The sequence below is a fragment of the Hyaloscypha bicolor genome, assembly GCF_002865645.1.
Source record: "Hyaloscypha bicolor E unplaced genomic scaffold K444scaffold_123, whole genome shotgun sequence".
NCBI lineage: Eukaryota > Fungi > Ascomycota > Leotiomycetes > Helotiales > Hyaloscyphaceae > Hyaloscypha > Hyaloscypha bicolor.
In genome coordinates, this window is record NW_020194625.1 from 71,780 (window position 1) to 197,353 (window position 125,574).

The 125,574-nt window shown below is 22.9% G+C and overlaps 10 protein-coding genes across 10 annotated transcripts; 5 read left to right on the forward strand and 5 right to left on the reverse strand.

Moving 5' to 3' along the window:
• The first annotated feature begins 6,631 nt into the window (after window positions 1–6,631).
• Window positions 6,632–7,305, forward strand: K444DRAFT_616600 (uncharacterized protein). The gene has a single exon (XM_024880952.1). The coding sequence runs from the start codon at window positions 6,682–6,684 to the stop codon at window positions 7,171–7,173; it is 492 nt and encodes a 163-aa protein (XP_024732933.1). The 5' UTR covers window positions 6,632–6,681; the 3' UTR covers window positions 7,174–7,305.
• A 20,874-nt stretch (window positions 7,306–28,179) lies between these two features.
• On the forward strand, window positions 28,180–29,130 carry K444DRAFT_694530 (HET-domain-containing protein; the record flags this gene model as incomplete). The annotated part of the gene is made up of 2 exons (XM_024887869.1): window positions 28,180–28,383; window positions 28,585–29,130. 2 exons carry the CDS (start codon window positions 28,180–28,182, stop codon window positions 29,128–29,130), a joined length of 750 nt encoding a protein of 249 aa, XP_024732934.1.
• A 21,026-nt stretch (window positions 29,131–50,156) lies between these two features.
• On the reverse strand, window positions 50,157–50,396 carry K444DRAFT_536634 (uncharacterized protein; the record flags this gene model as incomplete). The annotated part of the gene is made up of 1 exon (XM_024875394.1): window positions 50,157–50,396. A coding segment is annotated over one exon (240 nt), but the record flags the coding sequence as incomplete, so codon positions are not given.
• A 420-nt stretch (window positions 50,397–50,816) lies between these two features.
• K444DRAFT_488964 (uncharacterized protein) lies at window positions 50,817–50,990 on the reverse strand (the record flags this gene model as incomplete). Its single annotated transcript, XM_024873175.1, has 1 exon — window positions 50,817–50,990. A coding segment is annotated over one exon (174 nt), but the record flags the coding sequence as incomplete, so codon positions are not given.
• A 5,821-nt stretch (window positions 50,991–56,811) lies between these two features.
• Window positions 56,812–58,431, reverse strand: K444DRAFT_654704 (uncharacterized protein; the record flags this gene model as incomplete). The annotated part of the gene is made up of 3 exons (XM_024885954.1): window positions 56,812–57,954; window positions 58,016–58,170; window positions 58,237–58,431. The coding sequence occupies 3 exons, from the start codon at window positions 58,429–58,431 to the stop codon at window positions 57,084–57,086; spliced, it is 1,221 nt and encodes a 406-aa protein (XP_024732937.1). The 3' UTR covers window positions 56,812–57,083.
• A 5,613-nt stretch (window positions 58,432–64,044) lies between these two features.
• Window positions 64,045–64,218, forward strand: K444DRAFT_536660 (uncharacterized protein; the record flags this gene model as incomplete). Its single annotated transcript, XM_024875397.1, has 1 exon — window positions 64,045–64,218. One exon carries the CDS (start codon window positions 64,045–64,047, stop codon window positions 64,216–64,218), a length of 174 nt encoding a protein of 57 aa, XP_024732938.1.
• Window positions 64,219–64,454: 236 nt separating this feature from the next.
• On the reverse strand, window positions 64,455–65,665 carry K444DRAFT_72459 (uncharacterized protein). Its single transcript, XM_024888629.1, has one exon. The coding sequence runs from the start codon at window positions 65,468–65,470 to the stop codon at window positions 64,541–64,543; it is 930 nt and encodes a 309-aa protein (XP_024732939.1). The 5' UTR covers window positions 65,471–65,665; the 3' UTR covers window positions 64,455–64,540.
• On the reverse strand, window positions 65,666–66,430 carry K444DRAFT_72458 (uncharacterized protein). The gene has a single exon (XM_024888628.1). The coding sequence runs from the start codon at window positions 66,350–66,352 to the stop codon at window positions 65,861–65,863; it is 492 nt and encodes a 163-aa protein (XP_024732940.1). The 5' UTR covers window positions 66,353–66,430; the 3' UTR covers window positions 65,666–65,860.
• Window positions 66,431–66,784: 354 nt separating this feature from the next.
• Window positions 66,785–67,324, forward strand: K444DRAFT_694546 (uncharacterized protein; the record flags this gene model as incomplete). Its single annotated transcript, XM_024887870.1, has 1 exon — window positions 66,785–67,324. One exon carries the CDS (start codon window positions 66,785–66,787, stop codon window positions 67,322–67,324), a length of 540 nt encoding a protein of 179 aa, XP_024732941.1.
• A 10,765-nt stretch (window positions 67,325–78,089) lies between these two features.
• Window positions 78,090–83,023, forward strand: K444DRAFT_536619 (uncharacterized protein; the record flags this gene model as incomplete). The annotated part of the gene is made up of 3 exons (XM_024875392.1): window positions 78,090–78,185; window positions 79,771–79,821; window positions 82,919–83,023. Coding segments are annotated over 3 exons (252 nt in total), but the record flags the coding sequence as incomplete, so codon positions are not given.
• Window positions 83,024–125,574: the final 42,551 nt, after the last annotated feature.

Sequence of the window (125,574 nt, forward strand, 5' to 3'; positions counted from 1 at the left end):
GGGCTAGTACTACGGTTTATAGTTATAGGACTATAATAGAACCCGTTAGTAAATACGGCTCGAATAGCGGGTCTTTTACTAGTACTATCTCTATATCTATCTAGCCTTTTCCCTGCTTTTTTATACTAGCTACCTCTTTTAGTAATATATTATTAATATATATATTACCTATAAAACTACCTTACTTAACTAGCTCTATTTATACTAGTAGAATATCCGTATAAATATCTATACGGGACTTATAGATATTCTAATTCATAAAGATATCCATATAAGTAATATTAGCTATTACTTTATTCTTTTATTAAGCTTTATAGGTAGTAATTGCTTTATATAGTAGCTTTTTCAAGATTTAATAGCTATTATATAGTACTTTAGTAAGCCAAGCTTCTTTATTACCTTTATAGCTAACCCGTACTAGCCTGAGATTACAGATTACCTCTTAAACAGGTAATAAGTAATTAATTATCCGGATCTTCTTTACTAGATCTTTATCCTAAAAGTAAGAGAGCTTCTTATAAACCTCAAGAACTACCTTTTCGGATAGTATACGGGCCATATTTATATAATTAAATACTAGAAGTATAGCCTTCTATATATATATCTATTCTTATTTCTTAAAAGAAATACCGTTTTCTTAATCTCTAATTTAGTTAATAAGGTTATTTATACCAAGCTCCCAGACTTATTATGGGATCCTATAGGCGAACTTATAGCTATAATTACTAGCCAGATGTCTTACGGGCCATATAGCCTTAATAATAATCCAAAAGCCTTATATATAGTCCGTAAGATATTTATAGCCCCGCTCGTATACTAGAAGAGGTTCCCTAAGGCATTTATAGCTATAATAATTATTTATAAGAATAGGTATCCCGAATACTAATACCGGAATAATGGCTATATATTTATAATCTATAAACCAGGCTTTCCAGATTAGGAAGTCGTTTGTAATAACTACTAGGTCATTTCATATAACCCGTATCTCTTCTAGAAGTTCCGCTTATATATTAATATCGAGGTTTATATATCTATATAAGTAATTAAGTATATCTATAAGTATATTTATAAAGGAATAGACTATATAACTATTACTATCTCGGGAACGAATAATAAGATTACCTAGTACTTCCAGGCTTGGTATATAGACCCTATAGAGGCTTTCTAATACCTATTTAAGTACCTAATATACCAGGAGTTCCTCCCGGTTTAATATTTTGTAATTCATTTCCCTAGATAGTATATAATTTGCTTTACGGCCGACCTCTTACCCGAGCAGATTATAGACCGGACCGTAAATACCCGCTCGACCTTAATAGCCTTTTTTGAGTATAATATAATATATAAGGACGAATACTAGTATCTATATTATAAGTTCCTATAGTACTTTATATAGGTTACTAAGACCCGGATATAGAAATACTATAAATAAGAATATAGTATTAGTTGTATTTACTACTATAGTCTAGTTTCGGGTAAGTAGTTCTACTTACGGCTCTTACTAATAGTTATATATAGTCTATAGTTCTTTAACGAGCTCTACTTAGTTAAGGGTATCTATTATCCTATATACTATACTACCTATATTACCTGCGGCTTAGTAAAGAATAATTAGGAATAGTTCCAGTATTTTAATAAGGCTATTTTTATTAATAACCGGCTATGGTTTATAGATACTCTTTCTTACAAGTATCCGCTAGTAGCTAATTACAAATATATAAGTAATCTGGGACTAGTATAAGAAGTATTTCTATAATAACTTGGTCTATAAGCTAGCCTATAACCCGTTAATTAATTTCCTGCTATTCTTGGTTAATTCTTACTATAATTACAGCCTCTTTTTACTTAGTCTCGGCCTTACAAATCTCTAGTAAATACTTATAAATATTGCCCTGCCTGAGAATACCTTTAATTAGACTATAAGCTACTATATAGCTAATCTATAGATTAATTATATCTATAAAATATTACTAGCAACCGTAATATAAGCCTAGCTAAATATAGACTAGTACTCTTACTTTTAGATAATTATAGTAATAATTACAAATAATTTACAGATTACTTATTTTTATTTATAAGGCCTTAGCGGGACCGGTAAGACATTTCTTTATAAGACCCTTTACTACTATTACTATAGCTAAGGTAAGATAGTTCTATATATAGTATTAACGGGTATTACGGCTTTTCTTCTTTCGGATAAATACATATCTTACTTCTAGTTCCGGATCCCGCTCGAACTTAATAAGTTATCCGTAAGTATAATTACTAAGATAAGCCGGCTCGGAGCTCTCTTGTATTCTACAGACCTAATTATCTGAGATAAGGTACCTATATAATACAAATACTGCTTTGAGATAGTATACCGGCTAATAGTTAATTTATAATTAGTTATAGATAATATTCTTTTTAGAGAAGTACCTATAATTCTCGGAAGGAATTTTACCCAGATCTTACTAGTAGTCTTATATAATTTACAGGCCAATATAGTACGGGCCTGTTTATAGTAGATATAGATCTAGCTACGGCTTTATTAGTTATTATTATGGATTAATATACAGGTCTATAATAACCCGTCCGAGCAGGATTTTATAGACTAGATTAGTAGTCTTCCGTATAACCTATTTTTAAATAGGCAGATTATACTCCCGCCTTTTATTCTATATATCTAGTTAGTTACGGACCTAATTAATTATATCTACCTATAAGAGCAACTCTTATAGGCCCTATATAATTACCGGGTCTTTAGTAGACAGGCAATCCTATTAACCCTGAATAATACGATCTATAAGCTTAACCAAATAATCCTGGATATACTCCCTAGCCAGGAACAGATATATTTTATAGTAGATTTGGCTAATATAAATAAGGCAGATCCTGAAATCGCAGAATTATCTCTAGAGATCTTATAGAATATCTATTTACCAGATCTGCCTCTCTCTAAGCTATAACTCAAGATTAGTATACCTATAATACTCTTATAGAATCTCTATTTATAGAAAGGGCTTTATAACGGGTTATAGATATCGATTTATAGCTTTGGGAGGTTCTCGATTCGTATATAGCTACTAGGTAGTAACTTTAATAGCTAATTACAGACAATTCTACGGATTAAGCTCTAGTTAACGGATTAGTAACTATCTTTTATGCTTTCCTATAAATAGTTTCTTGCTTTATTCTTTATAATAACTATTAATAAGTTATAGGACTAGTTATTTGAGGTAATAGGAGTAAATTTACGGTCTCTAGTCTTTTCTTATAACTAGTTCTATATAGCAGCCTTACGGGTAATCTTATAGGTAAGGCTTTATATTTTTTACTCTCTAATATAAACTATATAAGTAATATAATATACCCAGAAATATTATAAGGTCTTATTTAGCTTTTAATTTATTTACGAGTAACTTTATATATTTACGGGCTATTTTCCTTCTTATATTATCTATAAAGAGTCTATAAAAAGTCCGTACCTGATTTATATACTTAGCTAAAAGCCTTTATTATATTCTAAATCTATTCGGGACGAGTTTAGGGCAAAATTATTAATTGGCCCCGAAGCTTATATAGGGCCGCCAATTAATAATTTTAGCAAAGCGGCCCTAAACTCGTTTAATATAGCCTATTATATATAACTAGCTATTCTAAATCTTTAATATTCTTAATTTTGAATTCTAATTTTTATATATATAAAATACTATTTTGAAATCTAATATAATAGCTATTTCTTATTTATTCTTAATTATAAACTATATTATATTATTTCTTAGAATTAAATATTTTAGATATATATTTATAAAAAAAGCTCTAGTAATTTAAAAATACTAGTATTTATTATTTTATAATATATAAATACTAATAAGTATTTTAATAATTAAGAATTTATTAATAGTACTTAAATACTAAAAGAAATATATATTAAATATATAGGCTCTAAATTTAATTTAATAATTACTATATATAAGTAGTAATTATTACTTTTTAATTCTAAATTTATTTTAATTTTTACTAAAAATTTATATTTTATATTTATTTACTTTAATATCTATTATTTTTAATTTTATTATATTTTTAACTTCTTATTATTTAATCTAAAATTTATATAATACGTTTATTTAAACCCAAATATCCTTAATATAATAACTATTTTATAAATAATAAATTATATTCTTTAATTTCTCGATATCTAAAATATAACTATAAGAATTCTGGATAAGAAAATCACTTAAAAAGTAAATCTCTAAATTCTATCCGATTTAATAAAAATAGTTAAGATAAAACTATAAAACTCCTAAATTCGAATAGAACTAATAAAAATAAAATTCTAGATACTTTTTAGAAGAATTTATTCTAATCTGGAATTAAATAGAAAAGGCTTAGTATTTAATAAAAAAACTATACTTTAGTATATTTAAAAATATATATAGAAGCTATATCTAAAAATATAAACCTTATTTTAATTCTATATAAATATTAGGCTAATATATTATATAGTTAATTTAGGATCTAATAGAACTTATAATTAAATTATTATAATATAATAAGCCGTATTTTATTAAAATTGCTTTGTTTTAATAGTTTTAATATTTTAATTATATAATAAAGGCTAGGGCCTTTTATATATAACTGGCAGGAATTAAATAAAAAAGCTAGCTTTTCTATAGTTTTAGATAATAATTCCTTCTCTATATTTAATTAATTAAGCTTTTATATACTATATACTATTTATATTTTACTATTTATATCTTTAATCTTATTATTTTATTATTAAGTCTCGTTTTATATTCTAATATACTTTATATAGGTTTTTATCTTATTATAGTTTCTTTCCTATATTATATAAGCAAATATAATTAATGTTCTAAAAGAGAAGCCTGTTTTACTATTACTTCCTTTAATTAAACTATATTATAAGATATTAGCTTTATATATCTTTTATACTTATAAGGTATTAAGTAATATAAAGGAAATATAAATAAAATATAATATATATTATAAAACATATATTAATCTTAATAAATAGAGCCTTATAAATATTATTATTTTATATAATATTTAGGAAATATATAAATAATAAGTTATTTTACTATATATAATTATTATAGCTAATATAATTAATAGAAACGAGCTCTTACTTATAGATTTTACTATATATCTTATAAAAGATATATATTTATATTAATAGCTTTATTCTTTTAGTAAATAAGCTTCTAGAATAAAAAGAGGTTAAATAGAACTTTAATTTTCCTTTTCTAGCTATTAAAGTAAACCTTAATTATAAACTTAATATATTAAAACGAGTTAATTAATATTAGGTTAATAAAAAGACAAAGGAGATAGAGGTACTAAGCCCATTTTCCTTTAAATAGAAGGCACTTAAGTTTCTGATTAGTTAATTTACTTAATAGAAAAAGACTAATTCAAGGCATATATATATATGCTTTAATATTAACGAGAAGCACGAGCTAAAATCGCCTTTACTAGAACAGGAAAATAGTTAAAATAGCTATCCTATAATATTAATATCCCTAATCCCGGAGCTAGAAACTCTAATTCCCGCTCCTGCTCCTGCTCAAGCTAGCCAGGAGAGGATCTTTCCAGGTGGAATTACTATATCCCAAGTAAACGCCTAATTAGCGGCTAATTGGGAATCAGAGCCCGAATTTGAAGCTATAGGTATAGCTTCATCTACTAGAAAAAGAAAGAGATTAGAGGAAAAGGAGACCTTTGATAATAGAGTAATTGATTTAGAGGCTACTGGGGATAGTGTTTTTATTCCTAATAGATCAGCTAATGCTCTAGGGGGTAGAGAGGGTAGTAAAGATAATAATGGAGCCCGGAGGGTCCTGCCAGCTAGAAAAAAGTTGTTGAAATTAGGGGCCTGAGGCCCCTAATAGGCTTAGTAAGCCCTGGAACCGAACGCCATGGGGCTGTGCACTAGCTTAATACCCTGTCCAGCTGGAATACCCTGTATAGCTGGAATACCCTGTACGGCTGGAATACCCTGTATAGCTGTAAATCGGTTCAGCTGGCATAGGGATTTAGTACATGTGACTTAGGGGGTTCAGGGCTATATATACGGGCTACTTACCACTGTAGAACAGCAGTCAATTCAGTACCGTTTACTTGGTTTACATTGCAAGCACGTGACCCTAGCTATATTGCTTTAGCTAGTTCAACAAAAGTCTATATATAGGGGCAAGCACGTGAGGTTTAGTGACGAATAAGGGGGGGCGATCTGAGTACTAAAAATCTCGTATGTAACCAATTAATTATCTTTAGTACCATGCGATCATTAATTTATCGTGATTTCGTATATAAAATGCGACTAATTTAATGTTGGGGTGGCAATTCGCGAAAATGCCGAGTTTTGATCCGAGCGTTCTTAAATTAAACCGTAGCGACGTCGTCCATGCATTACATGCCCCTGTGACTGGTAGATATTATTGGATGTTCGTGTTTGCATGTTCATTACCAACATATTGCGCCTTCGTTGCGGGCGATTCCTGTTTTGATCCTTGATTGCTGCATTCGTAGACCGAGGGAAACGCCGACAGGTTTCATGCCATGTCAAATCGAAGATAAAAGGGAGAAAGGCTACCCACCCACTTCTATTCTTTACATATTTCCCCTCCTCTCAATACTCACTCTCAACGGCTACTTTAAAGAACCCTCTGTAATCGAAATATGTCTGTAGCAACACGCAACTCCGCTCGAGCACAAAATGCTCGGCACAAAACGACATCCAAACTTCGAACTGCAACTCTCAACTCTACTCGAGGCAAGAATGTTCGGAGCAAAATGACAAATCCGGGTTTCACTGGTGCGGACATAGCTTTTGTTGATCTCGATACCCAGGATGTCCTCGATGTGGGAGCTCACAGCAACGCCTCTAACGGAATTGCCGCCGCCCAGTTTACTGTGACTGAGTATGCAGGAGGCAGCACTGTTGCCCAGAATCCTGTGATTGACGATATGGGAGCCCACTTGACTAGCAATGCTTCCTCCGGCGAGAATGCCGCACATGCCGTCGTGTATGAAGAACTCGGAGGAGGCAGGACCCAGGATCCTGCGATCGATAATGTGGGAGCTCACTTAACCAACAATGCTCCATCCGACGGGACTGTGGCCCAGGGAGGCAGAACTTCCGCCGAGGATCCTGTGACCTTGAATGCATGAGCTGATTTGACTAATACTAATACCTCCTCCGACGGGACTGCCGCTGTGACGGAGCTTGTAGGAGCTGGCTTGGCCAACACCTCCCTAGATGGGACTACCGCCCAGGCCATTGTGACGGAGCCTGCAGGAGCTATAATTAGTTTCAAGCTCTTATATAAGCTTAAATGTATTAAATTACGAAAGTTAAAGAATTTCTAGTAATTAATAACTTTTTTTAAATAATAATTACTAAGCTTTTATTTACTTAAAAAGTATAATAATTTGCTTTAATAATTAATACTAATATATTTAAAGAGCTTATTTATATATTTGAGTAATATAAAAGAATTTTTAAGGCCTTAATTTAATAAAATAAGTAATATTTTTTACTTGAAATTTTTACTTCTTTTATTAGAAGATTTAAAGACTACTTATACTTATATAAGAAATAAAAATAAAAAGCATTTATAATATTTTATTAATTACATTATTTTAGAGCTTATAATTACTAGTTTTTATATTAAAAAACTTAATTTATATTTTATAAATAAATAATTAAAAGCTATATAAAAGCAGCTCTTATTCTAAGTAATATATTAAATAATTAGATTAAATTAGATTAATAAGTATTTATCTCATTTAATTAAAGAATTTTGCTATTAATTAATTATTAATTAATTTAATTAAATATTATAATTCAGCTTTTAATCTTATTAGCTAATATAATTACCTAATAATTATTTATATTCTATTACTTTCTAGATATATATAATACGGTTATTTTATTAGGGAAATATACTTGAAATATACTAGAGATATTTAGAAAGCTAAACTTTTTATAAACTAGTATACTATAGAATATATATATTCTAGTTTTCTTTTCTTTAGCTTTAAATTATCTTTATAAAAGATCTTTTATCTTGCTTTCTAAGTCCTAAATACTAAATTTATAATATTAAATATATAATAATATATATAATATTAGAAGGCTAAAAGCTAAAATAAAGCCAAAATAAGATTTAGTTTAATTATATTAGAAGTATACTTATTATATTAGAGCTATAGCTATCTAGATAGCTATTTATTAAATTAAGTAAAGTATTTAAAACCTTAAGTTTTTTAATATTTCTTGCTCTAATTTCTTATAAATTATATTAATTATAAATAAAAAAATTAAAAATTAATCTTTATTAATAATAGATACTTTAGATTTAATAAAGAAATTCTAATTAAAAGAAATATTTAGAGCTTTTTAGTATTAAAAGTTCCTTTATATAATAAGCTTATTTTTCTTAATAATTTTACTAATATCTAAATTATATATTATATTTAATAAAAGTATTTTTGAAAAGTATTATATTTAAAAAGCTGGAATATATTTTAAAAAAACAAATTAGAATAAATAAAAAAATAAAATAAAAAGAAAAATAATTAAGTTTCTAAAAAGATTTCTTAGTTTATTATTATAGAAAAAAGGATTTAGTTAATTATTAGCTTAATTTAGCTTTTTTTATTATAGTATTATTAATTAGTAAAAGTAAAGAGAAAATTTAAAAAAGTTAAGAAACTTTTTTTTATATAATTAATTAAGTATTAATTAATTTAATTAAAATTAATTAATTTGATCTAATTAATATATTTAATCTAATTAATATATTTAATCTAATTAATATATTTAATCTAATTAATTATTTAATATACTAATTATAAGAATATAAAAAGCTATAAAAGAAATTAAATTACTAAAGAATTTTAAATCCTAATAATATATATAATATAATTTTCTTAGCTTTTAGCTTATAAAGCTATTTAAGGCTAAAGCTAGGCTTATTTAAAACTAAGTATATTACTAGAAATATCTGGAAATATTTATTTATTTATTTATTTAATTTTTTTAATTTTCTTAGTTTAATATAAAATATTAGAAAATAATGATTATAGAGCTTTTAATTAAAGTAAATAAACTATATATATATTTCTTTATTAGCTATTTCCTTTATTTAAAGTATTAGAAATCTCTAAAAAATATATTATATAAATATAAATACTAGAAAGCTTAGTTTGGCTTATTTAGTAATTCTTTTATTTAGCTAAAATTAGAGGCTTTTTTAAAAGCTTCTTTTAATTAAATAATTATATCTTGTTTTAAAAGAATTTCATGTTTTATAAGATATTTAGCTTTATCTTAAAGGTCTAAAAAGATTTAATAAGAGTTTTAATAATATTATAATAGGCAAGTAACTTTAAAAGCTAATCTTTAATATATATGAAAATAATTAATTACTTCTTTTTTATTAATAGCAGAGAAGAGTTAAAGAAGTGAGAATTCGCGATATTAATAGTAATATTAAAGATCTCCTTAATTATTGACTTTAGATAGCAGAGAAGGGCTTCGAATACTTTAATAGCTTCTATTATGGGCATTTGGGATTCCAAATGCTTAGAAACGAGTATTCTTTTTATAGTAATAGTGAGAAAATCATTAGGGCCCAAGACTCTTGTCCTCTCGGCTACAACTTTTTCCAAGGCCTGGAAGCAGATTGCTGCTGGTGCTGTTGCTACTGGTGCTGCTATTGCTGCTGCTGCTGCTGCTGGTGGTGGTAATAGTGGTGCTGGAGCTGGAGCTGGAGCTGGAGCTGTAACCGATTCCCCGCACCAAAACACGCGCTTAAGAAAAACACTTTTACTAATTAAAAAGCAACCACTTTATAATATCCTTTTATTTTTAATACATATATAAAGCCTATTAATAGTATTAAATTATATAGATAATAAATATATTTTATAAAATTCTATTTTTAATAATTTTAATTAAAATATATTAATATTAATATAACTTTTATATTATATAATATTATAAAGCACAAAAATTATAAAATTGTTACTTTATTATGGTATTTATAATATGTATATTAAAATTTTATATAACCTGTTTTTCAAAGAGTGAATTATAAAACTGAAGATTTAAATTTTGAAATTTTGAAATTTTTTAAAACAATTTAATTTTTAATTTTTAATAAAATTTTAATTTTAATTTATAAAAATAATATATAAAGTTATGTATTATATCCAATATATAAATAAAGATTTTAAATCTAAAAATTCATAATTATAAATGTTTTTATTAATTAATATTATTATTTAATTATAATTAATTTTTTTATAATAATTTTTAAAAGATTTATATAATATAAAAATAAAAGAAATCTTTAATTTTGTTTTTATATACTTTACTAATATATAACTAATAATATTATAATATTATCTTTATTAAATCTTTAATAATTTGGAAATAATTTATAATTTTAATATAAAACATAAAAACAATTTATATTTATATTTATTTATATAAAGAGCTTTAAAATATATTTTTTAATTAATAAATATAAATAATATATAATATAATATTATTCTCAATTGAGATAAATTTAGAATTATAGAACTTTATAAATATAATACTTTTAATTAAAATAAAAATAAAAATAGCTTTACTATTTATATTATTTAGAAATAAATTAGAAGAATTAAATATTACCTTTTTATTGAATTATATTTTATAAGATATTTAAAAATTAATAATAATTTAATTTTCTTTAAACCTTTACTTAAATTTTATTAAGAAATTATACTTTTTATAAAAAATCTTTTATATATTATAAATAATATAAGTATTTTAAATATAAAATATATAGCTTTATAATAATTTATATAATAATTAAAAGATTATATTAAAAGTTAATTCTTTTTATATATATAAATATAAATTTAATAGTTATTGTAATTATTATAAATCTAATATTATTATTATACTAAGTTATTATTCTATATAATTAAATTTTAAATTTTAAATTTTATAATAAACGGATTTGTAGTTATTTAGTTATTAAAGAAATAAAAATTCGCGAAAACGTGTTTTAGTACGGGACGTGTTTTGGTAAGGGACTTCGGTTAGCTAGGGCTGGTGCTGGGACTGGGGCTAATGCTGGTGCTGCTAGTAGAGCAGGAGCAGATAGGAGAGAAGACATTCTACAGACTATAAGGAGTATTACGGGCCAGGGGCAGCCCCGCAGCGGGTATAGGGGTTGACTTACATATTGTGGTACGGCAGGCCGTACTCGTCGAAAATCGCATTGTTTTGGCGGTTTTAAGGTTTAGGTCACATGGCAAAGGCTGCGGCCTTTTATATGTGACTTGCGGAAATCACATAAGAAAGCTGGTTTTTCTATAGACTTAGAGAATAATCCTTTATAAGTATTTAATTAATTGAGCTTTTATATACTATATACTATTTATACTTTACTATTTACGCTTTTGATTTATTATTTTACTATTAAGTTACGTTTTGTACTCTAGTATACTTTATATAGGTTTTTGTCTTATTATAGTTTCTTTCTTATATATTTTATAATAAGTAATATAAGGAGAATAGAAACTTTATAATCAAGGTAATACTCTTATAAAGTTCTGAGAGGTATTTATAAGGCGGATTATTAGCTTAGTAAGTTAGGGGAAAAAAGGGCTATTATAATGCCTTAAGCCTAAGGCCAAAATATTAAAGATATACGAGTATTAATCTTAGTATCTTATATTAATTTCCGATATACCTAGTAACTTGGATACGAGTTAGCTGCAAGATATAGTTACTAGTATAATATATAAGAGTAATAGAAATAGAGGCTAATTATAAAAGGAAAAGAGGCAGAGAAAATAGAATAAGAAATATTATACTAAAATAATATAAGTCAGACCTTAATTAGAATTAGACTTTAATACTCGGAAATAAAGTTATATTATTAATTTATATATTATTTTTAGTTATAGTAAAAGCCGGAATTAAAGTAGCTTTAATCTTAATAATAAAGCTTATTTCTAAATCCGAAAAGGATACTTAAAAGAGGAAATACTCTTAAATTCAAGTAAAATAGTAAACTAGAATCAGAAATAAGAATTAAAAAGAAATCGGAAATAAGAAATTATATAAATAAACTAGAGAAGCTTCTAAAGAAAGAAATAGATACTAAATAAAGAAAGAAAAGAGAATTCAGAAAAGTTAGAAAAATTAGCAAAATCATATTTATTATTTTTATTATTATCTTTAATAATATTAATAGATATACCTAGTTCGGCGAAATTAAGGGAAAATACTATAGATATTAAACTAAAGAAATAGGAAAAAAAGTATAAATAATAGAAATAAAACTGGAAAAGCTACTATCTTATTATTACTAATACTAAAACTTGAACCTTAACTATATTTATTATTATTAACTAGTTTCTTTCTAATTCCGGTTCCTAAACCAAAAGATATACTTAAACGGGAAGTTAGTTCTTTAGGAACCTTATTAATAAAAGTCTCAGATACAGAAACTTTATAATTAATTAAAAAAAAGATTATTAAGATTAATATAGCTAAAAACAAGTATATATTAGTACCGGATTTAAACCTACTATTTATAAGAGCTCCTAAAGTACTATAATTTCAGGGAAGTAATATCTCTATATTCTTAAAATAATATATAAATATATATAAGAACTATTATATTCCTGATAATACTAAAAGAAAGAGAATTATCTATTATATCTCTCCCATTTATAAGAATTAGATTAAGGCTATACCGGAGTACTATACTAATAATCCAGGAAATTACTAGAAAACTAAATTCTTTAAGGCCTTACTAAAGGAATTCCGAAAGTATAACTAGGAAATACTCAAAATTAGCTATAACTTTCTTAATTAGATTATTATATAAGCCCAGAATAGAGAAATCTTATTTAAGTCTTATATTAATATATTTAATAAAATATTAAAGGAATTACTAAAAAGAAAAAAAATTAAAAAAATTATTTAGTATTAAGAATTTATAAGGGAATTATTTATTCTAATAAAAGATTATATTCTTAAGAATATAAACTTTAAGCCTATAAATATTTCTATTTATAAATATAATAAGATATATAAGAAAATAATAATATCCTATTAGTATAAAAAGAAGAAATATTATTTTAATATTACTAATAATCTAGATATATCCAGACTTAAATAAGAATACTTAAATATAATAATCTATAATATAATTCCCAAATCAAAAAACAATTATTCCTTACTAGTTCCTTCTATTATACTTCCTAAAGCTACTATAAGTATAAGTAAGAGGAGAACCTAGCCTATAGCTAATTATATAAAACTTACTAAAAATAGTAAACCTAAGAGAAATAATATTAACTAGCTAGTAAGAAGTCTAGAAAAACTATCTATTATTATTATAACTTAAGAGGACCTATAGAAATAACTTAATATAGCTACTATTATAATTCGGGAGGATATCTATAGCCTACTTATATAGCCTAGCTAACTATAATAAGTATAATAATATTAATAGCCTAGTAAGTATAATTCGAATCTTTAGGAAAGATATACTAAAAGTTATAATAAAAGTTATAAAGAATATTATAGTAGCTATAGTAATTAAGCTAGAATAGGTAAAGAATCTAGATAACTATATTCTAGAGGAAATTAGTCTCAAATATAATTAGAAAATACTATTTAAGTTAATATAGCCTATAATATAAATCCAGAACCGAGAAAACGAATTTGTTATAAGTATTATAATAGGAATAAGAATAATAATATTAACCTAAAATATATCTATATCTCTTAGTTCTATTACCTACTAATAAAAGAACTTATAAACCATAGATATACTTACTAATTTAATAGAAAATAGTATAAAAGGCCATTTAAGCCTAGATAAGAAAGTATTTCCTTTTTCCTTACTAGTAAATACTAGTAGTTTAACCAAATTATTTCCTAAGTTCGAAAAGGAAAATTTAATTATAACTTAAATACTTAACCTAAAAATGTCTAAAGATTAATAAGAGATATCTAGTTTACTAGGTAAAAAAGAGAAAAGGAAACTAGCTAACCGGGATCTATATATAAAAGCAAGTAAGTTATATCTAGGGAATCTAAATAGCCACTTTACCTTAGAGGAAATTATATTAGAATTACTAATACTTTAGGTTCTGGAATTAATAAATAATACTAAGATTTAGCTATAAATAGTATTTCTATTAGTATTATAATAAGTTTCTTATTAAGGAAAAAGGGAAAAGAAGTAGAAATAGCCAAAGAGGTTTTCCGAAAATAAGCTAGAATAGAAAAGAAGCTATTCTATATAAGAGGCCAGAAGAATACTATTTCAAGAAATAATAAATAAGAAAATAGCCTAGCTAAGAATATAAATATTAATACTTCCGGAAATAAATAAGACAAATTAGAGACCTAATATACTCTTAACTATAATAAGTATAAAATTCCTAAAATTAATAATATTCTAATAAGACTACTAAAGAAAGTAACTATTTTATTTCCGAAAACTTAAAAAAGAACGAAAATACTTATTAATACCTTAAAAATACTAGATCTAGCTACTATATTTCAGAACTAATAAATTAAAAATAATACTCCCTACTTTACTATTATATAAATAGGAAATACTATTATATTAAGTATAGTTAGATATACTAGGAAATCTGCAGAACTAGTAGCTATAGCTTATATAATAGATAAAATATTTAAAGAATTAGAAATATTAGTTTAGGTACCTAATACTAATAGAATTATTTAATTTAAAAGTAATAGTATTAATATTCGGATATTACTAGCTTATAAATATATTATATAAGCTCTATATCTCTAGTTTATATTTCGAGAACCTTAAAGAAATATTAAATATAAAGAAATAATTAATACTAAAGCTAAAGTTAATATTTTCCCCGAAAAGATTTCCAGAAATATTAGTATAGTAATATATAATACTATAGATTATTAAATATCTACTATTATTAAGGCAGAATTTAGATTTATAGAAATAGTAAAGCTTAGAGCTAAGGTTATAAATAGAATAGAATATAAAGATATATTTTTTCTAATTAAAGGGGCTCTAAAAATCCTGCTTAATTAACTATTCTTAGTAAAAATAAAGATAAATATTATATATAGAAGTAATAATTTATAGGATAAAAGATTTACTAACCCTAAAAATAACTAGAATACCTATACTATTATAATTATTCTACTTTTAAAAAATACCAGAAAGTAAAAGAAAGTAATAGTTTAAGAATACTAAGCTTCTAGAATTAAGAAATTAAGTAATATAAAACAGGAAACTAAAAATAAAAAGGAAAAATAAAGCCTAGTATTATAACTAGTAATAATATTAGAAGAAATAGGAAAATACTAGAATTTCTTATAAATTCTTTTATTTTAGGTTTAGAAATTCAAGAAATTAATAATATTTTTAAAGAAACTAAAGCAGAAAAGGCTCTAATTAGAGTATTATTAAAAGTAGTTCCGGAATTAATAAAAAAAGAAGTAAAAAGAGTATTAAGTAAAGATATTTCTAAAAAAAAAATAAAGTAATATCTTCTAATAATAAAGAAATATATTCCCGAAACTAAGGAATATTAAACTTAAAACTAAAAAAAATTCTGAAATATATAAGAGCTTAAGGAAAACATATTAAAATACCAGATAAAAAGGTATTCTTTATACCTAACTAGGAAGAAGCTAAGTAAAAAGGTTATAAATTCCGGAGATTAGATAAAAAAAATACTAGAAAAAATAGCTATAGCTTTTAAAAAAAAGAATAATAACTATAGTTTATTTCTAGTTACGAGAATATATAAAATAAAAAATAAGAAGATTTAACTAATAAATACTAATAATAGAACTAGAAAAGGCCCTAGTAAATATTCGAACTAGTTTAAAAGATCTAAAGCTAGAGAATACTTATAAAAGTATACTAGAAAATATAAGAATTACCTTTTACTAAAGATATTAGCTATTTTAAGAGGTTTATAATTTATTCCGGAATGTCTTAAATAATTAGATATTAGTAACTAGCTCTAGGAAAAGAAACTAGCTATATTTCAAAAATTAATAATTAATTAAGAAAATATAATTATATTTAATTAGAAAGAAGTAGAAAAAGTTTATAAGAATATTAGCCTATTTATTCTAATTAAGACTATTAAGTATAAAGCCTAATAAGAAAAGAATTTCCCATATCCCAAAGCTCTAGTATTAATAGTAGTAAAAATACTATTAGAATATCTAGATTATAGAATTCTTAAGAAATATAATAAACCTTATCGAAATCTATAATTCTTAATTATAAAAAAGATTACTAGAACTTATAAACTAATTAATACTATTATAAAAATGAATTTAGTAATCCTATAAAATACTAACTTATTCTCATCTATTAATGAAATTTCGGAGAAATTTACTAGGTATACTTATATTTCTCTAATTAATTTCTTTTCTGAATATAATTAACTTATACTAGATACTTATAATAGAGATTTAACTATATTTATAATGCCTCTAGAATTATTAAGAATAACTATATTATCTTAGGAAACTATTAATTCCGTTATATAGTTTATATAAGTTATTATAACTATTCTAGAGAATCTATTTCCTAAAATTACTATACTATTTATTAATAATATTAGAGTCAAGAGACCTTATATAAATTATAATAGATAGCTTATTTTACTCGGAATTTGGCGTTTTATATTTAAATATCTTTAAAACCTAGATATAACCCTAGATAAAGTTAAATAAGCTAGAGCTAGTATAAAAGAAAAATCGCAGTTCTATTATAATAGTATAATTATTATTAGCTTTATTTATAAAATACTTAAAAAAAGCCCTTTAAGTTCAGGAATTACTAAGATCTTAAAATAGAAATATTATAATAATATAATTAAAGGCAAGGCATTTATCAGAATTATTATTTACTATTATATTTAAATTAAAGGCTTTATAATTATTACCGAACTTATTTACTACTTAATAAGGAAAAATATAATATAAAACTAGGATAATAAATAAAAGCAAGCTATATGAATTTTTTAAGAAAAGCTTATTATAATTCTAATACTTTATAAGTTATACTATAATCTATTAGAAAATTAGGAAATAATTATATTAGTAATAAATACTAGCCTGGATAAATAGGGCGGAACTCTTAATTAATATAATAATAAAGGGAAAAAGAAAGTTATATAATATAAGTCTAGAATCTGAAATAATACTAAATAGAAATATAATACTATTAAGAGAAAATACTAAGGGCTAGTAAAATATCTATAGAAAGTATAATTCTGGCTATATAGAGTTTATTTTATTCTTAAACTAGATACTAATATACTCGTTATATAACTAAGCAAAGTAGCTATAAATCTTTCTAGAGCTCTAGTTACTTACTAGCTAGTATGAATTTAGTTATTTGATTTTAAAATTAAGTATATTAAGGAAACCAAGTATATTACTATTAATAAATTATTGAGATATCTATAATAAGAAGGTAATACTAAAGATAATAAGGATATTAATAAATAGTTAGTAATAGAGCTTAATACTATTAAAATAATACTTATTAGGCAGAAAATTCGGATAAAAGAAGCAATTCCGGTTTAGTTATATAATATTATTTTAAGAAATCCGACTTCTAAGACCTTTACTAGATATTTAAATAATAGTATCTAGTTACTAGAGATTAATAATTAAAGCCTTATTATATCTAGAAATAAATTAGTAATATTAAAAAATAATAAAATCCGGAAGTTATATAATAAAGGCCGCAGCCTTTTATATATAATTACTAGTAAAATAGTAAATAATAATACTAACTCCTATATTTTATTTAATAATCTAACTATTTTACTAAATTCCTTAAATAATAACTATTTTAAATAATACTAGAATATTATATAATATCTTATAATATTCTCTAAACTAGAAGAAATATCTAGGGCCAAGTTTCGAAAGTTAAGTAAGGAAGCTTTAAATTATAGTATAAGAGATTAATTACTATAAAGAGTTATATCTAAAATATACTTATTTTAACTTATTATTAATAATTAAAAATAAAGGGAAATTATTATTAAAGAGCTATATAATAAGATTAAATATACCAGAAAAGAAAATATCTTTTATTTAGTAGCTAGTTACTATTACTAGGAAAATTACTATAATTATATACGGAAGTATATTAATACTTATAAGATCTATTAATATAAGAATAAAAGAAAATAAGAAGAAGCTTTATATCTAATAAAAGCTATATCTCTTTTCTATTACCTTAGGATTAATATAATTAAACTACTAGACTATAAAGGATATAACTTATTAGTTATTACTAGAGACGACTTCTTAGAATAGATTAAAGCTAGATCTTTAAAGAACCTAACTAGTAAGAAGGTAGCCAAGTTTATTTAGGAAGAAATTATTTATAAATATAATTTATTTAGGTAACTTAAGATAAATAGCGAATTAGAATTTAAAGAAATAGTAATTTAGGAACTTAATAAGCTAGGAATTAATAAAATTATTATTTTGGCCTATAATTCTAAGGGAAATAATATAATTAAAAGAGAATATTAACTAATTATTTAAATACTTATTATATTTATAATAAATAGAAAAAAGCCTTAGGTAAATTTATTACTATATATTCTATTTACTAACCAAATTACTATATATAAACTAACTAGATTTACTTTCTTTTATATAGTTTATAATAGGGAAATAGTACTATTTATAGAAATATGCTTTCTAATCTAGAGAATACTTAGATAAGATAAAGTCTATAATAGAGAAATATTTCTAGAGATATATATAAAGCAAATATAAATAAGAGATAAAGATATTAAAGAAGCCAGAATAAAAAAGAATAAAAGATACTAAAAAAGAAAAAGTAATTTAATATTATTTACTAGATTTATTTAAAGCCTATTTCCGAAAAGAATCTAGTTCTTATATATAATATTAAATTAATAGATTAAGACAAGTCAAGAAATATAAAGCTACTATATTATTAGCTTAGCCCGTATAAAGTAAAATATATAGATTAACTAAAAGAATATTATATATTAGAAGAACTTAATAGTACTATATTCCAAAAGATATATACCGGGAATTAACTCAAGTAATTTATTAAAAGAAATAGATTCTAGTATTTTCCTAAAAACAAAGTTAATAATAAGTATATATCTATAAATAAATATTTTAAGATAAATATAAAACTAGAAAAGGAAGTAGTTATAAAATATTATAAGCAAAATAGTACTTAGGAAATCGAGAAAGCTACTAGTATTATTATATATATTCTAGAGTTACTAGAATTAGAAAAAGCAAACTATATCTCTTTTATAGAAGACTAGAAAGAAGTATTTAATAATAGAAGCTTTTCTTAACCTAAAGTAAAGTTTATTATCTTTAATTCTTTATATATTTTTTGTTTTTTTTTTCTAACTAATATTTATAATCTCTAAAGAATATTATTATTAGACTATTATTCTGGAAATTAGACGAGCTTTACTATTATTTATTTCTTATTATTATCTAATTATTATTACTAGATAATATTCTTAATATATGAAATTCTATTACTAGATTTTAGGAATTAAATATAAAGAATTTCTTTTAATATAAAAATAAATAGGAAGTTAAGAGATTATCTTATAAACTCTTGATATCAAATTATAATAATAAATAATAACTATATTTAGAATTAGGGAAAAAAGAAAAGAAAAAAAAAAGTCTTTTATATATATCTTACTAAACTAGAAATCTTTTAAAGGCTCTACTTGCCTTTTTAACTAGCTATTCTTATGGCTTATACTAGTCTAAAGCTCGACTATAATATCTATAAATCTCGACTTTAACTTAAACTACTATTATAAGTTTCCTTATAATACCTAAATAAACTTCCTAATTAGGAGTTATATATAAACGGAATAGCTAAACTAGAAGCCATATAAAAGGAAAGAGAAACCTTATTAAACCTAATAGTTATTTCTAAAGGTATTTAATAATATATAATTCTGGGAATCTATTAGATATTAAATAAACTAGATCTACTTATTTAAAGCTTACCTTATATTAGAAAACCCACTTCCTCTTTAATATAACTATAGCTATTCTTAAAACTTATATTATGGTTTAGTTAGTATATTATATATTCCTACTTTTATATAAAAAGAACTTCTCTTATATAGAACTTATTCCCTAATTAAGATACTATTTTATTACTAGAAACTAATTACTTTTTTAAAAAGCTAATATAATTTACTAATTCTTACTATTAATCTATTCCTTACTATTAAATATTATTTAAATAATTCCTATATCCTTAATACTAATTCGGAATACCTGATTTTTCTATATTCTATATTAACTTTAATATTAACTATTCTAAACTTAATAATAATACTATAAACCCTATTTATACTATCTTATAGTTCTTTTTTCTATATATTCTAATATCTTTAGTATTACCTTTATTAATATAAATATTACTTTAAAGTCCTAAATAACTAAATAGTTTTATACTATTTAAAGTCGACTTTAATAAATACTAAATAAATATAATTAGCTTTTGGAAGAAATACAGATTAGTTTCGGAAAAAGTAATATCTTATTCTAAGTTATTCCTTAATCCTATTATTCTAACTTTTTTTCTATTAATACTTATTTTATATTTTCCCTAATATTTTTAGTATACTTATATATCTTACCTTTTATATATTTCTTATATTATTTCTCTTCTTTTATACTATTTTTTGAGTTAATAGAGATATTTCTAAATAAATAGGAAGTCGGGATATATCTATATTATAAAATTTTTATTATTCTCTTTTATATTCTAATATTTCAGATACTATTACTATATTTATATTTCTATTATATTACTTTCTTATTTCCCTATTATTACTATTTAGTTTAACCTACCTTAATTATTTCCTTAATTATATTTTCTTGGGTATATATATTTATATTCTTTTCTGTAATAAAAGCCTAATTCTATATTTTATTTTCTATAATTATTCCTAATTCGTAATTATATTACTTTAAATATATCTAATTATTATATCTATTTTCCCTATTATATATATTACTATTTTAGCTTTATTTTCTTACTAGAAAGAAAGAAAAACTCGAATATATATAATATATTTATATAATTTAAGACTATTCTAATTTACTCTTTATTTTGAAATATATTTAAAAGAAATCCTTATAATCTCGAGAACTTTTAATTCTATAACCTATAACTATTATATTAATAATACCTTTATAATTTATTAAGAATAACAAAATAACTAAAGAATAGATTCCTCAAGTTAGTAAAGTATAGTAGCTAGTTCTTATAAGCTATAGTATTATTAAAAGCCTATAGATTAATAGTATTAAAGTTTAGAATATTAAAGAAGCTTGGGTAATTATAGAAAGTCTACTAATACCAGAAAAGATAGCTATAATTACCGAATTTAATATAAATATCCTAGATAAGCTCAGTAATATATATAATAAGCTCTTAAAATAGAAAACCTTTATTAGAAACGGAACTAGACTGGAATTAACTAAGAAAGAGCTAAAGAACTACTAAGCTAATAATATGAAATTCGAAAATATTATTAAAGGCATTTCTAAAAGCAGATAAGAAAAGCTTAATAAGATTAAGATTATAGTAAACGGTCTTAATACTAAGGGACAAAATGAAATTATACTATATAGTAAAGCTTTTAGCTAATATATTAATAATATCTATAATAATCTTAGTAAGAATATTTATAAGAAGTTATATTTTCTTTTTAAGATAAAAGCTTTAATATATAAAGCTATTTAGTTAATTAATAAAGCTACTTTGAAATATATTAAGAATAAGAAGTATTAGAATACTAGTATATTTACTAAATTAGATATTACTAAGGTATTTAAGTATACTAAAGCTATTTCGGAATATAGAGAATTGAAATTTAAGCTACTATTAGCTAATAATCTCAAGGCTAAATAGTATATCTTTAATACTTCCGGAATCCAAATTAAGAAAGTTTATAGTAATAAGCCTTTTCCTGCTTTCTAAAATAAGCCTAAAAAATGGGCCCTTATTATAATTTTAGTTTTGACTTAACTAGATCTAGCTAAGAAAAATAGAGCTAATTTAGTAGAGCCTAGTAAGAAGACTACTAGTAAAGCTAGTAGAACTAGTATAACTAGATAAGAAGAACCTAGTAAAAATAAAAAACAAGCTAAACCTAAGACTTCTAATAAATAGCAGAAATCTAAGTATTAGATTAAATATAAAGTTAGTAAAATAGCAGAAAGCAAGAAGGAACTTTCTATACTAAAGGAAAAGATATTATCTAAAAAGACTTCCTTAACTATATCTAGAAACAAGAAGTAAAAGACCAGGAATATTAAATTCGGAGAACTTAATAAAGGTATTTAGTATATTTATAAGATATTAGCTAAATGAAAATTAATACTTATTTAATAGGATAAATATATCTTTAAGGAAATATATAGTAGTATTATAGGACCTATCTTTAAGCGAGAATACTATAGGATTAATAATAGATTCCTTAAAGCTTCCTATATAATATATACTTAGTAACTTACTAATACTTTCTCTATTAATATATAAGAGATCGAGAATACTTTAAAGGTAATTACTAAGATCTATAAAATTACTAAAGGCAAGAAGTATATTTCTATTACTTAGGTAAATAAGGAAATACGAGATTTCTTTTTTAAGAAATAAGAAATCGAAAAGTATAAATATAAGTACTATATTTCTAATTAATTCCGCCCTAATCTATAGCTCTAATTTAATACTATAGTCCCTATTTCTAAGTCTAGTACTATTAATCTAAATACTAATAGCTATATTTATAAGAAGGATTACCTGAAGTAAATTAAGAAGCTTAGTATTTAAGAGCTCTTAATAAAAAAGATAGAGATACTATAGTTCTATTTCCGAAAAAATAATATATTAATATATAAAGATCTTAGTAATAGCTACTTTATCTTAGCCTCTTAACTTTTAATAACAGATCTATTAATATAGCTCGGCTTTTATAAGGTATTAAGTAAGTATCCTATTTACCTAGTTACTTACCCTTAATTAGCCTAATACTTTACTTCTAGAAATATTAATTATAATTAGTATAAAGGTAATACTAAAAATCTAGCTATTACTAAAGCTTTAAATAGCGAATTTTACCTTAGTAAAAAGTATTAAAATATTAGCTATATTTTCCTTATAGATCGTAAAAAGGCTACTACTTTTAATAAGAAGTTCTCTAAAGATATTAATTACTTTTCTATTTCAAATAAATTTAAGCCGGAAATAGCTAAGGAAATAGGTAAGTATTTACTAAAGGTAATAGAAGGAAAGATTTCAAGTATAGTCTATTTAACTAGACAAATAAATGCCTTTAGCTAGGTAATCTATAAGTCTGGAATTATGGGAAAGTATTAATTCTCGGATAATATATAAGTTAAAGAATAGCTTAATAATAATTTATTACTTAATAGGCCTTTTACTATAATTTCCATAAATCTAATTACTATTAAGGATAAAATATACGAAAATAAAGTCTCCTATAAAGTTATTAAAGCCTTTTATCTAGAGCTTTCTTTTCCTATTAAAAGTTAATTTAAGGATATTATAGATAATACGAAATTCGAAAAAGCTATTTATTTAGAGTATATTAATGTAATTTATAATATGATTTATTATAATAAGCCTTCTAATACCCTATAGTAAAGGCAGAAATTAAGTAATAGTTAAAGGCAAATACTAATTAATATAGAGAACTATATTGGATTTAGTATAAGAATATAGTTAAGCGGGTTTGAATTACTTTTAAGCAAGTTCGAAAATATAAAATAAGACTATTTAAAGGTAATAAGTCTTATTTTAGGTATATAGAGGAGAAATTAGATTAACTAATAGAGGAGGATCCTGAATATTTTATTATTTCGGACTCTAAATAGGATTTTTCTATTATTTTTAGTATTTAGGGAATAAGTATAAATAAATAAAGAATTAGATATAATATAGCAGGCTATACTTGTTAAAAATCGCATTATTTTGGCGGTTTTAGGATTTAGGTTATATAGTAAAAGCTATAGCCTTTTATATATAACTTGCGAAAATTATATAAGAAAGCTGGTTTTTCTATAAACTTAGAAAATAATTCTTTATAAGTATTTAATTAATTAAGCTTTTATATACTATATACTATTTATGCTTTACTATTTATGCTTTTGATTTATTATTTTACTATTAAGTTACGTTTTGCGCTCTGGTATACTTTATATGGGTTTTTGTCTTATTATAGTTTCCCTCTCACAATATATATAAAGGCGTTTATTAAAGGAAAGAAGCTTTGGAATTCGAAATTAAAACCTACCTTATTTAGCTTACCTGGAAAATTTACTAGCCTTTAAAAAGTGAATTTTAAAAGTGAATTTAAAGTCAGTAAAGGTGATATCCGTTAAATAAGTGCCTGGGGCATCCAATTACAGCAATATTCGAAACTAGCTTTAAAACACCATTTTTTTTACCGAGCTTTGGAAATCGCGTCTAGAGCCGTATTATGCAAGACCCAATATTACTGAATCGCGAATTACTCAATAACCACAACTCCAGATTAAGAAGTAAGTTAATCGAATAATAGATTGCCTGCCTATCTTTAGTTCCCTAATAGTATTAGTGCCCAAGCCCGGTATTCGTTTGCTACTATACGTGAATAGGCAAATCAAGAATGCCTTATATAATCCTAAAGCTATTATTAATAAAACCTATCTTTAATAACTTGCTATTAATTTTATTACTACTATTTAGACAATATATGCTTATTAGAGACAAATTACTATTAGAAGACTTATTATATACTATTTAGGAGATTCTCGGAAAATAATTATATTTTATATAAAGCAGGCTATTTATTACTTTTTTATTAAGATATCTTAATTATATTAGAATAAGATTATAAAGTTCTTATTAATAGCTTTCGGGATTATTATTAATAGATTAATATTATATAAAAAAAAGCTTATAATAATAGTTATATAAAGAAATAAAGAGCTAAGAACTTAATAATAAAATAATCTTTAATAATTTATAATAGATTAAATTATTTATATAAACGAATTAGAAAGTAATAAATATAATAGTAATATAATAATATCTTATTAGCTTTAAAAAAAGGAGTTTTAATTTTTCTAATATATATAATTAAAAAATATATTATATTTATTATATTTATAAATAGTTTAATAAGAGTTATATTTAAGAACTTTATTATTAAATAGATTTTACTTCTTTATAACTCTTTTATGGCTTCTTAATTAGTAATTATAATAAATAATATATTAGTTTATTATAAATTATAAAATTGAATTTTTAAGGCTTATTAATACCGGAATATCTAAATATACTAGCTTCTTTTTTATTTGCCCGATTTTAATTTAATTAAAAAAAGCTTTAGTAATATAAAAGCTTATATATATTATATATATTAAAAAGAGTATTATAAATATAGGAATTATTAAAAATATAGAAATATATAAAATATTATATAATTAGGGCTATTTTAGATATATTTTAAAAAGTATTTATTTATTAGAAATATAGCCCTTTATTATAATATATATTTGATTTCTTATATTTTACTTATATTTTATTTATATTTTATTAATAAAATATAATAAAATTTACTTTTTATAATATTAATTTATAAAATAAATTCTTTAATTAATTATATTTTTATATTACTTTTAAAGAATTAAAATTATTTAATTTTATTAAAAGTTTATAAAGTAAAAGCCCTTTTTATTTATATGTTTTTTAATGTTTTTATAAAGATTTTATAAATTATTTTATTTAATATAATTTCTTATTTAAATTTCTATTTAAAACACATATTAAATTATAATATAAAAGAAAATTAAAGAGGGAAATAAAATAATATTATAATTATAAAGCAAGAAAAATAGAAATATATTATATTATATATAATACTTATAATAATAAAATAATTTTTTCTTCTTTAAAATAAAGTATTTATAATTTCCTTATAAATAATCCGGTATATATAAGTTTATAAATAGCTCTTTATATTATTTAACTAGTTTACGATTTACTATAATATAAAGGCCTTGAATTACTTCTTAATAAATATACTAAATAGGTTTTTGTTAAAAGACTTGAGATTAAATAAAAATAAAAATATTATTAGAAACTTTCTTATATAAAAATATAGCTATTACTTTGCCTATTTTTAATTCATTAATCTTGAAATTGTCTTTTCTAATTACTCATATAGCCTTATTAATATTCTTCTTATTTTTATTAACTATAATTATTAACTCGTCTTAAAAATCGAGAAAAAAATTAATTATAAGATATTAAATTAAAAATAAGGCTTGAGATATAAAATTATAAGAAAAGAGTCGAGAATAAAAGTATAAGGGCTATTATAATAATATTAACTTTTAAGGAGATCGAATTTATTATAATACTTAAAATATAGTAATAAAGAATATTATAGTTATTATGGAAGGTTATTAAATAATAATTAGTTAAACTTCTATAAAAGTAAATATAGAAATAAATATATCTTCTTTTATAGCTTTTTCTTAACTCTATTTTTTCTTTTTTATCTTTTACTATTCTTAAAAGAAATAAGCTATTTAATTAAATAATAATATATTAATTATAACTTTAGGAATTATATTAATTAAAATAGCTTACTTATTTTATTACTTTAATATAACTTTATAATATTCTTTTAATAAACTTGTTATATAATTATAAGAATTATAATTAAAGTGATTGAGATCTTTATAAAAGTACTATATAAATATCTTTTAATAAATATACTTTTGAGTTAAAAAGCTTATATTACGGGCTGCTTTTTCTTAAAGTTATTAATTCGTTATAAAGTCTCGTAATTTCAGAGAAAAGTATAAAAAAACTCGAAATTATTATTAATATTAAAAGAAATAAGTCTTATAAGTTATATAATATATAATCTAGATTTATTTTTAGTTTTACTTTTTACTTTATTTATACTTAGAGAAAAGGTCTTTTAATAATTAAATATCTTATATATTATATTTATATAAATCTTATAATATATCTTTTAATCTCTATTACTATTTTTTTCTATTTAATAGAGCAAAATTAAAAGGCCAAGCCAAGAATTATTATTATTAATATATATGAAATTAATTACTTTAAAATTACTAATTCTAATTATCTAGTAAAGCAACTTTGGTTTCTCATATAGCCAGAGATTATAAATGGTTTTAAACTCTCTAATATATTTGATATAAAAAAAGGCTCGTAAATTATTCTATATAATAAAGTTAATATTTATAATCTTTGAGAATATCTTCTCTTTTTATATATTATCTATAATCGGGATTATAAATATAGATATATTATAGGGTGCTTCTTGCTTAATTAAAGGATCAAATAGCGGAGGAGGAGGTTATATTGCTTTCTTAGTATGCTTTGGGAGCGGGGTACTATTAAGGGAAGATATCTGGGGAACCGGAGGGTTACTTGAAATAATAATTAGAGTGCCAGATACTGGATCCCTCTCGATTTCGGGTTCAGGGGCGTTTATAGATACTATAGCTTGCTTTTTGGGTCTCTTCCGCTATTATACGAGCAATTGGGACGCGTTAAATTCGGCCAGCGTGTTTTTGTTAGAACGGAGTGCCTGTTTCGGAGATTTCTCAGGAGAAGGTGCTCTGGCTTGCAGGCGCTTGAAGGATCTTGCGGGAGGCATGGCAAGCTTCGATTTTGCACTGTTGCAGATGAATTGATAAAGTGGTTGTGGAGTAATTACAAAAATTGGAAATGTATGGTTGGTGATCGTTCTCTCCAGACGCGATTTCCAAAGCTCGGTAAAAAAAAAATGGTGTTTTAAAGCTACTGTAGTTTCGCACATCGCTGTAATCTCGTTCTATCTAGTTGCATTACCCGCAGCCCTCCATACATGAAACCTTGCTGGAAGAACCCAGAGCCTCTGATTTACCTCACCGATCATTATTGAGCTTGAGGCATCGCTGTCACGAAGATAAACTCAATCCAACTCAACGAGTATCAGGTCGCATCAATCAGGCTCCCACCGCTCACAAACTGCTGCAACATGCGTCTCCTGAACGCCTCAACGCTCACGCTTCATGAGTTCCTTGGAAGCGAGATTCCAAAATATGCGATTCTGTCTCATCGGTGGGAGAACACTGAAGTCACGTTTCAGGACTTGAAGGATGGTACAGGCCCTGGCATGGCGAGCTGGAGCAAAGTGACAGGGTGCTGTGCCCAGGCTCTCTTGGATGGTTGGGAATACCTTGTGAGCGATTTCCCCATACCTCTTTGAGTGTGAAAGCTTGTGTGTTTCTTCCGGGTAAACATCGGGTGCAAGGAGCAGATCAGAGATAGTCTGTGGTTTCTAATGCTTGACTGCTAAAATTCTGTACTGAGAAGCCTGTCTATTCTCTTCTTGGCTTTCGCCGGTTCTCGATTGATAATATTTGAGCTAATCACGATGTAGTGGATTGATTCGTGCTGCATAGATAAGTCGGGCAGTGCCGAGCTTTCAGAGACCATCAACTCCATGTTCGCATGGTATCAACGAGCAGAAGTATGCTATGCATACCTGTCGGATGTTTCCCCTGCAACTGAAGATTCTCGAGCCAAATATTTTGCAATTCAGAACAGCAAGTGGTTTACCAGAGGTTGGACACTTCAGGAACTTCTCGCGCCGTATTATGTCGATTTCTTCGATCAAAGTTGGACTTGGATCGGGAGCAAGTCATGCTTAGAACCTCTTATAAGCGAGGCAACAAAGATAACAGACTTATGGGACCACCAGAGCGCAAGCGTAGCTCAAAAAATGTCTTGGGCGTCGAGCAGAGAGACAACAAGAATCGAAGACAGGGCCCATTCCCTCCTCGGTCTATTCGGTGTACATATGCCCCCACTATATGGAGAACGAGTGAATGCCTTCATCAGACTTCAACTGGAAATACTTAGCAAAACGGATGATGATTCGATATTAGCTTGGAATGGACCTGTTCCATACGGGCATTCCGGATGACTCGCGCCATCGCCGAAGATTTCGAGGATTCCTTTGAAATTACCAAAGATATATTGGACCCGGATCGACCTCCTTATAGCATGACTGGCAAGGGTCTTTGCGCACATTTTGTATTGGCGCCAAGCGAACGAAGTCATCTATCTAGCGTGCGTGGATCGAATTTTCTAGCACCGCTGAACTGTACGTGGAAGGATAAAAAAACGGAGCTGTTGATCGTCAGGCCGTGATTGCGTTACGAAGACAACGGCATAAAGTATCGGGAATACAGGCCATTGGGAGACTTTTAGGCTCTCCGGCGTTCAGATTAAGGTGGTAAACTCGCTATAAAGCCCTATATTTCTAGGCCCTTCCCCTAAAAGCGGAATTTACGCCTTCGACAAGAGCTACCACACCTTTTCAGGACCTCCCCCTGTACTTACAAGGAGGTCTTCGCTAAGGAGGCCTATAATAGTTGCTTGTTTAGCGTCCGAGCGCTATAGTTGCTCTACCAATAGCGCTATAACCCTAGAAGATCTACTTATCCCTTGCGAATGTCTTATAGCGCCTCTTTATGTCGATTTATGGAACACTACCTAGATTATAGGGGCTTATAGCGGGCGTCTGCCCTAAATTCGCACCCTGTAGAGCACCAAGGGTCCCAATGCCCTGTATTCCCGATACTTTATGCCGTTGTCTTCGTACATATGTACGTCTCGGAATTTGACCTAACCTGGTGTCGGGGGGAAGAACTGGTAAGATTTCAAGTTAATCGGAAAACCAATCGGTGGATCAAGAAGCAAGAAGCAACGATCCTGTACGTGCCACAGGTCTTGGCCAGGCCAATCGTCCCTAGAAGCTATTAAGGGGTTCTAGTTGTCGCAGACTCTCTGTCTGGTATCGGCTTTGCTGCCAAAAAGAGGTCAGTGAGGAATTCGTCAGTCGAGTGGAATCGGGACGATGATAGCAATTTTTTATATCGATTTAATGAGAACGATTCACGTGCTTCGATCACCTTCGAGAATCAGTACTCCCAGAAATTGGGAGTAGAGTTTGGAATCTCAAAAGGCTGCCTTTGGATTAATGTAGTGGCCTTGGAGCATATCATGGATTTGGCTCCGTGGGCAAGGCAATTACTCATTGGCCGTGATAGGGTTTCATGTCTATTTCTTCATGGATCGATAAACGCGAGGCTGAAGATTGGAACAAAAGATTTCGAAAGAGTGGCAGAAGTGGTATTTGATCCGGAGGGAAACCTTCGGTGGCCTGTTCACACACCTTTTGCCGGGATAGAGTAGATCAGGCACCTCAAGATCAAAGTCATTTTGTGCTGGAGTTAGAAAGCAAATAGACTGTTCGAACCCTCCTACCAAAATCCTTTTTCTAAATAGCCACACTCTCTTTTCCAATGGCATATGAGCATTATGGCATTATAAGCGGCAGTGGCTACTAAGTAATGCCGGCCGCAACTCAATTCACTCGTTTATTCTATAAACTCGTTAAATTTGTGCAACCCTTTACCTTCGATATTAAGTACACGAGAAATTAAGTCGGTTACATATTAAATGCTACCTAAGCTACCTAAGACAGTAAAAGTACCATAACTAGAAGCTAAAAATGTCACAATATTCTTTGAGATTAGTGAGTGGTTAGAATTAAGTCGTGCTAGGAGGGGGCGAGGTTTGGGGCCACTACAGTAATCAAGGGATCAATTCTCGTACATATTTGAAGCTTGTAAAAAGGACACCTTAATAATACGCAGGCCTAGTTCAAGTGACATGATTGAGTACCATACGCTTAGCTATATTTGGTTAAATTACGCCGGGGGCACCCCTGGTCAAGAGCGAGGTACCTAGTAAAAGTTCCGGCAGCTGCACAAAAGGGGACGCCGGTTTTGCAAGCAAATGTACCGTATCTCCATCAATGGACTCTTCGTCATTGTAGCCGCACGCTGATCTGTTATTCTCTATGCTATTACCAGGTGTTCGTAGTAATTTGTTTGAAAGTAGAGCAGGATTACTGCACGATTCAACTGCCCATTGACTGCCAGAGCTTGGATCTTTATGACCCAGTCCGGCTAGCGTGGTCCAGTTCCTGGTATAGCTCTGTAATGTATCCAGTAGAGATAAGAGTATGCGTAATGCTCTTCCACATCGAAAGGAGATCTTTGCAATTTAGGTTTTTAGCAATCCAAGGAGGGGTATCAAAACTATCTTCCTGCATTCTGGAGGTTATTGAAAAGAAAGGAAAGTAACGAGCCTGGTGCCAACTAGTCTGTGGATTTTAGCGAGATTTTCAGGCCTCGCAAAACATAAATCGCGATATTTAACTAAGTTATATTCGATAACCACAAACTGTAATCCATTAAAATATCGAGGGATATGATTACAAGAAGTGAATATTGATTTCTTTATAGTAATTTATTTTATTATAGTTTATTTGCAAAAGTCGAGGTTTTGCTTCAGTGATTATTTGGTCGCTAAAGGCCCTGTAATCCACAGACTAGTGGGCACCAGGCTCGTAAAGCCTCGCGATAGTAGACTCGTGTTTCTTGTAGGGGGCCTCCTAGTAAAATAAAAAGGCAGCCCTATTTTACTAAGCTTCAAAAATAGCTATTATCTCAAGGGATAATTTTGAAATGCCCAAATCAAGATTTATTTATATATATTAGAAAAGCTAAAATAAATATTATTTTTATATTATTTTATTAATAGCTTAATAAAAATATAATCCTGAATTTATTTTAGGTTTTTAATTATTACAAATTTTTAATTTATTAGTTTTATTAGTTTAATAAAGGATTTTATTTAAAATTCTATTAAAAAAACAAGTTTTTATATTTTATTAAATTCTTTATTAATAATTCTAATTTTTATTTAATATAAAAAATATTTCCTTAATTATAAAATTCCTATTAATTTAATTTATATAAAAATATTAATTTTAGAATTCTTATATTTTATATAACTTAATTTAGCCTTATTATTATTTTAATTGCTTTTTCTTAATTAAAGAACTTAAGTTTTTTATTTTTTTATTTTTATAAAATTATTTAAAAAAGAATTACTAATCTAATTCTTATAATAAGTAACTTACTTAATAGACTTTATTATATAATATATAAGAATATTATAAGAATATTAAACTATATTTTCTTTATAAGCTTATTAAATAACTTATACTTTTTAAATAAATTTAGCTAATATTATATATAACTAATTCTTTTAATAAAACTCGGGAATTTAGAAATTCTTACTTTAAATTTATATAACTTTAAAAGAAAAATATAATTTAAAGACTTTATTTTTTTTTATAAGTTTTTTTTACTAATATCTTTTATAAAATACTAATATTAAAAATTAGAAATATATATTATTCGAATATTAAAATCGGCTTTTTAATATATTTTAATTATAATTTTATTAAAACTTACTTTTATTTAATATTATATAACTTTATAATACTTTAATTAAATTTAAAAAGAAAATAATATTTAAAGCTCTTATTATTATTATTTTAATTTCTTTTATTAGCTTCTTTAATAGAGGTCTAATATTAAAATTTAAAGTAATAAATATATTATTTAAATTTATAAATTATATTAATAATTATATTTATAAATTATATACTAATTAAAACTTATTTGAAATATATATTAAAGAAAAATAAAATTTAAAGTACTTATTATTATTATTTTAATTTCTTTTATTAGCTTTTTTAATAAATATCTAATATTAAAAATCAAAGCTATATATTATTTGAATTCTAAAATTATATTTATAACTTATATATTAATTAAAACTTATTTAAAATATATATTAGAAATAGAGAGGTTTTTAAAGAAATATATAATTATAAATTTTTTCTTTAATAAAAATAAATAAATTCAAATAATAGTTTATAATATATATATATATATTTATATTTTCTTATAAATAATTAAAAAAATAATTAAAAAAATAAGTATTATATATAATTTCATTAAAATATTTAGCTAATAAATTTTAATTAATTCTAATATATTTAAAAAGAATTAATAAGTAAAATATTAGATTTAGCTAAAATAAATATTTTAGTTTTATATTTAATTCTTTTTCTTTTAATTCACTTTTAAATATAATAATTAATAAATTTATAAATATAAAATTATATTTTAAGAAATAATTATTATTATTAGAATATAAATTTAGATTATTATAAGCTAATAATAATATATTTATATTAAATAATAATAAAATATAATTTCTTTTTAGAAAGCATTAATAAAAGTAATAAATTTATATAATATATTTTTTATTATTTAAAAAAGAAATTTATTAATAATATAATTATATAATTTTACTTTTTATATATTATTTAATTAATAATTAGTTCTTATTAAACTTAATATATTTAGAAATTATATATTAATATTATAATATTATAATTCTTATTTCTAGATATTAATTATTTTATTAATTTATATATTAAGTATTTCATATATATTATTAATAAACTAATACTAATTAGATTATATATATGAATTAAAAAAGATTTAGTTAATTAAAAAGTATTTAGTAATTTAAAATAAGCAAATTTACTTCTAATTAAAGAAAACAATTACTTTTAATTCCGGAAAAGTATTTAATAGCCTAAAAAAAATATTAGCTCTTATTAATTAAGATGCAATTAGCTATTTAATTAATTAATTAATTATTTAACTTTTATTATTTTTCAAAACTAACTTTATTTAACCTTAAAACTATTTTCTTAGTAATTATTCTTTTTACTTATATAATACCCGAATTTATAAAATTCTTTTTCCGGAAAATATATACTTTATATATACCCTTAAAGCTTTTCAATTATAACTTCGACTTTATTATTAAGTTAAATTCCTCGAGCTTTAGATTCTTTTAAAATTATAATATTTTATTTCCTAACTTCTTTATTATAAATAAAATATTTAAGTACGAAATATTTATTTTAACTAATACTTTTATTATTAAACTATTTTTATAAACCTAATATAAATTATCTCATTTTTAAATATCTCTTATTTTAAATTATATATATATATACTAGTAAATAACTAAACTTAATTTAATATAAATAATAATAAAAAAAGAAACTAATTAAGAAATAAAAAAAATAAAATTAATACTATTAATATTATAAAAATAAATCTTCTAGAATATCTAAATACTAAACTATATTAATATATCTTATATAAAATATTTAATAGGAACTTATAAGGTTTATTTAAAAATAACTTTAAGAACCTTTATAATATAATTTTTAATTAATACAATTATATTAAATTATAAGGCTTTTAAAAAATGCCTTTAATATAATAATATTATTTAAAAAGAATTATATATATTTAAAATAAAGGTAATATTATTAAAATAATCTAATTAAAATAAATCTTTTAAAGAAATCCATTATTTTAATTTATTTTACTTTAAAAAGAATTAAATAAAAGAAAATCAAGTATTTTTAATTTATTAATTAATTAAATTAAAGCATTTATTTGCTTTTATTTTTATTATTATTATAATTACTAAGCTTAAAGATTCCTTAATTAATACTTATTATCTTAGCTAAAAAGCTTATAAAAAAATAAAAAAATAAAATTTTAAAATATAAAAATATAATAGAACTAATAATAATTTTAATTATAAACTTATTATTTTTCTTAATATTTACTAATATATAAAGCTTTTATAAAAGGTATTAATAAAAGATATTAATAAAAGGTATTAATAAAAGCTTTTCTTATTATATTAAAGAAACTAGTATAAAATTACTTTTATAATAACTAGCTCTTTTAATATATATATAAAGGCTTATATAAATATTTATAGCTTTTTTAAAAGTATTATATTTTACTATTTTACTAATAAATTTAGTATTATATAACTATAATAATATATATAGCTAGCTAGTATTTAAAATACTAAAGCTTTTATATTTAGAGCTTTTTTCCTTAGTTTAGAATCCTCGAATTAAAAGCTATTTTATTTTATTTTCCAAGCCTAGAAATCCGGTTTTATAATAAAAAGCTTCGGTTTCTAATATTAAAATTTAGATAAATTAAATACTATTACTTTAATAATTATAAGAATTAAATATTCTAAAAAAAAACAATATTTAAGCTTATTTGATTATTAATTAATAACTTATATTAATTAAAATATAGCCTTATTTTTACTTTATAAAATACTAAATTCTTATATAATAAAATTATTATTTTTTATTAAGGCTTATTAATATACTAATATATAGTTTTAATTTTTTCTTCTAATTTTAACTAGCTTATTAATAAGCTTTAATTATTTATTTTTACTTATAAGTAAAAGTAATAAATTAATATTAAAATCTGTTTTATTAATTAATAATATTATTTATAAAATTCTCTAAATTATTATTTATTCGGAAATTATTAAAATAAATTTAGTTATAACTTTAGAACTCGTAATAATTACTTTAAGCCTTATAATTATAATAATTATATTTTAAAGTTATATTTTATATATAAAGAACCCGAATACTATTTTTAAAAACATATATTAAAGAAATAAAAGGCTAAGAATAACCGAGATCCAAGGTCAACGCACGCCCAAGGTCAATGCACGCTCAAGTTTACCCGAATACTCGATATTAAATACTTAATTATTAAATAATTACTAATTGGAAAAATAAATTTCTTTAAGTTCTGTAAAGAGAAGAAGCCAAAGATTTAATATATAATTTTTCTTAATTAATCTTCAATTTTTAATAACCTTAAACTTAGCTTTTATTAAAATATTAAAAAACTTAATAATTTTAATTTAATATTTAATAATTATATCTATATAAGTTCTTTAAAGTTAATATTAGTAAGAATGCTTCATTATATATAGAAGTATAAGTATATAATATAAAAAGTTTATATTATTATATATTACTTATAAAATTTTACTTTTAACTTAAATTTTTAAATAAAATATTAAAAATTCTTAAAAGAAGCTTAAATTAAGAAATAATTAAAGAATTATATAATAAAAGCTTTCTTATATAAAACTTACTCAAAATGGTTATATTTCTTATATTAAATACTTATATAATTTGTAATTTATTATAATATAATTTAATAATATAAATAATTAATTTCTGCTTTTAAATATTATTATATATTCATTTGTATTTAATATATTCTTTATTTTATATTCTTTACTTTATATAATATTATAATATTATAAGAAAAAATAATTAAAAATACTTTTATTTATCTTTAATTTAATTATTTTTAATAAAAAAGAATATGTTTTTAAATAAAATATAAAATATATTTTATTTATTTATTAAAATAAATATTTCTTTTATGTAATTTAAAAGCATAATATATTTAAACGTTTTTATTAAAACTTTTAATAAATAATACTATTCTTTTATTAATAATAATATTTTTAAAAAAACTTAAAACTTTAAATAAATTATATTATTATATTAATATTTTTAAAAAAACTTTTAATTAGAACTGTTTTCTATAATATATTATTAATATAAGATTAATTACATTTATTATTTTCTTTCCTTTTATATAATTATTTTATAAATATTATATATTATTAATTTTCTGTTTTTAGCTTTAATATAAAAGAAGCCTTTTATATAAATTTTAATTTTTTATATTATAATTATCTTTGAAAAATAGTATACTAGTAATATAGAAATTTTAAAGTTAATTAGGTTATTAGCTCCTCATTTATTAAAGTTCAAAATTCGGGAGTTTTGGTGTAAAATGACCGTGCGTTGACTCTGGTCGTGCGTTGACCTTGGATCTCGGTTACTTGATTTAAAAGTAAAAACATTTATTAATTTAGATTTCTAAACTTCTAAAAATTTAATAAATACTTTAATAATACTTATATTTAATATATAACTAAAATTAAAAAAGAAAAAAATAATAAAAGTAATAAAAACAAACTAGTAAATAATACTTTTAAAGCTTTATTAGTAAAATTAAATAAAGAAAAGAAATATTATTTAAATTTCTATTTTATTTTAATTAAAAGCTTTTTAGTTACTTTTATTACTTTTGCTTTATTAATAATTATAACTAATATTCTTATAAATAACCTTATTTATCTTTTTTTATATATTAAATAATAAGTAAAAATTATATTTTAAAGCCTAATAAACTTTTTATTAGTTTACTAGTAATATATAGTACTATTATATAGATATGAAATACTATTTATATAAGTTAATAAAATTATTATTTAGAAATAAGAATTATAATATTATAGTATTAATATATAATTCCTATATCTATTAAGCCTAATAAGATCTAGTTTACTAGTTGAATTATTTATAAAACACGAGGTTATATAACTATATCTTATATTTTATATTTTATTACTTATATCCCGTTTCCCGAATCCCGTAATTATATATATAATTCTCGAAGAAATAGCTATACTAATACTAGAATCTTTTCAGAAAACTAGTAATTTTAACTTAATAGGAATTCTTATATAAGTTATTATCTTATAGAAATACTATAATATTAGAGTTCTTATAAGAGTATTCTCTATTATACTTTAATAAAATAGCAGAAATAATAAAAGGAATTATATCTATATTACTTTTAGCTTTATTATAGAATTCGAGAACAGATTCAGGTTCGGAGTTATTAGTAATAACCTTAATATTCCCTATATAAAAGGGCTTTATAAAGGTTAAACGGAAAGTAGTATTATTATATAATAAAACTAGTATATAAGACTTCTTATCTATTATTATAAGTTTATATAACTCATTCTAACTATTAAATTAACTAGTATTTTCTTTATATTATATAAGAATATCCGAATTTAGGAAATATTTATAGATATTAATAATACTAGAACTATTTCAGGTATTTAAAGTATTCGCGATTTAATATCTAGTTTAAAGCTTTTGAATTTCTGCTATTACTTTTTTAAATACTATTAATTACTATAATATAATTAGTAATAAGGTATTATATTTAGTTATTTAAGGTAAAGTACTATAAACTAAAAGAATTAGGATAATACTATTAGGTCCTATAGAGTTATTAATAGCCTTAAAAGCTATTTGAAATATAATATCTTTACTAATTCTATTAATTTTAGTTATAATAATAAAATAAATATATTAAATCAGGCTATAGTAATATTTTATAATTCTAATAGAATTATAAGCTTTTACAAGAATAATTTTAATTTTAATACCTATAGTATTTGTAAATTAAATAAACTTTTTATTTATAAACTACTTTCTAATATTTGCTATAATCTAATTAGAAGAGCCTAAATAGGTATTAATCTAATATTATTTTAGGATATCTCAAATATATAAAATACTAATATTTTATAGCTATTAGTCGGCTTAATATCAGATACCTTTAATAATAATATAGAATATAAGCTTATTAGAAATATAGAAAATATTAATAATAATAAAGTAATTAAAGCTAATATTATTTCTTAGGTTAAATTTAAATTATTCTAGTAATTATTCGAATTTCTAGTATTATTTATAGTATTTTATAAGATATTTAAGGGCTTTTATATTAATATTATAGCCTACTTATTCTAGTATATTTCGGAACTTACTAATAAATAAATAACTAAAATAATAATATTAATATTATAATTTAATATTTATAAAAAAACAGGAATTATAAATAAAGAATTCGGAAATAAAGCTTTATAATATAGTATGTTAAAGCAGGAAAAAGTATTCGAAATATTATATTATAAATATATAATATCTAATAAAAGTAATAAAATAATTAGTAAGATTATTAAAATAAACTTCTAGCTTATTTATATTAGTTAACTAAATAAAAATAAAGTCTTTATAGATATAATATAGAATTATATTTGCCTAATTAGTATTTTTATTATTATAAATCTAATAGAAGATATAGATCTAATAATAAACTAGATATTAATTTAATTTTTAGTAGTTTTATTAAGTTTAATACTATTATTAGTTTATTATAAAACTTGAAATTAATTAGAATTAGTAGTTAAGAATCTAGAAGTTCTAGTATTTATTATAATTTCATAAAAATAATAGGTATTATATCTAGAAATACTATTTATTATAAAGATTTAGGTATTTTTTATAGCTAGTTCTATTAATAATTTATTAGATTTCAAGATATAATTCTTATTTATTAATTAGTATATAAAAGAAAAGAAATTAAGGTTATTTATAAGAATATTAGCTATAATTATTAGTATAATAAAAATAGCTAGAAGGCTTTTAACTAAAGTAAAATGAGAATCCAAATACTAATTTTCTATTTTATTTATTAAGACTAGAAGAGCCTTAAAAGTATTACCTAAATAGTTCTCTCTATTATTATTTTTATTACTTTTATAATATTTTTTTTTCTTTAACTTTAGCTACTAGTTATAAATAGCTATTATTAAACTTCTTATTAAATTAATAAAAATTCGAAGCCTTAAATTAATAGAAATTTCGGGTTCTAAATCGAGCTTTTTAGTCTTTTATTTCTATAGTATATATTTCTAGAAATAGTATTCGGGTTTTCTATATATAAAATATAACTTATTTAAATAGTTATTATAATTATAGAACTTATAATTATTTAAATAATTATTTCAGAAACCGCGGATATAACTAGAATTATATTAATAATTTCCGAATAAATAATTATTTAGTTATTTTCTTAAATAATATTATTAATTAGTAAAAAGAATTTTAGTATTAATCTATTACTTTTTCTTATAAATAGTAATAAATAATTAGAATATATTAATAAGTTAATCGAGATTAGAAAAAGAATTCGAGACTATATATTAGTATACTAATATATTTTAATAAGAAATAATAATCTTATTATATAGGAATTCGATATTTTATAAAACAAATACTAGTTTATATTATAATTTATATAAGTTATTAATTAGTAATTAGATAAGCTTAAATATTTTTTTTTCGGAATACTAAGCTATTATAATTACTATTATAATAGTATTTTATTTATTTAAGTTTTAATATTAGAAACCAAGGCTTTTAAAAAAGCTATAAATATTTATATAAGCCTTTTTTTATATATATTAAAAGAGCTAATTATTATAAAAGTAATCTTATACTAGTTCCTTTAATATAATAGGAAAAGCGCTTATTAATACCTTTTATAAAAGCTTTATATATTAGTAAATATCGAGAAAAATAGCAAGTTTTTAGTTAAAACTATTATTAGTTCTATTATATTTTTATATTTTAATATATATCTTTATTATTTCTCTAATTAGTTTTATAATAAAAAAGCTATTTAAAGAACTATTTAAAAGTAATAGAGGTAATAGGAATCCGTTATTACTAGCTCTTTATAGTCCGGTATTAGTAAAAGTAATTATAGGTAATAAAAGATTATAAATAATAATTAGTTTAATATATTAATTTCTTATAATATTATTATTAAAAAATATATATAATAAAATAATAGAACTTATATTAAAGTCTAGTCTGGTAATAATAATATTAGCTATAGTCTAGATATATTATTCTTTTTCCTAAATAATATTAGCTAAGAACTATATAATATAAAGTTCTTTATTATTATATTTAATATAAATACTATTATATTATAAAATAGCTTATAATTAATATAATTCGTATTAATCTAGTTAATTAAATACTTTAAGATTAAAAGTACTAAATTATTCTTAAATAATTTCTAGAAATTATTATTAGTTAATTTCTTTATCTTATATTAAAATAGTCTAGTATTAAGATAATTTAGAACTTTTTATTATTATAAGTAATTAGATTAATATTACATTTTTATATTTTTATTTATATATATTTATTCTATAGTTTTATTATACTAAACCTATAGGACTAAGCCTTTTCTAATATATATATAAATTATAATAAAAAGAGTTTAAAAATGAAATAGTTTATAGTAAGTTTATAAAAAGAATTTAGTAATATAAGTATTTAGATACTTAGATATTTAGATATCTAGATATCTAATAAAGATATTAAAGTAAATATTTTGCTTTTAAAATTTTTATCTATAATAAGAAATTTAGAAAATAAAATATTATAATTCCGAGAGAATCTAAAGCTTTAAAGGGCTCCAAAACATATATAAGATATATATTCCGGAGAAAGAATTCTATAAATTCGGGTATTATATAAATAGAAAAAATACTTTTTAAGAAAATAGTTTTAGGATTAAAAGAAATTAATTTTTAAAAAATAATAAATAGTTAAATAAATAAATAATTAAATAGCTAACTATTTATTAATTAGTAAAAACTAGAGTCTTTTTTTTAGGCTACTAAATACTTTTTGTATAAAATTAATAAGTAATTTCTTTCTTTAATAAAGTAGTTCTTAGTTCTTAGTAAAAGCTAGCTATTTTCTTTTTTAGGCTATTAAATACTTTATAGAATTAATAGGTAATTCTTTTTTTTAAATATAGACTAGTTTAATTTTACTATAAGCTACTAGATATTTCTTTAGCTTAAAAGATTCTATTTTCTAATTTATATATATAAACTAATTAATATTAGTTTACTAGTAATATATAATACTATTATATAGATATAAAATACTATTTATATAAATTAGTAAAGTAATTATTTAGAAATAAGAATTATAATATTATAATATTAATATATAATTCCTAAATCTATTAAGTCTAATAAAGTCTAGTTTACTAGTTAAGTTATTTATAAAATATAAGGTTATATAACTATATCTCGTATTTTATATTTTATTATTTATATCTCGTTTCTCGAACCTCGTAATTATATATATAATTCCTAAAAGAAAATAGCTATATTAGTACTATTAATAAAAAATATCTAAATCTTTATAATTAATATTATATTAAAATATAATATTTATTACTTTTATAAAATTATAATTAATATTAAAGCCTTTAGATATTTAATTACTAGTTCTAATTAATTTCAAGCTTAATAAAACTATTAAAAATTAAATTAATATTTAGTTTAATATTAGATTTATATTTTTTATTAAATTTATAATAATAAAAATATTAATTAGGTAAATATAATTTTATATTATATTTATAAAAAAATTATTTTTATTTAGTTTAGCTAATATAAATAAACTAGAAATTTACTTTAATAACTTTATTAATTATTTTATTATATATTAAATACTTATAATATAATACTTTAAAAAAAAAATTTATTTTAAAATATTATAGTTTAGGCTACTAAATTTAATTAGTTTTATTACTATTTTATATAGTCTTAATTATTTACTAAATATTACTATAATATATATATCTCGATTTATTTAATATAATAATAATAGTATTATATTTAAAAATTACTAGTTTTATTTTTAATTATTTTAATTATTTTAGTTCCTTAATTTAAAAGCCAGAAATAGCTTTTTATTAGCTATAATAAATCTTATTTATCTTAATTCTAAGGCTATTTCTAATTATATAAGTTCTTATAATTCTATTTATTTTTAATCTTTAATAACTATTATATTTCTTTTAAATATTTCTTTTCTATATTATTTCCTCTTTATTCTTTCTTTTAAAGAATTCGAACTAAATAAGTTCTATAGCCTTAATTATAATTCCCTTATATATAAAAACTTTTAAAGTTTATTATTTCTCAGATATTTTTCTTATTTCAATATTCTTTTATTTATTTTCTTTTATTTATTTTCTTTTATTCATTTTCTTTTATTTATTTTCTTTTTTATAAAATATCTTTAACATATATTTTTCTTATTACTTTTTATATAACTATTAACTTATAAACTTAATTAATTATTATTTTATTAGGCTATATTAATATTATAATAGATATTTCTGTTTTTTTATAACTTATTATCTTATAATTAATATAATTTAAATAATATAAGAAAGTATAAAATAAGATTAATTATTTATATTATTAAGTTATATTAATATTATAATAAATATTTCTACTTTTTTATAAACCGCTATTCTATAATTAAAATAGCTAAGAAATTAAAATAGTACTAGTAATATAAAGTAATAAAAATTAGAATTAATTACTTTTAATATTAAATATAATTCTTATTTAATAATATAAAAACTATAAATAAAAGAATTCGTTTATTTTTTACTAGTTATATAAGCGAATTTACTTTATTAAAATAACTTCTCTTATTATAGTAAATTATACTAAAATAAAAATATTATTTATAAAATTTATTTCTTTTTTTAAACTCTATAATAAAATGATTTATTATAACTTATTATATAACTAAATTATATATCTAATTTTGTAAGAACTTGTTTTATTTAGTTCTCTATATATAATTACTTTATTTTATTATATAAGAAATATTCTATTTCTTAATAATTACTATTCTTAGAAATATTTAAATTTCTTTTATTATATTTATTTCTGGAAAATTTCTAATATATTTAAATACTAGAATATTCTTCTTTTTAACTCTTTTTGAGTTTATTTATTTATATATAAAAAAGTATTATTTTATTAAAAAATATAAAAAAGAATATTATATTTAAACTTATCTAATTTATATTATTAAACTATAAGTTCTTACTAAAATGAAATTAATAAAAGCTTAAGAACTTTATATATATAATATAAATTATTAATTTCTCTTTATAATATTTCTTTTTTAAATATATTTTTCTTCTAATAAATATTTCAATTTATATATTTCTTTAGCTACTTTTATTTCTTCTTATTTTATTTTCTTTTAAATATTAAATATTATATAATATTTTACCTCTATTTCTTTTTTATTAATTCTATTTATCTTTATTTAATTTAATTCTATTTATCTTTATTTAATTTAATTCTTTTTATTCTTTTATTTACTTATAATAAATATAATATAGCTCTTTATAATTATATATAAAATTTATATAAAATATTACTTTTATATAATTATTATATTATTACTTAATATAATTAGGATAATATTTCTTTAATTCCTTAACTATTTATAAGATATTTTATATATTATACTTAATAGAAATAATAATTACTGCCTTATTAGAAATAATAAGTTTCTATTATTTTATAATATTCTAATTCTTTTATAAAAGTATAATCTCAAATTATTAAGCTTTTTATATATTTATAAAACAATGTTTCTTTATTAATTTCTACTAGTAAAAGTAATAAATATATAGCTTCTTCTTAATTATTTTATAATAAATATTAAAAAAGCTTTTTTCTTTAACTTTTATTTAATATATAAGCTTCTATTAGCTAAATTACTTTTTTATTTATAACTTTTCCTAACTTTCTAAAGCCTTTCTTTTATCTAATTTACTTTACTTACTTTTTAATTATAAATAGAAATAACTTCTTTTTATTATATTGAATCTAAACTTTAATAGCTATATTTTTAATATTTATAATAGTTTATTTAGGTAAATTTGCTCTTTATAAAGCCTTAGCTTAGTAAATATAAAGCAAATAAATTAAGAAAATAGCCTTATTAATATTAGTAGTATATTTGCCTATAATATAATTAAATTAGATTAATTAATTAATATTAATAAAGAAAGAAAGTTTTAGTAAAAGTTATTAGGAAAAATATTTATTTAAGTAATAAATTAAAATAAACGGATTTTTTTACTTATTATTTTTATATTATTACTTCTATTTTATACTATTACTATTTTATAACTTTTATATTTATTTTTAAAAGTTTTTCTTTTTCTTATTATTTTATTTTTAATAATAAAATATTTTTCTATTATTAGTAGCTTTTGGATTTAATTCTCTTAATTATAATCTATTATTTATATTTGTTTTTATAAAACTATATATAGAATTATAATTTCTATAATTCAAGTTCTAGTAAAATATATTTTTAAAATTCTTTAAAATATTCTTAAAAAATATACTAATACTAATTAGATATTAAAAAAAAATACTTAATAAAAAAGGTTATTTATATATAAAAATAGTTTTTATAGCTAGTAAATACTAATAATACTAAGACTAATATTTATTATATTAAATAGAAGTTTATTAGATATATTTATTAAAATATTTCGGCCTTTATAATATAATTATAATTATTAATAAATAAGTCTATAATAAATAGCTATTCTTAAATAAAATTATAATAATAATAAATATTATTATTTCTTTACTAGATCTATAAGATTTATATAATAAAGAGGTAAAAGAAAAAAAAACTATTAAATAATACTAGAAAAAGTTCAAGATATTCTATTATTAAATTAATAACTATATAGTAAATATAAATAATTTACTCGAGATTATTAAAGTATTTTATTTTCTTTCTATATTTTCATTATATATATTAAGCTAAAAAATAAGTTTAATATTAATATAATATTTAAACTCAAGTTAGTAACTAAATTAAATAATTTATTTCTTTTACTAATTTATTATTAGGCTTATAATAAATCTGTTTTTTTATTAAAAATAACTAATTTAATATTATTATAATACTACTATTTCAAGCCTATATAAATAGCTATCTAATAAAGTTTATTTATATATTAAAGAAGAAAACTAATTAAAATTTATTTAGTAAAATAGAAAATACTAATTAAAGTAATATTAGTAATAGCTCTAAATTAAATATTAATAATCTCTTTACCTCTAATTCTAATAATAATACTATTACTATCCTTAATAAAGGCCTTAAAAAAAGGCTAGCTATAATAATAATTATAGTATTAAAAAGAAAAATATTATTATAACTAATAATATAAATAATTACTTTATTATTAAGATTAATAAGCTTAGAAAGCTATTATAGCAGGCCTATAATACTATTAAGCTAAATAAGTTTAAAGAAATAATATAATAATATAAATATTTTATTATAAAAATATCTGCTTTTAAATTATATAAAATTAAAAATTAAAAAAATAAAATATTCTTATAATAGAGGTCTTTTAATAATACTATAAAGGAATTAATAATAAGCCCAAATTATATATTATATTTCTCTAGATTTTAAGCTCTAGCTAATTTCTTTTTTTTAATATAACTTTCCTATTTTAGAAGAATTTTCTTTTTATTTTCTATTCGATTTTTTATATTTTAGCCTATATATTTTATAATAATATAGTTCTTATTAATAGCTATATATTTATTAAGTTCTTTTTTATTATTAATCTAAAAAATATAAAAATAAAAGTAATAAAGATATATTAAAAGTTTTAATAATTCAAGTAATTAGTTTTTTATAAATTAATCTAAACCGGAAATAAGTAAATAAAGTCGAGATTTCAAGTAATATTTTATTTAATATATATATTTATATTAGCTATTTCGGGAAAGATTTTACCTTAGAAAATAAGCTAATAAACTATTACTTTTACTAAGATATAATAAATATAATTAATAGTATATATTTTATCTAATTTTATTTTATTATTTTAGACTAATAGCTATTTCTAAATATAGTTTCTAATTTTATATATAATTAGATTTTAAGATATAGTTCTAATATCAGAATTTTTAATATAATCTATTAAAATAAATTTATTAGATTTAATATATAAAACATTTTTCTCGAGAAAAATATCTCTAATAATAGACTAATTCGGGCTTTTATATATATAAGTATTTAATATAATTCCGGTATTTTAAAAAAAATTTCTAATAAAGTTATAAAATTATTTTTTATAATAAATTCTAATATTATTAACCTTAAATAATAAATAAAAGAGCTATTTACTAAAATTAAATAAAAGTATAAGTTTATTAAATAGCCCTTAAAAAAGGTTATAAAGAAATATAAAAACCTTTATAAATAGCTTAAGAATATAAAAAAAGCTTAAAAAATAAAATTAAAAAAATATATAAAAAAGATTATTTCTTTTAAATTTATAATAAAATAATAAAAAGGCAATTAAATAAGTAATAGAATATAATAGTTATAGAAAAGAAAATAAATATTAATAAATCTATTATTAAATACAAACTTATAAAATAATTATAATTATAATAAATTCTTTATAATTTTTTTCGAGATTTAAATACCTAAAATATTATCTCTCGAAAAACCTCTACTATTAATCTTTCTATTATACTTATAAGCTATAATTAGTTTTAGTCTCTAAAAATCTAATTAAAAAGAAATTTCTTACTTCCGAACTCTTTTAATTAGCTAATAAATTCCGTATTACTTAGAAGAAAATCTAATATATTATTTGTATTAGAAATAAATAGCTCTTATATAAATAATAAATATATATCTTTAACTGCATTTTATATATATAAAACTATATTAAGAATTATTTATTATTATTTAATTTATAAGGCTCAGGAACTAGTTTTTATTAATATTAATAGTTTAAGAATTATATAATAAGGGTTTATAAGATTACTCTTTAGCTTTTAAAAGTTTTCTATTCTTAATTTCTTTATCTTATAACTTTCTTTAAATATATAGTATTAGAAATTATTAAAATTTAAATCTAGCTAAAGATATATTTATAGTATATAATTGGACTGGGAATTATAATTATATAAATATATAATAGTTAATATTTAATTCGAATTAAATTTTTATTAATATAGATTCTAATTTCTATATATTACTTTTAAATAAAATCTATAAATAAAGCCTTATCTAATAAAACTAACTCGAATATAAGATCTATTAAATAATTTTATAATACTAGTAATATTTTTAGAATTATATATATTAAAATAATATCCGGAAAGTTGCCTTTATTAGAATTTAATTTGGCTTTCTTATATTATTTAAAGACTATATTCTAATTTTATAAACTAATAGTTCGGAATATTATTATATAAAAATAAAGTATATTATATACTAGCTATATTATAGTATTATAGATTATTTATAAAGTAAAATTATAATTCTTTCTATTAATTCTTTTTAATCTTTATATCCTATATCTAGTTATATTATATTTTTATATTTAGATTATTTACTTTTTATTTATAATAAAGTTATTTAATAGTTCTTATTTAAATATTATATTTAAAGTTTAGTATTAATATTATATAGAAGTAAATTAATTAAAAATAGATATATTTATTATTAAAACAGAATTAGCTTTAACTTTTTTTAGTTTTATTTAGAATTCTATTTACTATTTCTTCTATTAATAATAATTAATTTCTTTTAGAATAATAAATAAATAATATAATATATATATTAGAAAACTTTCTATATTTATATACTTTTATAATTATAGTCTATTTCTTTTTTTAAATAACCTTATTTTAATTTCTTTAGCTTTTATTATATATAATTATATATAATAACTTAAGTTTTCTAAAATTAAGAAAAATTAATATAATTTATAAAAAGAAAATACTTCTAATATATTATAAGAATTATAATAACTTTATTAAAATAATTATAAATAAATAAAAAGGCTATTTTTCTTTTAATCTTAAAAATAATTATCTTAATAAGCCATTTCTATATAAAAGCAAATAATACTTAAAATAATATAGAATTATCTAAATAGTAAAGGCTTTTAAATAGTTTTTATATCTAGATAATAAGAGCTATAATTATTTTCTTAAATAAGTAATATTTATATTTATTATATTATTAACTTATTTATTATAAAAAGGAAATTATAATAAGACAAAAACCTATATAAAGTATATTAGAATATAAAACGTAATTTAATAATAAAATAATAAGATTAAAAACATAAATAATAAAGTATAAATAGTATATAATATATAAAAGCTTAATTAATTAAATGTAGAAAAGAGATTATTATCTAGAACTATAGAAAAACTAGCTTTCTTATATAATTCCCGCAAGTTATATATAAAAGGCCCTAGTTTTTACTATATAACCAAAATATTAAAACTATTAAAATAAAGTAATTTTAATAAAATACGGCTTGCTATATTATATTATACTAATTACTTTCTAATATTATTAGATTTATAATACTAATAAATTATTTATATTAATAGTTTTATAATATAAATAGTTTCTTAGTATTAATAAATCTTTAATACTAATATTTTAATAATACTAATAGCCTTATAATACTAATAGTTTCTTTATACTAGTAATTTAATAATACTAGTAATTTAATAATACTAGTAATTTAATAATACTAGTAATTTAATAATACTAGTAATTTAATAATACTAGTAATTTAATAATACCAGTTTTTTAATAATACTAGTTTTTTAATATTTATAGTTTTTTAATATTTATATAATTTTTATTAACTATTTCCTTATATTAATAGCTTTCTAACTAGTATATTACTATTATAAAAGCTATAAAGACTTTATAATACTAGTTCTATTTTTAGTTCTTAGAGGAAATAAAATATAAGATTGAAATTTAGAAAATAAAAAGGAAATAAGGTAATTTATAAATAGAGAATATTGAGATAAATAAAGAAGTAAATATAAGTAGCTATAAGTATTATATAAGTTTAGCTAGGGCTAATCTGATTTTATTTTAGTTTTATAATATTTTTTTAACTTTTAAAAGAAATGAAATTCATATAATATAATTATATATAAGAAATATCTTTATTTTAATTATTATTAAATATATATTTTATTAAATTAATAATAGATATTCTAGGCTCGAATATAGAGATATTTTTAATAGAGTTATAAAATGGATCTCTAGTTTATTTCTTATTATAGTAATATTTTATATAAGTTATTAAATTAAAAACTTTATTATTTCCTATTAGTAAATATTTTTAATAAAAGCTTCTAAAAAATATTAAATATATTTAATGTAATATTTTATTATATATAAATATTAGCTCTTTTATAATTCTTTCTATTAAAGTTATAAAAATAAAATATATATAATATATTTTATAATTATAAATTTATAGGATTTTTAGTATCTTTCTTAAATAGTAGCTTTATAAATACCTGCTATTTCTATACTATAGCTAGTAGTAATAGTATCTTACTATTATATATTTTATGAATTATATTTATAATCTAAGTACCTCTCTTAAGTAATAGTATTATAACTACCTTATATTCCTATATTATAGCCTATAATAGTAGTATCTGACCCTAATAATTCGTACTCTCGATTTAAATACTTCTCTCGAGTAGTAGCTTTATAATTGCCTTATACCTGTTCTCTATAGCCCATAATAGTAGTATCTCACCCTTACTATCTATACTCTCGATCTGAGTACCTCTCTCGAGTAGTAGCTTTATAACTGCCTTATATCTCTTTTCTATAGCCCGTAATAGTAGTATTAGAATCTGATAATCTATATTCTTAATCTGAGTACCTCTCGAGAATAGTAGCTTTATAACCGCCTCATACTTATATACTATAGCCTATAATAGTAGTATTCTACTATTATAATTCATATTCTTAATCTGAGTATCTCTCTCGAATAGTAGCTTTATAACTGCCTTATACCTATACTCTATAGCCCGTAATAGTAGTATCTTACTATTATAATTCGTACTCTTAATCTAAGTGCCTCTTTTAAATAATACCTTTATAACTGCCTCGTATCTCTTCTCTATAGCCTATAATAGTAGTATTCGACTATTATAATCTTTTGAATTCATATCTGCCTTACCTGTCTCGAATAATAACTTTATAACTACTTTATATCTAGTATTCTTTATATACTTAAGTACTTTATTAGTAAATATATTTAAATCTCTTAAGAACTCTTATAATATCTAATTAAAGAAATAATAAATAGAAGTATCTAACTTATTAAGGTTAAGTAAGAATAAGATAATATTAAAAATAGTATCTTTAAGATTTTTTCTATAATCTGTTCTAAAAAGATTAATATTATATATATTTAAAGATATATCTAATAAAGTATAAATTTTATTTCGGGAATTAGTTACTTTACTATTACAGAATTTATCTAATATTATATAAAGATCCCGCTTTTAAGCCTATTATAAGCTATTCCGGCAAGAATCTAATATAATATCCAAGATTAGTTAATAGTATAGTTCTGGGATAATTTTTGTTACTTAAGTATTAGTAGCTTCTTCTATAATCCAGACTCTCTTAAACTAACTTTAATAAAAAAGTAACTATAGACTTTTAACTAAAAGGTCTTTTTAGTTAGGCTTTAAATTATATATTACTAATAACTAGATATAAATCTATTCTAAAATTTCCTAGCTATTAGAGGTATATTTAAAGCTCTTTTTCTCTAGCTTCTTTATATAATATATAATATAGTCTATATTATAAATAGCTTTACCTAGCCAGATAATTACTCGTTTAGTTTTATTATAAATAGATTCTATTTACTAAACTTGCTATTCTTATTTATTATTATTATCTTAATTAATATAAAAGATATTAACCTAAAAAACCTAGTCTTATTCTTAGTAATAGAGATTTTAAAGTATAAGATATATATTTTTAGTAACTATTATATTACTTCTATTAATAATTATATTATATAGTCTAGATTTATTACCCTATATATAAGATAAAGCCGTATAATTATAGACGTATTCTAGTAAGGTAGTAGTATATTCTGGTAAGGTAAGCTTTAATTCAAAAAGCTAATACTAAATAGGGTTATTATTATTACTTTTAAGTAATTAGAGCAGGCAAAAGGCAGGCTTCTCGAGGCTAATTGGCTTATATTCGAAATCTGTTATCTTTAGTACTTAGAAGAAGAGTCAGAACTAAAATATATAGAGAGATATCTCATATAGTTATAGGAGTTAAAGTTGTCTTTGGGTGAGCTCTATTTCGCCGGCTTGCTTATATACAGGTGTGTACTGGCCAAGCAAGCACGTGACATGAGCTAGTCGCAGTCGTAACCTTTCCTATAATATTAGTCTCTGTCGTATATTGCTAGTATATACAAACCAGTAGTATATATAAATCAAGTAGTATATATAAACCAAGTAGTATATACAAATTAAGTAATATATATAAACCAAGTAGTATATATAAACCAAGTAGTATATATAAATTAAGTAGTATATATAAACCAAATAGTTTATATAAACCAAGTAATATATATAAACCAAGTAGTATATATAAATCAAGTAGTATATACAAACCAAATAGTATATATAAACCAAGTATTATATATAAACCAAGAAGTATATATAAACCAAGTAATTAGTATATTAAAAAAAAATCAAGGCTAGTTAATTATAATTAATTATAATTTGATTTAGTAGATTTTGACTTGATTTGATTTAATTATAATTATAATTAATTATAATTAACTATAATTATTACGTAATACTAAGAAAACTTGAATTTCTCAAGTATTACGAGTACAAGATCTAGGGCCTGGAAGGCGTGGTTAGACTATCTCTATTTCGACGATTCAAAGCTAAAGAGAGAAGAGGATCTCGAAGGAGCCTCGGATCTAAATAATCGCGAGCTACGCACGGGCCCACGTGCTAACTTAAGCTCGGGGTCACGTGTAACCATCAGGTGACTACAGATGCCTCGCTCAGATGCCAGATGCCTTGCTAGCTTTAGTCTAACCCCTACTAGTACCGTATATTATAATAACCGTAATATCAAGTAACTTAAATAATTATTAAATAACTAACAGCTATATTAATAAGATATAAACAAAGCTTATAAAATATATATAAGAGTATAAAGCTAGTCTAAATCTGGTATAAAAAACTAGTTATCTTCCTTAGAAACCTCTTCTTTATCCTTTTTATTCTTATTTTCTGCTTTTTTTATTTCTCCCTACTTTGAGGGATATTAAGATTAATTAAAGATTATTGAGACATTTTCGAATATATCGAGTAAAAATAAGTAAGTTTATAGTCAAAAGCTTCTTAATTGGAGCTATAGTTATTGAGATATTTATATATAAAATAAGAGGAAAGGGAATAACTTGAGGAAAATCACTTATTTATATATAAAACCTCTAGAATCTAGAAGATTCTTTAATAAGCGTCTAATTAGATACAACCCCCTAATATTAAAGCGCCCATTTATGAGAGGGCCTATTTTTAACTATTTTATTTATAATAATAAGATTTATAAGATAGCGAGAAATTACGAGAAAATCGAGGAGGTTTTAGCGCTTTCGGCTAGTGCCGCTTCGCTTGCCAAGCGGCACGATACCCGATTTAGTAAGAAGCACCTTAAGCGATACCGGATATAGGCTAGCCTAAGCCTTATTTTAGCCTTATTTCGCTTTTCTAATCTCCGAGCATACGTGCACGGTCACGTGACTAAATAATTAACTATAATCAATTATAGTTGATTATAGTTGATTATGATTTGATTAAGTAGATTTTGACTTGATTTGATTTGATTCAGAGGCGATAATCAAATCAAGCTAAATCATTTGACACACTGCAAGTAATGTATACAAACCAAGTGAGATCAGCGGGCCGGCCCGTAGGTCAAGGCTTAAGCGAGTCCAGGTCGTAACATGATATTATTAAAGGCTATCGTTGGTAGGTTTCCCAAGGAGTTCTTAATATAGAATAGCAGGGCTATAAAAGCCGAAACTATTTTTAGATTCGGAGTACTACAATTGCAAGTAGATCAGGTTGAAATACTATACTATAGAGTAATCATGCCTGAAGTATATTACTTTAATATACTACAAGATAGCGTACGTGCCTTATTTATACTTCAGGCCCGAGTACTCTCAGCTATAGTACTGTAACTAAGAGTACGTTAGCTTGTAGGACTATACCTCAGAGTATTACAGGATAACGTACACGGTTTTTTCATACCTTAGCCCCGAGTAACTTACTCTTAGTAGTAATACCATAACTGAGCATGTGCTTTAATATTAATTTCTAGATATCGAACTAATTACTTAAAATATCTTGCTAGTAATACGGATTTCCGGTTTCTCTAACCTTGCTTGTCTTGTCAAATCTATACTAATAATTCCCGTAATAGTCTTCTAGAGTGGACAATTCTTCTAGGATTTCTCTCCAGCTTAAGCCCCTCCCGAGAAGTTTCTACACTTTGTTCTTCCACAGGTAACTATGCGCCAGCCTTGAACTACTATTAGTTCCCGGAGGCGGTTACTGGGGTTCTCCGCGAGAGCTAGTTGAGGACTTGGGAGCCAAAACGGGATCCCCACACCAATCTGCGTTAAGTGCCTATTTCGGCTCCCCCTTTACCGACGGGCCGGAGCCAATTTAAGCTCCTGACATACTAGCTATATTTAGTATTATTATAGGAACCCATTCCGACACCCTTTAGTAAAAGGTGCGCTGGTGAGAATCATAGGGAGAGTGAGTGAGGGGCCGAACGCTGGCGTTGGAAAGGGAGCAGAAAATTGGCGCCCTGACGCTGGCGTATCCGTTTCGCTGGCGCTTGAGGAACGTCGGCGTCAGGGATGGGGGGCATCATTCGGCTCCCCGACGCTGGCGCATCCATTTCGCTGGGTTTCTTGGGTATTGTAGTACATATAGGAGTTGAGAGCACCTGTGAGAGGATCTTGACTTCCGATGTAAGAACTTCTCATAATGTACAATAGTGTCATAGTTTAGCAAGCCGCATAGCAGCCAAATGGCAGCTGGGACGGTCTATGAATTCAAGTCAAGTCAAGTCAAGCATCCATTTCGCTGGCTCTTGACGAACGCCGGCGAATAGAGCAAAATTCGGCGCCCTGACGCTAGCGTATTTGCTCCCTGGACGCTGGAGAGCGCTAGCGAAAGGGATGTGTTAGCCTTAGGCTGAAATATTTTTGCTGCTGATGATCTGACCTAAAAGGTCAGAACATCGGGTTAGTTCCATTCTATTAAGGAAATTTTTAGCGTTAATGATCTGACCCGAAAGGTCAGAACATCGCCAGTTCTCTTCCTAAGGCCGAAATATTTTTGATGTTATTGATCTAACCAAAAAGGTCAGATTATACATAATCCTAGTGTTGCAGTATAGCAGTTGTTTATAAGTTGAATTCTGGTAGAGAAGCACGGGGGCCACGTTATACACGAGGCGTAGCGTGCACGACATTGTTTGTTTAGTCGTAGGAGAAAAATCCTCAGAGAAATTCCCTAAATGATTTCTCCTAAAATTCTAAGGCTCCTACGAGAACTCTCCTAGGAGGATTATCTTAGGAGAATTCTCCTACGATATCTACGGTCTTAAGAGCATTCTCCTAAGATCTCTAAGGTTATAGGAGAATTCTCTTAGGAGAATCCCCCTGCGACATCTACGGTCCTAAGATTATTCTCTTAAGATATATAGAGTCCTACGAGCCATAATATCCCAAGATACTTATCTCAGAAGTAATATTCTTATAGGAGCCATGGAAATTACATCAAATGCTTCTTAGCTAACCGCGTTGTGTAATATTACGGTCACAACTCTTCTCACACTAGTTAAACGACTTCGCTGCTTTTATGCTAATCTAATTAGGCCTGTCTTGCTAATAAAGACCGATAATGCATCGAGTGTTCTTTTGCAAGTAATGCACCGGACCTTCCCCCTTTACCCTCTGGTTAATCCCCCACTCCTCCTAGAAAAGTTCGTCACCTGAGCTCTGACAAGAGACAGCATCCACGAAAATTTCAGCATCATTTGATAGGAGAAGTTAAGCAGACCTTAGTTGCCATGTGTTCATCCTTTACAAAACGTCTTGCTTGTGGATGTGATGTTGGGCAGCGGTGTCGCACCAATGGCTGCGATGGGGCGTATGCCAATGCCCTATACGATGAGACATTGGATTTCGACTCAGATAAAAAATGCGAGGCACACGCATACGCCAGCCCGCCTACCAGTTCAGACAGTAGTGTATCAGAGACCTTGTCCGAGGGAACGTCTTAGTCGGTACTGTCGGCAGTAGTCGGTAGTTTGGTTTAAAGGGGTTTACCCTGGGTTTAGTTTAATCGCATTACGTGGTCGGACGCAACTGGGGTTTCGCCAAGCACTCTAATAGCTAGACAATGAAATCTTTTGCTGCTAATATACGTTTCCCCCCATGTGCTCCTATTATACCATGGCCACTCTGAGCATGCCCGAGCCGGAGCTTAGCAGGAATCTATTAAAACAGGAAGCCGGATAATATCTGGTTTAATATCGGAGAAAACGCTCTAACGAAGAAGAGGTTATTGCGGCTCAGCTTATTAAGGACCTTTGTATACGGGAATACCTCGAAGTCGAAAAGGTTACCTATATCGGGACTTCTATAACTGAGGAGTATTTGCATATTGTCTTCGACTATTATAATTCAGATTATATAGTTACTACCATTAATGCGTTCAGGGGCAAGAAGATAAGAAGGATCTTTATTTCACCTGAAATAATAACTTATATTAACTAACTCGTCAATAACTAGATACGGTTTTATAAGACTTAGGGTATCGGATTTCCAATTAAAGACGAGATATTATAATCTTTTTATGCCTAACTAAATGCTCTGGATGTAACTTATTTACAATATAATAGATATTTCCCCCCGGATCTACTAATCCTCGCGTGCCGCAAAACCTTATTCGCGAGACCGGAAGTGCAGTTCCCTCTCGACCTACTCTAACTGAAGAGGACGCGACGACTTGATTCGATAAATATATATACTTTAATGCGCCGTTGTATTCCTTGGAATGTCTGCAAGCGATTGCATATTCCTAGGGCTAGTATTGCAGTCCGAATTCTGATAGCAGCTTACGGAGATTATACGAGTTCCGCCACGCACTCGAGCACCATACTCAACACGTACTACCAAGCGATGCTCACGACGGAGCCACTCACCGCCGATATCGCCGACGTCCCTGCCGACTTGTCCAATCCCTTCGACTACCTGACGAATCTGTACGGCGCCTGTCTGTGGGCATGGTACTGCAAGGGTTGCATCTGTACGAGACGGCTGTGCACGCGTGAATGGGACATACACACGGGTGGGATATCGCGAGCTGGCGAGGGAGCGGAGAGTCGAGACGGATTGGGAGATGAAAGAAGCCTTCTTTCTTCCTTTAATTCCTCGTGCTACGTCTAACCTACAATGTACACCTTGACTCAAACCCTCACACAAATCTTAGGCAAGACCATCCTTGGCATCCTCCAACTCAGTCGAACCCTCTCTTAGCTATCGCACCTTCCGAGTGGGGCGAAGTAAGCTTGAGTCCCACTCCGTACCGCCCCTCGAAATGACCCCTCGCTTCTGTCTGCGTCTCTATTGGTCTCTCCGTATTGCTTCGCGAAGACAGGTCCTCAGTCCCCGTATTCTCGACCCTGAGGCTTGACATGTCCCTTGATAACTGCTGGAGCGAGACATCACTGAGGTGGCCTCCGACCTGCCTGGTTCTCCACCCAAGTCCTCGGTTTTTACCGTGGACGACCTTCCCGTCAGTAGAAACCATGAACTGTATAGCGTCGCCTGTAGCGTAGTTGTCAATGGTGGTAATGTTTTCCTTCAAGTGGACGCCTGCTTTGGAGCAGATCCCTATACACTGGCGGGCCGTCTCCCACTCGTCCCGCAGCCTTGTAAGATCCGCAAGTTCCTCCTCTGAAGTCATAGCTGTCCTCGATTTTGCCACTAATCGGTCGATAAGATCTTTCATATACCCTTCCAACTTCGCGGCCGTAAGAGCGAGGCTATTCTTGCACTCCTGCAGGCCCTCAGTAGTGAGTCTTTCGGGTACCGCATCTTCTGGATCCATGGATCCTGGAGAGCCACTGAGCCGAGTCGTGAGCTGGATCTGATCGATATGGTCAGACAGCTGGGCACAGATTTGGAGGCACTTTTGCGTGCTCATCCGCTCCTCCTTCATGAGTCGCAGTTCTGTTGTATCCAAGTCGGACTCCGCCACAGTGTGTCCAAATACAGTCTCGAGCTTCTCATCGATGCTTTGAAGATGCGCATCGAGATCATCAGTGGCAGTCTTTATGAGGTCTCTATAGATCTTGACGCTCTCGGCCGTAACGGAGGATTTGCGTCTACCCGGACAAGGTAATGGTTAGAACGGCTCCGGTTCTGTACAGGAATACAGAGACTCACAGGCTTGCGTCGGTGAGGGCAATAATGATGGTAGACTTGTATCCAGCTAAGAGTTGCCTGAAACCGTCGATGTCGTCACCCATGTACCTCAATTTGGCCCAGTCTCGGAAGCTGGTCCGACTGCCACCGGATCGGGACGAACACTTCGTGATTTCCTGTCCAAACTCTTTGCAGGCATTGCCGCATCATCGCAAGGGAAGATCGAGCGCAGAGAAGTCTACGTCAGTAGTGGCACTGACTGTCTCGGTGAGCGAGCCCAGAACCCCGCTCAATGCCTCTAGCTCGTCTTCGAGGTCGCGGACGCGTTTGGGGTGAAATTGAAAACTCTGGACCGTCTGGTAAAGCGCGATGCTAGACTGGAAGGCGAAGGTAGCCAAAGTCAGCAGCCCGGAAGCCACGCCTATAGGTTCTGCCATTGCGTCTATCACTTCGATGCGGGGTAGGAGGTAGCGGAGACAGGCAAGAAGTTAATGCTCATATCGAGGAATCGTAGGAATTTGAGCGGGGTCATGTATGGGGCCTGTAATTAGGCGCCGGGGATGAGCGCCTATCTAGTGTGATAGAGTCCCCTGAACTGGCGCCGACCAATAGCGATATGTGGGAGCAACTGTCGGTCACATGATTTTACCGCCCCATGGAGTTCCCTTAAATATTCTGAACTGTATCCAAGAATAGACCTCCAATTGGGAGGATTGGTCAAGCAAATTTAGTTATGCCGCCATGCGCTTAGAGATGCACCAGCACGTGATAATACTCGTAATGTTGGTAGAATTCTACCAGTACTTCAAAGACCCGTAAATAGTTAGGCGGTTTTGTCATGCCTGGAGTTGGGGAATATCGAGGAAAATGGAAAGGCGGATGGGTACGACTAGTAGAATTCTACCAGTCTTAGAAGTTTCTAGGAAGGAGGAAAGGCGGGATCGGTATAACCAGTAGATTTCTATTAGTCTTGGCTAATACCAGGAAGAAGGAAAGGCGGTATAGCCAGTAGGATTCTCCTGGTATTGGAAATATCTAGGAAGATGGAAAAGCGTTTCGGTATAGCCAGTAGAATTCTACCAGTCAGTGTTAGATATATTTAGAAAGGAAGGAAAAGCAGATCTGTATGGCTAATCTCTTTCCCCTTCCCAATTCCCCATTAAGCACCACCATATTTAATACTGGGCTAGCTAGAGCTGTTTATAGATTTGGCTTTCTTCCTACTCTTGTTCTTCTTGCGCTTGGGTTTACACGAGCGGTCCCCCCGTTTATTTGGGTCACAGTAGCTATTATTGCCAGATCTAGCCGTGGCGTTATTAGTAATATGGACTGCTCCTAATACGCAGACTTGCCTGTTATAATAGAGTTACTAATAATTAATATTTGAAGTAAAGTACCCTATAGGCTAATATAAATATTATTATTCCGTAGATTTTCAAGGAACAGGTATAGCAAGGCCAAAGACTACAAAAACTCGAAAATTACCTTCTTATAGATCAAGTTAATTTATTAATAAAGGAGCTACTATTAAATAGCAACTAGCCAAAACCTTTGCAAGATATATTTAATAACTATAATTTAGAGAATAATATATTAAATAGTAAAGAATTAGGGATTAGATTAATCTTATTTATAAACTAACTTAAGAACTAGATATTATAAGAAACTTATACTTATATTATACTATTTATATTTCAAGATATAGTAGTTAGGCCAATTACTTGTAATAGTCTTAGTTATTTAATAAAGAACCAAGAAAGTTATAAAGATATAATAAAATATTTATATATAATATACTTTTATATAGATTAAATAAGCTATTATAGGAAGCTATAAATTAATAATATAATAATTAGTAAATTTTCATTTTAGTAAAATATTAGAGTTAGCCTAAAATTATACAAGCTATTTTTATAATTTAATTAAGCCATTTCTAATTCTATATTATTAATTTACCCTAAAGTCTTTTTCGGGCTACTTTAAATCCTCTATAAATAGCTAACGTCTTTCTATAAGCAGGTATCTTACCTTATTTAGAAATAGCTACCTGTTTATAAATAGAAATTCATATATATTCGATATTATAACTTTATAAGTTATAATTCAATAGCTATAAAGGTTATATTACTGGCTTTATAAGTAATAATTATATTAGAATTAGAAATTATATATAATTCTATAGTATTATTATAATAAGGCTATTTATATAATAGTACTAGTTAGTTTTAGAGAGCTATATATTCTAATTTATATTTAGAAATATATATACTAAATATATAAAGAAATACTAGGTTTTTAATTTTTCTATTACTTTCTAATATAAATAACTAGACTATTATAACTAATTATAATATACTAATTACTATTTTAGTAAAAAATAATAAGTATTTCTTCTATTTTAATAAGTAATAGCTTTATATATACTTGCTATTCTTTTATTCTATACTTATAAATATATTTTTAAAAGACTTATAAATAGGTTATATTACTTTTAAAAATAAATAAATAAACTTTTAATATAAAAGCTTATAATATATTTATAAGGTAATATTATAGCCTCTTCTGAGCCTAATATTATCTTTAATATAATTTACTAAGATTCAAGTAATATCTAGTATATCTCTATTATAAATTACTTGTCTATAGCTTTATTTCCTTTTCTTTAATTATACTTTATAATTATTATACTTTATAATTATTATACTTTATAATTATTATACTTTATAATTATTATACTTTATAATTATTATTATACTTTATAATTATTATACTTTATAATTATTATACTTTTTTTAATACCTTTCTCTAACTGCCTTGCCTTTTTATAATTACCTATACTATATTTACTATAACCTAATCATGTTCTAATATAGCTAATAAGGCAAGTTACTAAAAAGAGAAAATCATAAAAGTAATAATATAAGGAAATATAATTATTTACTTATAATTATAACAAATAATTAACTATTTCCGAAAGCTAGATAAGCTTCCTAGAATACTAAATAAGAGCCTTATTATCCCTAAGATAAATCAGATATTTTATCTAAGTATCTTATAAGAAAAAAAGATTATAAGTAATCTAGTATTTCTATTAGCTACTTTAGATAAAAGCCTAAAGATTATAGCTATTTATATTAAAGAATATTATAATAGAAAAGAAATTATAATTTAGATAATATTAAATATAGAAGATTTCTTAGTAATTATATAAGAGTTTATTATATTTATAAAAATCTTAAAATAAGCTATATAGTAAGATTAATATTCTAACTAAATTCCAAAATATAACTAATTTGCTTTTTAGAGAATTCGAAAACCAAGAATATTAAGGCTCTTTTTTAATAAGTTATTATTCTAGACTTATACTAGATTCTATTATAACTATAATTATAGTATAGAGAGATCTAGAAAACTATTAAAAGACTAGCCTTTATTATTTAATTATATAAGGCAATTAATAGCAAGTTTATTAAGGCCAGGTTAGAATTAATAAAAAGTAATTTAAAGAATAATAGAGATAGAATAAGAGCTCTATATATTTTCTTTATTAAGCTAAAAGACATATTTGATCTTTATATAAAAACAGGCAAAATATATAAAATAGTTAGAGAGATTATTAAATAGGCCCACGAATTTCCCTTAATTACTTTTAATATAGCTCTTTAAAGCTTAATACTAGTGTGACGGCTGGTGTCACATGGTTGATACGGACGTGGTTTCAGCCAAAGGGGTTGGTTTCAGCTAAGGTTCCAAGCTATGGTTCAAACCAAGCTCGCTTCCAAAGCTCGGCGTTTCAGTGGTCTTGGCCATACCTACTTATCCACTGCCACACCTCACTCCTGTCCTCCTTAGCTTTAAATTCTTAAGATATTGGAAATTATTGATCTTTGAGCCTCGTTCCATTGCTCTGTTCCTGCCGTCACAACTAGAACTAATTTTAAAGTAGTATTTACTAGAAGCAATTAATAAACTGGCCTACTATTACTCTATTATCTTCGAGCTTATTTATATTATAAGAAATAGAATATATTATATATTTTAAAATATTTAGATAAAGCTCTTTTAGATTCAGATACTTGCCTCTTTCTAAGAATTATTCTAGAAAGTTTATACTAAAATATAGCTTCTCTTCTTTTATAAGCTTTATTTATATTATTAGTAACCGAGATTTATTTGCTTTAGTAAGAATACTTACTACTTATATAATTTCTTCTTTTTTCTTTATAACGGCTTTTAAGTCTCTTAAATATATAGCAAGCTTTATAATAAATAAACTCTTTTAGACTAATTAGACATTTTAGTAAAGTATTATAAAAAGCTAAATTATATTATAATTTAATTAAAAGCAGCCTTTAATAATAAGGTTTAAAGGGCTTTAAAATCAAAAAAGTAATATTACTTTCTAAATAAAAATATCTTATTATTATTTATATATTAGTTTTTATTATCTCTTTTTAGAAATCTATTAATCTAGGCTTTAATATTTATAATTCAGCTATAATTCCTTTTTATTTAAGAGAAAGATTCAAGTATTTTACTATATATTAAGATACTATTAATTTTATTAAGAATATTTCCAGAGCTACTTTATATTAGTAATAGTAATATAGATACAAGAATAGCTCTAGATAAGGTTATACTTATTAAAAATACTATAGGTTATATATCTCTAATTATAATTAAATATAACTAGCTTCTTTATAGCTAATTAATTATATTAGTAATACTATTATTATATTTATAGCTTAATAAGCTATTTCTAACTTTAGATTTTCTCTAGATATTTTCAAGTTATTTATTAATTACTTAGATAAAAGATATAATTATATTATATAAAGGATATTATACTATTAATATAAAAGATATTCCTATAATTACTAAACTCTAATTAAGTTACTTATAGAACTCAAATAAGCTTAAATTTTAGTTACAAACTACTCGAAAGAGAATTATTTATATCTCATTTATATAAGATAGAGTTTGACTAGTAAAGGATTTAAAGAGACCCCTTGCGACTATTAGGCCTTAATAACGAAATTATAGTTCTTAGCTTTGCTTCTAATAAGTACTACTATCTCTGGTTAGTATAAGGTTATAATTTGGCACAAATTTATATTCTATTATAAGTAAGAAAATAATAGATATCTAACCGTACCATTCTCATCTGCTCTATGTTCCTCCGTAAATAGTCAGGGCAGTGACATGGCATAATAATGAGGCTTGTTATTGACTAATGGGAGTAGATATCTAGATAACGCTTGCCAGAGAAAGTGCGACCGACCTCTTTACTGCAGGTTCCGCCGCAAAGGACTCCCAAAAGCCTGCCCGATCTCCATCCTTTGCAGTAGATCTTGTTCTGAGTATCGGGAAGCGTCATAACTAGGATAATCTTGTGGTCCGCAAAGGGGTTTCTGTTTGCCCCCGGAGGTCTTGGGAGTTTAATAATCGTGGTCTTATTTCCATTTTGTAAAACTACTAGATATCTATCCAAAAGGACTTCGCAAATGGCCCTACTGAACCGACCAACTCTATTCGTCGTTTGGCATTAATGGGATACAGTACATCCTATTGGGTATTAACGCATGGGTGCAGCCAATCCTCGGGTCGGTGGTATTGTATAGCAGGCATGCCATGAATCGACGTGATCTTTTATTACCCCAACCTTGATTTATTTCCATGGTATTTGAAATATTTACTTCTATCAGGTCACTCCAAACCCTCATCGATATTAACGAATAGATATAGATCCAGCCTCGGGCTCTCTCTCGCAACGCATTCAGTACAAGCCTCTCGACGCTTCTCGTAACGAGATTCGAGTTTTATCCTTCGAGCCTCCTTTAATACCCGACGACTTGAATAGTCGCCTAGATCGCATTCTGGGTCTAGGTCTCGGTCCCTTGCGCCTCATACTTGAGCACGTATCTTTGAACGACTTCAAGCCAGAATATATAATAGTTCGTACTGAACGCCTTGTATAATGGAGCAGGAGCCAAGTTAATAACGCCTGGAGCGAGCAGTTTGAGTTTGAACTAGGGTCAATATTCTCAGATATGTTCCGTACTATTGCTAGGTTCACATGGGGCAATTATACAGTAATTAGTTATATGTGGGGAAGCCCAGAAGATACGAAGACAATTACTATTAACGGGATGCCCGTTACTGTTAGGAAGAACCTAGCTGCTGCTTTGGACTGCCTTCGGTCTTCCCTCGTGGACAAGGTCTAGATCGATGCCATTTGCATATATCTTGATCGATACCGAATGAAATACCGCGGAAACTTGAGGCTGGGACCTCTATTTTCTAAAGTCCTTCGTTTTTCGCTAGTCGGGATCAATAAGCAGCACTTTTCATCTATCACTTTTGTACTTGAGACTTCTGCGAATACAAGATATTTTACCCTCAATTGTGATCCTCTGCGGGCCGAACTGACAGATACATGTAATTTGCAACGGACAAGGTCTTATAATATAATTATAAGTAGCTTAGAGCGCGTGCGATCACTCGACTATAAAAATATTAAAGAGAAACGTATACTCACATAGAATTTTAAACTACTTTGATTCCTTGTATTTGAAACCCTTCGGACTTTAGTGCTTCCCCGTCCATAATGCTGTGGATGTAGCATTCGCCAATGAAAGTATTAAAGGCTCCACATGTTCGAAGCACAAAAGGTACTCGTGCTCCCCTCACGACACAAACCACATCCCCTTCTCGAGCAGAGCCAGGAACTAGTCCAATGTAGCCACCGCTGGTCCGACACAAGCGACGCATGTGAACGCCTCGGCGCATTGCACGCAAAAACTGATCTGCAAATTTTGAGGTCTTTTCTCCCTTTTCGCTAGAGATGTGTTTTATCCACGCAGAATACTGAGGTTGATAGTCGTCATTTGCTTTCCGTCTGTCATGGGTTCGACCGCCTATTAATGTCTGCCAGATCGCTGTTTCCATAGCTTCTCCTGTGACATAGGGCCCAGTATCGTAGACTTGGCGGGTTTCTTCTAGCCAGTCAATCCAACTATGATCTTTGGTCTTGGTTTTGACGCAGATGATATCCGTAAATAAGAGTATTCTGTCTATAATCGCGCCTTGAAAAGAAAGGTCGCCGGAATCTGCGTCAGCATTGATCGCGACATCCCATCCATTTGGTCCACCAGCGGAATACATGTAGACACTCTTTTCGGTCAGGAAAAATTCGTTCCAGTCGAAGGGAACAGTCACGGCTCTTGCTGTCCAGTCGGGAACCCAAGACGGTAGATCGGATGGCGTTTCGCATCCAGCTGCCTTCAGGAGTTCTAGCGACTGCCCTTGCTGTGTTATGTTTGCTGCAACTCTCGTGTATAACCCCTGCACAGATATGCTGTAATCCGCCTCGATTTGTAGTAGTTCCGAGTCTGAAGCCAAGGGCAGTACTGCGAAGACTTTATCCCTCGGATCGGTACGAAGACAACGGCATAAAGTATCGGGAATACAGGGCATTTTGACCCTCAGCGCTCTAGAGGGTGTGAATTTAGGGCAGGAGCTCGCTATAAGCCCCTATAACTCTAGATAGTACTCCCTAAATCTATATAAAGAGGCGCTATAAGACATTCGCATAGGGTAAGTAGATCTTCTAGGGTTATAGCGCTGTTGGTAGAGTAACCACAGCGCTCGGATACTAAACAAATAACTATTATAGGTCTCTTTAGCAAAGACTCCCTTATAAGTACAGGGGAGAAGCCCTGAAAAGGTGTGGTACCCCTTGTCGAAGGCGTAAATGCCTATGATTAGGGAAGGGCCTGGAAATATAGGGTCTTATAGCGAGTTTGCTACCTTGATCTGTACGCTGGAGAGCCTGAAAGTCTCCCAATGCCCTGTATTCCCGATACTTTATGCCATTGTCTTCGTACACTGCTGAGCCCGACAGGCTCTAAGCAACTGCGTAAGAGAGATATTCCTCCGAACAACGGTCTTGCATGCAGCCAATCTGAGTTCGCCGAGCCACAGAAGAGAAGAGGCAGAATCGGTATCACTGTGGCGGATGACGAATGGAAAATAGCCATCATGGGCGAGCAGCACCAGCTCCAAGACCATGTACCAGCAGACCTCTCGGCGACCGCAGAGTAAAATTGGCACAGATCGGCTTAGCAGTGTCTCTTGGGCAATCCACAATCGGCTTGGCCATGGTCGCTCGAAGAACTCGCAGAGTGCTGTCCATCTTGAGTCATTCGTGGGAGGAAAGGTCATATCGGCTCTTTTCCCCTCCCAAGTCCGAATTTGTTCTCCAAGCTCTTTAATGAAATCAAGCGCTTGGTTGCTATTTTTTGTTGCAGGACCGGTGTAGGTCAAAACACGGCTAGCGCGGCGGTAGATAATATTCATTATCGAGACCTGCTGAGTCCGCTTGTGCAAATCGGATTGATATATATAGACTCTATCTGCCCACAGGACTTGCTCTTGATCATTGCAGTACAAGGCGCGAATGTCTTGCAGAGCCAGGAAGAGGGAGTGGGTGATGTGGACGGCATGATCCTCATTGACAAGCAGCACCTCAGATGCCAGAGGAGAACCCCAGACATATGATATCGCGGAGTACGGCGGGGCCTCATCAATCGCGACATGGTGGATTGTGCATCGCAAGGGCTCTTCCTCAGAGCCTGGTTGGAGGCATAAGAGTCGAATCTCCCTATTACCTTTGAATGGGCTATATAAATACTGCGGAACGTCCATTTCTAGTATAGTTCCACCATTCGCGAGGATCAACCTGCAAAAATCGCCTTGTCCTTTTGCCCGATTTAAGATCGTTGAAGGTCGATGACCCAGAAAAGGGTGGAAGTACAAGATCTGACGAGTAAGCGGGTCGAGAGGTCGAAAGGTCATCGAACCTTGGAAAATAGAATGCAAAAGGCTACGGCGTTTAAAGACAGAGCCTTGCACTGTATCCTCGAATATCATTCAGGTGGGATCGACTCGAAGGCATTTTCACTAGGTGGCCTAGCTCCTGGCTTCGTCATCAGACGATATCGAGAGAAGGCTCTGAGGTCCAAAGGTGTCTGCCTCCATCCTCGCAGTGCTGAATCCTATCTGGCACTGGAACATCTCCAACCACCCATCCAGCGCCGTATCCCACCCGAATCAACGTATCAGGACTGGCCACTTGGCCGACTGGCCGACGCCGAGCCTATCCGTGTCTGTGTTTTTCCGAATATGCACGTGATAGGTCAAGGCGTATCGTTGGGAGCGCAGGCGCACACAGTCGCCACTGATACTAGTGAAGCTACCATGCACGTCGTCCCGCCTGGCAAGGCGGACGCACCCAGCCAGCTGCAAAAGGAGAGCAGAATTAAACAATAAGTGGAACATGGAAGGACTGGGTCAAAATACCTTTCATCAACTTGATCGAAAATAATCCATGGCCATCATTTCTGAGATTCCAGTCGAATTCATCATGATTTCGTTGCTATTGTATACTATATTGAAGCAAAGCACATCATGGAATCACATAGTGTTGTCAGCGAACTGCACATGCCATTTGTGTTTGATTTTCCATTCTGGTACTAATAAAGCCAACCTTCGCCGATATCGGCTAAGCCTCAAGCAAATGGCACGTGCTATATGTAGCAGGAGCTAAGCGAATGCAGGGTCTGAAAATAGGCTAGCTATAGAAGGCTAGTGTGCACAAAATGTGGGTCAAAATAAAATCACTAAGTGTTTCCAAATTAAAGCCGATTTCGAACTTTACTATAAGTTTTAAAACTAAGTTTTTATAAAGAAATTTTAAAGCTATATATTTGCTTTAATATAGTTTTAATGCTTTTCTTAACTTGTTTTATAATTTAATATTTTAATATTTTAATATTAATAAGATTTTATATAATATGAATTTATAACTAATATAAGTTCTTATATAATTTAAAATATAAGGTTTATAATATTTATATTTTAATTTTATAAACTTATTAAGTTTTATTATTATTTAATAAATTTAAGCTATTTATTTTTATTAAAGCTATTTAATAACTATAAGCTATTTATTAATAAATAATAAGGTAATAAAATAAATTAGTAAATTATAAAACTATAGTTATTATAATTCAGCTTTTAATCTCGTTAGCTAATATAGTTATCTAATAATTACTTATATTTTATTACTTTCTAAATATATATAATATAGCTATTTTATTAAAGAAATATATTTGAAATATACTAGAAATATAAGAAAGGCTAAGCCCTTTATAAACTAGTATATTATAGGATATATATATTTCCTTATAATTATTTATATTCTAGTTTTCTCTTTCTTAGCTTTAAATTATCTTTATAAGAAATCTTCTATTTTATTTTTCAAGCCCTAAATATTATATTTATAATAGTATTTAAAGCTTATTTCCTTTAATTTTATAAAGGATTTCAAATAAACTAATTTAGAACTATTAGAAATATAAGTATTACTAAAATAATAGAACTTCAGAAATACAAGTAATAAACTCTAGAATAATAAAAGCAAAAAGCTTTAGAATTCTTAGAAAAATCAGATATTTATATCTTTATAAATATATACTAATAATATATTAGAAATCTTTTTAAAATCCCCGAAAATTAAAGAACTTTATATAAAGGCCACTTTTTAATTAAGTTCTAGAATAATAAATACCTATAGATTAGTAATCTAATTATTATTTTTAAGTTCTATTCTATAACTTTATAGGCCCTATATATATACTAGTAATAAAACTATTAGAAAAAATATAATAAAAAAAAAGTATAATAAATTAATTTTCTAAAATACTATATAATTAGAAATTATATTAACTTTTACTAGAGCTTTTAAAGCTTTTACTAATTTAGGTTATTTTATTAATAGCCTTTTCCAAATTAAATACTATATTAATATTCCTGAAAAATTTATAAATAAGTTTATAGAAATAGAATTCTTTACTTTTATTATAAAGCTTTTAAAAACTAATAATTATATTACTATTAAAGAATTATATAAATAAGCTAGAAAGTCTAATATTTTATTTTTAAATATTAATATTATTATAAAAATCTATTAGAAAAATATTTAAAAGGCCCTTTTATATAAGAATATTTATAGCTATAATAAGGCTATTTTCGAGAATATTAAGCTTTATAATACTAAACTTGAAAAGAATATTAAATACTATATAGCTTTAGTAAATTAATTTATAATAGCTTTAGCTACTTTTATTTTATTTGCTTTTATTATTTTCTTTATTTTAAATTTCTTTCTAAAGAATTCCGATTTATTTCTTATTTATTTCTATTTAAAATTCCTTATATCTTATATTTCCTTTAAAGATACTAGAATTACTAAGCTTTTAGATTTAATTTACTTTACTAAAAATAGTATTATTTTTAATAACTAGCTAATTTAAATTAAGAATAAGCTATAAGAAAATACTAATTTATATTTTTAAAAGAATTTTAAGATTATTTATATTTCTAGTAAATTTATAGATAATATTCTTGCCCTAATTAATTCTTATATAAATAAAAATAATTCGAATTAATATTATTAGCTTTAAGAATTATATTTTTATTTAAAAAAGCTATATTCTAATTCTAATAAAATATAAAATACTTGCTATAACTTTAGTAAGCTTTAAATATATTTTAATTAAATATTTTAGAAGTTCTATATTTTCTTTTTATAATTATTTATAGAAAATAATATTAGTTTTTAAAATATTAAATATAAACTAAATAAAAAGCTTTTATTAAAGTATTAGAAATTAATATATATATATATTATAATAATTCTTTTATTAATATTATATTATTAATAATTAATAAATTAAGGCTATATATAAGAAAACTAAAAAATATAAAAAAATAGAAACTAGTTTAGCTAAGATTATTTCTAGTATTATATTTTCTTATATTTTAAAAAAAGGAATTTAAAAAGCCTATATCTATTATTTTTATTAAATATATATTTCTTTATAAATATAAATAATATCTTATAAAAACTAAAAATTTCTCGGCTATTAAATACTATAACTATAATAAATTTGGCTATTATATTAAATACTATTTAATTAGATATAATAAGGAAACCAAAATAGCTTTTTCTAAAATTAAGTCGGGTTTAGTTTCTATTTTATTAAAATATCTAGATTTTATTCTAGTAAAGTATTTAAAGAATTTAGATTCTAATTCTAATATAAAACCGGAAAACAAATATCTTTAAAAAAACTTTCTATTTTAGAAACTTATAATATAAATTTAATAGAGAGTAACTTAATTTATTTAATAAAAGAAAATATATTTATAATATTTCATATTATTAATATAAATAAATTAGAAATTAATTTCTTTTCTTTATTAATACTAGAATAAATAATTATACTTTTATTAATATAAAGCTTATTTAACTTATAAAATAATTCTTAGAAATAGAACTATAATTCCTTTTTTATTTTATATTATATATAATTTTAATAAAAAGCTAGCTAAATTTATTAAAAAAATATTTAGAAGTCTTATTTCTAATTAATAAATAAAATATTAAAATACTTATTATTATTCTAAATCTTAGAGATTATAATATTATTCTTAATAAAAAATGAATTATATATATTAATATTCCAATTAATTATAGAAAAAATAAATTTATATAATTAAAAAATAAATTCAAATTTATATAATTTAATTATATTATTAATACTTTTTATTAAAAGCTAAAGAAATAACCTAATAAGAAATATTAATAAAATACGAATTAATAAAATACTAATTAATAAAATACTAATTAATAAAATACTAATTAATAAAATACTAATTAATAAAATACTATTAATAAAATACTAATTAATAAAATACTAATTAATAAAATACTAATTAATAAAATACTAATTAATAAAATACTATTATAAGCTATTTCTAGAAATCTATTATTTCTAAATAAAGAAAATTTTAAACTAATTAAAGAAAATTATATAATATTTAAATAAAAATTAAAGAAATAAATATTAAATCTAGCTATTTTTATTTCTATAAAACTTAATTATATAACTAAAAAAAAAAGTATTATTAATTAAATCTTTATTTATAAGATTAATAATATACTTAAAGCTTAAAAAAAAGAAACTATTTCTAGTCTAAAGAATTAATAGTTAGAAGAAATAAAGCTTTAATAGTTCTAGAAAATATTACTTTTTATTAGTTTACTAGTAATATATAATATTATTATATAAATATAAAATATTAATATATTAAAATTAGTAAAATTATTATTATTTAGAAATAAAAAATATAATATTATAGTATTAATATATAATTCCTAAATCTACTAAGCCTAATAAAGTTTAGTTTATTTATTAAATTACTTATATAATATAAGATTATATAACTATTATTTATATTTTATTATTTTATAACGTGTGAGAATTAGGCTCGCACTATAGTTCACTGGACCAAAAGACTACAGTATTTACCGCACGGTAAATACGCCTAATTACGGTTAAATGGCTGGATCATAGTCACGTGACAGCCACACGTGACATATTTTTAATTATTTTTAGATTATATAACTGTATTATATAACTATTAATAACTATAATTATACTAATATTAGAACTTTTCTAAAACGCGAAAAATAGTATTTCTTTTCTAATTATATATAAATTTCCTAATCCGATCTAGTATTAGATTTCTTAAATATTTATATATCTATATTACTTTTAAGGTTTTAGTTATATATTAAAGGCTATAGTCCCTTATATATAACTTTCTTTCTTATAATATTCTTTTACTTTATATATCTATTTTTTGCTTTATTTATATTTAATTTATTTCTCTATATTTAATTATATTATATTTATATTAAATAAATACTTAAAAATATTTATTAGCTCTAATTTTATTATAGAATTAATAGAATTTAATTCTTCTTTAATCTATTTAACTTTTATAATTTCTCGTTATTTATATATTTAATAAAGATATATTATATTAATTATTAGATTTTTTTTTTAAATAATACCTAATTTAATAAGGCATTTATATAATAACTTCGAATTTATATAAATGACTAGTAATAGTTTTATTTCTAATATTTTATTAATTATAGATTTAACTAAAGCGCTTATATTAAAGTTATAAGCTATATTATAGAATTCTAAAACTAGAATACTTCTAGTAACCCTCTTATATTTAATAAAGAACTAGTAAATAATATTAGTATATTTAGTTCTATTTACTAGAACTAGAATATATCTAATTTAGAAAAAGAAATTTCTATTATTTATAAATAAAACATTTATAAAAATAATTAAATATAAGAACTTTTTTACTAGTTTTATAAATCTTAGTTTTCTAGTAATATTTTTTAATTTACTATTAAATATATTTATTAAATGCCTTTATATTAGTTTCCGAGAATTTAATAGCTTAAATAGTAATTAATAAATTATATAAAGCTTTTAGTTAATAGACTAATATAATATATATTTCTTTAGTATATTAGGTAATATATTAGTTCTTAATAAAGAAATCTTAATAAATAATACTCTTATTACTTATAGTAATAATATTTTTTATAGAAATAGTTTAAAGGTTTTTATATTAATATTTCTATATAAAAATAATTCTAATAGTATTTATATAAATAATTCCTTTATTAAACTTGAAATTATAATTAAAAGTAAAGTATTTATATTTCTTAGCCAAGAACTTAGCCTTTTAAAGCTTTAGTTATTTTATTTTTATAAAATTATTAGTTCTAATAAATAAGGTATTATTAGTTTAAAAGCTAATAATTTCAAAGAATTACTTATTATAAAAGAAATAAAAGTTATAAGTTAATTATTTTATAGAAAGCTTATTAAGATAATAGAAATATTAAGTTTTAAACTAGTAATTTCTAGCTTCTAGTATATTATATAATAGTTTTATAACTTTTAGAATAAAATTATTCTTTAGATTTAGCTTTCTAATAAGCTTATAAGATATTATATAAATATAATTCCGTAATATTTATTATTATAATAATAATACTAAAAATAATTCTCTAACTAATATATTAAATAGTAAATAATTATATTAATACTATATATTTCTTATTATTATTATAAATTTAGATAACTAGTTTCAATTTCTTAAACTTTCTTTTTATACTTTTATTCTTAATTTTATTAATAAACTAAAAGTTAAAAATATTTTTTTTTAATATCTAAAATCTAAAAATATTCTTAAATATATTCTTTTTTAAAAGGCTAATAATTTTAATTTAATAGAAATTCTTATATAAGTTATTATTCTATAAAAATACTATAATATTCGGGTTTTTATAAAAGGGTTTTCTATTATATTTTATTAAAATAGCAAGAATAATAAAAGAAATTATACTTGTATTATCTTTAGTCTTATTATAAAATTCGAGAATAGTTTTAGATTTAGAGCTATTAGTAATAACCTTAATATTTCTTATATAAAAGAGCTTTATAAAAGTTAAATAAAAGATAATATTACTATATAATAGAACTAGTATATAGTTCTCTCTATTAATAACTACTAGCTTATATAGCCTATTCTAATTATTAGATTAACTAGTATTTCTTTTATATTATATAAGAATATTCGAATTTAAGAAAGGTTTATAAATATTAGTAATATTAGAACTATTTCGGGTATTTAAGGCATTTATAATTTAATATTTGGCTTAAAGCTTCTAAATTTCTATTCTTACTTTCTTAAATATTACTAATTACTATAATATAATTAGTAATAAAGTATTATATTTAGTTATTTAAGATAAAATACTATAAACTAAAAGAATTAAAATAATACTATCGGATTCTATAAAATTATTAATAGCCTTAAAAGCTATTTAAAATAAAATATTCTTATTAATTCTATTAATTTTAGTTATAATAATAAAATAAATATATTAAATCGGGCTATAATAATATTTTATAATTCTAATAGAATTATAAACTTATATAAAAGTAATTTTAACTTTAGTTCCTATAATATTTATAAATCAAATAAACTTCTTATTAATAATCTACTTTCCGGTATTTACTATAATCTAATTAGAAAAGCCTAAATAAATATTAATCTAATATTATTTTAGGATATCTCAAGTATATAAGATACTAATATTCTAAAGCTATTAGCTAGCTTAATATTAAGTACCTTTATTAATAATATAAAATATAGGCTTACTAGAAATATAGAAAATATTAATAATAATAAAATAATTAAAGCTAATATTATCTCTTAAATTAAACTTGAATTATTTTAGTAATTATTCGAATTTCTAGTATTACTTATAATATTTTATAAAGTATTTAAGGGCTTTTATATTAATATTATAGCTTACTTATTCTAGTATATTTTGGAGCTTACTAATAAATAAATAACTAAAATAGTAATATAAATATTATAATTCGATTTTTATAAAAAAAACAGAAATTATAAATAAAGAATTCAGAAATAAAGCTTTATAATATAATATTTTAAAGCAAGAAAAAATATCTAAAACATTATATTATAAATATAAAATATCTAGTAAAAATAATAAAATAATTAGTAAAATTATTAAAATAGATTTCTAGCTTATTTATATTAGCTAAGCTAAATAGAAATAAAGTTTTTATAAATATAATATGAAATTATATTTATCTAATTAGTATTTTTACTATTATAAATCTAATAAAAGATATAAATCTAATATTAAACTAGATATTAACTTAATCTTTAATAGTTTTATTAAATTAGATACTATTATTAATATATTATAAAGCTTGAAATTAATTAGAACTCATAATTAAAAATCTAAAGGCTTTAGTATTAATTATAATTCTATAAAAGTAGTAAATATTATATCTTAATATATTATTAATTATAAATATCTAGGCGTTTTCTATTTATTTAATAGATTCTAAAGTATAGTTTTTACTTATTATCTAATATAAAAAAAAAGAGAAATAAGGTTATTTATAAAAGTATTAGTTATAGAAATAATAAAAATAGAAATAAAATAGAAATCTGAGTAATATTTTTTTTCTTTATTTATTTCTACTAGTAAAGCTTTAAAAGTATTATTCTCTAGTTTGTTTTTATTATTTTTACTATCTTTTTCTTCTTTAATTCCGGTAATATACTATATATAAATATTTCTAAAGCATTTATTAAAGTTATAAGAATTTCGGAGTCTAAATTAATAAATATTTTTATTTTTAAATCAAGCTTTCTTAGTTTTTTATTTTTCTAATATATGCTTTTATAAATAGTATTCGGGTTTTTTATATATAAAATACGACTTTAGAATATAATTATTATAATTACGGGATTTGAAATAGCTATTATAGGTTCTGAAATTATAACTGGATTCGCATTAATAATTTCCAAATAAATAATAGCTTCGAGAATTTTAAAAATAGTATTATTAATTAGTAAAATAGATTTTAGTATTAATTTATTACTTTTTCTTATAAATAGTAATAGATAATTAGAGCTTATTAATAAATTAGTCGAGTTTATTAAGAGAATCCGAAACTATATATTAGTATACTAATAAATTTTAATAAGAAATAATAATTTTATTATATAGAAATTTGGTATTTTATAAAATAAAAATAAAGCTATATTATAATTTATATAAGTTATTAATTAATATTTAACTAAGCTCGAATATTTTTTTTTTTAAAGTCTTTTATTATTATAATTATTAAGGTAATAGTATTTTATTTATTTAAATTTTAATAATAGAAACTAGGGCCTTTAAAGAAACTATAAATATTTATATAGGCTTCTTTATATATATATTAAAAGAGCTAGTTATTATAAAAGTAGTCTTATACTAGTTTCTTTAATATAGTAGAAAAAGCTTTTATTAATACTTTTTCTAAAAGCTCTATATATTAGTAAATATTAAAAAAAAATAAGTTTATAATTAAAACTATTATTAGTTCTATTATATTTCTATATCTTAAAATATATCTTTATTATTTCTCTAATAAGCTTTCTAGTAATAATAATAGATATTAACTAAGGGTTTTTTAGATATAATAGATCTAGTAATAATAATAAAAGTAAAAATAATAAATAACCTTAATTTAGAAAAGAAAATACCTTAATTTAATTAACTAATTAATTAAGAATACTTAGTTCCTTTTTGTTTAATTCTCTTTAAAATAAAATAAATTAATATAATAGATGTCTTTAGAAAATCTATTCTAATTAGGCTATTTTTAATAATATTAGCTTTATATTAAACATATATTATTTCTTTCTAAATACTATTAAATAGGAATTATACTATAATAAGATATATATAGTTCTATTTAATATAAATATTATTATACTAAAAGTATTTTTAAAGACCTTATAATTTAGTATAATTATATTAACTAAAGATTATATTATTAAAGTTTTTAAAATTATTCTTAAATAGATCTTATAAATTCTAATTAGATATTCTATATAAGATATACTAATATAGCTTAGTATTTAGATATTTCCGAAGATCTATTTTTATAATATTAATAGTATTAATCTCATTTTCTTATTTCTTAATTAGCTTTTTATTCTTTTTATTATTTATACTAAACTAAATTTAGTTTCTTTCTAGTATATATATATGATTTATAGTAGAAGGTATTTAAAAATAAGATAGTTTATAATAGGTTTATAAAAAGAATTTAATAATAAGAGTATTAATATTAAAGTTTAAAATAAATATTTTATTCTTAAATATTTTATTTATTATAAAAAGTTTAAAAAGTAAAATATTATAATCCCGGAAGAATCTAAAGCTTAAAGAATATAATTTAATAGTAAAATCGAAATTATAGTTAAAGAGCTTTAAAAATAAATAGATATATATATTCCGGAAAAAGAATACTATAAATTCGGGTATTATATAAATAGAAAAAATAGTTTTTAAAAAAGTAGTTTTAGGGCTAAAAGAATTTTTTTTTTTTAAAATAATAGAAATTAAATAAATAAATAATTAATTAAATAGTTAATTACTTATTAATTAGTAAAAGCTAGTATTTTTTTCCTTAGGCTATTAAATACTTTTCCGGAATTAATAATAGTTCCTCTTTTTAATTAGAAATAAATTACTTAATTTAGGCTATTAAATACTTTTCTAACTAGCTAGATCTTTCTGTAATCTATATATATAAACTAATTAGTATTAGTTTACTAGTAATATATAATACTATTATATAGGTTTAAAATACTAGTATATTAAAGTTAATAAAGTTATTATTATTAAGAAATAAAAAATATAATATTATAATATTAATATATAATTCCTAAATTTATTAAGTCTAATAAAATCTAGTTTATTTATTAAATTACTTATATAATACGAGGTTATAAAACTATTACCTATATTCTATTATTTCTAGTTATTTCTAGATTATATAACTATATTATATAACTATTAATAACTATAGCTATATTAATATTTTTAAAACTCAAAAAAATAATTTCTATTTTCTTTTAAAAAAAAATCTAATATTTTTTCTTTTTATAGATTATATAATTATAAGATTTAGATTAAAGGCCTAAAAAAAATTAAAAGTATTAGATATTAATTTCTTTAGTAATAATTTATTTAAAAGCTTTTAGAAATTAAGTATTTCTTAGAAAATAATCTAGTTAAAGACTTTATTAAAGCTAATTAAGCTTCTTTTATTTTACTAGTTCTCTTTATAAAAAAAGCAAATAGAGATTTATATTTTTATATTAATTTCTATTATTTAAATAATATTATTCGAAAAAATTATTTTTATTTTTATTTATTAATAAAACTTTAAGTTAATTATCTAAAGCCAAGATTTATATTAAATTAAATATTTATTAAGCTTTCTATTATATAGCTATAAACCCGAATTCTTAAAAGCTAATAATATTTCATATTTATTATAAAATATATAAATATAATATTCTTTAAAAAGGCCTTATAAATAGCCCGGTTATATATTAATATTATATAAATAATATACTTTTTAAGTATTTAAATAATTTTTATATAATATATCTAAATAATATTTTTAATTATTTATAAAATCTAATAAAATATAAATAATATATACAAAAAGTATTAGATTACTTATATTTTACTAGTCTTTAAATAAATATTAAGAAATCTAAATTTAAGATTATATATATAAAGTATTTAGGCTTTATTATTTCTATATTTAATATTAAAATAGATTCTAATAAAATCGAAGTAATATATAACTAGAAATTCCCAAAAATAATTAAAGATATATAATTCTTATTAGCTTTTATAACTTCTATAAATACTTTATTAAAAAATATAAATAAATTACTAGATCTTTTATTTTATTTATAAAAAAGAATATTTCCTTTAAATAATTCGAGTAATATTAAAAGGCTTTTAATTCTTTAAAAAAAAGCTATAATTTCTATTTTAATTCTATAATACTATAATTCAAATTTATTTATAATAATAGAAATAAATATATTTAAAGAAATAATTATTAGTTTTTTTTTTAATAAAACCCAAATATAGGCCTTTAATATTCTATAGCTTATTTTACTAAAATTATACTTTTAATAAAATTTAATTATAATATATATATAATAAGGAAATATTTACTATTATATAAATATTAAAAAAATAAAAAAATAAACTAAAAGACCTTTAAAATACTTCTTTTAAAATCTATTTTAATTATTATATCTTAAAATATTTTATAATTATTAAAAAGCTTTCTTTTTAATAAGCTAAATAAACTAAACTTTTATTTTATTATTATTTTAAGCTTATATATTATTTTAGAAAATTAAATAAATAAATAAATATTTTATTATAAAAATAAAACAAAATAAACATTTAAAACTAAATTAAGAAAAAGTTATAAACTCAAGTATTTCTTTTTAGAAATAAGATTAATTTAAAAATTATCTATAATTTATAGCTTATAATAATACTTTATAAAATTAGTTAATTTAATTCGAAATTTAATTCTAAAAATTAAATATATATTAAAAACTTTCTAAAAAAATATATTTTTATTAGAAATATAATTTCCCTAAAAAAAGATGTTTTTTAAAAGCTTTATTAGTAGCCTCTATTATAATTACTTCTGTTACGATTCCCAGATGCCCGGTATCTGAGATGCCTCGTTAGATGCCAGATGCCTCCTAGGTATACGTAATACGGCCGCCTTACTAGGGAAATATGCTTGGAATGTACTAGAGATATTTAGAAGGCTAGCCCCTTTAGGACTAGTATACTATGGGGTGTATATACTCTCTTATAGCCTCTTATATTCTAGTTTTCTCTTCCTTAGCTTTAAATTATCTTTATAAGGGACCTTTTATCTTGCTTTCCAAGCCCTGAATATTATATTTATAATAGTATTTAAAGCTTGCTTCCTTTAATCTTATAGAGGATTTTAAATAAACTAATTCAGAACTATTAGAAATATAGGTATTGCTAAGATAATAGAACCTCAGAAACTCGAGTAATAGACTCTAGAATAATAAAAGTAAAAAGCTTTAGAACCCTTAGAAAAATTAGGTATTTATATCTTTATAAATATATACTAGTAGTATATTAGAAACTCCCCCGAAAACCCGAAAAATTAAAGAATCTCAAATAAAGGCTACTCTTTAATTAAGTCTTAGAGTAATAGGTACCTATAGGCTAGTAATCTGACTACTACTCCCAAACCCTATCCTATAACCTTATAGGCCCTATATATATACCGGTAATAAGACTACCAGGGAGGATATAGTAAAGGAAAAGTATAATAGGTCGATTTCCTAGAATACCACGTGACCAGGAATTATATCGACTTCTACCAAGGCTTCTAGTAAAGCTCCTACTAGTTCAGGTTATTTTATTAGCGGCCCTTCCCGAACTAAATGTTTTATTGGCATTTCTGGAGAATTTATAAATAAGTTTATAGAAATAGAACCCTTTATTTTTATTATAAAGCTTCTAGAGACTAATAATTATATTATTACCAAAGAGTTATATAAATAGGCCAAGGAACCCAATACCTTACTTTTAGATATTAATATTATTATAAAGAGCTACCGGGAGAATATTTAAAGAGCTATTTTATATAAGAATACCTATAGTTATAATAAAGCTATTCTCGAGAATACCAAGCTCTATAATACCAAGCTCAAGGACAAAGTTAAATACTATATGGCTATAGTAAATTGGCTTATAGTAGCTCTAACTACTTCTGTTCCGCCTGCTTTAATTACTTCAAATCCCTCTTAAAAGAATTCCGAACTATTTTCTGCTTATTTCTGTCCAGAATTCCCTATATCTTATATTTCTTTTAGAGGTACTAGAGTTACTAAGCTTCTAGATCTAACTTTCTTTACTAGAGATTATACTATCTTTAATAACTAGCTAGTTTAGATTAAGAACAAGCTATAAAGAAATACTAACTCGTATTCCTTAGAGGATTTTAAGATTATTTATATTTCTAGTAGACTTACTAGTAATACTCTCGCCCTAACTAATTCTTATATAGATAAAGATAGTCCGAATTAGTACTATTAGTTTTCAGAATTCTACTCTTATCTAAAGAAGCTATATTCTAATCCTAATAAGATATAGAATACTTGCTATAACTTTAGTAAGCTTTAAATATATTCTAGTTAAGTATTTCAGGAATTTTATACTCTTTTCTTATAACTATTTATAAAAGGCAGTATTAGTCTTTAAAACATTAAATATAAACTAAATAAGAAGCTTTTACTAAAGCTCTAGAAATTAGTATATATATACTATAATAATTTATTTATTAATACTACTTGTTTTACTTAATACTATACTACTAATAATTAGTAGATTAAGGCTATATATAAGAAGACTAAGAAATATAAGAAGGCAGGAGCTATTCTAGCCAAGTTTATTTCTAGTACTATATTCTTATATATTCCTAAAAAGTATACTTCTAAAAAAAAGCCTAAGAAGCCTATATTAACTACTTTTATTAAGTATATATTCCCTTATAAATATAAGTAATATCCTATAAAAACCGAGGATCTCTTAACTATTAAGTACTATAACTATAATAAGTTCGGCTATTATACCAGATACTATCTGCTTTTATATAGTAAGGAAATTAAGATAGCTTTCTCTAGAATTAAGCCAGGCTTAGTTCCTATTCTATTAAAATATACTATTTAAATAAAGTATTTAGAGAATTCGAGCTCTAATTCTAGTATGAAATCGGGAAACGAGTATTTCTAAAGAAAGTCTCTATTTTAGGGGCTTATAGTATGGATTTAGTAGAGATTGACTTAACTTGTCTAATAAGAGGAAATACTCTTATAATACCCTATATTATTAGTATAAATGAATTAGGAATTAAGTTTTCTTTCCTTATTAATACTAGAGCTAATAGTTATACTTTTATTAATATAAAGCTTACTTAGTTTATAGAGTAATTCTTAGGAATAGAACTATAACCCTTTCTCTTACCCTATACTATATGCGGTTTTAACGAAAAGCTAGCTAAGTTTACTAAGAAATATATAGAAGTCTTATTTCTAATTAATAAATAAAGCATTAATATACTTATAATTATCCTAAACTTTAGAGATTATAATATTATTCTTAATAGGAAATGGGTAGTATATATTAATATTCTAGTTAATTATAGAAAACATAGGCTTATATAGCTAAAGAATAAGCCTAAATTTGTATGATTCGGTTATATTATTAGTACTTTATAGTAATAGCTAGAGAAGTAACCTAATAAGAAATATTAAAAGAATACTAATTAATAAGATTCTATTATAAGCTATTTCTGGAAATCTTTTATTCTAGAATAGTCTTTCTTTTTCCGAACTAATTAGAGGGAATTATATAAGACTATGAAAAAAAAGCTTCTATAGCCTAATTAAGATATAATACCCAAGTAAAAGCTAAAGAAGCGGGAAGAAGTCTTTAATAAAAAGCAAATATTAGATCTAGCTATTCTTATTTCTATAGTATTTAATTATATAGCCAAAAAAGAAGATAATATTATTAGTCGAATCTCTATCTATAAGATTAATAAGAAGCTTAAAGCTCGGAAAAAAGAAGCTATTCCTGGCTTAGAGAATTAATAACCGGAAGAAATAGAGCTTTAGTAGCTATAGAGGATATTACTCCCGGAACTTAAGAAATATGCCTTTGTTTTCTCTAAAAAGAAATCTAATACTTTTCCTTCCTATAAACTATATAATTATAAGATTCAGATTAAAGGCCTAAAGGAAACCGAGAGTATTAGATATTAATTCCTTTAGTAGTAGTTTACTTAAGAGCTTCTAGAAATCAAGTATTTCTTATAAGATAATCTGGCTAAGGGCTTTATTAAAGCTAGTTAGGCTTCCTTTACTTTACTAGTTCTTTTTATAAAGAAAGTAAATAGAGGTTTATATTTCTATATTAATTTTCGCTATCTAAATAATATTATCTAAAAGAATTAATATCCCCTTTCCCTTATTAATAAAACTTTAAGTTAATTATTTAAGACTAAGATCTATACTAAATTAGATATCTATTAAGCTTTCTATTATATAGCTATAGACTCGGACTTTTAGGAGCTAATAACGTTTCGTACTTATTATAGAGTATATAAATATAATATTCTCTAGGAAGGCCTTATAAATAGCCTGGCTATATATTAATACTATATAAATAATATATTCTTCGAGTATCTAAATAACTTTTATATAATATACCTTAATAATATTCTCATTTACTTAGAGGATCTAGTAAAGTACGAATAGTATATATAAAAAGTACTAGACTACTTATATCTTACCGGCCTCTAAGTAAATATTAAGAATTTAGAATTTAAAATTATATATATAAAGTATTTGGGCTTTATTATCTCTATATCTAATATTAAAGTAGATCCTAATAAAGTTAAAGTAATATATAACTAGTAATTCCCAAAGATAATTAAGAGTATATAGTTCTTCCTCGGCTTCTATAATATTTATAAATACTTTATTAGAGAGTATAAACGAATTACTAGATTTCTTATCTTACTTATAAAAAAGGGTATTTCTTTTAAGTAATCCGAGTAATACCGAGAGGCTTTTATTTACCTAAAGAAAGCTATGATTTCTATTCTAGTTTTGTAATATTATAATCCAGATCTGCTTATAATAATAGAAATAGATATATCTAAAGAAGTAATTACTGGCCTATTTTCTTAATAAGACCCAGAAATAGGCCTTTAATATCTAGTAGCTTATTTTTCCAAAATTATACTCCTGGTAAAGCTTAATTATAATATATATAATAAGGAAATACTTGTTATAATTCGAGTATTAGAGGAATAGAGAGCTAAGCTAGAGGGCCTTTAGGATACTTCTTTTAAGGTCTATTCTAATTACTATATCTTAAAGTACTTTATAACTACTAAGAAGCTTTCTTCTTAATAAGCTAGATAGGCTAAGCTCTTATCTTACTATTATTTTAAGCTTATATATTATTCTAAAAAATCAAATAAGTAAGTAGATACTTTATTACAAAAATAAGACAAAGTAGATACTTAGGGCCAGATTAAGAAAAAGCTATAAACTCAAGTACTTCTCTCTAAAAATAAATTAATCTAGAGATTATTTATAACTTATAGCTTATAGTAATACTTTATAAGATTAGCTTACTTAATCTAGAATTTGGCCCTAAAAACCAAGTATATACTAAAGATTTTCCGGAGGAAAATATCCTTATTAGAGATATAATTCCCCTAGAAAAAGGTATTTTCTTAGAAGCTTTACTAATAGACTCTATTATAATAGCCCCTATAAAAGTATTATTAGAGGCTCCTGCCAAGTATAATAGTTTATAACTTGTAAATAAGATCCTATAAAATAATTATATATTACCGGATCTAGAAAAGCTATATATAATAGCCTAAGCTAAAAGTAATATCTGAATATTATAAGACGGCCTCTTTTTATATTATAGAAAACTCTATATTATAGAGAATAAAATAATTCCCGGACTATCTTTATAAATTGCCCTAATTCGTAAAATATATAATAAACCCTTTCTGGATATCCTAGATATATAAAGCTCTAATAACTATTAAAGAAATAATATTACTAGCTATTTATAGGCAAGGATATTAATTAATACTATAGTAATTACTATACTTATAGGAGATCGCATATACCTAGAAATAAGAAGCCTGGTTTATTTTATTTCTTTCTAGTTCCTAATTACTTCTAGTAATATATTACTATAGATTTCAAGAGCTATCTAGAAAGTAAATCGGGCCATAATATAATTGCTATATTCGTGAATTACTTATCTAAGTACCTAATTACGATTCCCGTATAAGATATAATTATAGTTAAGTAGCTAATACCTCTATTTTTACTTTATATAGTATACTAAATAGGTATTCTAGAAATAATTATATTAGATCAGGAACCCTAATTTATATCCGATTTTTAAAGCGAATTCTATACGAGAATTAGTATAAAGCTTAAGCTCTTTATAACTAATTACCCCTAAATAAACAAATAAACGGAGATTATTAATTAGTACTTTAATTAGAGATTATACCTATATATTAACTACTATTAGGATAACTGGAATAAATGGGTTACTATAATTAATTATTAATAAGTTTCTCTTTAGTATAAAACTATTAGCTAGTTCCTATTTATAACTAAAAAGGGCTATAAGCCTTATATTTCTCTGGACTAGAACTCCCTTATTAAAGCGAACTCACTCAAAGAGAAGCTAAATAGAAATAAAGCTAAAGTATTAGTAAATTAATTATATAAATTATAGTAACTTGCCCAAGGCCATATAAAGCAAATATAGAAATAATATATAGTATAAGTTAATAAATACTAGTATCTAATTAATTTCAAAGTAGGGAATAAAATATAAGTTACTATAAAGTACTAGAAATCCGATTATCCGAGCCAGAAGCTAGGGAACTAAATAGAAGGCCTATTTGAGATTCTAGAATAGTATAGCTACTTATTTCTCTTAAAACTACTAGAAATCATAAAGATATACCTAGTTTTCTATATAAAGAAGCTATAAAAAGACTCCTAGAATTCTTTATTAGATTAAGTAAACCCGGAATTGCCCCTATTAATACTAGAGAATAGTAAATAAGAATATAGTATTAAACGGGTTATTATAGTTAAGCTAGTAAGAAATAGGCTAAAGTATAAAATTTAGTGAATTAGTTAGGATAAAGATCTAGTATAATATCTAGCTTTAGTACTAAGTAATAGCCTCCTGGTTTTATAAAGTTTCTATAATAATAATATTAATATACTAAAACTTTTATAAAACCTGTAATACTAGCTAGATTATATAAAAAATAATACTAGTCCAGAACTATATAGAAATAATAATAAACTTTTCTAGGTTATATAGTAAAGATACCGGCCTTTTATATATAATATCTATATCCGAAATATTAGTTTTATTTTGGGAAAGAGTATAGTATGAAATTAGATGGATTAATGGCTTATATAAAGCTCGGGGACGAGCTTATTATAAAGAGGGAAAGTAATATTACAATTTCCAGATGTCCGGTATCTGAAATGCCTTACTAGATACCAGATGCCTCCTAGGCACACGTGATGTGGCTGCCTTACTAGGGAAATATACTTGGAATATACTAGAGATATTTAGAAGGCTAGCCCCTTTAGGACTAGTATACTATAGGATATATATACTTCCTTATAGCCTCTTGTATTCTAATTTTCCCTTCCTTAGCTTTGAATTATCTTTATAAGAGACCTTTTACCTTGCTTTTCAAGCCCTAAATACCATACCTATAATAACTTCTATAAAAGTATTATTAAAAGCTTTTATTAAATATAAAACTTATAACTAATAAATAGAATCCTATAAGAAAATTATATATTACTAAATCTAGAAAAGCTGTATATAATAGCTTAAACTAAAAATAATATCTAAATATTATAAAATATTATAGAAAATAAAATATTTCCAGAATTACTTTTATAAATTACTTTAATTTATAAAATATATAATAAATTCTTTTCTAAATATTATAAAAAGAAAACTTATATAAAATAAAAATTTATATAAAATATACTAGAATATTAAACGTGATTTAATAATAAAATAATAAAATTAAAAATATAAATAATAAAATATAAATAATATATAATATATAAAAGTATAATTAATAAAATATAAAAAAGAGATTATTATCTAGAATTATAAAAAAAGCTAACTTTCTTATATAATTTCTATAAATTATATATAAAAGGCTCTAGCCTTTATTATATAACTAAAATATTAAAACTATTAAAATAAAGTAATTTTAATAAAATATAACTTATTATATTTTATTTGGCTTTTTATTTATTTATATTTATTTCCTAAATACTAAAAACAAATAAAAAATCCCTATTTAGAATTCGAAATAATAAAATAATTAGGATTTTCTTTTACTAGTATTTCTAATTTCTTTTTATTATATTTAAAATATAATTTATTATTCTTAAATAATTTTATTTTATATTTTCGAACTTATTTAAAAGTAATTCAAATTCATTTAATTATATTCTTATACTAAATATAATATAATTCTTTTAATTATTTAGTATTTGCCTTTAATTATTAGTTAATCTTAGCCTTTATAGCTAGATACTAAGATAGCTTATTATAGTAAATTATATTACAAATTATACTAATATATTTCAAATAAATAACTTTTTTGAATTTTATATTATTTTTATTATTCTTAAATTAGCTTTTAGTAAAAAGAAAAAAGCTTTAGTAAAAAGCTTTAATAACTTTATAAGAAACTTTATTTTTATATATTTTATTCTAAATAATAATTAGGCTTATTAGAATTATAATAAAAGCTTTTTTGAATAATAGATTATTATTAAGCTATTTTTTAATTACTATTTTATTCGAAAATTATTATTTAATTATAATTTTAAACTTATAAATTATTTAACTAAAAGAATTTATTTATATAGTTAAATATATTATATTTAAAATACTTTTTTTCTACTTTTTTACTAGATGTTTATTTAATTTCTTTATATTTTTTAAATTAAAATTATTATAAATAAAAAAGTAATTAATATTCTTAAAAACTTTTTTATTAAAAAAAGCTACTTTTTTATAGTTTATAAAGAAAATATAACTAATATTCCGATTTTCCTTATTAAGGAAAACCTTATTATTTAAAACTTTAATAATAATTAGATTATTAGTATTATCTTTATATTAATAATAATTAATATTTCTAGAAATATAATATTAGGCTAGTTAAAAATAAATAACTAGATAAATAAAATACTTAGCTAATATTTTATGAAATTCAAGCTATATTAAGGAATTTACTATTAAGAATTAAGAGACTAAAATAAAATAGCTATTATCTAGATTTCTATATTTCTATATTTTATTTTTTCGGAAATAAAATTATAGTATTTCTATTTCTTTTATTAAAAGCTTTTAGATATTAAGCTTTTTAGTTTACTTTAGGTAATTTTTCTTATAAATATAGCTATTTATATTTAGATTAGAAGTATTAGACTTAGAAATAGAAGCTATTATATTAAATTAAAGTTATAGATTTATATAATATATATAGGGTTATATATAACTTAAAGATATATAATAAACCTCGAATATTACAGGTATTAATTAGGAAGATTAGTAGTCCTTTAATATCCCAACTAATTACTATTTATATTATATATATTAGGCTTATAAATTACTAATTATATATATACTATCGGGGCCTTCTATTTAGAGAGGGCTTCCCTGGACCTTATAAGAGAAATAGAGGTTAGTTCTATACTAAATTTAATACTATGGTTTTATAATATATTAATTCATTCTATTATCTTATTACCTACTAATAAATACCTTATAAGCTAATCTCTCTATTCTTAAAAGAGGTAGTTTAATAAGTAATTATATCTCGAAATCTGTAAAATATATAATTTCTTACCGGAGCTATTCCTATAAAGGAAGTCAAATAGATTAATTCCGATATAAGTAATAGTAAAGGCTTATCTAATACTTTTAACGGAGCCTTTTAAGAGCCTCCGAGAGCTAGTAATAATAATATAAATAATTCCGGTAATAATTAAAATACCGAGATTAATACCCAAGTTATTACTACTTAAGCTATAGAATAGGGCTTATATATTAAAATTAAAATACTCTAATAAAAGCAAGAATTAGTAGATATAATTAACTAATATATCCTATAATTAAAGTAATATAAGAATATCTTTAGGAATACTTTATAATTTACTATATCTTATAGAAACTCTATTTATAAGTTTATTCTATTTTCCTTAATAATTCCTATTAGGGAATTTCCTAAATTAGGATTAGAACCTACCCTCTTTCCTAATATAATAAGCTTTAAGAATAATCTTAATACTATCTATTAGAAGCTATTATATAATATTCTGAAGATATATTTAGATTAAAAGAAGCTTTTTAAGGTCCGGATACCTAACTTATATTATAGAAAGTTCCTTAAGAAATAGAGAATATTTATATCTTTCTGGGAGGTAATCTTTAGAACCTAACCTTAGACTTATAATAAATACTCTTCTAGAATTAACTTTACTATAAGTGCCTTTAGAGACGAACCTTATAATACTTAGAAGGCTATAATAAAGTAAAGCCTATTATTATATAAGATTTATTAGAAGTAATTTAAGGCCTATTTGGCTAATATATTCCAAATACTTTAAACCTATTAATAAGATGCCTTTAAGGAGCTCCGAGATCTTTATTAGAAGAATAATAAGATAATTACCGAATTATATATTCGGATAATTAGTCTTAAAGTTAATTAGGACCTATATCCTAAGAGGAACCGGATCCGGACTCTTAATACTACTTTATCTAACTATAAGATTTACTAGATACTTATATTTATTCTTTTAGGAAATAAGATAATATCTATTTCCAAATAGCTTAAGAAGGCTTAGAAAGCAGAATATATTATTTATCCCAAATTAAGAAAAGTAAAAGTAAAAGAGTCTAGTAAAAGTAATTCTATCTCTAAAAACTCTGATTTAGTAAATTCTAATTTATAAAACTATTAAAAAAGAAAAAATAAGTTCCGAAAATTATATAAAAAACCCTTAGATAGTACTTTGGCTTCTTTAAGGCCTTAATAAAATACTAGTTCTATTTCAGATATAGTTTATTAGACTTATAAATAGAAAAAATACTTCTTAGGAAATATAAAGTATTTCAAATATATTAAATAGGCTTAGTAGAATTCTAATAAGGCCAAAACTATAGAAGAGTCAAGGTATTTATAGAAGCAGATTAATATTATTACTATAGAGAAGTACTTTAAAGGAAATCCTTTTAAGAAATAGGGAAAAAGGAAGGCCAAATCTTAAATATTAATAATTTTGGCTATAATAAAAAAAGAATATTACTTTATATAGCTATTTAAATAAGATTAATATAGCTAGAAATAGGTATCTCGGAAGTATATAATAGATTCGGTAATACCGGATTAGATTATAACTTCCTTAATAATAATTAGGCTTAAAGCCGGGGCTTTATTATCTTAGCTAAATATAATTAAGAATTTGTAACCTTTTATAAAAACAAATTCAAAATCTATTAAGCCTATAATCTTAAGGTATTTATTATAGATAATTATAGTAAAATATATCCTTTTAAGCTCCGGTTTTATAGATATAAGAATATTGGCTCTTATAGCCTTGTTTTTGGTATAGAATTTTATAAAGTAATCCTTATATAATATATAGACTATATTAAAAAGTAATAGGTATATATACCTATATAACCTAATAATATTAAAATCCTAATACTAAAAGAATTTAATAAGAAGCTTAACTAGTACCCTGAACTAGTATTTCAAGTTTTATTTTTAATTAAAGGCAAATATAACTATTCTAGATAATAGGCTTTATATATTTGTAATAATTACTAGATTTTTATTTTATTATATAGTTCTAGTAATATTAAATAGGAGTTTTTAATATGGCAAATTAATATCTTCCGGAAAGAGGCTTTAGAGATATCTATCTATTTCCGGAATAATAAATATAAAAACTTCTTAAAGGTTTTTAATTCTAATAAAACTTCGGAACTTCCTGATTTTAGTAGTATTAAATACTTTATTAATATAGATAGTATGGTTCTATATAGGCCTTTATATAATTTATTAGAGACCTAACTAGAAGTATTATATCTATATTTGCAGGATATATTTTATAAATATTAGATAAGGCCTAGTAAAAGCCTAGTAAAAATATCTATTCTTTTTATTTCTAAAAGAAATAGAGGGCTATATTTTTATATTAATTATTATAGACTTAATTAAGTTATAATTAAGAATCGGTATCTGCTTTCTCTTATTAATAAGACCCTTAACCGGCTCTAAAGAACTAAGATCTTTATAAAGCTAGATCTCAAGGATATATATTATTAGGTAAGAATTCATAAAGAATATAAATAGAAAACGGCTTTTAGAATCTATTATAGCTATTTTAAATATTTTATAATACTTTTTAGACTAGCTAATATACTAGCCATATTTTAAATATATATTAATATTATACTTATAAGGCTCCTGAATTATTTTATAGTTATTTATTTGGATAATATTCTTATTTATTTCTAAAATAAAGGCAAATACTATAATTATATTTGCCAGGTATTTACTAGACTATATAAAAATAACCTGTTTTATAAATTTAGTAAATACGAGTTTAATATTAAGGAAATCGAATTTTTGGGCTTCCTTATTAGAATAGAAAGTATTTATACGAATCCTAAACGAGTTTATAGTATTATTAAATAGCCAGAACCAGAATTATTCTATAATATTCAAGTATTCTTTAGATTTACTAATTTCTATTATAGGTTTATTTACTATTACTTTTAGATAATTATAGATTTAATAGATCTCTTAAAAGAAATAGAAAAAGGCCGGAAATCCGGTTCCTTTATATAAATAAATAAAGTAGCTAAAAGCTTTAAGATTTTAAAAAAAGCTTTTATTATAATATTTGTCCTAGTCTATTTTAATTCTTCTAAGAAAATTTATATTAAAACTAATATATCAAAATTCGTAATTACTAGTACTATTTTATAATAAGTTAATTCTAGTAATAGCCTGAAAAAATACTAGTATCTAGTAATATTCTGGTTCCGGAAACTTTCCGGAGCTAAATATAACTATAATACTTATAATAGAGAGCTATTTATAATTATTAAAGCCTTTAAGTATTAGTACTATTACCTTAAAAGGTCCAGGTTTATAATTGAGGTTATTATAGACTATAATAACCTCTAATACTTTATAGAAATAAAGTATCTAGAAAGCTATTAAGTATATTAGGTAATATATCTTATAATATATAATTTTAATATTATTTATTATAGAGGCGCCTTAAACTCAGTAAATAGACCTAGTAAAAGATCTAATTATAAAGAAGGTTCTATTAATATAACTTAGCTTCTAATCTTTTAGAATAAGTTAAAGAAAGCTTTTATAGTTATAATTTAGAGATTCTTATAAATATCTAAAGAGTTCTCTTTTTGAAATAAGTATTATTTAATACTTACTATATTTCTAATAACTAAAAAGAAATATTTATTATAAGATAAGTAAATAGATTATCTTATAGATCTCTTAACTATAAAATTAGTTAAAAAGTAAAATATAAGAAGATATCTTAAAGGCTCTATTATTATAGCTAAAGTAATAGGAGTATCTATAACTATATTATTTAATAGAACTAAAGACTTTTTAGTCTCTCGAGTTTTTGAATTAGATAGTTATAAATATCTAATTCCTTATATATAGATATATATAGCTACTAAAAGAATTATAGTACTAGCTCCTCTATCTAAATTCCTTCTGGATATTATCTAGATAGCTTAGAGAAATAATTCTTAATATTAGAATATTATAAAATAAAGGCTTAGTAAGAAAGATACTAAGAGAAAAGAAATCTAGAAAAATAATTTAGGCTTATTTAGGTACTATTCTAGAATTATTATATCTAATAATCCCGCTTTATATTAAGAAGTTATAAAGCTTTATTATAATAACCTAATAGTAGGATATTATAGAATAGAAAAAACTCTTAAGCTTTTTAGAAGATTTTAGTATTAGGAAAATATAAAAGGAAATATTTATAATTATTATTAAAAATATAATATCTATTAGAGAATTAAGATAAAAAGGCATTTACTATATAGTCTACTTAGTAGTTTATTATAGTCTAAGAGATTTTAGAATAAGATCTTTATAGATTTTATTATAGGTCTATTATTATATAAGAACCTAGTAAGAGGTCCGGATTTTAATATAATTCTTATAATTATTAATCAGTATTCTAAAATAGTAAAATATATTATATATTATAAAACTATTAATTCTCTAGAGCTTATTAAGATTATATAGGAATATGTTTTCTTGATTTTTGGCTTCCCTAATAGAATTATTTCTAATTAAGAAATAGTATTTACTAGCTAGTTCTAGTCTACTTTCTACTTTTATTTAATATATAAATAGTATTTAAATATAGTTTATTATCTTTAAATAGATAATTAGATAGAAAGATAAAACTAGGCCCTAAAATATTATCTAAGATATTATTATAATACTTAAAAAAATAACTAGTTTAAGAAATTATTTTTTATAGAATTTATATATAATAACTTAAAATATTAAGTTTTATAGGATATATCTTTTTATATATATTATAGATACTATTTTTAATTTTTATAAAATCCTAAAAACAGGATTATAAAAGAAGTATTAGCTATATATAAAAGGCTAGAAATTCTTAAAATAGAATAAAAAAAACTCGAGAATTTATAGTATTATATATAAAATAATTAGGAAACTTATTATAATAAGTACTAGTTAGCTAAATACTATTCTAAAAAAGCCTAAATAATATTATTAATAAGAAATATTAAACTTAAGGCAAAGAAGCTTAAACTAAAATTTATAGGTTTATTTAGGATCCTTAAATATATTAGTAATTTAATATATAAATTAGAACTATTAAGTATATATAATTATTTATATCTAACTTTTTATATTTCTCTTTTTAAAGAATATATAATAAAAAAGAATTAAAAGCTATATTTATATTTTTCTAAAGAATTTCCAGAATTAGTAAATAATAATAAAAAATAAAAATAGAAAATAAAAATTATTATTAATTATTAATAAGATAGTAGAAATAAAAAGTAATAGTATTTAATTAAATAAAAAGCCTAGCCTAAAGATTATAATATCTAGTTATTTACTTTCCCTAATTTTAAAAATTTTAAGAAACTTCTAAAATTATATAACTAAAACTATAGCTTAAAATTTAAAACTATTTTCTAATAATCTTTTAAAATTAAAAAGAATTCTGGATTATTAAGAAAAAGACTATTTAAAAGAAAAAAAGAATCTAGATAGCTAAAAAAAAAAGGCCTGGAATAATAATAAAAATATTCTTTCTCTAGGTTTTTTTATTTATAAAAGTTTTCTAGGGTTTTATTAAGGCTTATAAGAATTATATTTAAATTATTAGAAAAAGATTTAGAATTAAGAAAGATTTATTATAAATAGATTAACTATAAATATCTTAAATAAATAAACTCTAAGTCTTATAAATTTCTAATTCCTAAAATAAAAATATTAAATACCGGCCCTATTTAGAACTTAGTAAAGAATTAGCTAATATTTTCCGGAATCCGCTTATTTCTTAATAGAATATAGTTATATTATAATAATATTAGTATTAAGAATATTAAGAGAAGTAAATAAGGAACTTATAATAGCTATATATATTTTATAAAAGGCCCGAATTTTTGAAATTAGATCTCGAATAATTATAAATATTATATTATTAGTATTTAAAATACTAGTAATAAACTACTTAGTAATCTCGGTAATAAGCTCGGTAATAAGATTAATATCTTAAAGATAAATATTATAGTATTTTTTTAAAAAATTAGTAAATATCTAAATATATTAGAAAAAACTTATTTTTGAAATACTAACCCAAATAGTATTATTATTTACCTTATTAAGATAAAAAGAAGAATTCCAAAGCTTATTAATATTCTTCTAGTCTTTAAAAACCTAATTAATAATATTATCTTTATTAATATAATATTATTTAGGATATATTTTAAGAAATTTCTTAAAAATTATAATAATATCTTCTCAGGACTAATAAGCTTCTAATAAATAATAAGAAATCTGAAATTATATTAGCTTTAATAGATATTAAAACTAAAAAACTTATTAATATATAAGACTTAGAACCTTTATTATAATAGTTATAATTCTTTTTACTAGATACTATAGTATATAAGGTAAAGGAATTAATAAGTAAATATTTAAAATATTTCAAGTATTTACTAGTAATAGGAAAAGAGACTATAAGGTTATTTTTATACTTATTATTATAGGAACAAATAATAAAGCCAGAAGAAGATATTATAGAATTAATTAAAAATAATTAAAGAAGACTTAGAAAAAAATAAAAGAAGAGGCTAAAAAATAATAATAGAAAAAGTTATTATATATATAATTATTAGAAAAGAAGAGAATATATAATAATATAAAGAGATCCTTTTATAGAAATAGAGAATTACCTAGATTAATTACTAGTTTTTATACTAGTCCTAATCAGAAATTAGTATAACTAATTAATATATATTTTTAGAAGCCTATAAATAATCTTTAGGACTTTAGAAATATTTATATAGGTTTCTTATATAAATATTTATTAAATTCTTTCTATATAGCTATTTAGATTATTCTAATATAAGATCTAATAGGTAATATTAATTTTATAGAATAATATCTTAGTACTTTAAATTAAGCTAATTAGAATATTTAGATCTTAAATAAAATTATAATTACCGGCTAGCCTCTATACCTAAGGTATAATTACTCTTTCTTCTTATTTACTTAGCCCCGATCTAATTGGACGATTTTTATATTTATTATCTAGATTATATTAGTAAAACTATCTCCCAAGATATTAGAAGTTTATATTAATTAAATAATTAATTAATTAAATATTTACTAGGATAGATTAATAGATCTTAGGAATAAGATCCTAGGAAAGAGATATAGTTATAATATATATAAGATTATATATAACTTAAAAATATATAATAAATCTCGGATATTACAAGTATTAATTAGGGAAATTAATAGCCCTTTAATATCCCAACTAATTACTATTTATATTATATATATTAGGCTTATAAATTACTAATTATATATATATTATTAGGGCCTTCTATTTAGAAGAGGCTTTCCTGAACTTTATAGGAGAGATAGAAATTAGTTTTATACTAAATTTAATATTATAGTTTTATAATATACTAATTCATTTTATTATCTTATTACCTATTAATAAATACCTTATAATTTAGGCAAAATTAATTAAAAACCTAATACTTATATCTATAATTTATATTCTCTTTATTTTCTAAAAATAAATCTTATATTTCCTTATTTATTTAAATAATAGAAATATATTTCTTATTTTTAGTAATTTTATAAATCTTAGTAATTATTAAGACTTTTATAAGCTTAATATTAATTATATAAATTAAAAAAAGTATTAGTAAATTACTAAAAATGTATATTATAAAAAGCTTTAAGAATTTATTAATAATTCTATAATATTCTTATTTATAAATAAGTTTTAGAATACTATTATATGACTTTTTAAAAATATAGTTATTCTAATAACTAAATATTAGCTTCTATTTAGCTAATATCTTATAAGTATAATATTTAAATATATTATTAATATTATTAGTTTTCTTTTTTCTAGTTCTAAATATATTTCTCGAAATCTTTCTAAATAATATCTTTTTTTTACTTTTTTCTATTTTATTTTCTAATATATTATTAATTTTATATTTAGACTAGTATCTAGATCTATATTATTTATTAGAAGTTTTAGGCTTAATTTACTTTTTTTTTTATTAAATTTTAATTAATTATATTAGCTTTACTAGTTTTACTAATAATATTAATAATAGGTTTTATTAGATTAGTTTTAGTCTTATTAGCTAAATCTAATTAAGTTACTATTAAGATTATAATAGGAGCCTATTCTCTAAGCTTATTATAAAAGCCAGAAAAAGATTTATTATTATAATATTCTTTAATAAGAATTCAAGAAATATTAAAAGTATATTATTTAGCTTTAAGATTATTAACTAATAATAGCTTAAAAATTAACTTTCCAGGTTCTAAAATAGCTTTAGTATATTTAAATACTTTAATAATATCTAATTTAGTAAATATACTAGTATTCTAATATTTCTTATTCTTAATATATTTTAAAATAGTTTTATTAATTAACTAAATAGTTTTATATACTAAAGCTTTTATTTTAAAAAGGAAATATAATTTCTTATAAGTATTTTTACTAAGGTTATTATAATTATTATTAATATATTTGCTAAAAGCTTTATTATATAATATAATTCTATTCTAATTCTTAGTTTTTAAATTATTTATTATAGTTTTAATCTTATTAAGCTTCTCTTATCTGCTTTTAATAATATCTTTAATAATATTCTCGAATTTTCTATTATTAGCTTAATAGTTCTTTAGCTTTTTCTTAATTAATTCTAGTCTAGTTTTATTTCTAATAAAAATATTCTATTTTAAAAGCTTATTATATATATTACTTAGCTTATTAAGAATATTAGTATTAAATTCCATAATTATAACTATTTTTTCTAGTATTAGTAAATCTTTTATAATTACCTAAGCTTTTTTAATATTTTAAACTTTAATATTATTAATTTATAAGCTTTTAGTAATACTATAGCTTATAAGAACTAGCTATTATACTTTACTAAATTAAAGAATCTATTCTTTAACTATTTTATTATTTTTAAAGAAATTATATAAGTATTATTAATATAATAATTATAGATTATAGAATTAAAAATTCTTTTAAATACTTCCTAAAATAAAATATAAATTAGAATAAACTTGAATTATATAAAGATATTTATTAGTATAGCTATTTCTTTAGAAGTCATATATATAGTTACGGGATACGGGATATAAAATATAGATAATAGGATATAGGTAACGGGATATAGGTAATGAGATATAGGATATAAGATATAGTTATATAACCTTATATTCTATTAGAAACTCGACTAGTAGACTAGACCCCTTTAGGCTTAGCAGATTTAGGAATTATATATTAATACTATAATATTATAATCCTTATTTCTAAAGAATAACTTTACTAACTATATATAAATAGTATTTTATAACTTATATAATAGTATTATATATTACTAGTAAACTAATACTAATTAGTTAGTACTTATAGATTAGAGATAGAATAGTTAAGCTAAAGTATCTAGTAATCTAAATAAAAATTAAACTAGTCTATATTAAAAAAGGGAATTACCTATTAACTCTATAAAGTATCCGGTAACCTAAAAGAGAAAATAGCTAGCTTTTACTAAGAACTAATAACTACTCTATTAAAGAAGGGAATTACTTATTAATTCTATAAAGTATCCGGTAGCCTAAGGAAGAAGACTCTAGTTCTTACTAATTAATAAGCGGTTAGCTATTATAGTACGGCAGGCTATACTCATCGAAAATCGCATTGTTTTGGCGGTTTTGAGGTTTAGATTATATAGTAAAGGCCACAGCCTTTTATATATAACTTATAGAAATCACATAAGAAAGCTGGTTTTTCTATAGACTTAGAGAATAATTCTTTATAAGTATTTAATTAATTTGAGCTTTTATATACTATATACTATTTATACTTTACTATTTATACTTTTGATTTATTATTTTATTATTAAGTCACGTTTTGTACTCTAATATACTTTATATAGGTTTTTGTCTTATTATAGTTTCCCTCTTATACTATTTAACTATCTATCTATTTAACTTCTACTATTCTTTAAAACTAATTCCTTTTAGTTCCAAGACTATCTTCTTAGAAACTATCTTTTCCACTTATATAATACTCGTATCTATAGAATACTTTCTCTAAAATATATATCCTATATATACCCTTAAAGCTCTTTAATTACTACTTCGATTTTACTATTAAATTAAGTTCTTTAAGCTTTAGACCTTCCTGAAATCGTAATATTTCACTTCCTAAATTTCTTATTATAAATAAAATATTTAAGGGCAAAATATTTATTTTAATATTCTTAATACCCTTAATATTTCTAGATATCTGGAATATCTGGTATCTTAACTAGATATCTGGTATCTAAACTAGATATCTAATATCTAAACTAGATATCTGGTATCTGAACTAGATATCTAATATCTAAACCAGATATCTAGATACCTTTATTACCGAATCCTTTCTATAAACTTATTATAAACTACCTTATCTTTAAACCTCTCTTACTATAAATCATATATATATTAAGAAGGGCTTAACCCTAGGAGTTTAATATAGCAGAATTATAAGATAGATATATATAAATAAAGAAATAGAAAAACGATATTAATCTAATTATTTATAGTAATAAGGAAGTCCTAGACTATCTTAATACTAGACTATTCTAGTATAAAATAGAGAAATTAACTAATAACTATTTCTAGGAATTATTTAAAAAGAATTTTAATAATTTTGACCTCGAAGTATTTAATTATCTAAATTAATATATACTATATAAATTATAAGCTATTTTATAATATAGTAGTATTTATATTAAATAAAATAATAAGGGATTTACTATTATATAATTCTTAGTTAATATTATTTAAAAAGAAAAGTAATATACCTGAACTATAACTAATATTATTACTATTAGATTAGACCTTAATACGGGCCCTATTACCTTATTATATATATCTCTTAATAATAATATTATAAGAAATTAATAAACTAAACTAATTATTACTTATATTCCTTTACTACCTATAATTACTTTTACTAGTACCGGACTATAAAAAGCTAGTAATAACGGATTTCTACTACTTCTATTACCTTTACTACTTCTAAATAGCCCTTTAGCTAGCCCTCTTATTATAAAGCTAATTAAAGAAGTAGTAAAAATATATACCGAGATATAAAAATATAATAAAACTAATAATAGTTTTAACTAAAAACTCGCTATTTTTCTTAATATTTACTAATATATAAAGCTTCCAGAAGAGGTATTAGTAAGAGCTTTTCCTATTATATTAAAGGAACTAGTATAAGACTACTTTTATAATAATTAGCTCTCTTAATATATATATAAAAAAGCCTATATAAATATTTATAGTTTCTTTAAAGATCCCGGTTACTATTATCGAAATTTAGATAAATGAAATACTATTACCTTAGTAACTATAATAGTAAAAGATCCTAAAAAGATAATATTCGAACTTATCTAAATACTAATTAATAACCTATATAAATTATAATATAGCCTTACTTTTGCCTTATAAACTACTAAATTCCTATATAATAAGATTATTACCTTTTATTAAGGCTTACTAGTATACTAATATATAGTCTCGAATTCTTCTAATAATCTCGGCTAGCTTATTAATAAGCTTTAATTATCTATTATTACTTATAAAAAGAAATAATAGATTAATATTTAGATTCTCTTTACTAATTAAAAATACTATTCTCAAAATCCTTTAAATTACTATCTATTCGGAAATTATTAATATAGATCTAACTATAACTTCGGAACCTATAATAACTACTTCAAGTCCTATAATTATAATAATTATATTCCGAAGTCATATTTTATATATAAGAGACCTAAATACTATTTATAAAAGTATATACCAGAAGAATAAAAGGCCAAGAAGGCTTAATTCAAGAATAGAAATATTTACTAATTTAGATTCCAAAATACCCGTAACTTTAATAAATGCTTTAGTAATACTTATATATAATATATTACTGAATTTAAAGGAGAAAAGAATAATAAGAATAGTAAGGATAAACTAGTAAGTAATACTTTTAAAGCCTTACTAGCAGAAATAGATAAAGGAAAGAAATATTACTCTAATTCCTATTTTACTTTTATTAAGAGCTTTCTAGCTGCTTCTATAGCCCCTATTTCTATTATTTCTATAACTAATACCTTTATAAATAACCTTATTTCTCTTTCTCTTATATATTAGATAATAGGCGAAAACTATATCTTAAAGCCTATTAAATAAATAGAGAATACCTAGATATTTATAATTAATAATATATTAAGATATAATACTTACTACTTTTATGAAATTATAATTAATACTAGAGCCTCTAGATTCTTAACTACTAGTTCTAACTAATTCCAAGCTTTATAATAAACTAATAATAGTATTAAACTTAATAAAACCACTAAAGATTAAATTAATATCTAGTTTAGTATTAGATCTATATTCTCTATTAGATCTATAATAGTAAAAATACTAATTAGGCAAGTATAATTCTATATTATATTTATAAAGATTCTATTCCTATTTAGCTTAGCTAATATAAATAAGCTAGAGGTCTATTTTAATAATCTTACTAATTATCTTATTACTTCTAATAAATGCTTTATATCTATAGTATAATATTTTAGATACTCTTTCCTGTTTTGGAATACTATTCTATAAAGCTTTATTTCCGAATTCTTTATTTATAACTCCTGCTTTCTTATAGAAGTCGAATTATAATATTTATATTACTATTTTAGTTATTTATTTATTAGTAAGCTCCGAAATATACTAGAATAAGCAGGCTATAATATTAATATAGAAGCCCTTAAGTACTTTATAAAGTACTATAAGTAATACTAGAAATTTAGATAATTACCGGAATGATTTAAGTTTAACCTAAGAAATAATATTAGCTTTAACTATTCTATTATTATTAATATTTTCTATATTTCTAGTAAGCCTATATTTTATATTATTAATAAAGGTACTCGATATTAAGCCGGCTAATAGCTTTAAAATATTAGTATATTATATATTTGGGATGCCCTAAAATAGTATTAGATTAATATCTATTTAGGCTTTCCCGATTAGATTATAGTAGATACCAGAAAGTAGTTTACTAATAAGGAGTTTATTTAGCTTATAAATACTATAGGAACCAAGGTCAAAATCGTTCCTATAAAAGCTTATAATTCCGTCGGAATTATAGAATACTACTATAGCCCGATTTAATATATTTACCTTATTATTATAGCCGAAATTAATAAAATTAATAAGAATACTATATTTTAAATGGCTTTTAAGGCTATTAATAATTTTATTAGACCTAATAGTATTATTCTAATTTTCTTGATTTATAGTACTTTATCTCAAATAACTAAATATAATACCCTATTACTAATTATATTATAGTAATTAGTAGTATTTAAAAAGGTAATAATAGAAATTCAGAAGCTTTAAACTAGATACTAGATTGCAAATACCCTAAATACCCGAAATAGTTCTAGTACTATTAATATTTATAAACTTCTCTTAAATTCGGATATTCTTATATAATATAAAGGAAATACTAGTTAACCTAGTAGTTAGAATAAACTATATAAGCTAGTAGCCGTTAATAAAAAGAACTATATACTAGCTTTACTATATAGTAATATTATCTTCTATTTAACTTTTATAAAGCCCTTTTATATAAGAGATATTAAGGTTATTACTAATAGCCCCGAACTTGAATCTGTTTCTAAACTCTATAATAATACTAAAGATAATACAGGTATAATTTCTTTTACTATTCCTGCTATTTTACTAAAGTATAATAGAGAATACCCTTATAAAAACCCGGATATTATAATATTTCTATAGGATAATAATTTATATAAGAACTCCCGTTAAGTTAAAGTTACTAGCTTTCTAGAAAAGGATATATTTAAGGTTATTTCCAGATCTTAGATACTAAAAGAGATATATATCTTTAATTCCCGGTTTATTAATAAGATTAAAAATAAGAATATAAAGAGAGAGTTTAAGAAGTCAAAACTAGTTATCTAAGCTTATAATAATAATAAGAAATATATAGTATTAATATAATTATTTACTATTTAATATATTAGCTAGAGAATTATCCTTAGTATTATTACTATAATAATAGATACTATAGAACTATATTTATATAATATTTCGTAAGCTTATATCTAATTAATAACCTTATTTAATTATAATTTTTATATTAACCTATTTCGAGAACTTATTAGAGAGCTAAATCTAAATAATAATTCGGTTCTAAAAGTTATAAAACTATTATATAGTATACTAGAAGCCGGGAATTACTAATTTAAAACTTACTATTCCTATTATATTAATAAGCTTTCTATAAAACAGTTAATTTATAACTCTTACTTTCTCTATAATAAGTAATCTTTCGGAATTATCGGCTTTTAAACTAATAATACCCCGTTTATTAGAACTAATAATTTTATAAAGACAGAATAACTAAAGCTTTATAAGGCTAAGTTCTTAGCTAAGAAATATAAATGCCTTACTTCTAACTATAATCTCAAGTTTAATAGAGGTATTATCTATATGAATACTACTAGAATTATTCTTATATAAGAATACTAATATAAAAACTTCCGAACTATTTCTATAAAGAATACTACTACTATAAGTAGTAAAGGCACTATTTACTAAGATCTTTCTATTAAGAACTAATATATTACTTAATATACTAGAGAAGTATATATTATATTAGTCTATTAACCAGAAGCTTTATATAACTTATTAATTACTACTTAAGCTATTAAATCCTCGGAAACTAATATAAAGGTACTTAATAAGTATATTTAATAGTAAATTGAGAATATTACTAGAGAACTAAGATTTATAAAGCTAGTAAAGAAATTCTTATATTTAATTATTTTTATAGATACTTTATTTATAAATAATAGAGATCTCTTTTCTCAAATTAGATATATTCTAGTTCTAGTAAACGGAACTAGATATACTAATATTATTTACTAGTTCTCTACTAAATATAAGAGAGTTACTAGAAGTATTCTAGTTTCGGAACTTTATAATATGGCTTATGGTTTTAATATAGGCATTTTAGTTAAATCTATAATTAATAAAATACTAGAAATAGAACTACTACTAGTAGTTTATACGGATTTGAAATTATTATATAAATACTTTATTAAATTAGGAACTACTTATAAAAAGTATCTAATAATTAATATAATATATCTCTACTAGATATATAAATAATAAGAGATTATAGAAGTTAAATAGATTAAGGGAGAATTGAATTCTGCTAATTCTATAATAAAATTAAAGCTAATAAACGTTTTTAAGTACCTAATTAATACGAATACTATATAATTAGATATAGAGGAATGGGTCGAGTATAGATAGGGCAGAAAATAAATATATAAAATAAGAGAATATTATAGAAATAGAAGTTATATATAAAAGGCTATAGCCTTTAGTATATAACTAAAACCCTTAGAAGTAATATAGATATATAGAATATTTGGGAATTTGGTACTAGGCCGGATTAGGGAATTTATATATAATTAGAAAAAGATACTATTTTTTGCGTTTTTTAGAAAGTTTCTAGTATTAGTATAGCTATTTCTTTAGGAATTATATATATAGTTACGGAATACGAGATACGGGATATAGGTAATAGAATATAAGTAATAAGATATGAGATATAGGATATGAAATACGGGATATAATTATATAACCTTATATCTTATTAGTAACTTAACTAGTAAACTAGACCCTTTTAGGCTTAGCAGATTTAGGAATTATATATTAATACTATAATACTATAATTCTTACTTTTAAAGAATAACTTTATTAATTATATATAAATAGTATTTTATAACTTATATAATAGTATTATATATTACTAGTAAACTAATAATATTATATATATTAGAGTTTTTTTTCTATTTAGTAAAGAAATAAAACTGAAATAATAATATATATAATAGAGAAAATAAATATAATAATTAAATATATTTAAAATAATATAATTATAAAAAATAAAAAATAAAATTAAGCTTCTATTATAGAAAAAAATACTAATATATATATTTAAGGAAATATAATCTAAAAAATAATTAAGGTAAATTAAACTAAATAATAATAATAGAAAAACAAGAAAATAATATAATAGAAATATAAATATAATAATACTAATATTTAAAATATTAGAATATAAAAAAAATAATAAAGGTTTTATAATATAGGTATATTCCAATCTCTTATTTATTTAAAGACATTTCTATTAATTTAAAAAATATATATAAAAAAAGAAAAAAATATAGGAAATATATAAAAAATAAAATATATAAATATATTAAAAATATTAGAAAAATATAAAGCAAATATTAATAAAAAAAACCCTAGAATAATTTAAAATAAAGTATTATTTCTTTTAAAACTAATTTATATCTTTTCTAAAAACTAATTATAATTATTTAATATTTATTAAAATTAATTTTATATAATAGAAAACTATTTAATTAATTAGGATTTTAAAATAATATTTATATTAAAAAAAGTAATATTGAAAAAATTCTAAGGCTATAAAAAGAAAAACTATAAAATAATATAAATAAGATTTATAATATTATTATTAAATTTGAAATAATTAATATAAAAATTAATATAGTATATAGAAAAATTAAATATTTTAAATTAATATTAAGAATATAGGAATTAAAAGTATTTTTTTAATTATTTAGATAATATTTAATAATAAGAAATAGATTAATAGCAAGAATTAATAAATTATACTAGTTTTTTAAAGAAATAATAGATTTCTAATAAGGAAATAATATTATAATTAGAGAATAGGTTTTATATAAAAATAAAAATATATAATATACTAATTAATTCTTAGTATAAGTTTTAAATATAGCTATAATTATATAGAAAAGGAAATAGATTTAATTTATCTAATATTTAAGAGATTTTTAGAATTATATATTATTAAATACTTTTTAAAATAACTATTAGATTTAATAAAGTTTCCTCTTTTTCTTATAAGGCTTCTAGTTAGTTATTTTATTTATATATAATTTCTAATTAGGAAATTTATTTAAATATTATAAATAAACTTATAATAATAGTTTAAATTAAAATTAAGATTTATAATTATTATAATTAAGCTTTAAACTAGTATAAGCCGCAAGAATAACTAGTAGAAAAGGCAAATAAAGTTCCTAAAAGGCTTTTAGTTTAATATTTTTTTCTTTTCTAAAAATATATAAAAGACTTTCTTTTTATATATATATATATATATTCTAATTATTTATATTACTAAAATATACTAAAAAATATATATTTCAGAATTAGGAATTTATAAAGTAATCTCTTAATTCTCTATTTATTTTATATTAAAATAAAAGCTTTATTTTCGATTACTAAGGCTCTAGTAATAAAATCTTTTATTAAGAATATTATTTCATAAACTATATAGTAATAGTAATAACTAGATAATAATAAAAAATATAAAATAGTAAAACTTATTTAATTTCTAGAATAAATAATCTAATAATAATATTTTCTAAAAGCTATAAATAATAATTTAAATATATATATAAAGAATTAAAAGTAATAAGCTTTTTTTCTAGATTAAAAAAAGTTCCTATTATTAAATACTTCCTTTTAGTTTTATATAAAAGAAATATACTTTACTTTTTCTAATTCTAGTAATTCTAGAATATATATAATAATATTAATAGCTTTATATTTCTTAATTTATTTTAATTTATTAATTTAATATTATATATAAGAACTAGATTTTTTTCGGAAATAAGTTTTAAATAAATCTAGTAAATAGTATTAAATTACTTTTTTTTTAGTATTTTTAATTCTTTTTTATTCTAGTTTCTTTAATATTTTTATTTCTTATTTATATTTATTTTATATATATTTCTAGAAATATTTCTTTATTATAGATTTATTTTATTTAAGTATTTTCTAAGTTAAAAAGTATATTTTTATAAGTAATATAGCTTTTTTATTATAAATTATATAAAAGAAAATAAATCTAGTTAGTTTATATATAGTAATTTAATTAGTAAATAAGATATATAATAGTAAATTTATTTAGAGCTTCTTTTTACTTATTATAGAAATAATAAATACTTAAATAGTTAGTTAATATTTTCTTTTAATTATACTATTTCCTTTAGAATTATAGGCCAAAATAATAATTCTATTAATTTCTAGCTTATTAAGTTCCTAAATTATTACTTTTTTGAATTCCGATTTATTATTTATTTTAAGCTATTTAAATAAATTTAGTAATCTTTTTACTAGTTAAGTTCTTTAAAGATCTAGCTTTAATTTATTCTAAGAAATTATCTCTAGTAATAACTAACGAGTTATATTTCTTATAATCTAGTAATTTAATTATATTAATTCTAAAGTAATAAAAAAGAAATATAGCTTTTATTAAATATAGAACTTTTTCTTATTTTCTTTTATTCTTATACTAATAGACTTTATAAGTATTAATATACTTTTATATATAGTTATAGTAATCTTTCTAATAATAGTAATTAGCTACTAAATAAAAAGTATTTTTTTTTCTAATATATTCGATTTTATTATATATATATATTTAGTAAACTATTAATTAATTTTTGGATATTAATTTTATATTTTCTTAAAACTTAACTATTATTTCTAATATATAATTCTAGATATAATTAATATTTACTAGTTATTTATAAAATATTTATTAGTAGGTAATAAGATAATAAAATAAATTAGTAAGTTATAAAACCATAGTATTAAATTTAGTATAGAACTAATCTCTATTCCTCTTATAAGGTTCAGGAAAGCCTCCTCTAAATAAAAAGCCCTAATAATATATATATAATTAATAATTTATAAGCCTAATACTTATAATATAAATAGTAATTAGTTATAAAGTTAAAGAATTACTAATTTCCCTAATTAATACCCGTAATATCCGAGGTTTATTATATGCCCTTAAGTTACATGCGACCCTATATATATTATACTATACTTCTTTTCTAGGATCTTATTCCCAAGATTTATTAATTTATTCTAGTAAATATTTAATTAATTAATTATTTAATTAAAGTAAACTTCTAGTATCTTAGGAAGTAGTTTTACTAATATAATCTAGATAATAAATATAAAAATTATCTAATTAGATTAGAACTAAGTAAGTAAGAAGAAAGAATAATTATATCTCAGATATAGAGGCTAGCTAGTAATTATGATTTTATTTGGGATCTGAGTATTCTAATTAGCTTAATCTAAAATACTAAGGTACTATTTTACGAAATTAATATTACTTATTAGATCTTGTATTAAAATAATCTAAATAGCTATATAAAAAGAATTTAATAAATATTTATATAAGAAACTCATATAAATATTTCTGAGGTCCTAAAGATTATTTATAGGCTTCTAAAAATATATATTAATTAGTTATATTAATTTCTAATTAGAACTAGTATAAAAACTAGTAATTAATTCAGGTAATTCTTTATTTTTATAAAAAAAACCTTTTTATATTACTATATGCTTTCTTTCTTTCTAATAACTATATATATAATAACTTTTTCTATTATTACTTTCTAGCCTTTTTTTTTGTTTTTTTTTTTAGGTTTTCTTTAATTATTTTTAATTAATTTTATAACGTTTTCTTCTAGCTTTATTATTTATTTATATAATAATAAGTATAAAAATAATCTTATAGCCTTCTTTTCTATTACTAGTAAATACTTGAAATATTTTAAGTATTTACTTATTAATTCCTTTATCTTATATATTATAATACCTAGTAAGAAGAATTATAACTATTATAATAAAAATTCTAAGTCTTATATATTAGTAAGTTCTTTAGCTTTAATATTTATTAAAGCTAATGCGATTTTAGATTTCTTATTACTTATTAGAGGCTTACTAGTTCTGGGAAGATATTATTATAACTTTTAAGAAATTTCTTAAAATATATCCTAAATAATATTATACTAATAGCCGGTTTTCCTTTTACTATACTTTGCTTATAATCGGGATAAGTAAGTATCTCATTTAAGTAAGTATCCCAGCGAGATTTTATATATAAAAACCCTATTAAATAATTTATTTATGAATTTGGGTGTTTTTGCCTATACTTTTATATTTAAAAACCCCGTAAAACCATTGTAATTTAGTTATAAATTAATGAATAAACCTATATAAGAACTTAAATTTTTTATTTTAACTTTCTAGAATTACTTCTTTATATATATAAATATATTTTAAAAATTATTAGACCGGGTATTAAGGAGGGGGCTGAGTTATTCTTATTTTAAAATAATTTTTTAAGTCGAAAATCTGTGGTTTTCCCTATTAAAATCTCGCTAGAATACTTGCTTAAACGAGATACTTACTTATTCCGACTATAAGTAAAGTATAGTAAGAGAAGAACCGGCTATTAATAAGAATAATATTATTAATTAGGTTTTTAAAGACTAGAAGAATACTAATAAGCTTCGGAATTCTTTTTCTTATCTTAATAAGATAAATAATAATATTACTTAGATTAGTATTCTAAAAATACGTTTTTTTTTAATATATTTAGGTATTTACTAATTTCTTAAAGAAATATTATAATATTTATTTTTAAGGTATTAATCTTATTATTAAGCTTATTACTAAGATTACTAAGTAATTTATTACTAGTACTTTAAGTACTAATAATATAATATTTATAATTATTCGAAACCTGATTTTAGAAATTCGGGTCTTTTATAAGATATATATAGCTATTATAAATTCCTTACTTATTTCTTTTAATATTCTTAATACTAATATTATTATAATATAATTATATTTTATTAAGAAATAAGTGAATTCCGGAAAATATTAGCTAATTCTTTACTAAGTTCTAAATAGAGCTAGTATTTAGTATTTTTATTTTAGGAATTAGGAATTTATAAGAATTAGAATTTATTTATTTAAGATATTTTATAAGGTATTTATTAGTAGGTAATAAGACAATAGAATAAATTAGTATATTATAAAACTATAGTATTAAATTCAGTATAGAACTAATCTCTGTCTCTCTTATAAGGTCTAGGGAAGCCTCTTCTAAATAGGAGGCCCTAATAGTATATATATAATTAGTAATTTATAAGCCTAATATATATAATATAAATAGTAGTTAGTTAGGATATTAAAGAGCCGCTAATCTCCCTAATTAATACCTGTAATATCCGAGGTTTATTATATACCCTTAAGTCACGTGCGACCCTATATATATTATAACTATATCCCCTTCCTAGGATCTTATTCCTAAAATCCATTAATCCTAGTAAATATTTAATTAATTATTTATTTAATTAATATAAACTTCTAGTATCTTGAAAGGTAGTTTTACTAATATAATCTAGATAATAGACATAAAAATCGTCTAATTAGATTAGGGCTAAGTAAGTAAGAAGAAAGAGTAATTATATCCCAGATATAGGGGCTAGCTAGTAATTATAATTTCATTTGGGATCTGAGTATTCTAATTAGCTCGATCCAAAATACTAAGGCACTACTCTACGAAATTAATACTACCTATTAGATCTCGTATTAGAATAATCTAAATAGCTATATAGAAAGAATTTAATAAATATTCGTATAAGAAATCCATATAAATATTTCTAAGGTCCTGGAAATTATTTATAGGCTTTTAGAAACATATATTAATTAGTTATACTAAATTCTAATTAGGACTAGTATAAAAACTAGTAATTAATCCAGGTAGCTCTTTACCTCTATAAAAGAACCTTTTTATATTATTATATATTCTCTTTCTTTCTAATAACTATATATATAATAACTTCTTCTATTATTACCTTCTAGCTTCTTTTTTTATTCTTCTCTAAGTTTTCTTTAATTATTTTTAATTAATTCTATAATATCTTCTTCTGGCTTTATTATCCGCTAATATAATTACAAGTATAAAGGTAACTTTATAGCCTTCTTTCCTATTACTAGTAGATACTTGAAATGCTTTAAGTATTTGCTTATTAATTCCTTTACCTTATATATTATAGTACCTAGTAAGAAGAATTATAACTATTATAATAAGGGTTCTAAGTCTTATATATTAGTAAGTTCTTTAGCTTTAATATTTATTAAAGCTAATATAATTTTAGATTCCTTACTATTTATTAGAGGCTTACTAGTTCTGGAAAGATACTATTATAACCTTTAAGAAATTTCTTAAAGAATATCCTAAATAGTATTATACTAATATAAATAATACTATTAATTAGGTTTTTAAAGACTAGAAAAATACTAATAAGCTTCGAAATTCTTCTTTCTATTTTAATAAGATAAAGAATAATACTATTTGGATTAGTATCCCAAAAATAAGTTCTTTCTAATATATTTAGATACTTACTAATTCCTTAAAAAAATACTATAAAGTCTATCTTTAAGATATTAATCTTATTACCAAAATTACTACCGAGATTACTAAGTAGTTTACTACTAGTACTTTAAATACTAATAATATAATACTTATGGCTATTCGGGACCTGATTTTAGAAGTTCGGGCCTTCTATAAGGTATATATAGTAGTTATAAGTTCCTTATTTACTTCTCTTAATATTCTTAATACTAATATTATTATAGTATAACTATATCCTATTAAGAAATAAGCGGATTCTGGAAAGTATTAGCTAATTTTTTACTAAGTCCTAAATAAAGCCGGTATTTAGTATTCTTGCTTTAGGAATTAGGAATTTATAGGAATTAGAATTTATTTATTTGAGATACTTATAGCTAGTTTACCTATAATAAATCTTTCTTAATCCTAAATCTTTTTTCTAATAATTTAAATATAATTCTTATAAGCCTTAATAAAACCCTAGAAAACTTTTATAAGTAAAAAAACCCAGGAAAAAAGTATTTCTATTATTATTCCGGATCTTTTCTTAGCTATTTAGGTTCTTTCTTTCTTTTAAATAGTCTTCTTCTTAGTAGTCTAGAATTCTTTTTAATTTTAAGAAATTATTAAAAAATAATTTCGGATTCTAAGCTATAGTTTTAGTTATATAATTTTAGAAGTTTCTTAAAATTTTTAAGATTAGGGAAAGTAAATAATTAGGTATTATAATCTTTAGACTAGGCTTTCTATTTAATTAAATACTATTACTTTTTGCTTCTACTATCTTATTAGTAATTAATAATAGCTTCTATTTCCTATTCTTATTCTTTATTATTATCTACTAATTCCGGAAGTTCTCTAGAGAAATATAGATATAGCTCCTAACCCTTTTTTACTATATACTTTTTAAGAAAAGAAATATAGAAAGTTAGATATAAATAATTATATATATTTAGTAGTTTTAATTTATATACCAAATTACTAATATATTTAAGGATCCTAAATAGACCTATAAATTTTGGCTTAAGCTTTCTTACTTTAAGTTTAATATTTCTTATTAATAATATTACCTAGATTTCTTTAGAATAGTATTTAGCTAACCGGTATCTATTATAATAGGTTTCCTGATTATTTTATATATAATACTATAAATCCTTAAGCTTTCTTTATTTTATTTTAAGGATTTCTAGCCTCTTATATATAGCTAGTACCTTTTCTATAATCCTATCTTTAGGATTCTATAGAAATTAAGGGTAGTATTTATAATATATATAGAAAGATATATCCTATAAAACCTAATATTTTAAGTTATTATATATAAATTCCGTAAAAAATAACTTCTTAAACTAGTTATTTTTTTTAGATATTATAATAATATCTCAGGTAATATTTTAGGGCCTGGTTTTATTTTTCTATTTAATTATTTATCTAAAGATAATAAGCTATACTCAAATACTATTTATATATTAAATAGAAGCAGAAAGCAGACTAGAACTAGCTAGTAAATACTATTTCTTAATTAGAAATAATTCTATTAGAAGAGCTAAAGATTAAGAAAACATATTTCTATATAATCTTAATAAGCTCCGGAAAGTTAATAGTCTTATAATATATAATATACCTTACTATTTTAGAGTACTAGTTAATAACTATAAGAATTATATTAAAATCGGGATCTTTTATTGGGTTCTTATATAGTAGTAGACTTATAATAAAATCTATAGAGATCTTACTTCAGGGTCTTTTAGGCTATAGTAAACTACTAAGTAGACTATATAGTAAATACCTCTTTACCTTAACTCTCTAGTAAATATTATATTCTTAATAATAATTATAAATATCTTCTTCTATATTCTCCTAATACTAGGATCTTCTAAGGAGCTTAAAAGTCTTCTCTATTTTATAGTATCCGGCTATTAGGTTATTATAATAAAGCTTTATAACTTCTTAATATAAAGCAGGATTATTAGGTATAATAATTCTTAAATAATACCTAAATAAGCCCGAATTATTTTTCCAGATTTCTTTTCCTTTAGTATCTTTCTTACTAAACCTTTACTTTATAATATTCTAATATCAAGAATTATTTCTCTAAGTTACCTAAATAATATCTAGAAAAGATTTAGATAAAAGGGCTAGTACTATAGCTCTTTTAGTAGCCATATATATCTATATATAAGGAATTAGATATTTATAACTATCTAATTCAAAAACTCGAAAGACTAAGAAGTTTTTGGTTCTATTAAGTAATATAGTTATAAATACTTCTATTACCTTAGCTATAGTAATAAAGTCTTTAAGGTATCTTCTTATATCTTACTTCTTAACTAATTCTATAATTAAGAGATCTATAAAATAATTTATCTATTTGTCTTATAATAAACATTTCTCCTTAGCTATTATAAATATAGTAAGTATTAAATAATACTTATTTTAAAGAGGGAACTTTTTAGATATTTATAAGAATCTCTAAATTATAATTATAAAAGCTTTCTTTAACTTATTCTAAAAGGTCAGAAGCCAAGTTATATTAATAGAACCTTCTTTATAATTAGGTCTTTTACTAGGTCTATTTACTAGATTTAAAATGCCTTTATAATAAATAATATTAAAATTATATATTATAAGATATATTATCTAATATATTTAATGGCTTTCTAGATACTTTATTTCTATATAGTATTAGAGGTTATTATAGTCTATAATAACCTTAATTATAAACCTGGACCCTTTAAGGTAATAGTACTAATACTTAAAGGCTTTAATAATTATAAGTAGCTTCCTATTATAGGTACTATAATTATATTTAGCTCTAGAGAATTTCCGGAACTAGAATACTACTAAATACTAGTATTTTTTTAGGCTATTACTAGAATTAACTTATTATAAAATAGTACTAGTAATTATAAATTTTAATATATTAGTTTTAATATAAATATTCTTGGAAAAGTTAAAATAGACTAGAATAGATATTATAATAAAAGCTTTTTTTAAAGTTTTAAAGCTTTTAGCTACTTTATCTATCTATATAAAAAAACCGGATTTCCGGCCCTTTTCTATTTCTTTTAAGAGATCTATTAAGCCTATAGTTACCTAAAAGTAATAGTAAATAAACCTGTAATAGAAATTAGTAAATCCAAGAAATACTTAAATATTATAGAATAATTTTGGTTCTGGCTATTTAATAATATTATAAACCCGTTTAGGATCCGTATAAATACCTTCTATTCTAATAAGAAAGCCTAGAAATTCGACTTCTTTAATATTAAACTTGTATTTACTAAGTTTATAAAATAGGTTATTTTTATATAGCCTAGTAAGTATCTAGTAAATATAATTATAGTATTTACCTTTATTTTGAGAGTAAATAAGGATATTATCTAAATAAATAACTATAAAATAATCCAGGAATCCTATAAGTATAGTATTAATATATATTTAAAATATAGCTAGTATATTAGCTAGCCTAAAAGGTATTATAAGATATTTAAAATAGCTATAGTAAGTCCTAAAAGCCGTTTTCTATTTATATTTTTTATGAATTCTTATCTAATAATATATATCTTTAAGATCTAGCTTTATAAAAATCTTGGCTTTTTAGAGCTAGTTAAGGGTTTTATTAATAAGAGAAAGCAGATACCAATTCTTAATTATAACTTAATTAAGTTTATAATAATTAATATAAAGATATAGCCTTTTATCTTTTTTAAAAACAAAAAAAATAAGTATTCCTATTAGGCTTTTATTAGGCCTTATCTAATATTTATAAAGTATATCCTATAAATATAGATATAATACTTCTAGTTAGGTCTCTAATAAATTATATAAAGACCTATATAGAACCATACTATCTATATTAATAGAGTATTTAATACTACTAAGATTAGGAAATTCTAAAGCTTTATTAGGATTAAAAACCTCTAAGAAGTCTTTATATTTATTATTCCGGAAATAGATAAGTATCTCTAAAGCCCCTTTCCAAAGGATATTAATTTACTATATTAAAAACTCCTATTTAGTATTACTAGAATTATATAATAAAGCAAAGACCTAGTAACTATTATAAATATATAAAGCCTATTATCTAAAATAGTTATATTTGCCTTTTATTAAAAATAAAACTTAAGGTATTAGTTTAGAATACTAGTTAAGCTTCTTACTAAATTCTTTTAGTATTAGGATCTTAATATTATTAGGCTATATAGATATATATATCTATTATTTCTTAATATAGTTTATATATTATATAAGAGTTACTTTATAAAATTCTATACTAAAAACGAGGCTATAAGAGCTAATATTCTTATACTTATAAAACCGGAGCTTAAAAAAATATATCTTATTATAATTATCTATAATAAATACTTTAAGATTATAGGCTTAATAGACCTTAAATCTATTCCTATAAAAGGTTATAAATCCTTAGTTATACTTAGCTAAAATAGTAAAGTCCCGGCTTTAAGTCTAATTATTATTAAAGAAGTTATAGTCTAATTTAGTATTACCGAGTTTATTATATATCTCTAAGATACCTATTTCTGGCTATATTAATCTTATTTAAATAGTTATATAAAGTAATATATCTTTTTTATTATAACCAAAATTATTAATATTTAAGATTTAGTTTTCTCTTTTTTTTATTTCTTAAAAGAATCTTTTCTAAAATACTTCTTTATAGTAATAGTATTAACCTGCTTCTATAAATACCTTAACTCTTCTATAGTTTTAGCCTTATTAGGGTTCTACCAAGCCTATTTAGTATACTTGAAATATTTTATATTTCCTAAAAAGTATTCTTTTTATCTATAAGTCTAATAAACTATACCTAAAATAGAACTAGTATTCTATTAAGGTTTTAAAGAAGCTAAAGTATTACCTAAGGATTTCTTATATAATTTTCGGAACTTATTCTTTCTTTTTTAATAGCTTTATAAATTAGAATTTACTAAATTAGAGTTCTTAGGAGCAAAATTACTTTTACTAGACTTTTCTGCCTTTATTTTCCTTAATTTGGAATAAGTAATATATTCTGCTTTCTAAGCTTTTTTAAGCTATTTAGAAATAAATATTATCTTATTTCCTAAGAGAATAAATATAAATATCTAATAAGTCTTATAATTAAATAAAGTAATATTAAGAATCTGGATCCGGTTTTTCTTAAAATATAAGTTCTAGTTAATTTCGAGACTAATTATCCAAATATATAACTTAGTAATTATCTTACTATTTTTCTAATAAAAATCTTAGAATTTCTTAAAGATATTTTATTAACGGGTTTAAGATACTTAGAATATATTAGCCAAATAGGCCTTAAATTACTTCTAATAAACCTTATATAATAATAGGCTTTACTTTATTATAGCTTTCTAAGTATTATAAGATTTATTTCTAAAGATACTTATAATAAAGTTAATTCTAGAAAAGTATTTATTATAAGTCTAAAGTTAGATCCTAAAAACTATTTTCCAAGAAAATATAAATATTCTCTATTTCTTAAGAAACTTTCTATAATATAAATTAGATATCCGGATTTTAAAAAGCTTCTCTTAATCTAAATATATCTTTAGAATATTATATAGTAGCTTCTAATAAATAGTATTAAGATTACTCTTAAAGCTTATTATATTAGGAAAAGAAGTGAATTCTAATTCTATTTTAGAAAGTTCCCTAATAGGAATTACTAAGAAAGAGGAAATAGATTTATAAATAGAATTTCTATAAAATATAATAAACTATAAGATATCTCTAAAAGTACTTTTATATTATTCTAACTATAGAATATACTAGTTAATTATATTTACTAATTCTTGCTTTTATTAGAGTACTTTAACTTTAGTATATAAGTTCTATTCTATAGCTTAGGTAATAATAACTTAGGTATTAATCTCGATATCTTAATTATTACCGGGATTATTTCTATTATTATTACTAGCTTTTAGAAGCTCCTGAGAAGCTCTATTAAAAGTATTAGACAAGCCTTTATTATTACTTATATTAGAATTAATCTAATTAATTTCCTTTATAGGAATAGCTTTAGTAAGGGGTTATATATTTTATAGATTCCGAGATATAATTACTTATTAAACTACTTTCTTTAAGAATAGAGAGATTAGCTTATAAGGTATTTATTAATAGATAATAAGATAATAGAATAAATTAGTATATTATAAAACTATAGTATTAAATTTAGTATAGAACTAATCTCTATCTCTTTTATAAAATCCAGGGAAGCTCTCTCTAAATAAGAGGCCCTAATAGTATATATATAATTAGTAATTTATAAGCCTAATATATATAATATAAATAGTAATTAGTTAGGATATTAAAGGGCCGTTAATTTCCCTAATTAATACCCGTAATATCCGAGGTTCGTTATATGCCCTTAAGTTACGTGCGACCCTATATATATTATATATTTATAGCTAGTTTACCTATAATAAATCTTTCTTAATTCTAAATCTTTTTCTAATAATTTAAATATAATTCTTATAAGCCTTAATAAAATCCTAGAAAACTTTTATAAATAAAAAAACTTTAGGGAAAAAGTATTTCTATTATTATTCCGGGCCTTTTTTTAGTTATCTAGGTTCTCTTTTTTTTTTAAATAGCCTTTTTCTTAGTAATCTAGAATTCTTTTTAATTTTAAGAGGCTATTAAAAAATAGTTTCGGATTTTAAGTTATAGTTTTAATTATATAATTTTAGAAATTCTTTAAAATTTTTAAAATTAGAAAAAGCAGATAACTAGATATTATAATCTTTAGGCTAAGCTTTCTATTTAATTAAATATTATTACTTCTTATTTTTATTATTTTATTAGTAATTAATAATAGCTTTTATTTTTTTATTATTATTTACTAATTCCGGAAGTTCTCTAGAAAAATATAAATATAATTTCTAATTCTTTTTTATTATATACTTTTTAAAAAAGGAAATATAAAAAGTTAGATATAAATAATTATATATATTTAATAGTTCCAACTTATATACTAAATTACTAATATATTTAAGAATCCTAAATAGATTTATAAATTTTAGCTTAAGTTTCCTTACTTTAAGTTTAATATTTTTTATTAATAATATTATCTAGGCTTTTTTAAAGTAATATTTAGTTAACTAATACTTATTATAATAGGCTTCCTAATTATTTTATATATAATATTATAAATCTTTAAGCTTTCTTTATTTTATTTTAAGAATTTCTAGTCTCTTATATATAGCTAGTATTTTTCTTATAATTCTGTTTTTAGGATTTTATAGAAATTAAAAGTAATATTTATAATATATATAAAAAGATATATTTTATAAAACCTAATATTTTAAGTTATTATATATAAATTTTATAAAAAATAACTTCTTAAACTAGTTATTTTTTTAGGTATTATAATAATATTTCAGGTAATATTCTAGGGCCTAGTTTTACTTTTTTATCTAATTATTTATCTAAAAATAATAAGCTATACTTAAATACTATTTATATATTAAATAGAAATAGAAAGTAAACTAGAACTAATATAATATAGCAGGCTATACTCGTTGAAAATTATATTATTTTAGTAGTTTTAAGATTTAGGTTATATAGTAAAGACTATGGCCTTTTATATATAACTTATAGAAATTATATAAGAAAGCTAGTTTTTCTATAGACTTAAAAAAGAATTCTTTATAAGTATTTAATTAATTAAGCTTTTATATACTATATACTATTTATACTTTACTATTTATACTTTTAATTTATTATTTTACTATTAAGTTATGTTTTGTATTCTAATATACTTTATATAGGTTTTTGTCTTATTATAATTTCCCTCTTATACTAACTAGTAAATACTATTTTTAATTAGAAATAATTCTATTAGGGAAGCCAAAAATCGAGAAAACATATTCTTATATAATCTTAATAAGCTCTAGAAAGTTAATAGTTTTATAATATATAATATATCTTATTATTTTAAAGTATTAGTTAATAATTACAAGAATTATATTAAAATCGGGATCTCTTACCGGGTTTTTATATAGTAATAAACCTATAATAAAATTCATAGAAATCTTATTCTAGGGTTTTTTAGGCTATAATAAATTACTAAATAGATTATATAATAAATATCTCTTTGCCTTAACTTTCTAGTAAATATTATATTCTTAATAATAATTATAAATATCTTCTCTTATATTCTCCTAATACTAAGATTTTCTAAAAAGCTCGAGAGTTTTCTTTATTTTATAATATCTAACTATTAGGTTATTATAATAAAGCTTTATAATTTCTTAATATAAAGCAGGATTATTAAATATAATAATTCTGGAATAGTACCTAAATAAGTCCGAATTATTTTTCTAGATTTCTTTTTCCTTAATATTTTTCTTACTAAGCCTCTATTTTATAATATTCTAATATTAAGAATTATTTCTCTAAGTTATCTAGATAATATCTAGAAAGAATTCAGATAAAGAGGCTAGTACTATAATTCTTTTAGTAGCTATATATATTTATATATAAGGAATTAGGTATTTATAATTATCTAATTTAAAAACTCGAGAAACCGAGAAATCTTTGGTTTTATTAAATAATATAGTTATAAATACTCTTATTACCTTAGCTATAATAATAAAACCTTTAAAATATTTTCTTATATCTTGCTTTTTAACTAATTCTATAATTAAGGAATTTATAAGATAATTTATTTACTTGTTTTATAGTAAATATTTCTCTTTAGCTATTATAAATATAATAAGTATTAAATAATACTTATTTTAAAGAGGAAACTCTTTAGATATCTATAAGAATCTCTAAATTATAACTATAAAAGCTCTTTTTAGCTTATTCTAAAAAGTTAAAAGCCAAATTATATTAATAGAACCTTTTTTATAATTAGGTTTTTTACTAAATTCGTTTACTAAATTTAAGATACTTTTATAATAAATAATATTAAAATTATATATTATAAGATATATTACCTAATATATTTAATAATTCTCTAGATACTTTATTTCTATAAAGTATTAGAGGTTATTATAGTCTATAATAACCTTAATTATTAATCTAAACTCTTTAAGATAATAATACTAATATTTAAAGGCTTTAATAATTATAAATAGCTCTCTATTATAAGTACTATAATTATATTTAGCTCCGGAAAGTTTCCGAGACTAGAATACTATTAAATACTAGTATTTTTTCGTACTATTATTAGAATTAACTTATTATAAAATAGTATTAGTAATTATAAATTTCAATATATTAGTTTTAATATAAATTTTCTTAGAAGAATTAAAATAGACTAGAATAAGTATTATAGTAAAAGCTTTTTTTAAAATCTTAAAGCTTTTAGCTACTTTATTTATTTATATAAAGAAACCAGATTTCTGGCTCTTTTCTATTTCTTTTAAGAGATTTATTAAGCCTATAGTTATCTAAAAATAATAGTAAATAAATCTATAATAGAAATTAGTAAATCTAAGAAATATTTAGATATTATAGAATAATTCTGGTTCTAGCTATTTAATAATACTATAAATCTATTTAGGATTTATATAAATATTTTTTATTTTAATAAAAAAGCCTAAAAATTCAATTTCCTTAATATTAAATTTATATTTACTAAGTTTATAAAATAGGTTATTTTTATATAGCCTAGTAAATATCTGGCAAATATAATTATAGTATTTATTTTTATTTCGGAAATAAATAAGAATATTATCTAAATAAATAATTATAAAATAATCTAGGAGTTCTATAAGTATAATATTAATATATACTTAAAATATAACTAGTATATTAGCTAGCCCAAAAAATATTATAAGATATTTAAAATAATTATAGTAAGTCCTAAAAGCTGTTTTTTACTTATATTTTTTATAAATTCTTATCTAATAATATATATTCTTAAGATCTAGCTTTATAAAAATCTTGGCTTCTTAGAACTAGTTAAAGGTCTTATTAATAAGAGAAAGCAGATACTAATTCTTAATTATAACTTAATTAAGTCTATAATAATTAATATAAAGATATAATTCTTTATTTTTCTTAAAAATAAAAAAAATAAATACTTTTACTAGGCTTTTACTAGGTCTTATTTAATATTTATAAAACATATCTTATAAATATAGATATAATACTTCTAATTAGGTCTTTAATAGATTATATAAAGGCCTATATAAGACTATATTATCTGTATTAATAAAGTATTTAATATTACTAAGATTAGGAAGTTCCAAAGCTTTATTAGAATTAAAAACCTTTAAGAAGTTTTTGTATTTATTATTCTAGAGATAAATAAGTATTTCTAAGGCCTTTTTCTAGAGAATATTAATTTGCTATATTAAAAACTCCTATTTAATATTACTAGAACTATATAATAAAATAAAAATCTAGTAATTATTATAAATATATAAAGCTTATTATCTAAAATAGTTATATTTACTTTTAGTTAAGAATAAGACTTAAAATACTAGCTTAGGATACCAGTTAAGCTTCTTATTAAAAAAATTTAGTATTAGGATCTTAATATTATTAGGCTATATAAATATATATATCTATTATTTCTTAATATAATCTATATATTATATAAGAATTACTTTATAAAATTCTATACTAAAAACGAGGCTATAAGAGCTAATATTTTTATATCTATAGAACCAGAACTTAAAAGAATATATTTTACTATAATTATCTATAATAAATATCTTAAAATTATAGGCTTAATAGATCTTAAATCTATTCTTATAAAAGATTATAAATTCTTAATTATATTTAGCTAAAGTAATAAAGCCCTAGCTTTAAGCCTAATTATTATTAAGGAAGTTATAGTCTAATTTAATATTACTAAGTTTATTATATATTTCTGAGATATCTATTTCTAATTATATTAATCTTACTTAAATAATTATATAAAGTAATATATCTTTTTTATTATAGCTAAAATTATTAATATTTAAGATTTAGTCTTTTCTTTTCTCTATTTTTTAGGAAAGTTTTCTCTAGAGTACTTTTCTATAATAATAATATTAATCTGCTTCTATAAATACCTTATTCTTTCTATAATTTTAGCCTTATTAGGATTTTACTAAGCCTATTTAGTATATTTAGAATATTTTATATTTCCTAAGAAATATTCTTTCTATTTATAAGTCTAATAAACTATACCTAAAATAGAACTAGTATTTTATTAAGGCCTTAAAAGAACTAAAGTATTACCTAAAAGTTTCTTATATAATTTTTAAAACTTATTCTTCTTTTTTTAATAGTCTTATAAATCAGAATTTACTAAATTAGAGTTCTTAAAGACAGAATTACTTTTATTAGACTTTCTTACTTTTATTTTCTTTAATTTAAAATAAGTAGTATATTTTGCTTTCTGAGTTTTCTTAAGCTATTTAGAAATAAATATTACCTTATTTCCTAAGAAAATAAATATAAATATTTAATAAGTCTTATAATTAGATAAAATAGTATTAAGAATCCGGATCCGGTTTTTCTTAGAATATAAGTCCTAGTTAATTTTAAGACTAATTATCCGAATATATAACTTAGTAATTATCTTACTATTTTTCTAATAAAGATTTTAGAATTTTTTAAAGATATCTTATTAATAGGTTTAAGGTACTTAGAATATATTAGCCAAATAGGCCTTAAATTACTTCTAATAGATCTTATATAATAATTGGCTTTACTTTATTATAGCCTCTCAAGTATTATAAGATTTATTCCTAAAGGTATTTATAGTAAAATTAACTCTAGAAAAGTATTTATTATAAGTCTAAGATTAGGTCCTAAAGACTATTTTCTAAGAAAATATAAATATTCTCTATTTTTTAAGAAATTTTCTATAATATAAATCAGATATCCGGATTTTAAAAAGCTTCTCTTAATCTAAATATATCTTTAGAATATTATATAATAGCTTCTAATAAATAGTATTAAGATTACTCTTAAAGCTTATTATATTAGGAAAAAAAGTAGGTTCTAATCCTATTTTAGGAAGTTCTCTAATAAAAATTATTAAGAAAGATAAAATAAACTTATAAATAGAGTTTCTATAAGATATAATAAACCATAAGATATTCCTAAGAATACTCTTATATTATTCTAATTATAGGATATATTAATTAATTATATTTACTAATTCTTGCTTTTATTAGAGTACTTTAATATTAGTATATAATCTCTATTCTATAGCTTAAATAATAGTAACTTAGGTATTAATCTCAGTATCTTAATTATTACCGGAATTATTTCTATTATTATTACTAGCTCTCGGAGGCTCCTAAGAGGCCCTATTAAAAGTATTAAATAAGCCTTTATTATTACTCGTATTAGAGTTAATTTAGTTAACTTTCTTTATAAGAATAGCTCTAGTAAGGAATTATATATTTCGTAGATTTCGAGATATAATTACTTATTAAACTACTTTTTTTAAGGATAGAAAGATTAGCTTATAAGGTATTTATTAGTAGGTAATAAGATAATAGAATAAATTAGTGAGTTATAAAACTATAATATTAAATTTAGTATAGAACTAATCTCTATTTCTCCTATAAGATTCAGGGAAGCCCCCTCTAAATAGGAGGCCCTAATAATATATATATAATTAATAATTTATAAGCCTAATACTTATAATATAAATAGTAATTAGTTATAAAGTCAAAGAACCACCGATTTCCCTAATTAATACCCGCAATATCCGAGGTTTATTACATGCCTTTAAGTCACATATAATCCTGTATATATTATATTATTATTTAATATTTATTTTTATAATTAATTATTTTTATTCTAATATATAATAAAATAGATTTATATAGATTCTTTACTTAATAAATAAGTCTTTTTTAATAATTAGATTAAGATATAATTTACTAAATAACTATAATATAAAATAATATAAAAAGTAAAAAATAAAGAAATATATTTTAATATATTCTAATAATATTATAAAACTAAAAAAAGAATTATAATTTATATAAGACTAATAAAAAGCTTAATAACCTCTTTTATAACTAGTATAATATAACTTGATTTTATGTTTTATTTATATTTAGTATTTATATTTCTTATAGTAATAGCTAAAGTATAATTTAAAATATCTTATTTATATTAATATTTTTTATATTTTTAAATAATAAGAAATATAAATTAATAATATTTTCGCTTATATTAGATTCTTTTTATTTCTTTATTAATATAAGATTACTATTAATAAGTTTAATACTTTATATTATATTATTATTATAATATAAAGAAAAAAGAATTTGATTTACTAAAATAATATTAAAAAATACTTATAAAATTAATTTTATAGAGTTTTCTTTATTATAGAATTCATTTTATAATAAAGGAAAGTTAAATCTTAAATTTACTTAATAAATAAGAAATTATATATTATAGTATTAATATATAAAAATATAATATTATAGTATAAAAGCTATTTATAAGGCTTAGTAAAAGATATATCTTAGGTAAAAGCAATAAACGTATATTATACCTAAGGAAGCAAGTATATATATAAGGTTATAAGATAGTATATAAGAAATAAGGTATTATATATAAAAAAATTATAGAATTAATGATTTTCTAATAGGAGGCCAGAAGGATTTTAATAGTTCTCTCTTTATATAAGTACCCGTTCTAGGGTCTGCCCAGAGAGGGTGCTTATATATTCCAATCAGAGTTGGCCTTCTGTTATTTCTCCTTTGGGCGTATATCTATATTTTAGGAATGCTACGCGAGCAAAACAGGGATATTGCAGGGATTGGCAGGGGCACACTGTTTTTGTATCTATCAGCAGCACAACGGGCCCGGGTGCCAAGAATTATACCTTCACTGGGAATACGGAGATATTTGTTTGGATATGGTCTGGGCTGAGTATTGCTATCTTCTCGACGCAAGCTTTCTTCGCCGTCTCTGCGACTGCTACAGAAACCAAATACGTCGAAAGAGACGAGTCAAACTCGCAACCAGGAAAATCACATTTCAAGTCATCATGCTCTACATCCTGGTTGTGTTCATAGTTCGTCTCAATGTACCTTGCAACGACAAAAACTTGCGAGATGCAAGCATTAGCTCGATCCGTCAAGGTCAAACCTCATACCTAGCTTGCATCCGAAACGAGGTTCTCAGCTTACCACACTTTTTCAATGCTTTCATTATCTTCTCTACTTTTTCGACGGCCATCAACGACTTATATATATCCTCGAGATTATTGCATGCGCTTGCAAGTAATATAAACGTTTGCTTAGCAACAAGTTAGGCGGGTAGTATAAATATTCGATTGGAGAAGGCTTCAAGCAAACGTGTGCCCGTGAACGCTATCCTTGCCAGTTGGTATTTGGCATACTGGGGTTTCTCGCAGTCAAGCCATCTCCAGCCCGAGTATGAACTGCTCAGATGAATCTCATTCGTTCACCCTGCTAATCAGTTTAGATCCTAGGCTGAATGGCTATATTCTTGACTTACTCTATGCTGACTGTCTACGCATGCGTCAGCACCGCTTTTCGGTACTTCAAGATCTGGCATGCCTTTTCAGAACATCCAAACTTTCTTGGCTCTGACTAGTCTGCCAGAACAAACGAAGGACGTTGTAGTAGCCGCTCCCGAAGGTAACTTTCCGAACCGCAATGCTTCCACCTATCCATATAAATCTCACGGACAATGGCTGCGCTCAGCGTATGCGATCCTCGGGGGTACTTTCCTCGTTCTCTTCAACGGCTGGCGCTTAATGCTGAATCCGTTTTCGTAAGCTGATTTCCTCGCGGCATATATGAGTTTGCCAATTTTTTCGGTTATCATGGTGGGATATCATATTAAGGATGGACGCTAGAAGTGGACGATGACTCGATGAGAAGGACAATGAATATAGCTGCACCACTGGAGATCTGAGCCGGAAGAACTCCGGCATCTTCATACCGTTGTTTCGCGGTTCAAAGGAAGGAAACATGTTGGACTCAATTATTATCAATTGACTGTCTATGGATCCCTCTCCAGACCAGATCCAAAATCAACTACTCCTTCAAGCTCTCGAGCCCATCCATTAATAGTATTGATATTTTTATGATTCTTCCTCACTAGCAACATTATCAAAGGCATATCCCCCTCTTCGACGGCCTTTATTTGCCATTTCCCGGGGTGATGTCAGGTTGGCAAAGTAGGGCTTGCCGGATTTAGCGTAAACAACAATCTGCTTGCATTAGCATTTATAGTATAGGCTGCTAGTGCCAGGCGGAATTTAGCTATAATAATAATCAATATTATTATAT

Coding starts and splice junctions, on each gene's coding strand:
- K444DRAFT_616600 (XM_024880952.1), top strand. CDS start 6,682: ATGTCTGTAGCAACACGCAACTCCGCTCGAGCACAAAATGCTCGGCAC.
- K444DRAFT_72459 (XM_024888629.1), bottom strand. CDS start 65,470: ATGCCCTGTATTCCCGATACTTTATGCCGTTGTCTTCGTACCGATCCG.
- K444DRAFT_72458 (XM_024888628.1), bottom strand. CDS start 66,352: ATGAATATTATCTACCGCCGCGCTAGCCGTGTTTTGACCTACACCGGT.